General features: G+C 38.8%; 2 protein-coding genes across 2 annotated transcripts; one reads left to right on the forward strand and one right to left on the reverse strand.

Moving 5' to 3' along the window:
* Nucleotides 1-31515: 31515 nt before the first annotated feature.
* On the forward strand, nucleotides 31516-69563 carry SHISA8 (shisa family member 8; the record flags this gene model as incomplete). The annotated part of the gene is made up of 4 exons (XM_081330508.1): nucleotides 31516-32045; nucleotides 66308-66435; nucleotides 68186-68335; nucleotides 69124-69563. The coding sequence occupies 4 exons, from the start codon at nucleotides 31516-31518 to the stop codon at nucleotides 69483-69485; spliced, it is 1170 nt and encodes a 389-aa protein (XP_081186634.1). The 3' UTR covers nucleotides 69486-69563.
* A 16663-nt stretch (nucleotides 69564-86226) lies between these two features.
* SREBF2 (sterol regulatory element binding transcription factor 2) lies at nucleotides 86227-118549 on the reverse strand. Its single transcript, XM_081330971.1, has 19 exons — nucleotides 118273-118549; nucleotides 112176-112565; nucleotides 111229-111410; nucleotides 110463-110603; nucleotides 106239-106463; nucleotides 105525-105639; nucleotides 105142-105323; nucleotides 103925-104117; nucleotides 103038-103219; nucleotides 100957-101230; nucleotides 100533-100702; nucleotides 99817-99985; nucleotides 99386-99506; nucleotides 98594-98703; nucleotides 95167-95299; nucleotides 94363-94531; nucleotides 91779-91964; nucleotides 90231-90342; nucleotides 86227-89407 (listed from the first exon to the last, which is right to left on the reverse strand). The coding sequence occupies exons 1-19, from the start codon at nucleotides 118355-118357 to the stop codon at nucleotides 89187-89189; spliced, it is 3360 nt and encodes a 1119-aa protein (XP_081187097.1). The 5' UTR covers nucleotides 118358-118549; the 3' UTR covers nucleotides 86227-89186.
* Nucleotides 118550-121896: the final 3347 nt, after the last annotated feature.

Genomic DNA, 121896 nt, shown 5'->3' on the forward strand with positions numbered 1-121896 from the left:
AATTTTTGTTACTGTTTATGTATACAGAGTTAAATATAAGCATCTTCATAATATTTTACTAATATCATACAAATAACAATAATATCAATTCATAAATCAATAATGTCAATTCATTAATCAATATCCTGTTTTTTGTGCTCTTGTTAAGGTTTAATTTCCCATCAGTATTTGAAATATTTTTATCAGATGATTTTCTCAATATTAATTACATTTATTTATTTATTTTATTTTAATCCCATTTATATCCCGCCCTTCTCCGAAGACTCAGGGAGGCTTACAATTTAAGCACAAACCAATGTTTATATAGCTAAAGGTTTTATTCATATCAATCCTCCTCTTATCTTCATATTTCCCATATCAAAAAAGAGGGGGGGAAATGCTATCTTAGTTCTAAATCTTTTCTTTCATTATAAAAGTCTAATTATATCAGGGTCATCCATTCTTTTAATCTTATTCAAACAAGTATTTAAACGTATAATGCCCCCTCTAAAAGGTCAAATCTTCTGGTTTTTTAAAATCTGAATCTTACTTTCTTTCTTTGCCAAGTAGCTTTCCAAGCCAGGGCAATTAAATCGCCCAGGAATTTTCTTTCTATTTTTGTAAAAATTGCTTGGCATGAGAAAGACAATTTAGGTAGGGTATTTTTAAATTTTTTTTATTTGGGGGGGGGGGAATTCCGCCCATTTATATTCCTTAAATAACTCCCAGTTCCTTTCTCCCTCCATTTCTCTTTTCATTCCCTGACTCCCAAGTTGTGACATTTACCCTAACAGCTCTATATTTCATTTTTTAAAATCTTCTTCTTGCCATCAGATATATTTTGCAGACCTAAGGAGTAAAAGGTCTTTTGCATTTTCATTGTTATAGCTAAGTCTTGTACTATTTGTCAATTGTCAATCAGTCAAGGTTGTAATCCACAATGTTTGAAGTGTTCAAAATGTTAAACCTCTCTGAAAACAGCTCAAAAGTCTGTCCCAGCCAGGTGTAGTCCAAGGTCATTTTTTTTCTTTCTCTCCCATAGCTCTTAAAGTTAAAAGTCCAAGCTCAGTAGGTATTTTTAATCCAAGAAGGTCAGGGTGATAAGTATGCCAAAATATTTTTCTTTATTGCCAGCTGTTCTCCCAAGCTAGGAATCACCAAGCAGCCAGGAAGCAAATTATAGTGCTATACACAAATCCACCACTAGATGTCATTCCACGTCCATTTTCCACTCTTAAAACAAAGGATTAATTTCTTATATTTCGCCTCAATGGTTTTTTTCAAAGAGAAAATCTTAACAGTTATCTCAGTTCTCAGATTTATCAAAACTGTAGCTTTATGTTACTTCCACTTCAGTATTGTATGTTTCTGTCCCCCATAAAATTAAAACACTGCTTCTGTTTACATTTGGAGGTTTTTAGCTTCTTGGGAGCCTTTCCCAGGAAATTCAATTGTAAAATAGTAAAGAAAGGATCATTATTCTCACCCAGTTCCAAACATGCTGTTTACGATGTATTAATTGGTGCTTTTTTCTTCTTCGGTTGTCAGCAGCTAATGGTCGGCCACAGGAATGTAGCCGGTCTTTCTCCTGCCGCTTGGAGGGCTTTCTTTGGATCGAATGGAAAGACCACCATCTCTCCATGGTCAACAAGGCACCCCTCCTCTTCATCTCATCTTCAGGGTGATTTTAGGCCCTTTTTAGGGGCCCCAGCAGGGTGAAATCAGGCACGGAAGACAGAACCCTGCCTTCCTGCATCTTGTCTCACCGCGACACAAACTAGAAGTCTGAACACAGATGTTTTAACTGTAGAGAAGATACTGTAACAAGATAAGAGCAGTGAAAGCATGGTTTGAGTACAAAGAAGAAAGTGCATCAAATCCTTGGTGCAAAACATGTAACACCTCTGCTCCGCGAGCTGCATTGGCTTCCGGTTGCCCTCTGGGTGAGATTCAAGGTGCTGGTGATGACCTATAAAGCCCTAAATGGCTTGGGTCCAGGATATCTGAGGGAACACCTGCTGCCAGCATCAAGCTCCCTTCATCCTGTGCGCTCCCACAGGGAGGGTCTTCTCAGAGTACCGCCGGTAAAAGATTGCCGGCGGATAACACCCAGGGGGAGGGCCTTCTCTGTGGGTGCACCTGCCCTTTGGAACCAGCTGCCCGTAGAGCTTAGGACTGCCCCTGACCTTCTCTCATTCCACCGGGACCTAAAGACCTGGCTCTTTGAGCTTTCTGGCCTGGACTGAGAGTATTAATTGGGGTTTTAATTGGATTTTAATTGGGGTTTTATATTTATTCAAGGTCTAAATGTAATCATTTTAACTGTTCTTAATTTTTGTAATTGTTGTATTGTTATTTTAAAAACCTTGTGAACCGCCCTGAGTCCTACGGGAGAAGGGCGGTATATAAGTCTAATAAAGATAAAGATAAAACAACCAAGGCATTATTTTTTCTTACTAAATTCTCTTACTAGAAGTATTGACTTGTCCACACAACAGAACTTCTCCAGTGTTGATATAGTCCCAAGCTCTTACATACTTAAGAAACTTGCCCTTTGGCTGGGAAGTGTCACTGGAAATTTACTTCTCATTAAAAGCAAAAGCTATGGGCTCTCATAGTAGAGTGCTTTCAAACTGCACAAGAGAGCACTCTGTCTCTTACAACAGCATGAAAGAAATTAAATGGCTCTCATTAGAAGAAAGCAAAACCCAGCCGGTCTTCAAAATCAGTTACATGTTTTGCTGAAAATCTAGTTATGCTTCTGCCAGTACTCAATCTCAGTGATGAATGTGAGTGAATTAGTTTGCTAGGGGTCCATACGTACCTGCATCTGCCTATCTGTACATGCCTGTTTTCATTATTCACTCAAACTGAGGTTGGCCCAGTTTCATAACACTGAAAGGCAAATAAATGCACCTAATTATTTTTTATAACAACCCAAAATGCATTCAGATGCCATGATACCTATAAAGATCAGAATAGTGCAAGCAGTAATAATTCCCTGTGACATTCAATTGAGATAAAAAGTGGACTTTGAAGAAGTAGAATAAGGAAGTTATTAATTCTTTTGAACTTTGCTGTTGAGAAAATTCTTGAGAATATCCTGGACAGTGAACAAAACAAACATATGGATCACCAAACAAATCAACCTAGAGTTCTCACTCCTAGCACACATGATCAAGGTCAAATTATCCTACATCAGATACATATGTGAAGACCCATCTCTCTGGAGAAGGTTCTAATGCTGGGAAAGATGGAAAGAAAGAGAAGAGGATAGCCAGCAGCAAGATGGATGGACTCAGTTACAATGGAGATGAGTGCACTGTTTGAAGTCTTGCAGGATCAGATTAGATCATTGTAGAAAAAATGAATCTGATATGGTTGCTAATACTGGACACTTAGTTGATGCCACAATAAAATCAATCAACCCACAAAACTGATTGTAGTTTTAAAATTTTTAAATATATTCCTGTAGCAACACCTATCCTGATGCCTAACATCTCGATTTGGCATCCCAGAGTATTTCAGTGACTATACTGACTTTGTCAAGATAGGAATAGTTTACAATTTCATATCCATTATAAAGATTATTAAACTATTCTAAGTAGTGCATGGCCCTGTGCACATACTTATCCTGCACTAAGCTGAGTCACAAACAAACAGGGAGCAACTGACACTTTTCCAACAGTTTTATTAGCTTGATCATAAATCATTTGATAGATGATACTAGAATTGAGGGGCTATAAATTAAACCAAGAAAGAGGTGAAGAGAAAGAAACACTTGTTTGTAACTAGTAGGGACAGATAAATGCAGCCAAGAAGAGAAGGTCTTGCAGTCTAGTAGTCTAGTGCTGATAACATCTATAATAGGCAGTTCAATTGTAAGCTGAAAGATCAATTTGCAAGGTGAATTAGGAGAAACCAGAAATTACAAGATCAGAGGAATACATGTCCATAATGGAGAGTTGTTAAATATAAATAAGAGGGGGTCTGGGATACACTTATATCAGAATAACAGAGTGGGAAGGGACCTTGGAGATCTTTAGTCCAACCTCCTGGTCAACCAGAAACCCTATATCACTGATGGAGACAAATGGCTGTCGAGTCTCTTTTTAAAAGCATCCAGTGATGGAGCACCTATGACTTCTGAAGGCAAGTTGTTCCACTGGTTTATTATTCTCACTTTCAATGAAGTTCTCCTTAGTTCTAGTTTCCATTGCTTCTTGTCTTGCCTTCTGGCGCTTTGGAAAATCACCATATTGCCAAATATGAATTAATAAATCAGAAACTTCTAATTTATTAAATACATTTATATGGTTGATTTAGGGTTTGGCATTCTCCCAAGGTCAGGCACTGATTTATTTCTATGCGACTATCAGCTACCTGCACTCAGCCTGATTCATCCTCATAAGTAACTAATAGCTTGTTACCTCCTGAGCTGGCAATTGTGAATCCACTTAGTTCTTCTCTTCAGCATCAGAATCAAAGCAGTCTCTAACACCAGTGGGATACACAGTAGATTTTGGCTTTCTGTTCAGGTGGGATTAGTGATTGAAAGATGGAGAACTCCATAGATTTATCATGAATAGATCAGTTAACACTAGCAACTCCATCTTTGAAAATGGATTATCAGTGATACTACTGAAATTGTAATTGAAATAAGTCAGGTTATTTGACACGTTACTGTTTGAGCTAAGCACCATCCTTCCTTCTAAAAATACAACATCAATCTCTTGCTTTACTGTTTTGAGCTCTGTTTGTGATATTGGAAGTGGAAGTAGCTATTTACTTGGCTTCCATGTGTCTATATAAATAAGCCAGCATTTCCTCTGTATTGAATGGATGCAAAATGTTGCAGTGGAGGCACAGAACAGGTGGTGCCTCACCATGAGCAATTTTCAATGCTTTTGCTATGCAAATAAAGAAGTTATTTTCAAATGAAGTCAGTAGGATCTATTCTCTATCTGGATTTCAGGGTTAGGCAAAAACATAATTTGGATTATTTCCAGTTTCTGAAATAAGCTGAAACATATGGACAGAGTGTTTGGCGAGAAGAGGGTTATTACCTGCTTAGTTGACTTTTGGGCTTTGGGAGCACTCTGTTATAGTGTGCTTGGTCGTTCCTGTTGCACTATGTCCAAGATGTAATGTTAGAATCTACTTTTTACTTCCTCCTCTCCATTTTGCTTAGACTTGTTTGTATTCAAGTCTTGAAGGTCTGTTCATCCTTCAAGTATGAATAATGCCATTATTATTACACAAACCAGGCAATATTAATGTTATGCCAAATAAAGTTACACCCCCTTTTCAGCCTCCATCAGGATCAGTCTATTTTCTATATATGCTTCATCTCTCAGATGGTCCCTGGTTTAGGAAGGAATAAGCTGAATAAAGCAAAACTGAAAAATAATCTTAAATGATCAGAGGAATAAGGGAGAGCTACCAAAATTAAAAACAAAGAGGCCCAATAATAAACTGTATATTTTTTTACCCCAAGATAAGAAAATAAACAGCAAAGAAGGAGAAAATAGGGTTGGGGTAGAAATGAGGACTGCATAATGGCTTCCTCCCCGTTCACATTAGTTGATCTTCACTTGTCTTAGCATATCTGTCTTAATTTTCTTTTCATGTCAGTACTACAGTTGCTCTGGGGAAGATGAGAAGTAGAGACTAAATTGGCTAACAGAGATGTCCACAAGGAAATCATTGCACTGAGAAATGACACAGGTTCAGCAAGAGAATTATACTCCATTGTATGACATGTAGAGACATGCCTGCCTACAAACTAAAATTTAGAATTCAAACTCTGTGAGGTGGCTCCACAAGTTTTCCTATTGTCTATGAAAGTACATTTAAAAACCTTTATAATCATTGCTCTGATAACATTTTGTGTATTTAGATATCATATATCTACTTCTATGCAGCTTTGTTTGCAATTTTGCCTAATGTAATACATTTGTGATTTTTCCTGATATAAGCATTGTGCACATTATCTTCTGAATGTAAGCATTTTTTCCCCAAGATTTTGTTCTCATTTTCATTTTTACAAATCCTTTCTAGTTTGTTAATAATGTTCTTCATTTTATCCTTTGGAATCTGTCTGCTTGGACTTTGTAAGTAGATCTTGGCATGTCTGTTGACTCAGATGAACCATCCAGTTTTTACACTCAACAAGGAAACTGTCAGCCCCAACAGATAGATAAGACCAGGAACTCAGCTCCAGAGGAAAGCTAAAACTACTTTTATTGAAATTGGCTATAATAAAAGAATCTTGCAAGTCTGGTTGTCCTCCTTCCTGTTTTTCCCCAATGAACTAGTAGGGAAACATCTGTCTGAACCATTTCAGATTGTTAACCTCATAGCTCCGTATTTTTTTAAAAAAATGTTTCAGCACCTTTTGCCTAGATAACAGTTCTTGTGTGATTATTCATTGCATATTTCAGAATATATAGGGTTAGATTCCAGTATCAAACGTACAAATCCTGTGCAGGTGGGGTCTGTCAACAGCCTTAAATGTGGTGATCAACTACAGAACAGATCTGGCGATCTTAAATTCAATTATTTCCATTTTCAATTAAACATTTTGTAGACTCTTCTGTACTTTCTGTATTTAACTTCTCTTTAGGGTAGGTTGTGGAGAAGATTATTGTAAAGCAGAGAGCTCTCAATAAAGCAGATTATCTGGATCTCTTTCAGTGAGGATTCAGGCCTGGACATGGGACAGAGATGGCATTGGTTGTGTTTTTAGATGAACTCTAGGATGATCCATTTGCCCTTCTTTACTTCTTGGCAGCCTCTGATACCACCAACAATGGTATCATTCTGGATTAGTTCTACGGGCTGAAAGTGGGCGGCATAGTACTACACTGGTTCACTTTCTATAGGGCTAGGGTTGTTAATTGGTTGTTAACCCTTATTATGTGGTGTTCCACAGAGTTTGGTACACTCTCCATTCCTATTTAAGATCTACATGAAACTGGAAAACATTCATTGCCATGGAGTGAGGTATCATCAATATTTCTAAACTCAGCAAGTGTAGGGGTTTGGATGGGGACCAACAGGTTCAGCTGAACCTCCTCAAGATAGAGTGGCTTTAGGTTTTGGACCTCCTGGTTAAATGATCTTACTAACTTTGGTATAGGATAGGGTAGCATTGCCCTAGGCAGACAATCTGGGGGTCCTCCTAGACCTCAAGGAGCAGGTGGCAGTCATAGCTAGGAGAGCCTTTGTACAGCTTCATGTTGTGTGCCAATTGTGCCCTCTTTCTAGACTGTGAAGCTCTATTCATGTCATTCATGTCCTGGTCATCTTGAGAATGTATTACTGTAACACATTCTACATGTGGCTATCCTTGAAGAATATCTGGAAACTTCAGCCAACACAGAATCTGGCTGCATGGACAGTTATGTGTGGTCCTAGTAGGGGACACGTTACACCTGTTCCATGAACTACATTGGCTGTCAATCAGCTTCTAGGTGTGTTTCAAGGTGCTTTAAAACTCTGTATGGCATAGGACCATATTATTTGACCCTATTACATTTACCTGTCCCACCAGGTCAGGCAGTAAAAATGTGCTTAAGTCCCATCTCCAAAATAACTCAACTGGAGGGACTCAGGCAGCATGCCTTTTCTGCTGTGGCTCCTGCCCTCTGGAACATCATTCACCCCATCCCCGAGGTGAAATTAGCCCCATCTCCATTAGGCTTCTGGAAGAATTTTTTTTCATGAACCTTGTAGATCCCATGGGAAGCCTGCAAGGTAGCTGTATGAGGTCAAGTGACAATTTATCTCCCACATTTTTGGGTTTTATATATTTTATATGTCTGCCTGTTTTCAGATTATGTGTTTTCTTGACAGTTATGTTTGTACACCTAGAGTATGTATACATGTGTATATATGTATATGATGCTTAAGTTATTAGATATATTATTCCTGTCAATGTTGCAAACATTGGATGTTTTTGCTCTGACAATATAAGAGGCAGCCTTTTCCTTTAAACTGTTTTGCTTTGAATCAGTGAAGCTGGTGGGGGAGGAGAATGCTAACCCGGTTGTTTTAAACAAGATAAGGAATGGCGCGCTACAGAAAGGAAATGAAACTTTGCATGTTAAACTAATTGGAGAATATGATTTATGATGTGCAATTAAGGGAGGGAATTGTGTATGATACGATGTGTTCAGGGGAGGAGAATTCAGATTCTGGCATCCATCCATGAGTGCCGATGCTTCGTTCTCATTATTATAGACTTTTTAGAATAAACAATGCTGGAATGTTCTTTGAGCTGTCTCATTAGTCGGAACCATGACATCATGCCAGAATCCACTTTCTTTCAAACAATCTGGGGGTCCTGAGCCCCAGCCGCTGTCTTTAGTCTTGAAAGAAGCTGGCAAAGATTCAGGAAAAAATCTTCATCATGGGAAAAGAGAAACTGCTTGGAGACAGTGACCTGGCAGCTACTGACACCTAAGAGGAGGAAGTAACAGACAGCATGCTGTGGGAAGATGAGTTTGTTCAGGTCTCCCAGTATTGGGGAGATCACCAGCAGTTAGAAGAGCTTATCTGGTCGTCAGGCTGGAACCACTCCAGTGGAGACTCCAGACGCCTCGAGACTGCCCTGCCAAAGACTTCAAAAGCAGAATGTTGGAGAGCTACCAGATTTTCTGCCACTGAGAATTTGGGTGAGTGGAAAATCCTGTCTGCAGACCAGACAGCCTGCCAGCCCCAGGAGTCCCCTGCCAGGCCCTCCAGACCCACAGAGACAGAGAACCCCAGCCTGGGGCCTCTGAAGCAATGGGAGGTTGGGGAACTCCCGCAAGTTAAAGGCCAACAACCTCTGAGCTTGCCACAGCTAATAGAGGCCTTGCAACAGCTTGGGGTGGTGCAGAAGCCTGGAGATCAGAAGCTGGTGGGAGGACGACCACAGCAAGGAGATTGGTCACCACCCCCGAACATACAGCAACCGCTGAGGGGTCCACAAATGAGGGAGACCCAGCAGCCTCCCCTCAGACAACCACAGCAAGGGGGGCAGCAGCAGGGCCCAAATGTGCAACCCCTGGGCATACAGCAGCACCAATGGGGTCACCAGCAACTGGGGGTTAAAGAGCAGCAGTGGGGGTCCTGGCAGCCATTGAATCAACAACCACAATGGTGCCAGCACCAATGATGGCCCCACTCCTCAGAGCAACCTCCGATGGGGACCCAGAGAAACTAATTTTTTTCCTCAACCAAGTACGCTCTCATTTGGATCGCTGGGCCTATCCCTACCTGGACCAAGGTGCTATGATCGATGTGATTTCATACAGCCTAGAGGGAGAAGCATCCAAATGGTTAAACAATTTATGTAATGAATTGGAGAACCCCCACCTCTTCCTCCTAGGGCTGAGAGAAAGATTTGAGGACCCATCCATTGCCATCAAAGCAGAAGAACAAATAACAAGATAAAACAAGCTGGCCGACCTGCCCTGGAGTACATGCGGGAGTTCCGTAAGATAGCCTGTCAGATAGAAAGATGGCCTGAGCAATCCATAATTCATCATTTCAGGGAATGGTTGGACAACCACCTTTCTCAGGCCTGCATCTATTGAGCTGTACCTGACCAGCTGCAAGAATGGTACTGGGCAGCGGTAAGATTAGATGTTCAGCTTGCCTGCTATAAGAAGCCTCTCCCACTTGAAGCCAAGCCAAAGCCAGAACAACCCGAATGGCAATCACCCCCAAGAAAATCTCCAACTGTGATGGCTGAAAGACCCAGACCACCTGCAGGCCCATCAGCGTTTCTGGTGCAGACAGCAGGGACATCGAGCAGTGAATTGCCCAGTCCCCTACCCCCAATCGCAGAATAGACCAGGGCCAGCAGCAAGAAAGAAACCTGCACAGCGGCTAATGGGAGAGAAATCCAACCAGATGATGCAGGAACCTGTTGCCCAAATCACATCCCCCACACAGGAAGACGCCGGAACTCAGGCTGGATCCGGCCCCGTTCTACCCTCTTTCGACAGCGACGACGGAGAGAACAACCCAATGGTGAGTTGACACATCCCACCTTTCTCACTGCCTGCCAAGCTCATAATCCCTAAGTCGGGTGCGCAGGTAGATTTAAAGGTGCTAGCTGATTCTGGATGCTCCCGATGCATCATTAGCTTGCCATTTGCCATGAAACTGGGCATATGAGCAAAACTGCTCTCCAAACCTGTGAGGTTCAAGCAAGCCGATGGCTCCCTGATGGGAGGGACTTTAGTCACGCAATTAACGGAGCCCCTACGCCTAGAAATAGGTGAGCACTGGGAGTTTATTCGCTTCCTGGTGGCTCCAAAAGTGACTGAGGCTGTGATCCTAGGTTTAGCCTGGTTGGACAAACGGAAGCCATTTATCTGGTGAGAGAAAGGAATGAGAACTGTGAGACTACCTATAGGCCCCGATCCCCCCATTGATTCAACAGATGTTACAGGGAATTTTAGCCCACCCAATGAGCAAGCGCACATGGCTGCCTCACGGCCACCAGGTGAGCCACTCATCCCCAGCGAGTACTGGGACCTAGTGGAGGCATTTAGTGAGAAAGAATGCAATACCTTGCCTCCTCACCGGCCCAATGATTGTTCCATTGAACTGTTGCCGGGGGCCAAACTTCCACGACCAGGAATGTACCCTATGTCCCCCCTTGAAATGGAGGAGATGCAGCAATATGTGGATACAAACCTAGTGAGGGGATTCATTGAACGGGCCAAGTCTACTGTGGGAGCCCCTGTGTTGTTCAAAGAAAAAAAAGATGGGTCTCTTCATCTCTGCATGGACTATAAAGGTCTGAACGCAGTGAGTGTGGAAAATAAATACCCCCTTACTAACCCATCTGGTGAAGGGGAATGTCTTCACTAAATTAGATCTGAGAGAAGCATATTACTGGGTGAGAATAAAGGAGGGAGATGAGTGGAAAACTGCCTTCAACTGCCCCTTGGGAAGCTACCAGTTCAAAGTCATGCCATTTGGACTGCAGGGGGCCCCAGCCATATTTATGCAGCTGATTAATGAGGTCCTACACCTTATACAAAGGTGTTCTGGTGATCTTGATGACATCTTGATCTACAGCACAAATATGACTGATCATATAAAGCTTGTGAGAGAAGTGTTAAAGAAACTCTTGAAGGCCAAGCTATATGCCAATTTGTCAAAATTTGAATTTTACCACACTCAATTAGATTATCTTGGCTACAGAATTTTCAATGAGGGCGTAGAAATGGACCCAGCCAAAGTGGCAACTATAAATGAATGGCAGCCCCCAAAGACTCACAAACAGCTTCAGAGCTTTTTAGGTTTTGCTAACTTTTATCGCCAATTCATCCCCTCCTTTGCTCCTCCTTACAGAACAACTCAAGACAGGCAAAGGAGGAGGGAAGCCGTGACCAGGCCAACCACTTGCTTGGACAATGAGCTGTCAAACAGCTTTTGAGAATTTAAAAAGAGTATTTGCTACTGAACCAGTCCTAAAGGATTCATACCCAGGGGAGCCCTTTGTAATCCTAGCTGACGCCAGCGACGTTGCAGTCGGAGATGTATTACTGCAAAAGAACAAAAGTGGAGTCCTACAACCCTGCACCTACACCTCCAAAAAATTCACTGAAAGTGAGAGGAGATGGGCAATCTGGGAGAAGGAGGCCTTCGCTATTAGGTGGAGCCTATTAAACTGGTGACACTATTTAGAGGGGAGCAAGGTGCCATTTGAAGTATGGACAGATCACAAAAACCTAGAGGCACGGAAGACCTGCCCCCCCCCCGCAAACTGTCTCCAAAACAAGAGCAGTGGGCACAGTATTTTAATCGTTTCAATTTCACTCTAAAGTACGTACCGGGAGGGGAAAACTTCTTAGCTGATGCGCTATCACAATTGCCCCAGTACAAAAGCGAACGCAAAGAGGTCAAAGAGGCAATTATCCCCAGTTCACAACTCGCAGCACAACTCACACCTCTCAGAACCCCTAATCCTGATGACCCGGGAGCAAAGAAGATAAAATGAGAGCTCCTCACCGATCAATCGTTCAAAGATAATCAAACCTTCTTAACATGCAGGGATGGTTTGGCATACAAGGGGGGGGAATTGTATCTACCTGAAGCCCTCCATCTCAATGCTCTCAAACACAGCCATGATGTAAAACAGGCTGGACACTTCAGATATTTAAAAACTCTACACCTCATCTGCCGGCAATTTTGGTGGCCGGGACTAAAACAAGATGTGGAAAACTATGTCAGGAGTTGTACCATATGTGCCACCATGAAAAAAATTCCAGGGAAAACCCCAGGGTTACTGCAGCAGGTGGCAGACCCTTCTCAACCATGGGAAGAAATAGCTATGGACTTTATTATAGACCTACCCAAAAGTAGAGGAAATACTGTCATTTGGACTGTGATAGACCTGTTTTCGAAGCAGGCTCATTTTATCGCCTGCAAAGGACTCCCATCTGCCCAACAATTGACTAAATTGTTCCTGAAACATATCTACCAACTGCATGGCGCCCCCAAGCAAATAATTTTGGATAGAGGAGTGCAGTTTACAGTGAACGTTTGGAGGAGTTTTCTTAAATTAATTGGATCATCTCAAGGCTTATCATCTGCTTTTCATCTGGCTACCAATGGGGCTGCAGAATCCATTAACAAAATGGTGGAACAATATCTCATATACTATGTTTCCTACCATCAGACAAACTGGACTGACCTCCTCCCTTTTGCTGAGGTGGCTTACAATAATTCTGTTCACAGCAGCACCAGCTACATGCCTTTCAGAGTGGCCACAGGAAAAGAGTACAGCCCAATGCCTGAATACCCTCAGGTGCCCTCCGCTTCCCAGACACTTGATTAATGGGTGAGGGGGTGGGAAGGAGTTTGGAGAAACATGAAAATGGCATTAAAAAAGACTTTCGAGACTTATAAAAAAGGCTGATAAAAAGAGGGCTCCCCAAAGAACATTCCAAGTTGGGGAAAAGGTTTATCTGTCAACTAAATATTTACACCTCAAATTACCCAGCAAGAAATTAGGACAAAAATTCTTGGGGCCTTTCCCCATCATAAGGATCATCAACCCAATCACAGTAGAATTAAAACTCCCTAGGCTTTTAGGGAAAGTTCACCCTGTCTTCCATTGCAGCCTGCTGAAACCTTTTTGGGACTCCACCTTAAAACCTCCCCCTAAGAAGGCACCCGGGCCCCTTGTAGTAGCGGGTCAGAGACACTATGAAGTGAAAGGCATTCTTGACTCTAGAATTTTTAAAGGGAAATTGCAGTACCTAGTACAATGGAAGGGATACTTGCTGTCTGAAGCTACTTGGGTGAAATCTAGCGATGTGAAGGCTGACCGACTCATCAAAAAGTTTCATGAAAAAAACCCAACAAACCAAGAGATAATCCCTGACATATGCTTTTGTTTACATTACAGGATCTATCCTTTTTGTAAGGGGGGGCGGATGTCAACGTTGCAAACATTGGATGTTTTTGCTCTGACAATATAAGAGGCAGCCTTTCCCTTTAAACTGTTTTGCTTTGAATCAATGAAGCTGGGTGGGGTGGGGAGGAGAATGCTAACCCAGTTGTTTTAAACAAGATAAGGAATAGAAAGAAAGTGAAACTTTGCATGTTAAACTAATTGGAGAATGTGATTTATGACATGCAATTAAGGGAGGGAATTGTGTATGATACGATGTGTTCAGGGGAGGAGAATTCAGATTCTGGCATCCATCCATGAGTGCCGATGCTTCGTTCTCATTATTATAGACTTTTTAGAATAAACAATGCTGGAATGTTCTTTGAGCTGTCTCTTTAGTCAGAACCATGACAATTCCAATTGCTGAGTTACACTAAGCTATGAAGATGTGGCTACCCCAAACCTTTTCCTCCCTCCCCCATCCAGTTCAGGACTGTGCACTGTCTTGTCTTTGGCCTCTTTCTGGGATGGGCTGCCTTCTCCCTGGGAAAATATGGTGCTATTGCCGACATTCCTCCCCCCAACTTCTTCTTTAGCTGCATGTTCTATCATATTCCAGCTTCATAACAGTGCCCCTTCCTGAAATGCTAAATCTGATTTCTAGGGATGATATGGTTGTGGTGAGTCTGATAATTAAGAAGGATTTTAAACTACCTTCTCTGGGAATGTAAAAAAGGAACTTTCAGACCACTGTGACAATCATGGGCTTATCCCAGGCCACCAGTAGCCTAAGTAGATGGCCACACGTTAGATCTGGTTTTCATCTTGCAGCAGATGAGAAATGATCTCATAACAAAAGACAGTTTTACCGATCCTTTGTCATGGACAGAACATTTTGTCTTGACTATGGCTTTAACCAGAACCATCATCTTCCACAGGAAGGATGAACTAATTAAAATGATTTGCCACAGTGACCTAATGAACTTAGCAGGTTTTGAGAAATTTCCCAGTTATTTGAAGGGTGGGTTTCTTAAGCTCTTTGCAAGTGTATGGTATATAGATATGAGTCAGGCACTAGATAACATTGCTCAAGTGGTCTCTCCTCATCCACAAATCTTGGAAGACTCCTTGATATTCTGAGATGGAGCAAAGAAATTCCAGCTAGTAGAAAACAAAGGACAGCATGATCAGACATAGGTATAAATTCAAATTTGAGTCTACAGTCATTAATTATTTAATTAATTAATTCAATTTCCATAGCCATCCACCTTAGTCAATTGACTCTGGGTGGCTTGCAACTAAAAATATTACAATTAGAATACTAAAACATTTTAAAACAATAATGATAGCAAGGCTGGCAGATTGAAAAAATACCTTTTATTGCATTCTGGTCAGATGCAATATTCAAAATGACATCTCCTGTTAGGAGGGTTGAGCTGAAGATTGGCTTCACTATGGTCTATGAGATTTTAGTTGGTCATCTTGGAAATCAGACAAAGTTTGATGTGGAGAAAGTGGTGGGTAATAACTGTAATAGACTGTGGAGGAAGCAGGTTATCTGGACTCTTGGTAGTCAGGATTCAGGCTTTGGTACACAACAGAAACTGCTTTATTTGCTTTTATTGATGAATAATGGTGGGTTCTGAGGAGAGGGAATTCATCATCCATTAGTTTAGGTCCTAACTTTAGGATAAAGTATCATCAAGATGCTGATGGTATTCAGTTATGTACAGTAAAGCCATCCTGTTTTAAATGGACGATGTGATAGAAATGCTAACCCATTACTTAGCTGTTGGAACATGATAGGGCAAAATAGGTTCAAATCCAAACACAGTGACTATTAAAGAGTCCTCTTGATTATGGATGACACCAATAGGCCTCCAGTCTGAGGGTCCTCCTGGTCACACTACTAACTGGAAGAACAGAATGGTTCAGGACTGTGGACTGGCCTTTGTCCAGCTTTTACCAGTCTCCAGCCGTAGACTTTTCTTGAACACAACTGATAACAGATATGCTTTTAACCTGGACTACTGTATTTGCTTGGACTGCCCTTGAGGACTGCTCAGAAGCTTTGCCTGGTATAAAATGCAGCTGAGTGCTTACTGGTAAATTTTTATACCGCTATGTGATATCAATGTTGCAAGAACTCTACTGGCTGCTGCTTTCTTTCCGAGCGAAATTCAAGATGCTGATTATCATCTAAAAATATGGCTTTCAAGGTTATCTAGCCCATCCATCTGGGCAAACTGTGAATCCTTGTTGAAGGTCATGAAATATGACAGGATGCAGCATAAACAAGTGCCAACATTTTGGTTAGAATTTTCACTTTATTCTTTTATATTGTATTTTACTCTGATGTAATTATTGTATTATTACATTTCTTGACTGTATACCACTTAATTATACCAATTGCAACAGTTATAGAAATCCAATACATTAATACTGTAAATAAGCAGTTCAGATATGAGGAAAAATTTCAGGTTTCAGAAACTTTGTGCTGGGAAAGAATTTGTGGTTTAATGTGAAATGAAGGTTATTGTTAGGCAAAATTGCTTAAAACAAGCCACAGGATAAGGCAGGAAGGTTAGAAGAAACAGAAGCCAGATCTGTTGCTTTCTTGAACAATATTAAAATGATATTAGCTATTTTAGAAGATTAGTCTCTTATAATTTAAATCAAATAAAGAGAGAGGGAATAAATTCATCAACCCGCCTCTCCTACTTTGTGTAGACCAGTTTTTCCCCAAGTTGGCATCTCCCAATCTGTGTGTCATGGTTCCGACTAATGAAACACGTCAAAGAATCTTCAGGCATTGTTTATTCTAAAAAGTCTATAATAATGAGAACAAAGAGTCAGCACAGCATGGATGGATGGCAAATTCTGAATTCCCCTCCTTTCAGCACCTAATATCTGGCACAGTTCCTGAGCAGGGGGTTGGACTAGATGACCTCCAAGGTCCCTTCCAACTTCTTCTTCTTCTTCTTCTTCTTCTTATTATTATTATTATTATTATTATTATTATTATTATTATTATTATTATTATTATTTCCCTCCTCCAAATTTGCAGTCATAAATCACATTGTCCAGTTTGTAAAGCAAAGCTTCGCTTCCGTTCTATACCCATTTCTTATCTTATTAAAAACAACTGGGGTAGCATCCTCCTTCCCCCAGCTTCATCTAATTCTAAGAGCAAAACAATTTAAAGGAAAAGGCTGCTCTTATATTGTCAAAGCAGAAACATCCAATGTTTGCAGCGTTGACACTGTGTAAATCCACAATTCCAGCTTCCACAATCCTGGCTAGCTAGAGATTTGGGGTTGATGTTTGGCACATTTCAAGAGTAGAAAGTCAAAGGAGATTAATAGAGTTAGTCATTCACATTTCTGAAAGCTACACTGAAGTACCTGAGACAGTGTTCAATTGTGTGGGGAGCGCATACAAGCAGCACAGCCTTTTCCACAGAATTTATCCTGGGGGACTGCAGAAACAGATTTAAAAACCTAGGAAGTTGCTCATCCATCCTTCTTCTCTCTCAGGGATATCAAGAGGACACATGGGTATAAAACAAAAGTCAAGGAGGCAGTTATAAAAGATAACCCCTTCTTCATATATATCCTCCTTCTGTAGACTGCCCCGCTTTTTTGGTGAGGGTAGAACTTCAAATAAGAATAGATCCATTATCCTATGCCATCATCCCACACTGTCTTAACACAGTACAAAAATGAACACTCAGGGCAGAACTGATATTTTCCAGCCAATTCAGGAGGAGCAACTTCATGCCCACCTTTTCCTCTGCAAAAAAAAATATTCCTGAAAAATGTCAGGAAATTGGAATTTCCTTTTTGGAATTTGTAGGATAAAAGTAGAGTTATAAAAGCAAGATTTCCCCCTCTCTGTGTTGGCTTCCTTACTTTATTTTATATTTGTGTCTGCCTCTCTTGTTGTGGAGGGGAAAATAACTTTGGCACTAAAAGTGAAAGATGAAAGGTGTAAGATGGTACACTATACATGTTCAGAATAATTTAGAGCAATAAATTTTGTGAGTTAATTTGCAGGTTAATTCTTTGTTCACGCTGCTGCTAAGCACGATGAAAATATATTCCTTAAAAAGGTATTATGGGAATATAAAACATTCTGAGCAGTTTCACCCTGCTGAGGCAGGCAAGATGATAAAGAACTAGGAGCATTTTCTCAGAATGCTTCCTAGCTCCCATTTTGTGCATATTAAGTTCAAACAGCTTCTTCTAAGTCTTTCTCAAAGTTAAAAAAAATAATGCTGTTGATGACTTAGAGAGCAGGGGTAGGAACAATCATATGTAGTCTTGCTTGCAGTTCACCATGAAAAGCATAGGATTAAGTTAGTTCTATTATTCTCATTATTTTATTATTCTCATTGACCAGAAATTCAAGGACCATAAATTCATATTAAAATTCCCATTAAACTCCATACTGACAAGGAATTCCAAGGCTAATGGTGAGGACCCTGAAACTCCATTTACATATATTGAACAATGAGTGCTCTGGGTTTCATAACATATGAACAAAACATAAGATTCCAAGCCGCATTAGACTATTTGTAGAACTTGGGAAAGAGGCCATACAAGACAATTGCATCACACATATCCAATCTCTTTGTATGCTATCTTCAAACTCCTACTGAAGGAATGGTTTACCTTATGGAGCCTGAAGGACATGCTTAATTAACATTTGAAATCTAGAGTTATAGTAGATGAGATGATGACATTTGTGAGAAAAGAGAAGGACAGATATGCCTTCTTTAATGATTCTGGAATGTTTTTTATTTTAAATTGCAGCCACCTTGTCTTTGTTCATTATATTGTCCAGAAAATAATTAAGGATGCTGAGACAAAGACTAATGATATTGTGACCAAATCAAGTTTCAAATACTTTCAAGATTGGCTGAGGGGCATAGGCTTTTATGTTTGCAGCTAGCCTGGTGACTAAACAGATTAACAAAAGTACTCTCAAACAGTATAGTGTACTAATTAAAATAATTATTAGGGGTGAGGGAGTTTTATATCTCCATTTAGCCTGAAACTCTCTTGAGCCACTTACTGTTACTCTAATTTACCTCACAGGATCATTGTGAAGATAAAATCTCTGTATACATTGTGATTTGTCCACTGCACAGATTTTCTTGAAGGAGGTAGAAATGAAGCAAATAATACATACAAACTTAGCATAAAAAGTGGCAGAATCCTCTTCCCCCCTCTTTTTTTGTAGCTAGTGTTCTCAGATAAACTTCCTTCCAGGCCTTACATGGAACAATTGTATGAGCTATTTTCATTGTCCATAAAGATTACAAGGTACTGCAAGAGTTCTCTTTCTCAATATATCACTGGCCATCTCAAAGCCAGGTCCATTTAAAAAGACGGAACAAGGGTATAAAGGGCTTCCATTCTTACAAAAATTGTGCTACTCTTCCATTATTCTGAAAATAGTACTATAAAAACTGGAAAGAAGGACACATAACTAAAACAGAATACCAGCAAATAGCCCAAATCTGCAAGGATGAAGTCAGGAAAGCTAAGGCTTAGAATGAACTAAGACCTGCAACACATGTCAAAAATAATTTTTAAAAAATCAACGTGGAAAAAGCAAGAAAGAAGTCAAGGAAACAATTAGTTCACTAATGGGAGAAGATGGCAAGGAAGTGATGGGTAGCAGGGAGAAAGTGGAACTGCTTAATTCATTCTTTGCAACTGTCTACTCAAAAGCAAAAAATACTCCAACTTATCAAAAGCAGGATTGTAAAAGACAGAATAGGGGAAAAAAGTTAAAACAGGCAAGAAAATTATAAGAGAACATCAATCCACCCTAGACAAGGTCAAATCATCAAGACCAGATGGATTACATCCCAGATTCTGAAAGAGCTGGCAGATGTGATCTCAGAACCACTGAACATAATCTTTCAAAGATCCTTAGCACCAGAGGACTGGAAAATAGCTGATGTGGTTACAATTTTTAAAAAGAGGAAAAATGGATCCAGAAATCTATAGACCAATCACCCTGACATCAATTTCAGAGAGCATTTTTCAATATCTTAATAATGATTTAGGTGAAGGGATAGAAGGGGAACTCATCAAATTTGCAGATGATACCAAGTTGGGAGAATAGCCAGCACTTTAGAAGACAGACTCTAGATTAGAATCTTGACAGACTTGAACATTGGGCCCTATCCAACAAAATGCAATTCAGTGGTGAGAAATTAAGATCTTACACTTAGGCAGGAAAAACCAAATGCACAAGTATAGAATACTAGCTCAACAGTAGTGACTGTAAGAGGGACCAGGTATCATATAGGACAACCACTTAAGTTTGAGCCAGCAGTGTGCAGCAGCTGCCAAAAAAGCCAATGCAGTCATAGGCTGCATGAACAAAGGGATAGCATCAAGATCACATTAAGTATTAGTACTGCTTTATACTGCACTGGTAAGACCACAATTGGAATACTGCATCCAGTTCTGGTTACCATGATAGAAAAAAAATGCTGAGACTGAAGGATAAAACTACATAAATCATGATTTGGGATAAGGGATAGTACGGGAATTGCTAGGTCATTTGAAAAATGTATTTACTTAATAAAAAATTATTTAACATATACCACCCATCTCAGCAAATAACTCTGGATGCATAATACTATAAATAACTAATGTGCACTACTAATAACTAGTGCCTTGTGTGGAATCTCCCTGACCTAAGTTACGGTAAGTGACCAAATTAATTGGCACAGCAGTGCTGGCTCTTCTGCCTTTTGTAATGGCCATTTTTGTTATATTTTTTAGAGACCTCTAGCACAATTGCATTTTTACTAAAACTAAGGAAGAGGGAGTAAGGGAGAGAATGTATGAATTAAGGCTCTCTATGTCTTCCATCCTATAATTAAAACAATAAAAAACCTCCCTTCTCTTCTTGTCTATTAAGATCTCTTCATGCAATGACAATGAACCTAGTTTTAAAATAATTATTTGCTCAATATAGAAATGTATCTTCTTTATAATTTCCCATGAGGTGAAGCTGTGGCTACTATACTGTAGAAACAAGAGCAATTCTTGCTGCTGGCACCCATCACTGCCTGCCTGTACTGTTTGCAGACATATATCACTTCTTATATAACCTTATTCAGATAGACAGAAGTAGGCAAAGAAATTTTCTATAAACTATACTTTAAATGCTCTCTAGTGTAACTGTTGCCGGTCCCAAAATGGGAAATGGAAGTTATGAGAGTAATTTCCTATCTAATAATAATTTCATTTAAACCATGTCTATATAAGTCCAATTAAAAAGGATCTTTAGGATGAAAGTGTTGAGGAAAAGTACAAGTATTTCAGTTGTAAAGAGTTTCTCCTTCCTGTGCTGCTCTGAGGGACTTACTTCCAGATGTCCATGCAGAGAATCGAACTCAGTATCCTATGGGCAGAAACAGATGCAAAAAATAAAACATACAATTTACAGTCTGGTTAATTATTGGTTTTGGTCAACTACAATCCATGTAGGCTGCTAACATTTTGGCTTTATTTCTATTCCAAGGGGAGGAAAATACTTCCAATAACATATGCTGAAATGATAGTTTGGGGGTTTTCCACACTCGGCCATCAGCTGTTTATGTCCCATGAGTAAACCAACTTTAAAAAAAACAAAACAGCTGTGAGCCCTTTAAGGTAGTCCAGTCAGGAAACAAAAGCCATGAGTACTAACACTATCTTTATGGTAAAGTTATAGTAACAGAACCTTGCAAGTCTGAAAGCACTTTCCCCTTCCCTTGCCTTTACTTTCCAGAGAATTAGGGAAGGTCCTTTCCAAGACTACTTTCTCCACCTCATCCCTCTGCTGAACTCAGATTTTTCTTATCAGACTAGGCTGCAGGTCTTCCTGTCTCCCAAGGTTATTCTCATATCCTTTTACATCAGCTTAAGAAATGCTTTTCCAGATTCTCCCCATTTCCTCATGTTTGGCCACTGTGACGGCCAGGTGTTCTGTCCAGAGCATGGTTAACAAGGCATCTGATGGTGGATTCCCTGCTTCTTTTCACCTGCCAGCCATGCCAAGAAGACAATTGGTAATTATTTACTCTTCTCTGGGCAGGTTGTTTGAGGACTGGGAAGGTTACATTTCTTCCTCTCACTTGGAGGCTGGAAGAGGCAACTTGGCACAACTCTTGTCAATTTCATCCAGGAAGAAGAAAAAGGAGGTCTGGAGAAATGGGCAGCATTTCCAAGTACCTGGGCTGAACCTGTTAAAAGAAAAAAAAAATGCCCAGTATTTTACCATTCCTCTGATACACTTGTTAAAATCCAAAAACAAATAAAAAACCCTATCCAACATTTCACCCAGCTCTCATGTCAGCAGCTGGCAACCTAATATCAAATGGCCACTGAAAACTGAAAGTAGGGATGGGGGGAACATGCTTGCCCTGGAGTGAAGGCATTGGTTTGTGCAAGAGGCAATGAAATGCAGCAAGTAGAACAGACAGCCCTGCTGCACTAAGGAGAAAGGAAAGCACGCCTGCTGGTGCTCAGCAAGAAAACCAGGGTGGAGGTCACCTTCCAAACAGGTTAGGTGCAGACGGAGGATGATCTCATCTGTTCCTGCTCTCCCAAAGTGGTAGGTGACCTATTTTTCACACTGGGGTAAGCAGGAAGAGCAGAATTGTCCTAAGTAAAAAATTGTGAACTGCTCCTTAAAAGGGAATTGCAAAGTAGGTTGATACGGAGTGGTAACTATACTGTTCTGTCTTATTTAGCAGAAATGTTTAATGCTTTCTCTAAGAAATAGAAATATCACTATGAAATATTCTTATAAGAGAAATCAATTATTATTTATCTATTGTTAGAATTGGTAGACATTTGATTTCAACCACACAAATTAGGCCTGATTCTAAAACTTGAGGAGGCAACTTGCAATAGTTACATATGGAAAATATTTCCCCAGATTTGGAAGACAAAGGACAAAGAAAGGGCATCCTATACCCAACTAGTCTTAGAAAGCTAGGCTGGAAAAGTGAAAAAGAGGAAGGAAAAAAAGACTAAATTGAAAAGTCAGAGTGGATCCTTGCAAAAGGGCTAGATTCATGAGAACATCAATCAGCTAGTTTTCTGCATTGCACCATCAACACAACCTTTCTGCTTTTCTAAGAAACAGGAGGAAAGGATGGTCTTTCTTAGCATCAAAACTGGCTGGGGAATGTTAGGTCACCAGAAAGTAATGAAACAAGAGCTATTAATCCCATTGCTTCGGGATATAAACTGATTACCAGCTGGAATCAGAAAGAAATGTGCCCCTGTAGTGTAGTATTGCACACCAAAGTGCAGGATGGGAGGCTTGTTCTTGTACACAGCCATCAGGGACTGACAATGGAAAGAAAGAAGCTAACAAAACTAATGGGTCATTGAACTACTAGTCAGCTGCTAAACCTATCTTTTACAGCCCCAGTGGAGTTTAGCAAGGATGCAAGAAATGACATGAATAGAGCTGGCTTTGAGGATGGGAGTAGAGAGATTTGGTCTCATTTCAAGACCATTTCCTTGCCTATTCATTAGCCATAATCCACCTAGTACATTATGCCTTCCTGTACTCCCTTGAGCTCTGGGTGAAGATCTGTTTTTCTTCTTTGAACTGGCTCACGCTGAATTCTTTTATTCTGCATTATTCAGTGTTTCTGAGCTAAGACAGCTGTTAATATTCGCAAAACTGTTTTAGTACTTTCGACAGAAAAATTAGCACTTTGTTGATATGTCTGTGGAAGAGGAGTTTTTTCTTCTCTTGCAGGTAGGAAGCATTTTCAGATTGAGTCAAAGTTGCCTTAAAACATAATAATCAAATTATCATTTGGTTCTCAACTTATTTACATGCTCACATAAGGTCTCTTATATGATTTCATGCACAATGGTACATAGAGCAGATCTAATTGATGGTAAAATAATGACCTGGTGGTGATGTCACTATGTAAATGCTACAATTATGTACTCACATCTCACAATAACTGCCTGATGACACCAAAAAAGCCAACACAGTGCTAGGCTGCATTAACAGAGGGATAGAATCAAGATCATGTGAAGTATTAATACCACTTTACAATGCCTTGGTAAGGCCACACTTGGAATACTGCATCCAGTTTTGGTCACCACAATGTAAAAAAGATGTTGAGACTCTGGAAAGAGTACAGAGAAGAGCAACAAAGATGATTAGAGGTCTGGAGGCTAAAACATATAAGGAACAGCTGCTGGAATTGGGTAGGTCTAGTTTAATGAAGAGAAGAACTAGAGGTGACGGATTTCTTGGGGGTGCTAACTCTCCAAGATGCTCCATACCACTACCATTTATTTTTATCTTTTCCCCTGATAAAATGGCACAATTTCAGACAAACCACTGAGCTGTCCAAGTTGCCATTTGTTCATTCTAAGAATACTTCTGAGTGACATTCTCAGAAATAAAAATCAAGCTAGATGGTCACTTAGCTTTACAAACTGGAGGGCTCCTATTCTTTTAAATAAGAAACAAATCCAAAAGAAAATTATGATAACAATTTGTGAGGTGAAGAACTGAGTATGATAGATACCAAAATATGGTTCTACAGACTCTTTTTCTCCATGGACTCCATGTTGGAGAGTGATATGGGAGGAAGAGGGGAGATGATTGAAAGAAGGGGAAGGAGGCAGGAGGAATTGCAGTGGTGATGGGCATGGAGAAATATAGTGGGAAATGGGAGAGGGGCACTTTATCAATTTATCTTTCTTCCTCTGTCATAGCAGTGTCCTCGTCCATGCTTCTCAATTCTGTGACTGAAGGGATGATTCTACCTGCCTTGAAGGTGGTGGTAATGTACCCCCTTCTCAAGAGACCATTCTTGGACCTCACAGTGATATACAACTTTCCTTTTTCCAGAAGGCTGTTGAAATGATGGTAGCTAATCAGCTTCTGTGAAGCAGATTATCTAGATCCTTTTAAGTTAGGTTCAGGTTGGCTATAGTACAGAGATAGTATTGGTTATGCTTATAAAATAAGCCATCTTTGGTTTTGGATTACATTTCCCCAAACGTCCCCAATTTGAGGGTTCTCCTAGACTGGTAACACCTGATTGAAGAGAAGGTGGTAGTCATGCCTAGAAGAGCCTTTGCACAGTTCAAGCTAAGATAGGCTTAGATGCACTCATTTAGTGAAGAATTATAGATGCCTCATTTAACAACCACACCACTTAACAAGGAATTTGGGGGGGGGGGGCCTTTGGTGATCAGGATAAGTCAAAGACTACCTATATTTCATAACACGTTACTTTAAGCTGAATATTTCAACACAACACATTTATGTCCATTCATCTCATCAGTATAGCTTTAAGTAATCATTACAATTAAGAAGATATGGTTTCTTGAAGGATAGTGTTATTAAGGCTAATCAATAAGCTTATCAACAGCTGATAACATTTTAGCCATCTCTCCCCAGTCACTAAGAAACAGGCTTTTTTACAGGGCATTTTTGCCATTATGGTCCCTATGAGTGAAAAAGGAGAAACATTTTTTTGCTGCTCATTATACTAGCTAAAGGACCTCTTGGAATGACAAGACCATGATTAGAACTACATTTCATACCTGATCGATTTGCACTTCAGTCCTAAATCATAGCAATATCTTGTGATAGTTACGGTAATTGTCTAAGTTTATATCTGGGAAATGTGAAAAACATGAAGGGATATTTTATCATGCATCATAGACTTGCAAAAAAATACTGGAGACAAATATGTATGATGATGCACAAAATTTTAAAAAAAAAATTATTATATTTTTATTTTTTTATTCTTTACATACACGTTAATTTTCCAAACAACACGCGAACTGAGTTTATAATTCATTAATACATATACAAATCTCACTCTTTGGTTCTTTTTTCCAACCATTTATAAAATAAATTCCAGCTTTCATAATATTCTGTTTCTTCTTTGTCTTTTAGTCTCATAGTTAGTCTGTCCATCTCTGCGCATTCCAATATCTTTATTAGCTCTTCTTCTGATGGTACTTGTTCATTTTTCCAGCATTGTGCATAACTTATTCTTGCTGCAGTTATGATATGTAGAACAAAGTATGTATTTTGCTTATCAGTCTTTTCTGGTAATATACCTAATAAAAATAATTCGGGATTAAATGCTACATGTTCTCCTAGTATATTTGCTAACCAAACATGTATTTTTCTCCAATAGGCTTTAACTTGATCTGGGTCAGATCTGAATCGTCTTAGGAAAGCAAAAACTCTTGGAGTCAGTTCTAGTCCAAAAGGAATTTTTACTAGGACATGCTTGTGGAAATACAAGACAGGGCTTGGTATTGTTTTACAGATTGAAACTTTATAAAGAGTTCCCGGTTCAACCCCCCCCTTCCCTCAACCCCATTTGGTCAGCCCCCCATCATTTTACTTCGTGTCATCCCTTTCGTGGGGAAAAGTGAACTTCGAATCTTTATGGTTATTGCCTTCTTCCTTTACAGATTCAAATGGAGACACAGGCCAGATGCCTTCTTCCCTAACCCTCCCCTTTGTTCCCCCAGTTCAAAAGGTTTCCCTTGGTCTTTGAAATAACCTAAGGCAGGCTGAATCCACATGCGCTCCTCCTTCCTCGGGAGATGGCAGAATCCATGGGGGGGATAATGTTTTAAACATACATTTATGAATGTGATATAAATGGATTCTGACAGTCCGCTCTCCTTAAAAGAAAGATATGTCCATCTGTAGGGAAAGAAAAAGAAAAAAACATATAAATGTTAACCCGGTTTGTTCAGATATTCTGTATGAAATCTCTTAAGCAGCTTTGGTGCTTTAACGTGGCGTTTGTTGACCCATTCATTTTCTGAGGAGGGGAGGTGTTTCCAAGCCACTAAATATTGGATCGTTCCATGATGTTTGCAAATAAACCAGGAAGATGATTGGCATATAATTTAAGAAAGGAAAGGGAAAAAAAGAATGATCAAGAAAATTTATGAAGGTGACAATGTAATAACAGATAATGATCTTATTAAAAAGCCATTTCACAATTTCTATTCCAATCTCTACAAGAAGCAAGAACTTGACATGCATGAAATAGATGAGTATCTGCTAAGACAATGCTTACCTAAACTTTCACAAGCTCAGAAACAACTTGAGTGATCCAGTAACCTTTGAAATATCAGAAGCTATTAAAAAAAATGAAACCAAGTAAAGCTCCAGATGGTCTTACAAGCGAATATTATAAATGCTTTGAGGATCAACTCCTTCAGCCACTAAAAGATATAATGAATGGAGTATTACAGAAAGCAAAGATGCTTCAAACCTGAAAAAGAAGCTAATATTGCGTTATTACCAAAGGAGGGTCAGGATGTCCTGAGGATAATAAAAAAAAACTACAGACAAATTTCATTATCAAATAATGACTATAAACCTTTTGCTGCAATTTTAGCAGAAAGATTGAAGAAGGTTTTATAGGTATATATTCATGAAGATCAATCTGCCTTTTTGCCAAAAGGACAGTTAAGAGACAATGTGAAGAAGAGACAATGTTTAGACTATTACTGAATATTTACAATATCATAATGAGAAACAGGCAGCTTTAATATTTTTGGATGCAGAAAAGGCCTTTGACAACTTAGTCTGGGTTTTTATGTTAAAGTATTAGAAGATATGGACTTCAGAGAGCATTTTATTCAAGGGGTCACAGCAAGTAAAGATTATTATTAATGGAGATTTAACTAAATCATGTGAAATTCATAGGGTACAAGACAAGGATGCCCTTATCTCCCTTGCTGTTTATATTGGTACTGAAAGTTTTGAATATTAGGCAAGATGAGAAAATAACAGGTATAAATATAAATATCAAAAAGGAAGTTTATAAATTGAGAGAATTTGCTGATGACTCACCTATTTTTGCAAGATCCAAAATCTAATATAGAATATTTGATGAAGAAAATAAATGAGTTTGGAGCTTTAGTGGGCCTTAAAATAAACAAACAGAAAGCAACAATGGTTGTTAAGAATATGACCAATTGTGAAATACTAAAATTGTATTTTGATGCTTGTTTGGTCTGGCTAAAAAAGTGGGTGAGTCTCCAAAACAAGAGGTTACTCAAGCTAGAGAGCCATGAATTAAGATTTGGATGGCACGGCTATTTATGGTGTGATAAGGTTAAAGTAAATGTTGATTTTAATAACTACTCTGTTAGATGTGCCATCCTAAGAGTTTGGAATAAATATAAAATAAACATCTCTGGAAAGATGCCATTTTGATTCTCCCCAGGAAGCTTTTTAAAAAAAAGAAATGGTGGCCCTATTCTCAAATCTAAAGTGGAGTTAGTATCAGAAGGACGTGTTTGCCATTGTTTTACATATCTACATATTACATAATTACATATTTACAATTGAAAGAAAGATTTAAACTAAACAAAAAGTTAAGTATTTGATTTAGTGAAAAATAAATTGGATATCCTACTGTGTAGTATTGATGAACACATTATTGCTAAGTTTTATAAATTGTTAGTGAATTTGAATTTGGAGAATAAGTATGTAAAGCATTGTATGATTTCAGTGGGCAAAGAACTTTGGATATAATGTAATGTTTCAACAATGGGAAAATATGTGGATGAAAGGTCTAAAATTCACATTAAATTATAATTTAAAAGAAAACTTTTATAAGATAATGTATTGTTGGTATCTAACACCACATGAATTGTCAAAAATGTACGGTATAAAGGTATCTCAAATGAATGTTGGAAATGTAAATATAAAGAAGAAACTTTTTATCATTTATGGTGGACACGTTTCAAAGCCAAGAAATAATGGAGTAGGATTCATATGTTAATACAGAAGATTCTTAAAAGTGCATATAAAGATAAAACCAGAGACTTTTAGGCCTAATGGATAAAGAACTTGAATTTTTTTTTGAACTTTGATGTTATATATGTTGATGGCAGCAAGATTACTTTATGCACAAAAATGGAAGGACATTTTGATTCCCATAATGGACAAATGGCTGCAAAAGTTGACGGAGTTAGCACAAACGGCTAAATTGACAGCTTTAATTAAAGAAAATGACACAATTTTATTTCCATTTGGAAATGGCTTTTGGACTCTGTGCTTGAGGTAGAAAAAAATTAAACTTTGATTTTGGATTTTGCCAATTAGATAGGTCTGTTGTTATAAAAATGGCTAATATATATTATTATTACATAAAAGTAAAAAGTTTAGGTTTCATATGATTACCTTATTCTACTGCATCTAAAGGAAGTCAATGCCTTTTTTTTCTTTCCCCCCTTTACTGTACACTTATTTCTTCCCATTTTTGTCCCTTATTTTCCCCTTATTTTCATTTTTCTTTGTATTCCGTATTTTATGTTTTGCTAAAGTAATAAAAAATTTGAAATTTAAAGAACCCAAAACTTATGGACAGCCAACACTAGAAAAGACTCGTGGACAATTAGTTTTACATATGGTAACTGCATGGAGCTACTATATGTGCAAAGATGGAAAAATACAGAAATATCCACAATGGAAGAATGGACTGTTAAGATAGTAGAACTTGCTGAAATGGCTAAATTGGCCTTTTTGATTAGAAAGGAAAAATATTTTGCAAAAGACCAGAAATCCTTTATAGACTTGTTGAAAATGGACAAAAATGAATTCAGGATTTGAGGATTTACTGATTAAAGGTATTGTTTATGGGAAGAAGGGAACCATGTTATGTAATTTGGGACGGAGGTAATCTGCTGCAAAAATTGGAACCTGCTTCTTTAAATATTTTTCTTTTTCTATTGTTTTTTCTCTTTTTCTATGACTTTTACTGATTTTTCAGTTTTTCTTTTATTTTTGCATGTCTTTTTATTTTAATCTTTGTATGTTTTTGTAGATTTAATCCTATACAAAATTATTTTTCAATAAAATATATGTAAATTAATAAGTGAATAAATGTTTAATATATGCATTTTCCTTAGACTGAAGTTATCCTTCAATCAATTATGACTATTCTGTCCATTACTCTGACCAAGCTTCCATTCTAAAATTATGTTTGACCCTTGCTGGAATAGAAATCAAAATAGAAAATTCTACTTATTTTTTAAAACTTACATTTGGCTTGGGATTTTTTTTCCTGATATCCTGAAAACAATATTCTGCAGAGAGAAAATAAGAATAAAGATCAAGTTACCCTTTTTTATTGTGACTGTTATCTAGGAATAGACTGGGAAATGTTCTCAAAATACTCAAAATATTATCTGGCAACCTATGTGACTCTCTCGTAGCTTCAAGGACTGCTTTTAAATTACTCCAACTGCTGGGATAGTGACCAATATATATTTTAAATTCATATATTAAAGAAGAAATCAGAAGAAAATATTTCCTTGATTGTGATGATATTGTACAGCTCTGTTCTTCCCTTTTTAGTTGGCTCAAAAGTTATACCATAGATCAGCATTTCTCAACTTTAACAACTTCAAAATGGATGGACTTCAACTCCCATGCTGGATGGGGAATTCTGTGAATTGAAGTCAACCTATCTTAAAGTTGCCAAGGTTGAGAAACACTGCTGTAGATATTTCCATATACACATATATATGTATAAAGGTACAGTTTCCCCCGCATGCTAGTCGTTTCCAACTCTAGGGGCCGGTGCTCATCTCCGTTTCAAAGCCGAAGAGCTTGTCTGAGGACGTCTCCGTGGTCATGTGGCCAGCATGACTAGACGCCAAAGGCGCACGGAACACTATTACCTTCCCACCGCAGTGGTCCCTATTTTTCTACTTGCATTTTTACGTGCTTTCGAATTGCTAGGTTGGCAGAAGCTGGGACCAGTAACAGGCGCTCACTCTGTTATGCGGCACTCGGGATTCAAACTGCCGACCTTCTGATCGACAAGCTCAGCGTCCTAACCCACTGAGCCACCACGTCCCTTCATACACACACACACACACACACACACACACACACATGCATACTTCTCACATTCTACACAACAAGCACTCTTTAGTCCTAAAAAGGATCAAAAACTGATTTTTATTTTCACATGTCAATCTATAAATGGGGAATATATTTTTTTTTAAATGTACTTTTACAATCCTGTTCTCAAACATGAAAGAGCAATAGTGATGCTGCTGGACAGATACTATAGTGTCAGAGTGTTCTTTCTTAAGCATAGCTATTCCTGTTCTGCCCCTATAAAGGACTAATCAGGTGAACTGTTGGACAGTTTCTCCCCTACTAATACACTGTCTGGAAAAGGCAAGCAGAGTAGAAACTGGTCAGCTGTTCACCAGCTCTTCACACTTGTGCACTACATTACTGGGCAGTCACTGTTGCCGTCCTCTTGAACACAACCTGGCCTGATGGCAACAGCCTCTGGGGTCTTTACCAAGATTCTACATGGAGGATGAAAACCTGAAGATTCTTCTGCTTTGGAAATAATCAGGCATTTGTGTGTCTGACTTGAAAGAGAAGTAAGAACTGTTTTAATTCTTCCTATACTCTCTCTCCTTCTCTCCCCCTCCACCCCTCCTGTTTTCTTTCTTTCGTTCCCTTTTGATAATCCCTCCCTTCTCAGTAGTGCAAAGAATTTTTTCCCCTCCAGAAAGCACAGTGTCTCTGAGAAAGGGGACAGAAGGAAGAAGAAAGGGAAGGGCTGCTTTCAAGATTTGGTTCGAGTCAAGACGAGAATATAGTCCAAAAAGGTTTTCAGTGAAGCTTTTCAAACGAAATTAGAAGCCAAATATTTGCTACTAAAAGGAGGACTGCATATCTACTACCTCTTGGGATTGCACAGGAAATTCTGAGATTGTCTTCTGATGATGCTACACATTATATTGATTTCTTCTACTCTCATCCCCTTTTCTCAACTTCCAACCATACTCCCATCCATCCCATTTTTTTCTTTTTTGGGGGATTAGAGAATTTATTTTGATTGTGCTATTTGCTTTGGAGAAAAAACAAGAGATTGACCTATCCTCCACTAGAAGTGGCTTACAAAGAAATATATTATCTTTCCATTTTTGACTGGAATTTTTAAAAAATCCTCTTTCTTGCATTGCTAAACAAAACAAGGTTTTCTCTATTGTGGAAGTTAATCTTGGAAAGAGAAAGCAGTTTTAGTAGTGAGCTGGAGTGGCATACAGATGGAACGGTGTATTTTTGGATTCTATTGCTTAGTTCTTATGGATCCAGGTCAAGTTTGGACTGGAACACTTAATCCTCAGAAACGTGAGTCAGAACTGCAGGTGGAGGTCAATACCACATTGGGTCCGATCTTAGAGGACACAATTGTAGCCCCCACAAAGTCCATCTTTGGGGGAGATCGGTGCCTTGGTTATTATGATGTGATGGGCCAGTGGGATCCCCCATTTAACTGCAATTCAGGGATCTACAATTTTTGCTGTGGGACTTGTGGTTACCGCTTCTGCTGCCAATTCACAAGTGGAAAACTTGATCAAAGTGGTTGTTCAAATTATGAGACACCGGAATGGGTCAACACAGGCCAACCACCACCTCGAGTGGACGAGACTCCTCAGAATCCTACCAAGGACAAGACCAACATGATTGTATACATTATCTGTGGTGTGGTGGCCATCATGGTGTTGGTGGGTATCTTCACCAAACTGGGACTGGAGAAATCCCAGAGCCCTCAAGCAGAGATTACCATGTCCAGGTAAAGCATTATACTACGCTTTCACCCAATATTCCTTATGGTTATCTTACTTGGAATTTTTTCCAACAGCGTTGGATATTTAAATATGCTCATCCTGTACTTTATTTTCACTTTCTGGCTGTTAAAATTTACAAAGTGAATTAAAATCTGTATTTTTTTCTCCTCTTTCACCCTGTTCCCAATTACCTTTTTGTTATGTCCAAATTCTCAGAATATAAACTAACAGAAGGGCCTGTAAGGAACAACAGAACCATGCTAATAGATGGAATGAGTAAAATATGATGCTTAGCAAAACACATTTCTTAAAAGGGAGGGTGCATAAATAGAAAAAGTCCATATTTCTATATAATGTATACATTGTGAAAATAAAAGTTTTACAATAGAAGAGAAAAAATAGTGCTACCAGAGCAGGTATACTTAACTGATGAGATTGAAATTAAAGTTAATGCTTTCATTAAGTAAATGAAAAGAGAATCTCAATGCTTTAAAATGCACCGTATTTCCCCACAGTTTTAAAGCAAATATAGAAAACTGAGTAAGGTTTGAACGGTCCAGTGCCTGTGTTTAAAGGGACATGGCTACTCTAAGGAAAAAGGCTTTCAGATTGTTGGCAGATTGCAGAAAAATTTCAAAACATTAAAAGCGTTAAAAGCTGAATTTATTTGAACGAGGGGGAAAGTTTGCAAGGCACTTCCTCAACTTAGCCACCAGAAAGCCTTATAGGAAATTGAAGTGGACGCAATGAATGGAATTGGTAATAATGGAAGCAAGAAGGGCAGAGGTTAAGAGTTTGTACTTCTATCATTTAAGAAGTCAAACAACTTTATGGTCTTAACATGCTAGCTATTTGCAGGTTGATGGGCGACTCTTGCTCTGGTTCTCGCTCTACTCTTCTCCCTGTTATATTCTCTTATATTCAGGCTACTGCAAACTCTGCAGCATACAAACGGGTGTGTGCGTGTGGAGTGTTTGTGTGTGTGGTCCTCTTCCCACTCCCTAGCCTTTAAACCTTGTTATTGTTGTTAGTTTCTCCAGAAGGTTGCCACCCCCACCCACCCCCCGCAGTAAGAGGGAAAAAAATCCCTCCCCTCTAAGGGGAAGTTGGGTCTTCCGACGCCGCGAGGGCTTACGAGTCACGAGCAGGGCCTGCCTGGCAACCTGCTCTGGAGTTTTTCCCCCTCCCTGTTTGCAGGAGTCGATTAGGTGGAACCGGGCGCGTTGAAATAAAGCGCGGAAGAGAAACGGGACCCCACCACATGGCAACCTTTTTCAATGCCTGCGCCTGCCGCTTCTGCGACCGGGTGGAGTTTTTGTTACCTCCCGACCACAGCCCGAGGCTTCCTGGCCCCACAAGAGAAGCTTGGTCGGGGTCCCGGAACCCAGGCCTTTGTCCCTCGAAGGGCTTGCACCGCCTGCGTCTGCTGACCCCGTGGCTGCCCACGGAGCGGCTGGCGAGGAGAGGCTGGGCAGCCGCGAGTGGGCGGGAGCTCGGCAATCTTATAGCGCCAGGCCACAGCATCCCGCGAAGGGCGATCCCCGGTAGCAATGGCTCTTTTCTGTGGGGCTCATCCGAAGGGAGCACTTACCCAGCTTTCTGGCTCTTCAGCGGGAGCCCTCTTCTGCAGACGAGGATATAACTTCTGCTCTGCTGCAGAAATTCAAGTTGGAGGGTAATAGCTCTGCAGCTATTCCTGGAGAGATGACTTCTGTGTTGCCAATCAAAAGGCAACTCTTCCACCCATCCCTTCTTCCTGAATGGATTTCGATAATTCAGGCGGAAACTTTGGGACGATTTCAAGTGGGAGTCTCTCCTATGATTTTGCAGTTCTCTCCATAAAGTATCTATCCACCTTTTGCTTAGAGGGGAAAACCCCCTCCCCGAAAACCTTCATTTAAATTTAATACATTTCTAAATTCAAACAACTCCCTAGAAAAATCCTTCCCTGATATCGTGATCCTGGTCTATGTGATCTATAGCCACCAAGAAAATAACTGTTTTTAGCTGACACCAAATGACAGCTCTCTTATGCAAGACAAGTTCCAGTTTTGAAGGCAGAATCTCTGTTGTAGAGTGAGCAGCATTAGTGGCGTGATACCTAAGAGTTGTATTCTGACATATACAAAATATAGCTTCGGCTGGTAAATGGTTTGGAATTAAGGTTAGGGTGATTTTGAGCACATGGCCAGACCAGAAATTTCTGACCAACTACAATTTTTCACTTGTAATTATCAGACATTTAGGAATTAAATCAGCCCAGAATCTATCAGCATACAGTAAATTATTCATCACTATCTGCTATCCCGAGTCTATTCTAGTAGTAGGTTTTAATACATACAAAGTTTAAGACATGTCCTGTTACTAAATGTTGAAAACTGTAAAGAGTAGATCAGAATTTTTAAAAGAAGACTGAGTTTGCATGCATAATAGAGAAGAAATAGAATCTTCTTGTAATTAGATTCTGTGAGTAATAAAAGGAGACCAAGAAGAAAAAAAGAGGGCAGTGATAGAAGAAGAGATAGCAAAATGAGCGGAATCTAGGGATTTCCAAGTAAAGAAATGGCAGTCGCTTTTCGGGCCGGTGTGTGTGTGTGCTCTGGAGAGAATAAAAAGTGTGTTTTGCCACTAGCTGGGGAAAAATTCTGAGTTGGCATAATGAATATTGAATTAAAGCATGGTTTGTTTTAATAATGATTTGTGTAACTACAGCAATTTGACACAAAACACCATAATTATTTATAAATCAAAATAGTTGTGTTGACACATACTAAATTAAAACTGAACAATATAATGACAAATTTTACTGCTTCAGACATTTAAGGACAAATATCTGAAGATGTATCAGTTCACCTAAGGATACAGTGCTAATGTACTACCGGTACTGGCCAGCTAAACATACCAATACACTTTGTTGTACTCCAAAATTAAGGCATACAAATAGAAGGATATTGTGTTTGTGGGCTATTTTAAATTATGCAAAAAGGTATTATTTTAAAGACCTAAATTAGTTCATGCAACATTTAGATATAATGGTGGCCAACACAACTTGGCTTGAATGAATGAATACCTAGAACTTAAAACAGAAAATATTTTTCTATGCTTGGCAGAATTGCTGTTTTAGTCTACTTTTATAAATGAAAAACATATATTTTAGATATAGTTTCTCTAAGGAAATTAGGATCTTTGGTGAGCAATTGTTACCGTATTATTTTCCCATGTCTCACTGGAAAGTAGAAATTTAAAGTGATTTGATCAAAAGAGCAATTGCTGAACTTTCAGAGTTTTGTATGGTTTGGGGAAGTAGATAATGCAGATGAAGAGAAATATTCTGTTGAACAACAGACAAAACAAGTATTTTATTACCTGCATTTTGCCAGGCAAGAATGAGGAAGAACCAAACCTTCTGATTTGCTCACACTTTGCATTTAATCTTCACTAACTTAGCAGCTTCCACGTAAGTTGGACTGCAGTTGACATTTCCACCCAACATGGACTGTGGACATTCATCCTGGGATAATGAAGCTTAAAAGACCATCATTCTGATGGATGCCAACAATGAGGATTCTTACTGTACGTAGTTTATGTTTCTTAGCTTATGCTAAGAATCATTCATATTAAATGAAGTCAGAAACTATTTGTATTTAATTCCATGTGCAAAAATATTTAGACCCAGTCTATAAAGGCTTAAAAACTGCAATTTTAAAACCATTTATTCTGGAATAAAGAGTAGTTTCATTTATCTGGAATTGTTTACAAAAGGCCTAGTTTAGGATAACTCATTTTGTTTACTTTTTGCAAGGCAAAGGAAGAATATTAAAATATAGTTCTACATTGATTATTCACACATTTCTGTAATAACATTCTTATTAGCCAATAGCTAATTTGTAATTATTTTAAAAATATAATAACAACCATTAAGCCTCTAGAACAAATAGAATATTGGGGAGGTCAGTTTATGAAGCTAGAAGCAGGAAATATACTTAACATTTGACACTGCTAAGCAATTTGTCTCTGACAATATGCTGAAATATTCCAAATCAAGATGGTACTAGATTGAGGAATGCTGAAAGTAGTCATTCACAGATAATGGGTCCATATGGGAAACAGAAAGCCCTTTGTGAATCAGTTCATGGTGTTGTTGAATGGTTTGGATTATGTCAAGCCCTGGTATCCTCCATTTTGGGCCAATCACTTCAACTACTCAGTAGGAGGTTCAAGTAACTTGTTGAATGGATTTGAAAACAAGTTAGGAAATCTAAATTACATTATTCTGGAAAATTTCTTTCTCCAGTTGGTAACAGATAAGCTTTTAAAAGGGAAGGAAGCAGCTCTTTGTTCTTTGTCCTTCGTCACAAGAGAAGGTGTTTCTTCCCATAGTCTTTGATCAAGTAAGAAAACTGTTCCAAACCAGAGAAGGATCAGATAGTCAGAAGACAATTGTCATTAGGATCAGCTCAGCTAAATGAAGAGTGGGATCTTTTTGCTGAATTATTTTATTAATTGAGCTGTGCTATGCCTTTATAACCCAGTCCCTGCTTTGTTCTGCATGGGTGTATGGGTGTTTTCCTGCCAGAGTCATCATGGTATTTCCGTTTTCTCCCATTATCTTCAAGTCTCATTGGTTACTCAGCCTTAATCTGCATAATATAAGCCTTGTTGTATCTTCTTCTAGAATCAATACTCCCATTCTGATAGGGAACTTAGCCTATAACATGTCCTGGCCACTTTGCTAAATCACAACAAAAGCTGATGGAGGACAAGAGTTCTATTTCTTTGGAAACATGGTACAGGAACTGATCTGGTCTGGAATAAAAGTGAAATGATAGCATCACATCTAACAGGATTTCCCTAGGATTAGGCAAAGTTACAAGAATGAAGGCATATCCTGTAAGTGAAGAAACAGGAGTTTATGTAAAGAGTGTCTAGTCTGCTATATTTGCAGGCATCCATGTACATTCAAGCAGCATAAAGTTTACATATGCCATAAGTCATAGTCACATAAGTCAAATATACATTATGATAGCTAAAACTAAATATAGCGCACTCTAGCTTCTTAATGATATTTGAATCAGAAGCAAGGCTGCTGCAGAGATAAATATGGAGGTGTAGGGAGTGGTCCTACATCATAAAAAAGCAAAAGAAGATATACATAAATACAGTGCCTTTGGCCTAAATAATACTGCCAAATCTTCCAACAGTGTTGTGAGAATTATGGCAACGAGCTCTGTGCCCAAACAAGGGAAGCTTTGATTGGTAAAGGTGCAGCAGTGCTTTATTTGTATGGTGACATATGTGCAGAATGAAATCTATTTAAAGGACAGGTGACAAGTGGATCTAGATGGCAAGAACAGGCAAAGGAAGGATCAAAATAGCATCATTATGATTTATTCACGTTTTCATTTTATTTCAGGTAATACTGTTTTGTACTTTTATATTAAATTAAATGCATTAAGGGTAACATTTTCCAGAATTAGCCAAGTGCTAAGAATGATGTCAGGGTGAGAGAGTGTTAAACAAGCTTCCTAAACACAGTCCTTTATTTTTTATCTTATCCAGTGGTGCAGATAATAGTCTTATATACATTAACCCTGGTGTCTTGGTTTGCAATATTCTTAATGTTCCAACAAGCTTTCTTAATGAAGGTTAATATAATGAGAAAATGACATGTGATCCCAAACCAAGAAAGAGACACGTACAGTCATTTTCATAGAACCAGAAAAGATAATACTGTACTGTCCTACTTTGCATAACCACTGAGAGATAATATTTCTCAGCTAGTGGTGGATTTAATTCTCAGGAATTCCTTGTTCTTCTTACAAAGTTCAACTCAGCAGAAAGCAAAATAAAATAAACATCATTTTCTAAGCCCATTGAAGCATATACAGTAATTATCATTGTCCAGTTTTGGTACAACTTTCACCTAATCTAAGAACATACAAAACATACAAAATCCCAGCATACCAAGCCTATTTCTTCCACTTCTCCTGTTTTTGAACTACTTAACCTGATAAAGAAGAATTGTGGAGAACTCAAAAGGTTGCATATCCTTTTCCAGCACAGAGTAACGTCATGGCGAGTTAGTCAGAAAATAAATTTAACAAATAAATTGTTGTTGTTAACTGCGAAGTCGTGTCCAACCCATCGCGACCCTATGGACAACGTTCCTCCAGGCCTTCCTGTCCTCTACCATCTTCTGGAGTCTATTTAAGCTCACGCCTACTGCTTCAGTGACTCCATCCAGCCACCTCATTCTCTGTCGTCCCCTTCTTCTCTTGCCCTCAATCTTTCCCAGCATTAGGCTCTTCTCCAGTGAGTCCTTCCTTCTCATTAGGTGGCCAACAAATAAATAAAAATAAATAAATAATATTGCTTGTTCCTAATAAAAGGAATCAGCTAACTCTGGATTTTGGAATCTCTTGTTTCTCAGAAAAAGTTGATATATAGAATGCAGGTACTGTATTTACAGCAGAACTATATTATTTTCTGGGTTACTAAGGCACACCTTTTGCAGGTAAAAGGAAATATATCCTTAAATTTTTGTTATTGTTAGGGACTAGATTTTGGTACTCTCTAGGCAATGTGCGGAATTCTTCTGTTCAGAGATGAAAAGGGTGGTGGCTACAGAATAGAATAGAATAGAATAGAATAGAATAGAATAGAATAGAATAGAATAGAATAGAATAGAATAGAATAGAATAGAATAGAATAGAATAGAATAGAATAGAATAGAATAGAATAGAATAGAATAGAGCTGGAAGGGACCTTGGAGGTCTTCTAGTCCAGCCCCCTGCTCAAGCAGGAGAACCTATACCATCTCAGACAAGTGACTGTCCAGTCTCTTCTTAAAAACCTCCAGTGATGGAGCGCCCACGATTTCTGAAGGCAAGCTGTTCCACTGGTTAATTGTCATCACTGTTAGGAACTTTCTCCTTAATTCCAGGTTGCTTCTCTCTTTGATCGGTTTCCAACCATTGTTTCTTGTCCTGCACTCTGGTGCTTTGGAGAATAATTTGACCCCCTCTTCTTTGTGGCAGCCCCTGAGATATTGGAACACTGCTATCATGTCACCCCTATTTCTTATTTTCTTTAGACTAGCCAAACCCAAGTCTTGCAGCTGTTCTTCATATGTTTTAGTCTCCAGGCCTTTGATCATCATAGTTGCTTTTCTCTGAACATTTTCCAAGGTCTCCACATCTCTTTTGTAGTATGGTGACCAAAATTGGTTGCAGTATTCCAGGTGTGGTCTCACTAGGGTTTTATAAAGCGGTACTAATACTTAGTGTGATCTTGATTCTATCCCTCTGTTTATACAACCCAGGATTGTATCAGCTTTTTTCACTGCTGCTGCACATTGCTGGCTCATAGTCAAGTGATCGTCCACTAGGACTCCAAGCTCCCCCTCACAGTTACTGTTTTTGAGCCAGGTCTCACCTAATCTGTACTTATATCTTTGGTTTTTTTCCTGCCTAAATGTAAAACTTTGCTTTTCTCCACATTAAAACTCATTTTGTTGGATAGGGCCCATTGTTCAAGTTTGTCAAGATCTTTTTGAATCCTGAGCTTGTCTTCTGGGGTGTTGACTATGTAGTCCTGCCAGTTTAGTGTTATCTGCAAATTTGATGAGTTCCCCTTCTATTCCCTCATCTAAGTCATTGATGAAGATATTGAAGTGTACTGGGCCTAAGATGGTGTCTTGTGGTACCCCACTGTTTACCTCTCCATGTGGAAGTAGTACCATTGAGGACTACTCATTGAGTACAGTTTGTCAGCCAGCTACAAATCCATCTGGTGGTGATGTTGTCTATTTCACCTTTTTTCTAGCTTACCAAGCAGTAGATTGTGGACTATTTTGTTAAATGCCTTAATCTAAGTATACTATGTCCACAGCATTTCACTGATCTACTAATTTGGTCACTTTATCAAAGAATGAAATAAGATTGGTTTGGCATGATCTGTTTTTAACAAACCCATGTTGGCTAACAGTTATAACTTTGTTTGCTTCTAGTTGTTTGCAGATCTGTTTTTTGTTTTATCTTTTCCAGGATCTTCCCAGATATTTAATTTAATTTAATTTAATTTAATAATTTGATTTCTATACCGCCCTTCTCCCGAAGGACTCAGGGCGGTGAACAGGGCAATACACAATAAAAATCAGATACAAAAATTAAAAAACCATTAAAAACCAATTAAACATCATGCCCATAAAATCAATACATATTAAGTTAAAACTAATTTTAAAAAACCCAACCCCACCCCGTCAGACCAGGCCAGCTTTTTCGAAAAAGAATGTTTTAAGATCGCGCCGGAAGGAGCGAAGGTCGGGGGCCGTCCGGAGCTCAACCGGTAAGCTGTTCCAAAGGTCTGGCGCGCCCACAGAGAACGATCTCCCCCTGGGGGTCGCCAATCGGCATTCTTTGATCGGCGGCACCCTGAGGAGGCCCTCTCTGTGGGAGCGCACTGGACGGAGGGACGTTGACGCCGGTCGCAGGTGTTGCTGTAGGTAATCCGGACCCATGCCATGAAGGGCTTTGTACGTCATAACTAACACCTTGAACCTCACCCGGAGAGCAACCGGTAGCCAATGCAGCTCGCGGAGCAGAGGTGTAACATGGGAGTATCGGGAAACTCCCAAGACAACTCGCGCGGCTGCATTCTGCACCAGCTGGAGTCTCCGGGTGGACCTCAAGGGCAGCCCCATGTAGAGAGCATTACAGTAGTCTAGACGAGAGGTCACGAGCGCATGAGTGACTGTGCGCAAGGCATCCCGGTCTAGATAGGGCCGCAACTGGCGCACCAGGCGAACCTGGGCAAAGGCCCCCTCTAGTCACAGCTCCAATATGCTCTTCCAAAGAGAGCTGTGAATCTAGAAGGACCCCCAAGTTGCGAGCCCTATCTACGGGGGGTAATAGCTCACCCCCCATGGCCAATGATGGGATAATCGGAATTTCCCGGGATGCCGGTTGATGTTAGACTGATTGGTCTGTAGTTTCCTGGATCTGTTTTTTTTTTCTTTCTTGAAGATGGGAACCACATCAGCCCTTTTCCAATCCTCAGGTACTTCCCCATGCTGCAGGATTTTTGAAAGATATGGTGCAGTGGTTCTGAGATAACATCTGCCAGCTCCTTCAGAACTCTGGGATGTAATCTGTCTGGTGATTTATATTTGTCAAAGTCGGATAGGTGTTCTCTTACTATTTTCTTGCTTATTTTAATTTTTGCTCCTAGTTTGTCTTTCGCAGTATTTTTTTTGGTATGTTTTTTATTATCCTTGATTTCTGTTGCAACTCTTTGTTCATTCTGAGCCTTTGCTTTCCTAACTTCATCTTTGCGTGTTCTGGCTGTCTGCTGATAATCAGCCTTAGTTATGTGTCCCTCTTTCCATTTTTTGTACTTGTCCTTTTTGTCTTTCAGTTTGTCTGAGAGATCTTTGCGCAGCCATGCTGGTTTCTTCTTGACTTTCTTGTTTTTCTTTTTCAGTGGTATTGTGCTTGACTGGGCTTTTATGATAGCATTTTTCAGTTTCCCATGCTTCTTGAATTGTTTTCCCCTTTAGGATTTTCATTCATGGAATATTTCCTAGGTTCTCTCTGAGTTTGTAAAAATCAGCTCTTTTGAAGTTTAAGACATTGGTTGAATTATTTTCTATTGCTTGTGTTTGCATTATATTGAATTCCAGTATGATGTGGTCACTTTCACCCAAGGTTCCAGCAACTTCAACTTCCTCTATTACTTCTTCTCTATTAGTAAGAATTAGGTCCAGTATAGCTTTACTTCTAGTTCCCTCCTCTACCTTTTGGATGACAAAGTTGTCAGCTAGGTTGGTTAGGAATCTGTTCAATCTGCCACTCGCTGCAGAGTTTGTCTCCCAGCTGATATCTGGGTAGTTGAAGTCTCCCATTACAATTGTGGTATACTTCCTACATACATTAGTTAACTGGTTAGCAAAGAGTCCATCTATTTCTTCTGATTGGTTGGGTGGCCTGTAGGATACCGCTATGGCAATGTCACTTTTTTCCCCCATTTATATTGACCCATATATATTCTGGAGGGCTTTTATCTTTGATCATGTGCATTTCTGTAGATATGTAGTATAATGTCTAAATAAGGACTGGATCACTAAGATGCAGCTGGGATCAAGCCAGATAGCCGACTAATGCAAGCCAAGTACCCAGCAGTGAAAAGTAGTAGGACTGACAACCAATCCCCAGGCAGATGGTATGACTGGAGATCATGGAGCACTGGAGAACTACCAGAGGACTCGAAAAGAGCTAATGTAGTTCCCATCTTCAAAAAAAGGGGGGAAAACTGGATCCAGGAAACTACAGACCTATCAGCCCGACCTCAATATCTGGGAAGATCTTGAAAAAGATAAGCAACAAATCAGCGAACACCTAGAGGCAAACAAAGTCATTACCAAAAGCCAACATGAGTTTGTCAGAAACAGATCATGCCAGACAAATCTTATTGCATTCTTTGACCAGGTGGCAAAATTAGTGGATCAGAGGAATGCTGTGGATATAATTTACTTGGACTTCAGTAAGGCACTTGATAAAATAGACCACAACCTACTACTTGATAAGATAGAAAAATATGGGTTAGACAGCATCACCACCAGATGGATTCGTAGCTGGCTGACTGGCAGTACTCAGCATGTGGATCTTGACAGACTTGAACATTGGGCACTATCTAATAAAATGAAATTCAATGGTGAAAAAAGTAAGGTTCTACATTTAGGCAAGAAAAACCAAATGCACAGGTATAGTATAGGTGGTACCTTGCTCAATAATAGCAATTGTGAGAGGGATCTTGGAGTCCTGTGGATAATCATTTAAATATGAGCCAGCAGTGTGCTGCAGCTGCCAAAAACAGGGATAGAGTCAAGATCACGTGAAGTGTTAATACCACTTTACAACGCCTTGGTAAGGCCGCACTTGGAATACTACATCCAGTTTTGGTCACCCCAATGTTAAAAAGATGTTGAGACTCTAGAAAGAGTACAGAGAAGAGCAATAAAGATGATTAGGCGACTGGAGGTTAAAACACATAAGGAACGGTTGCTGGAATTGAGTATGTCTAGTTTAATGAAGAGAAGGACGAGGGGGTGACATGATAGCAGTGTTCCAATATCTTAGGGGCTGCCACAAAGAAGAGGGAGTCAAGCTATTCTCCAAAGCACTTGAAGGCAGGACAAGAAACAACAGATGGAAACTAACCAAAGAGAGAAACAACCTAGAACTAAGGAGAATTTTTCTGACAGTTAAACAATTAATCAGTGGAACAACCTGCCTCCAGAAGCTGTGAATGCTCCAACACTGGAAGTTTTAAAGAAGAGACTGGACAGCCATTCGTCTGAAATGGTATAGGGTTTCCTGCCTGAGCAGGGGATTGGACTAGATGACCTCCAAGGTCCCTTCCAACTTTATTATTGTTGTTTTTGTGGGGTGGATTATACATGTATTTCTAAAATGAGTAAAAGTACATTGTGGTACTGGATGAATGAAGAACAGCAACTTGTAAATAGTGATATAGAACACAGTTCTGTTTTTTATGTACTTAATCATTCAATCACATTTCTAAATAATTGTGCAGTTAAAAAAAATTGAATTTATTTTTTGTGTAGGACATACATATAGTATATACATATTTCCCTAATATATATATATATACAAAGCTTCTGGGTCACAAACTTCCTTGAGAAACTGAAGACATTGTTCCATTTGCTTAAAAATGTGGACCATCCCAAAATTTCTAACCCTGGTATGACCATGCATCACGATTTTAAAATGTGATCTGATGAAAATTCAATGACTATGTGTATCTAATATCTATGTGCACTTATCCATATAGGTATGGCTGTAGTATTATTGTTTATCCTTATTATCTTCTTTACTTCCCTCTCATATTGGTATTATTATGATTATGACTATGATTATGATTATCATCATTATTCTGTTGCTTGCTTGTACACTGAGAGCTTGTGCACTGGAGACAAATTCCTTGTGTGTCTAATCACACTAGGCCAAATAAAATATTCAATTCAGTTCAATTTAATTTGACTGAATTCAGTGACAATATTCAGAATGGATTCAGCCATTTTTGTGTTTTCATAATACCATTTCCTATAGGTCATAAAATAGAGTGAAAATAAACACTGCAAAGGAGAAGTAGCAGTATAAATAAACTTTAATGTTGTTTTCAAAAACTTAAAATGATATAAAATACACTTCTAAATATGTTTTATCACTTTGCATATTTCTAAATAGATTTATAATCAATTATTTTGAACACCTTTTGATATTTTTACATTACATTAATTTTCTTGTATCTTTATATCTGTTTTAATATTATTTTTAGCTAGAACCTGGCAGTGCAGTAAAGCTGCCCCAGGAAATGGCTTGACTGGTTGGTAGTGACATGATGTCTCTATCTCTCCTCAAACAAATTCAATGCAAGGTGCTACGTTGTTAGAGAGGCATCACGTTTAGGGAATGCTATGAAATAAAATGAATATAATGTTTCCTGTCCAATTGGAAAAGAGTGGATTCAGAAAACATAGGAAAAGACAGACAAAGGAAAGTCCTTTGATCCAGTGCTTTAGATACATGTAGAGAATGTGCATTGGGTTCCCGTTAAAACTTTTTCCTAAAAGCACAGGGTCAGGAATCAATGGCCCTCTAGCTACAGGTTGGACTACAGTTCTCATTATATTGTGCTGTTATCCAGGGCAGATGAAATTTGGAATTCACCAACAACATAGGTCCATCAGGTTCTCTAACTCTGATAGTAAAATTTAGTATCTTAATCTACTTCCTTCCTATGAAAGAAGCAGTCATAAGGTTCTTTACCTGCAAATAAGCAAAACTGTGCTTAACCTTTCAGGAAAAGAAAGGTCATGGTGGGCAGTGCAATGATGGAAACTGAGCACCAGGTTTTCCCTTTTTTTCCAGGGTTTTAATTAATCCTATGATTGTAGTCGCGGTGGATCAGTGGGTTAGGACGCTGAGCTTGTCGATCAGATGGTCGGCAGTTTGGCGGGTCGAATCCCAAGTGCCGCATAACAGAGTGAGCGCCTGTTACTCATCCCAGCTTCTGCCAACCTAGCAGTTCGAAAGCACGTAAAAATGCAAGTAGAAAAATAGGGACCACTACGGTGGGAAGGTAACAGCGTTCCGTGCGCCTTTGGTGTCTAGTCATGCCGGCTTTGAAACTGAGATGAGCACCAGCCCCTAGAGTTGGAAACGACTAGCACGCATGTGCGGGGGAACCTTTACCTTTATGATTGTAGTGCACATTGGATAAAACCTATCAGGCTTCTGTTGGGTTCTTAATATTGCGGCTTATGTTATGTTCTTATGCTCATTCCCTCGTACCACTTTCCAAATCAAACTTTTCCCTAAAATCACATTGGATCAGTGATAGTGTGTGGAATTGTTCTGCATAAGGCAGGTGTGCACATAGCCATCTGACAAGAGAAGGGCTATATATAAACCGCAGCTGCTAATATATGCAACCACTGGAAGTGAATTTGATGATTCTGGGAAGAATCTCCCTACAAGTACTGAGGATTTAATGGATGAGGCAATGGACACATAGCTTCATTTTTTTTCATATTGGTTCAATTTTGGTTCAAGTATTAGAACAGGAGTCCCCAACCTTTGCGGACTGGCAGGGGAGGGGGAGGGGGGATGGTTCCACGTGAGTGGCGAGAAGGTCCATTTGTGCACCTGCCACTCATGCAAATGGAGCTTCATGCATGCGCATGCTCGCTCTCCACTTCCACAGCCCAATTTCAAATGGGCTGCGACACAGTAGTGGGCTGCGGCACGGGTTGAGGACTCCTGCATTAGAAGATTTTACAAATAATCGATTAATTAAATGCTAAGTTTAAGGCTGGATTAAATCATGGATAAGTTTAGAGTCTAGTGATTCCTTCTGAAAATAGGTAGTTCTTATTTAGTGATTGCCTCTTTTACTGACCATTCATAGTTACAATGGTGATGAAAAAGTAACTTTATGACCAGTCCTCATATTTGTGATCTTCTCAAGTCTGTAAAGCAAAAGAAAGCTGAAGTAAGATCATACGTACAGTTGCAGTTTCACTTAGTGACTGTTTCACTTATCAGCTGCCAGTTCCAATTGTGGTCACTAAATGAGGACTATCTGTAGTATTTTGTTTCTGCCTTTTCGTTTGCTTCGCCATTGCTGCATTTATTGTTTCTGTGCTCAGAAGCATAAAAATAATCTATTTCATTCTGAATTCACCGCCAAGGGATGTAGTATTCTCTTCAGATTTCTTTATATAAACAACTTCTGATCAAAAATGTTTTCCAGGTATAGAGAAATACTGACCAATTCCTAAAAGGTGTATTTGAATGGACTTTTAGGAGTAAGCTAGAAATATAACGAAAGCTTACTGATAATAATGTTTAATTGATGTAATGGAATGTAGTCTGGATTCCTAGGAGGAAAAAGACAGAGGAATTTAAATAGTTTGGTTGGGAGACAGAGGGTCAAGACAGCTTCTCCCTAGAGGTTCTCTGACTATATCTTTAAAGATGGAAGTACAGGCAATCCTCAATATACGACTGCAGTGACACCTGTCCATTACGATTGTATGTTGTAATGGTCATAGAACAGGTTGGTCATACAATGGATGCCCATGACTTTCCGATGACTCCCAAAGGGAACTGGAATCTTCAAGAATCCCCTTCCCACATGGGCCCACAGCTGTCCAAAAGTCTTCTTGGGTCATTCCCAAGTGCTCCCATTCAAATCCAGGAAGCAGTACTGCCAGGGAACCAGCTTTGGCAGCAAAATTAGCATATCATTACCAAGAGAGATGTTTGCTATGGGTGCAATTTTGCCGAAAACTAAGTAAATGCCAGCATTTGACAAAACCATTTTATTATGCTGTCATGTGATTGGGGGATACTACAAATGGCCATAAATGTGCTGTGTTACAGTCACATGACCATAAGGGGGTTGACTGTCAGAATTTCAGATCCAGCTCATAAATCCCCTTTTTCAGGTAAGTCATAACTTTGAACCGTCACTAAGTGACCAGTCATAAGAGAACTACCTGTTTGCTTTAGTTTAGCAAGATCTCTGTTTATATAAGTGGCAAACAAGAAAGGAAATTGCTTAGAAGAAACTCAGTGTGTCTTTCTTGGTTTTTTGAGCCCAACAATTTGATTTATTAAATCCATTTCATATGTAAATTGCATAAAAATGACATGGTTTTCCTTGTTCTGATTTTATATGGCTTTCAAAACCTTGTTCACAATTTCTGTAGACGAGGGAATTTTACCATTCGGTCTTTATCAATGCAGGCATTCCTATTCAACATACTATACAGGTAGAGGAACAAAGCTGTGCATACAGTGACATATGAGGAACGTGAACAGATGAGCAGCTTTGCATATAAACATAAAAGGATACTTCATAGTTAATATGTGAAGAGAGTTTTAGATTTCCTTTGCTTCCAAGAAAACAAAAAATGTTTAACCTGACAGACAATATCTTAGCTATTTCATTTGAATATAAGGTGAAACCTGAATATGGCATTGCAGGAATTTTAGTCATTTGCATAAAGTTGTACAGTGGCAGAAATTTGGTCCATTACATGAGAAGTTAATTGACTTAAAGTGAGGTTTTATTGCTATATAATTTTCTTTGATTCTATGGTAGGGCTTTCATGACTTATTGACTCTCCCTCTCATTTAACCCAATTGTCTGAATTTGAACAGCACTTTGAATAATACAAGATGGGTCCACACAATATGCTGGACTACATGTCATCTATTGGCTAATTCAAGGGTAGGTAATTAATTTTCCCAAGGAACTACATGAAAAACTGGGACTGTGGACTGTGCAGCCCTGCCCCCCACCATCAACACCTGCCCCCTGCCAATGGCCCCCTGCTGCCAATGTCTTGCCTCCCACTGCCAATGCCATGGGCTGGACAGAGACAGCCAAAGGGCCAGATGTCGTCCATGGGCTATAATGTCCAGATCTGGGCTAGTTTTTGTAGTATATCATCTAAGAGCAAGTTTGGTGCATTGAGTAAAGACAGAATAACAAAATAATAGAGTTGAAAGGGAGCTTGGAGGTCTTCTAGTGTGGCATGCCAGCAAGCAGTCTGCACAAACAAGGAAAGCCCCATCTACGGGATGCAGGCAGCACACAAAACCACGCCCCCTCTGGTCCGTAGAAAAAACTCCACGGAACTGGTCCCTGGTGCCCAAAGGATTGGGGACCCCTGTTCTAGTGTAACTCCTTGGTCGAGCAGGAGACCCTATACATTCCAGACAAATGGCTGTCCAATCTCTTTTTATAAAACCTCCAATGATGAAGACTCCACAACTTCCACTGATCAATTATTTTCACTGTCAGGAAATTCCTCCTTAATTCTAGGTTGGAACTTTTTTTGATAATCTATCTATTACTTCTTCACCTGCCCTCATGATCCCTTCTTCTCAATGACAGCCCTCAAATATTGGAAGATTGCTATCATGTCCCCTCTCATCTTTTTCTTCATTAGACTAGACCAGGGGTCGGCAACCGGAAAAAGGAAAAGAGCCACTCGGAACCGGTTCCATCACACAAACCAAAAAGTGGGAGCCGCAAAAAGTGCGTGCGCACACGCATGCGCAAAAACATTTTGCGCATGCGCAAAATGGGAGGCACCTGCACGGCGACCGGTCTCCCCTTTGGAGAGGTGCGCGCGCACCTCTGCCCAAACAGGCAGTGGTGCCGCTTGTTTGGAAAGCTGCCGTGGCCCGTTTTCGGAGGAAGGCGGCAGCCTGCAAGCGGGCCACGGCAGCTTTCCAAACGGACGCCGCCACTGCTGTGCAGTACACCTAATGTATAGTTGCAAAATGAACCATCAGTAGGTATGGTTTAATATCAGAGGTTTCGAATTTGGAGATTGGCACATATTTGTAGATACAAATGGAATTCCTGCTGGACTCCAGCCAGCGATCTCGGAAGCAATTGTTTTAACAATTATCACATTTCAGTATCTAGAGATTTATTAGGTTTTTTTCCTCTCAAAGGGGGATTTATTCTTAAGTGCCAATGTAAGCGGGTCAGCCGAGGCTTCCACGCAAAAAGGTTTGTGCTTAATTTTAAATAAATTGTAAACTATTTTACAGAAAGGGAGAGCTAAGTGAAAGTACTGGCTCTTTTCTGAGAAAAAAGTTCATTCACCACTAACAACCCCCCCCCCCCGCCGCATTCCAGTAGATACTTACAGAATTCTTTAATATTTTGGGGAAATCTTCAGTAGCCTGTGTATGAGCAAGATATATCTTATTTTCTAGTTGGGCGCTAAATAGGTGACATACGGGATATGTGTGTGCACAATTGTATTTCAATTAAAAACAACGAGATTTTTGGCTCTCGGCAAACAGCAACAACAATAATTTTCAGCCGTGTTGCTGGAACCCTTTGTTCTCTCCGAGGTGCTTGGAAATAAGCAATCCCGCATTTCTGGGATTTTGGGATTGCTATAACTTGAAGGACAACTGAGGCCAAGTCTTGCCTCTCCCATTATCTTTTCCGTTCATCCATCCCATCGGGTGTTAGAACTGAGTAGGACCCAGCGGCCAGTGGGCACCGGGGGCGACCAGTGTTCTCCAAGGCACCAGGTCCATTGGCAAGGGGGCGCACCGGTTGCTCCCAACAATCCCTTCCCCCCATCTCTTCGTTCAGTCCGCTGCTCTGGTTCCCGTCCCTCAGCGGGGCCGTGAACAGCGGGCTGACGGAGAATCACGTAGCCGGAACAGAAAACCGACGACACCTCCCGTCTCGTGGCACAGGCTAGATTGTCTCTCTTGGAATCCGCGCCTTTCCGGAGAGGCCAACGAAACAACCCCGGCCAAGGGCCCCGCGCCCTCGCCTCCACACCCGAGAGTGCTCCATCCCATCTGCAGCCACGTCTCCGCTGGTCGCGCCTGCTACTTAGAGTTCCCCCAACTCAGTTTCCCAGTGGCTGTGTCCCAGAGCCGAGTTACGCTCGAGGGGCCAGTCTTCCTGACAACCCCCCATCCCCATCCCTGGGGCTCCTGCCAGGGAGAAGGCGCTGGTTGGCAGCTTTAGCTCGGTGCCAGCCTCCTTTCTATTCGCAGGCCTCGAGTGGATGGATCCCCGCTGTTCTCTCGGTTTGAGGCTTCCCCATCTCTCTCTCCCTGCTGCCCCATCTGAGGTCGATGCTCTGGTAAATAATAAATCAGTTGGAAAACAAAAGCCGCTCGGATTTATGGTCCGAAGCGCTAATTAGAAACATCATTTGAGTAATAAACTTAAACACTTTCGAGCAAATGCCTGCGGAAAAGAGAGGGAGCGAGCCAGGATGCTGGTCCTTGCCTACAGCGGCCGGGCCCTGGTGGCTTTTAAAAGCCCGGGGCCTCACCGGGAACGGAAGTTTTAAGGGAGGGCTGTGAGAGGTAAGATGGAGGATTTTCACCCGGAGGTTGCGGGGCATCTGGCAGCTTTCCAAACAAGCGGCGCCACTGCCTGTTTGGGCGGAGGTGCGCGCGCACCTCTCCAAAGGTTTCGAGAGGTGCGCACGCACCTCTGCCCGTTCAGAGGTGCACGCGCACCTCGGAACAGGCAGTGGTGCCGTCCATTTGAAAAGCTGCCGCGACCCGTTTGCAGGCTGCCGCCTTCCTCCGAAGGTGGTAGCTTTGCAAACGGGCCACGGCAGCTTTCCAAATGAACGGCGCCACTACCCGTTCAGGCGGACGTGCGCGCGCACCGCTCGTTCAGAGAGGTGCACGTGCACCTCTCCCAACGGGCGGCGCCACTCCATTTGGAGAGGTCCACGCGCACCACTGCCCGTTCGGAGAGGTGCGCACACACCGGGCGACTGGGAGCAGCAGGAGATGGCTTAAAGAGCCTCATGCGGCCCCGGAGCCGCGGGTTGCCGACCTGTGGACTAGACATACCTAGTTCCCGCAACTGTTCAGTGTATAGTTTAGCCTCCAGTTCCCTAATCATTTTTGTTCCTCTTCTTTGCACATACTTTTAGTCTCAGCATTTTTTATTTTGTTTGTTTGTTTGTTTGCAGAACTGGATGCAGTATTCCAAGTGTGGTCTTACCAGCATAGTAGAAAGCAGTACTAACATATCACATGATCTTAATACTATCTGTTGATGCAGTATAGGACTGCATTAGCTTTTCTGGCAGCTGCATCACACTGCTGGCTCATACTTAAATAGTTGTCTACTAGGACATCTAGATCCCTCTCACAGTTACTGCTGTTGAGCCAAGTACCACCTATTCTATACCTGTGCATTTGGTTTTTCTTGACTGTGTAAAACCTTACTTTCTTACTATTGAATTGAATTTTTTGGGATAGGGCCCAGTTCAAGTCTGTCAAGATCCTTCTGTATCCTGAGTCTATCTTCTAAGTTTTGGTTGTTCCTCCCAGCTTGATCTCATCTGCAAATTTGATGAATTCCCCGTCTATCCCTTCATCTAAACAATTTATGAAGATACTGAATAGTACTGGGCCTAAGAACCTTGAGGTACCAAAATGCATGCTTCCCTCCATATATGAGGGTAATTAGGAAATAAACCTCCATTTGGTTACATCACATTACTTTTCAACATAATTGCCATTCAAATTGAGGCACTTGTCATAAGGTCTTACAAGGTTTGAAATTCCTTAGTAGTAGTTTATAATACTATGGAAAAGTAAAAAGTTCAGGTTCAATGTTAATGTTTCCTTCCTACTGCAACAGTGGAACTCAGAAGTCAATGCCTTTTCTTTTCTTTTTCCCTTCTCCCCCTCACTTTTCCCTTTTTTCTCTCAACATTCGCTCGCAACCCCCTCACCCTTTGCTAGCCCAAACCTCTCGCTTGCTCTCATTTGCTCACACGTTGCTCGCACAAGCTGCTGTCTCGCTCTCATTCACTCACACGTTGCTTGCACAAGTTTCTCTCACTCTCACTCACACGTTGCTCGCAAAAGCTTCTCTCTTGCTCTTTCACTCACACATTGCTTGCAAAAGCATCTCTCTTGCTCTTTCACTCACCCTTCGCTCGCAAAGGCCGCTCACCCGCTCTTTCCTCACTGCTTCGCTAACAAAAGCCTCTTCTATTCTTTCTCTTTCTCTGTGTGTTTTTTCTTTCTCCCACCAAAACCTGCTCCTTTAATAGCTTCTCCTCTCTCAGTCCTCCTCCTCTTCCTTTTCTCTTCCTGGTGCACCGGAAGCTCTAACCAGCATGCAGCCATGTGTGCAGATCCTGGGGCTTCTGCCAAGCCCTGCAGCTCCAGTTGGTCTCCTCCAGGCCTGTGTGGCACCGCTTTAGCCCATTCCCTCCCCTGCTAGACTTGGCTAGGGGTTGCATACCACCTGCCAGGTGCTAAAGTACACCGGTGGTACATACCACCAGTTGAAAAGCCCTGGTCTACTTTGTCAAATGCCTTAATTGAAGTCTAGGTAAATTATATCAACAGTATTTCCCTGTTTCACCAATTTAGTCACTTTGTCAAAGAAGGCAAGAAGGTTTGGTATGATCTATTTTTGACAAACATATCTTAGCTTTAGTAGTAGCTTTGCTTGTTTCTAAGTGTTCACAGATCCATTGCTTGATTATCTTTTCCAGGATCTTCTAGGTATTGATGCCAGGAAGATTGGTTTGTATTTTCCTGAATCTATCCCCCCACTTTTTTTTTGAAGATTGGAACCACATTAGCTATTTTCCAGTCTTCTGTTAGTATCACTTAATAGTACTTCAAGTTCACCTTGTTTGTTCCTTATACTTTGAACTTTAGGGAATAGGCATCTTAGGCATCTGAATCCTTTTTGGCAGACCCTGCATTTGCTTCCTTCATCTCCTATATTGTATTTGAGTTCCCCTTCTTTCTTAGCACACTATACCACACTATACACACCACATTACAAACTGAGTGACCATGAATTCTAGTTTTCCCTTAGGTAGAAGCTAGCTGTGTGGGTTTGGGCCAGTCACTCTGTCTCAGTCTAGGTAGAAGGCAGTGGCAAATTACTTCCAAGGAAAAATTCATGGATTTGTCCAGGCAGCTTCCAGGAGTCAAAATTAATTCAAAGGCAACAACAAATGTCATTAAACACAGCTGAGATATATAATATTGTTTATAAGTTGAGAACTGGAATAAAGGCTATGTTATATACTGGGCTTTTGGTACCACACCACATACGTTGCTGGAGAGCTAACGACTCTCCAGCAACCCAGACAGGACGTCTCCGGTCCTGCAATTGGTCAACCTCGGGCAGCGAGCACGGGTTCAATCTGATTGGTTGCTACCATAGGGTTTGGCTATATATTGTGGCGGGGTGCGCCCCAAGTCCAGTACAGTTCCAGCTTGAATAAAAGAATGAGTTTCTTTGTACTCAGCTGTGCGTCTTCATTCCTGCTCACCAGAGCCCACGACTTAACACTGGTGACGAGGGTGGGATCCTGCTTCACCGTCTAAAGGGCTGAAGTTCACAAGGGGTCGGCATTACATGCTGGAGGGAAGAGGCATCTTCCCTCCCCCAGGCCGGCTTGTAAAGGTACACTAGCGGCCGCGTGCTCAGTGGACACATTCCCTGAGCCCAAAAAGCAGGATCCAAGAACTCAGGAATCGAGGAAAGATGCCAAAGGTCGGCAAACTCAGAGAGTTTGATATAAAGCATCCAGAAGAATGGCCGTCTTACCTCTCGCAAGTGGAGAACTATCTAACTATCTAACTATCTCTGCAAACCAGATTGCAGAGGAAGGCCTAAAAGCTGCCACGTTGCTGTGCTTATGTGGGCCAGCAACTTTTGACCTGGCAGAAAATCTTTTCAGACCAACGCCCATTGAAGTGGTATCGTTTGCAGACCTTAAGAAGAAACTGACTGGGCATTTTCAGCCCAAGATGTCAGAGATGGCATAGCTTTTTAAATTCGACCAAAGAGTGCAGCTTCCTGGAGAGGCAGCTTCAGAGTTTATCGCGGGCCTACGGCAGGCCGCACGCCTTTGCAAGTTCTCGAATTTAGAGGAACGACTAAGAGACCGACTCATCTGTGGCCTTTGAGACAGAACCCTACAGCAGAGACTGTTTGCCAGACCCAATCTCACATTCGCCGAGGCACAGGACGAGGTCATGGCTGACGAAGCAGCTGGAGGTGCAGTGCAAACAGTGCAGCCCACCAAATCTTCAAAAGTAGAAGATTCTGTCCATCTCGAGGTCGCCAAATGTGTTGGAGAATCGTCAGAAGATAAAGAACCCAAAATAAACAAGCTCCAAAGACAGCCAAACGCGCAAAACCGTGGCAACCACCACCAAGAAAACGAATACAAGGCAGTTCTCTTACCTAGATGTAAGGGGTGTGGAGGCAACCATTTCCGCGCCAATTGCAGATTTCATTCGGCCATGTGTAGAGCTTGCAGAAGGACCGGCCATATCGCGGTGGTGTGCAGAGCCCACCAGAGAGACAGGCCACCCAAACACCAGTCGGAGGAACTGACTAGGAGAGGTACTGGGGCCCAGGGTTTAGTTAGTGTGGGGTTTTTCAGAAGCCGGAGAAGCGTTTGCCACACCAGGGTTCATTACCCCCTTAAGCCTAAACTCAAGCTCTCGGTAGAGCTACAAGGAGTTTCATGTAAGATGGAGTTGGACTCCGGCTCAGCGGTATCGATCATCTCGCATGATACGTTCAATTTTGTGTGCAGACGCAGTAACCATTGGGCTAAACTAAGGCCCTCAGATATTATTTTAACAGATTTTCAGAATGCTCACATTAAAGTTAAGGGTGAAGCCACATTATTGGTAAAATTTAAAGGGTTTTTGGGGCACCTGGATGTCATAGTAGTAGAGGGCCAAAGAACAAGTCTTATTGGACTTGATTGGTTTGAGGCTTTGGGCATTCAAATTACAGGCATTAACCGGCCACAGACAGCAGACCTCATGACTGTTTGCGAGGAATGCGTGGATGTTTTTGAGTCAAAACTGGGAACTTATACTGGCCCGCCAATTTCTTGCCTGAGTAAATTTTACATTTCTGACCCAAATTTTTTCCCAAGTATCCATCGTTATTGGCTTCTGAATATTCTGGAGCCCATTTTATCATACAATCTTTAACAAGTTCCGTTTCTGAATCTATTTCTATCAATGCATTATATATCCTTCTTATATGCGCTTGACTTTGATCTCTAATTTGCTTTACCAAATTTTCATCTGTTGTCGAAATGCCAATTTTCTGATCTTCTTTCCATCTAGCTTGTATCTGGCCATACTGAAACCAAGTTTGTACTATTTTCCCTCCTTTTAAAATATTAAATGGCTTTAATTGCCATACATTCCTTTCCAGTCTAAGAATATCTTTATATGTAATCACATCATATTTAAATCCCAAACTTATATTTTCTATCGCATGTTTAGGTATTGCCCAAATTGGTATTTTATAATTTAACTTATATCAATATTTTTTCCAAACTCGCAACAGGGCATACCTTAATATATGTGACTTAAAAATATTATCCACCTTTTTATCATACAATAAATATGCATGCCAGCCATATAATAAATCACATCCCTCAATATTCAATAATCTTCCTTCTGTTAAATTAAACCAATTACTAATTGACGATAAAGCCGCAGCCTCATAATATAATTTAAAATTGGGCATTTTAAGACCACCTCTTTCACGTATATCTTGCATTATCTTAAGTTTTACTCTCGGTCTTTTCCCTGCCCAAATAAATTTATTAATACCTTTCTGCCATTCCTCCAAATTTGAATCTTTTTTAAGTATAGGTATCATTTGAAACAAAAAAAATTTTTTGGTAAAACATTCATTTTCACTGCTGCAATTCTTCCCAATAAAGACAATTGTAATTTTCTCCAACTGTCTAACTCTTTTTGTATTTTTAACCATAACAATTCATAATTATTTTATATAATTTCGCATTTAAAGCTGAAAGATATACCCCCAAATATTTAATCTTTTTAACTATTTCAAATCGTGTTAATTTTTCTAGAACTACCTTTTGTTCTGTAGTCATATTTTTAGACAATATTTTAGTTTTTTGCCTGTTTACCTTAAATCCAGAAACTTGTCCATATTGCAAAATTATTTCCATTAAATCTATAACCGATTGAATCGGTTGACTTAATGTAATAACCAAGTCATCTGCAAACGCTCTCAATCTATAATCTTGATCTTTAATTTTAACTCCCTTTATTTTATTTGAGTCACATATCTTAATCAATAATATTTCCACTGTTAAAACAAACAGCAATGGTGACAACGGACATCCCTGTCTTGTACCCTTTTCAATTTTGCAAGCTTTCGTTAAACTACCATTAATTATTATTTGAGCTGTTTGTCTCTGATAAATTGCCCTAATAGGTTGTAAAAACTTATCACCAAACTCCATCTTCTCTAAAACTTTAAATAAAAATTGCCAATTCAATTGATCAAACGCCTTTTCAGCATCCAAAAAAATCAGCGCTGCAGGGACTTGATTATTTCTTTCCAAATATTCTAATAAGTTTACAATATGCCTCACATTATTTTTCATTTGTCTATCACTTATAAATCCTGTTTGATCACTTTGAATCATTTGCTGCATAACCTTCATTAATCTATTTGCTAAAATCTTTGCAAATAACTTATAATTAGTATTTAAAAGTGATATAGGTCTGTAATTTTTAGATTGGGTAAGGATCTTCCTTTGGAATCAATGTTATAAATGCTGTTTTCCACGATGGAGGCACTTCTCCTCCAGATTGAATTGTTCTAAATAATTCTTTTAAAGGTTCCACCAACTCTAATTGTAAGTTTTTATAATAAATGGCTGTCAAACCATCTGTTCCAGGTGCCTTACCCACTTTTAGTTGTTTAATTGCTAAAATAATTTCTTCAGCCATTATCAGTTGATTCATCCCTTCCCTTTGCTCTTGTGTAAGTATAGGGATATTCACTTCTTGTACATACCTATCTATATCTAAACCTTGAGTTATATCCCTAGCATATAACTTGGAATAAAATTCAACAAAAGCCTTTTTAATAAGATTTTGCTGAAACAGCACTTTACCCTTATATTCTATCTTATCTATCTTACGTGATTTTTGTTTTTTTCCTTAACAGATAAGCTAACCATCTACCTGGCTTATTAGTATTATAAAAAGTATTATGTTTAACATATCATAAATTAGTTGCCACTTGGTCTGCCATCAACATATCAAACTGCCCTCTTAACAAATTAATTGCTTCTTTCAGCCTCTTATTAGATGAGTTCAAAATAAAAGCCTTCTTGTTCATCTTTATTTCCTCCTCTAATTCTTTACGCTTATATTCCAATCTATGTCTATATTTATTATTCAAATATATTAACACTCCTCTCATATAAGCTTTACTTGCATCCCAAACCATTTCAATGGGTGTACCCTTATGCATATTTATAATAAAAAATTCTTTCATTTGTTTTTTGCATTCTTCCACATTTTCTTTATATCTAAATAAATTTTCATTTAACCTCCAAGATCTCCTATCTCCCTTCCCCTTGTCCAATTCCATCCATACTGGGCTGTGATCCGATAAAGTTCTTGGACATATCTTAATCTTCTTAATCCTAGAAAAAAAATCATTAGTAGTTAATAGAAAGTCAATCCTGGAAAAAGATTGATGTCTATCAGAAAAAAAGTAAAATCCCTTTCTTCCACGTTTCGTTCTCTCCAGACATCTCTCAGTTCCAAATCATCTTTCATATCAAAAAAGGATTTAGGCAATCTAGCATGATTTGGAGTACTTTTTAAAGGTCCTTTTTTATCTTTCTGTGTGTCCAGCACTCCATTCCAGTCTCCCATTAAAATACACGATTTATAATCCCATTGAATTATTTTATTATGTAAAAGTTTGTAAAATTCTCCTTGTTGTTGATTAGGTGCATATAATCCAATTAAAAGTATTTTCTTCCCTTCTATTAAAAGTTCAATTATAATATATCTTCCTTGTTTATCTGCTTCAATTAGGTTAGCTGTTAAAGTCTTCTTCACATAAATAACTACACCGTTTTTCTTTTCTGGAGCGGATGCAATAAACTGTATACCCAGTCTGGAATTTATCAAATATTTTTGATCAGATACACAGATATGCGTTTGCTGCAAACATATAACATCATTTTTAATTAGTTTCAAATACTGAAATATTTTCTTTCTCTTTTGCGGTGAGTTTAAACCATTAACATTCCATGTTACAAACTTTGTTGCCATCTTTTGCAACTTGAAGCTTTCGGAGCATATCTTGCAGATACACAAACATCTGCCTCTTTGGTCTTGCTCCTCCCACTGCTTCACTATTAGATTCTTGAGTTGTAATTGTAGAATACTGTTTCTGTTGCTGTTGTTGTTGTTCCTTTCGTCTGGTTGCAGCCCGTGTCACTCTTTGAGCCTTTGATTCTTCTAATGGGACCAAGGGCTGCACAATTTCCAGAGTTTGCTGTGCTTCTTTTGGAATCAGCAAGGTGATTTCTTCACCTTGCTGTATACCTTCCAATTGTATCTGCCACACTCCTTCTTCCTTCCCTCTTTTAAATTCTGGGGATAGCGGTGGGTCTGCTTTCAGTATGTTACAATAAAAATCACGTGCCTTCATAACTGTATTAAGACAATATCTTGTACCAGCATAATTCACCACTATCCCAGTTGGTATCTCCCATCTGAACTGGATCTGTCGTTTTTTTAATTCATCTGACAGGAAAACAAACTCTCCTTTTTCTTAAAATTCTTGGTGGGATTTCTTTCAAAATTAAGACCTCTTGATCAGCCACTTTAAATCTGTTATTATAAAAGGCTTGAATAATTGCATTTCTGATCATTCTCTTTGTAAAATAGACAACCACATCTCTTGGTAATTTTCTTTGCCTAGCAATCCAGGAGTTAACACGAAATATTTTATCTATTTCCAATATAAAATCTTCAGCTCGCCAACCCAAAATAGGCGCCACAGCTTTTGCCAATATCTCTTCCAAATTTTCTTGTGGATTTTCTTTCAAACCTCTTATTCTCAAGGCAAACTCCATGTCTCTATATTGTATCATTACCACCTCCTCTTCAATTTTATCCATTTTATTCTCAGCTTCACACATTTTAGCCTCCAATATCAAATTATTTTGCTTAACTTCTTCCACGCGTTCATCCAGACTCTCAATACAAACTGTCAGTCCCTGAAATGCCAGCAGAATATCCTCTTGTATTTCTTTATTTTTCTCATTAATAAGCTCTGCCATTTGCTCAGATATTTGCTCAGATTGAAGTTTTAAAGCATCTTTTAAATCTTTTAGTGTTAATGTAGGTGTAGGTGCTGTGGGGGGTGGCATCAATGACTGAAGTCCAGATTGTTGAACTGGTGATGCCCCCGCACTTTTAGAAACAGTAATCTAGGTGGTTTGGAAGCCATTTTAACACCCAATTAACTTTCGTTTCTCACTTTCACTTTTCTGCCCAAATTGCAACTTTGTTGCTTTACTGTTAAATATCCAAATCTTTTAATCTCTTTTAAGCCAACTTCAAATGTTTTTAACAGAGTCTTTTACAGCTTTAAAAATCCACTTTCTGTCTTCCTCCTTGATCTTTTATATTATTTTCCTTATTCTTTTGTTCTTCCCGCTTTCTCCAAAAAAACTTATTCCAGCGCCATCTTCCTCCCCTTCTTTTAAGTTAAACCGAAGTTAAAGATCATATACTTGCTGTTTCAATATTCTCCTGCTCAGCTCTGCCTGCATCCAAGTAATCCAGAATACAATATTGAGTGCAGGGATGGTTGCAGCGTCCTGCTCTGTTTTAAAACCTTAAAACAGAGGAGTCCCCAAGTCTGGAGTTAATTCAGGCTCTGAGGGAGTTCTCACCCTTCGACCCCCAGATTGAAATTCTGGGGGTCTAGGGGAGCTCTACCTCTACCTGAATGCTCACCCTCCCCTCTTCTCCCGAGGGGAGGATTCCCAAACCGCAAAACAGCTGATTGTTGCTGTTTTTGCGATTCAAACGGAGCAACAGGGCTGACGGTCAAAAATGACCGCCATCGACGGAGTCTTGCTACCCGGAAGTCCAAAATAGGAATTCTTTAGTATACTCTTGTTGCAGTATTCACTAAGACTGTTCAGTGCTTCAGAAATAATTCAGAAATATGCAGTATGCAGGAATTTTGCAGTATGCAGGAATATGAACATAGCACCTTTCTGCATTGCTTCAGAGTAGTTGCAGCTCTTCCTAGAATTCTGTGGTAGACACCAGCTTAAAGAATTGCAGAGAAATGCTGTTTAATCTTATTGTAGTCCATACTACAAGGCAAGTCTGTAAAGGTCGTGTAATGTCATTCTAACCACCTTGAATTAACAAGCATTTTTTGTATTATTTTGTTATGTATTTTGGTTGTTGGAGTGATTCATAAGTCTTGACTATTGTCAAGTTTATTAAGGGGATTATAGCCTGATCTTAAGAGGGAGGGGTGTTATGTACTGGGCTTTTGGTACCACACCATGTGCATTGCTAGAGAGCTAACGTCTCTCCAGCAACCCAGACAGGACGTCTCCGGTCCTGCAATTGGTCAACCTCGGGCGGCAAGCATGGGTTCAATCTGATTGGTTGCTACCATAGGGTTTGGCTATATATTGTGGCAGGGTGCGCCCCAAGTCCAGTACAGTTCCAGCTTGAATAAAAAAATGAGTTTCTCTGTACTCAGCTGTGTGTCTTCATTCCTGCTCACCAGAGCCCATGACTTAACAGGCTAAATATACTGTAGTTTACTAATTCAGGACTCATTGTGATCTTCCAGCCATCAAATTAAATCAATTGTTCTAATACTAAGTTCCTACTCATTTTACATTTTCCTGTCACATTTTTCTTCCTTTACCAATAGTATCCCTTGCTTGATAGTCTTGCTTCAGAATTCCTAGCACCTCTTCCATTTCTCCCATGTGAGTGATCTCAAGTAATCAGAAATAGTGGGCAAATGATGAAGCAAATGTTTTTGCAGTTAATCTAAATGAGCTTTTAAGACATTGATATAATTAGCTCAAAGAAAGCTCAATGATCCTTGATTCATTAGCTCTTCACAGCATCACACAATTGCCAGTATGTTCTGGCAACTGGAATGTTATACCTTATTGCCCTGATTCTGGTCTTAGTCTCATCCCCAGCCCATGTTTTATGCATAATTTAACCACGTTCTGATGTTTTCTGAATTGTCTGTCATTTCCTTATTGTGTTATTTATGGCACTTTCCTCTCAGTTTAGGGGGAGATGTTTAAGTTAAACAGATTAACCTTGTCAGTGGTAAATTCTTGTGGCCAGAATACATGTTCATGAGAACATGCCTGGAAGGAGGATAGGATGAAGATACTATTGGTTAATGAATAGCCAATCAATGCTATTAAAATATTTACCCATTCAGTCATGTGGACAATACATTTTGTATGACAGCAAAGAGAGTCAGGAGAATGTTATTAACTGGCAGGAGTTTTTAATCGGCATAACAAGAACTTGATTCTAGTATAATTTATTAATGTGAAAAGGCTAGAAAAATAGCATGTAAAATATGAAATATTATTCTGAATACTTATTAAATTCTGTTGACTTTTAAACATGACTCCTGCCTCTGAATTCAATGATATTTTCCTGATCTCCTCAACCCTAGCAGAGCACTTTCCCAACCTAATAATTCAAAAGTCAGCGTGAAGCCCTCATCAGTAAACTGCTTCTGTGCCAGTACTGATTATGCCCTTCATTGTACCCTTGCTTGCCAACAGCCCTTCACTCAGCTGGCAGTGATTCATGAGAGGTCTGTGACCAGTTTCAGCTCTAACCATGCAGGCAAGGAAGACCTGCTGAAGGCAATGTCATCTTCTGCTGTTAGATATTTACTGTTTCTTTGATGGACAGTTTGTTATTGCCACAGTATCTCTTGTAGCTTTATTTCTGGGCTAGACAGAGATGATACGAACTTTTCCTCCCCTATGCCAGTTTAGATCAATTCACAAGTTTAAGAGATAAACAAGCCTCATTAAAATAGGAGTGCCTTTCAGGTCTAGCTCAGCACAACAAATGCCGTAGCATTAAAACCTTTGTCAATTAGTGAAAGGAAACTGGAAGAAGCAGCACTTTCCTCCTCAAATCCCACGTTTCAAAAGAGAAAGACAATCAATACAGGGCCAGCAGTCAGCACCTATTTCGTACCAGACAGCCAGGATGTTTCTCACATCAACTTTGCTGCTTAGCTCAGCAGAGAGCAGCAGCATTAATATAGTCAAGGCAGGTATTGCAGCTTCTTTGAGGTCAGTCTTGGGGGGAAAAAAGAACAAATACAGGTAGTCCTTGGCTTACGACCACAATTGAGCCCCAAACTTCTGTTGCTAAGTGAAACATTTGTTAAGTGAATTTTCCCCTCATTTTACGACCTTTCTTGCCACAGTTGTTAAGTGAATCACTGCAGTTGTTAAATTAGTAACAGTTGTTAAGTGAATCTGGCTTCCCCATTAACTTTGCTTGTAAGAAGGTTGCAAAATGTGATCACATGACTTTGGGACTCATCAACTGTCATAAACACTGACTCAGTTGCCAAGTGTCAGAATTTTGATTACATGATCATGGGGATGCTGCAACGGTCATAAGTCTGAAAGTGTGTGTGTCACTTTTTTCAGTGCCCTTGTAACTGTGAATGGTCACTAAATGAACTGTTGTAAGTCGAGGACTACTATGCTCATCTTCTGCAGGATCAGTGTGACCCATGCAGAAATGAAGGACAACATGATGGGGGATGGGGGGAGCTGGCAAGTGGAAGAGGCCTGCAGGCAGGTGTGGCAGCCTCAACATATACTGTGAAAAGTAACCACTAGAATAGCAAATATCTGTAGAAAATTCTTTGTTGCTGTCTGGTGGCCATCTAGATTTTTGGAGTCTCAAATTGCTGACCACAGAAGTGATATTTCTACCAGCACCTCTCCCCCCCCTCCCGCCCCCCGAGATAGCCCTTGAGGCTGACTTTTCAAGCTCCAGGTGCAAAAGTGGGTCTGCTCCCCTAGCTTTTGAAATGAGGTCTACGATTTCCCATCTGAGAAATTTGCCATGCCACCCAGAGAGATTTATTGCCCCAACCCCTCCAGAAGAGAGAGATTTCCTCTTTCAATATGTGCACAGATGTATCACATATATGTGGACATGCAGGAAAAATATATTTAAATATATAAATAAGACTAGAGGCGACATGTTTGTGTGCACACCCAAAAAAGAAAACCTCTCCCTGACTATCAAGAAAATATACTGAGCAGGAATGCTGATATGGAAACAATTTTCCCTGAAATGGGGGGGGGTTTACACACTCTGAGGGATTAATTGAGTGATTCCTTGGTTTCCCTTAGCTATTTTACTTTGCACCTTAACATTCTGGTCCCTTCTTTTGTCTGCATCAAGGAGGTTTACTGATTTACATAGTTTGTAACAATGTTTTTGCTATTGGTCCTTTTTTATTCATGTACTGTCTGTTTTCACAGGCTTATTAGACAACCCTAGGATGCCAACACCAGTGCCATCATCACTGGCATGGATGATGTTGCCTACTTTGGGTAATGAAATGTCTGTAAGAAAACAACCCAGTTCAGAGAGCACCAAGTACCCCTCATTTCAACTCTGAGCTACAAATATTCTTTATTAGTTTCTGGTTTGAAGCATTGTTCATGATAGTTTGGCCCTCTCCAGTGGGTCATGTTTGGGGAACTCATAAATATGTTATTTAATCAGTATACCAACTCTCATTACAGTCAGCTCTACAGTAAGACAAACATCTACATGTATGCAATTGCTTATGATTCCTAAGCAGGTCTGTAAATCTAATATCATTTGTATGTCTGTGCCACCTTTTTATGAATTCTTTGATTTACCTTTGTATGATGACTTCAGCTATTTCTTAGAAAAAAAATAATACTGCACAGACTTCTAAAAAACAATTTTAGGAATTTTGAAATATTGCCAGGATACAAACAGTCAGACTTTCCCCCACTGTGAAACAAACAATTCTCATTTATCACAGGAATAAAGGTCTTTGCCAGTTGAAAGCATGAATGTGAGTCACAGGCTGATTCAATATAATATTGTTTATTACATTTATGCCACTTGCTTGGTTGTTCCTGGGGTGTACAGACTCTCATGTTTGCTCCCAACAATGTTATGAGCAAAGAGGGAGGAGGTCAAAATTTAGTAACCTTTGGCAAGAGAGAGGGTTGAACTTTTTTCCTTCCAATTGTAGCCTATCAACACTGATTAAAATTAGGTACATAATCTCTTGAGTTCAACTCCCAGTAAATACAAATTAGCAACTATTAAAAACATAAACTCATAGAAGGGAACAAAAAATGAGAATCCAGGACAGATCCTTTTAATACAATCTATAAAATTTTCCCTTATATGTATTCCATAGTTTATCTTATTCCTCTTTCAAACCATTTCTTGCAAATTGTCATCATTTTCTTATGAGGTTGTTTTGCAGCTCATTCCCTAAGTGCTCCTGAAAATTATGTAGCACTCTGCTGAACTACATCTGACAAAAGAATAACACCAAAGTATATCATTGTAACATGGTTGGTTTAAATTGAGTTAACTGAGTATTCGAACCAGCAGTCATTTGTAAACCAAGTTTTATAGCTCAGTTTATTGTATGAACCTAGTCAACTGTGGTTACTGTTAAACCTTAGTTCATAGTCGTGTGAATCTAGCCATGGAGTAGAATGTAGACTAAATTGTGTAATATAGTATTGGGTTATGAATGGGAAGATCTAGATCTAGAACTATCATAAAGGTAAAGGTAAAGGTTCCCCCGCACATGCGTGCTAGTCGTTTCCAACTCTAGGGGCCGGTGCTCATCTCCATTTCAAAGCCGAAGAGGCAGCGCTTGTCCAAGGACATTTCTGTGGTCATGTGGCCGGCATGACTAGACGCCAAAGGCGCACGGAACGCTGTTACCTTCCCACCGTAGTGGTCCCTATTTTTCTACTTGCATTTTTATGTGCTTTCCAACTGCTAGGTTGGCAGAAGCTGGGACAAGTAACAGGCGCTCACTCTGTTACGCGGCACTCGGGATTTGACCCGCCAAACTGCTGACCTTCTGATCAACAAGCTCAGCGTCCTAACCCACTGAGCCACCGCTATCATACTATCACACAATTCATTGTAGTGAAGCGTATATTCTGGTTCATATCTTCCAATCCCTTCTCTGAAACAGCCAATCCCTTTTTCCAACCAGTTATCAGTAAAGTGTTCCCAGAGATGCTTCTTGGTTCCAAGGTTAATTCTTTATAAGTACGTAACTCTTATCTTTTAAAATGGGAAATGGATCCCTTCTCTCCAAAGGGAAATTATGCACATCATATATAGGTTTCAAAAGCCACATACTACCAGGAAGACAAGAAGCATTTTCTATTTCTCTTTACAGTCACCTAGTGATTAACTGGGTTTTTGCAGGACACATACATTTTTTTTTCATGTTCTCACAAAGGAAAATCTTGGAAATGGAAAATCGTATGGCTGGGCCTTGGCAGTGAAATGGCTCTCAATGCATTAGTTTTTAATAAGCAATTCAAACAAGTTCGTGCATGTTATTTGTATTGATTTTAATTCATTCAAGAACAACATTTGTGGAAAAATACAATATAAATGTGTAGCTATAGTGGAAATCAATCATTTGAATAAAAAAGATAATCTGGCATATCCCTTTTTATAATTCTTTTAATAAGACAGAATTGAATTTGTTCTATTTATATATTCTATCTACTGTTAATCATTTTCAACAGCCAAATGTCCTAAGAGTATGTTGCTTTTCCTTGGAGCCTTTGTCCTCCCATCCTTTCTGATGGGAGAAGGTAATCCTTCCACAGCACTCAGCAATTATCATCCAAAGCTATTTCACAACATCATTATTGTCAAAATAAAAATGGTGGGAGAAACTATGTTTTTTCTTTTGAGCTCCCTAAAAAAACCCCCAATGCATAAAACAATGTAATGTAGGGAATCTGCTTTAGAACACCCTGATAGGTAGTTGTCCATGTTTTGCTTAGAAGCCTCCTAGAATATTTCCAATGTTTCAAATTCTAAGAAAATATACCATCCATATCAAGTATTTCCTGGTTGCCCAAATAAACAAATGAGCAGCAAGTGGAGCTAGTCATACTATTAAACAATGGTACAAAAAGTGGATACCAATAAGTGAGAATCTGTTCATGAGACGGTTGGCAAGTAACTTCTCCATGCATCTTTTCTAGAACACTCACAGATCTTCTAAAGCAGCCTGGTCACAGCTCATCTGATCACTTGCCTGATGGCCATATCAGCAGTGTGCAGGTCCAGATTGGTGATAGCCTTTCTCGGGGATCTCCCACAAGTAACAAAGGTAACATAATCTGCCTACTCACCTCCATGCATTCACATATGCACGCACCGATATCTAAGCTAAAGACAAAAAAGAAAATCTGAGGCATTATTCCTCTGCCATGAGAGTTAGAAGGGATGCCATTTTATAACTGGGATAGAGGAAAGAGTACAGATAATCCCCGAGTTACGAGCATTCACTTAACGCTCGTTCAGAGTTACGTGATGAGTGCCCCCTAGTGCTTATGAGCAAGTCCCGCAGTTACAAATATTGCAGCACCACGGCAGTCGTTGGCCCTTACAAGTGACCGCAGTGGCTCTGCAACATTCACCCAAGTTATTCCCTCCCTCCCCAGCCTCACTCGGGTCTCCCTAGGCACCAGGCCTTCAATACTCACTCTTCAAAGATTGAGATCCTTCACTTTCTTGATTGCTCCAGGCCTTCAGTGTGTTTGCAGAGAATGGAAGCCTAAAGTAACGCAAAGTCACGCAAGATCAGTGGGGTGAGGATCTCACGCTACTGATCTCATGTGATCTCATTGTACTTTAGGCCTCTGTTCTCTGCAACAGAGAAGGGAACCGAAGCTGGGGTACGCTTCCACGTGCCTCCTGAGGCTGGATCTGGAGGCCTTTTCCAGCCTGCTACAGCTTGGATCTGAGGCTGGGAAATGCTTGCACACACCCCTGTGGCCCAATCCGGGGTCCAGAGGCATTTTCCAGGCTGCTGCCGCCCAGATCTAAGGCTGGGGGATGCTTCTGTGCCCTGCCGCAGCCCGATCCAGGCTCCGGAGGCCTTTTCTAGGCTGTTGCCACCCGGATTTGAAGCCTGCGGTTCGGGCCAGTTTTCGAGTTACGTGTGGAATGGGTAGGCTCCATTACACTTGTAACTTGAGGACTACCTGTACTCAGATTAACATGCAACATCTCTTCTAGACAATAGGTAATCTGAAAACGGAATGCCATCCCTATGCTTATACCATGCTCTCCCTTCCTTCCACCTCACTATACCAAATTGGTAAATGGAACTTTGTGGAACTTTAACTGTTTTTTTAACTGATATATGATAATTTTTTCCAACCTGGTAGGGTCCAGATATGTTTACATTGTAACATCCAGACAACAAGCCTTTGAATTCTGGAAATAGCCATTTCAACATATCAAAGCAAGTGGCTTAAGCTTTTATAGTTCATCCACAATACATTAGTACTACATCTGTTTGCCTTCTTGCTGTGAATGACATATCCACAAGTAAATAAGTACATTTTAGAAATACTTATTAAGGGTTGTTGACAGTTGTGTCCTTTAAATCATTCCATTCTGATGTTCTAGAGCAGCAGAATATGGGTCTTTCTTGCAGACATGCAGCCTATTATCATGAGAGTGGGCAACCAAGTCAACCTCCATGCATACATACATGACTATATCTGCCAGTATGAAACAGATTCTAATCTAAAGATCCAATTTGTCCAAATAATACACGCCTAAAATGTCTATCTTGCCAATAAGTTTAGACTATACAAAGAGGAGTGGTATGCTACTATTTCTTTGGCATTCTTCAGTTCTCTGTTGGGCAGAGCTGTCTCTTCTTATTTGCCCATGTATTTAAATGCCAATTTCTGATTTCTTTACATTGCATCCGCCCATTACCTCTGACTACTGTAAAACTTAAGAAGTCCCAATGCATGTAACTTTCTTGAGGGGCTGGCAAATGTAATGTAAAGTACTTAAGGTGAGCTGTTTAAATTTATACTTGCCATCCTTTTTTCCTTCAGATCAGAAACACCTGAACAATGCTGTGATCAACTCCTCTACAATCTCACAGATTGGGCTGTCACACTCGCATAACAATCAGCTGCAAATGACAAGTGTTTTGCCTAACCAGGCTTCAGATTATGCCAAATATGCAACTCTCAAGGCTGTAGGTAGGTGCCATTATGTTTGCATACTCATTGACATAGCATTGGAATATTTGGACCAAATGCAGTGAGAACTGGAACATGGCCTTAGTGTTTGTGGCTGAAGCTCACTGTCTTCATGCCTGCTCACCCCCATTGCTGTGCACCAGATGACATCACCTCATTGTTGTTGACATTCCACTCTGCTGGGTTGTAGCTTCTGAATTTCACTAATGTCAGAGAAGATTAGATGAGGTGGGAAGGAATAGACAACCCTGATTACAGGGGAAGAAAAAAAACAACAGCTAGAACTAAAATGTAACAAATTTAGAGACATAAAAAGGCTTGAACAGGGCAAAGAATGTATGCCTCTTAGCCTTACTGCAGAGGGGGTGTTTTGAATACCCAGGAAATGACTAAGAGGTGTTCCCAATTATACTTCAATGTTTATTAGCTGCTCTTTAACACATATTAATCACTACATTATGCACCTGTACATGTGGGTTTTCCCCTCCCTCTTTGGGTAAGTTTTACACATATTAAGCAATGAGTAGCTAAGCTGTGGCATGCCTGCCATGAATAGCTCAGGCTGTAGCTGTTGTCATATTTCTGGAAATAAGTTGAAAGATTTAATTATTGGTTAAATTAATTATAACAGTCTTAACCATCTTGTGACACTAACAAGAGAGACAAACAAAAAGAGAGAGTTAGAGATGCTAGGGAGGGTAGCCATCAGGAAAGCTTCTAGAATTTCTATCAACTTAATAATTGTTTTTCATTCCCTCCCCTCCCCACACCCATATATTCCCCTACAGAAAGTGCCCCCGAAGAATTCTACAAGAGGTTTCCCATGGTGGAGATGCCATCATCAGGCAACTTGTCATTTTCTCCCCTGACACTTCATCAAAATGACCTCCCACCTTTTCCAGAAAGCACTGCTCTCATTGGCTTGGGGACACCAGGACAGAAAACTAAAGTGATGAAAACCAATGCAGGCAGTCCTGTCTTCAAAGGGGGCTGGGATCACAGCCATCCTGAATTTCGACGACAAGTTTATGCCACCAGGCGTCAGTTCAGTATTGAGAAGCTGCCTGAAGTCTTCAGCCAAACCCCCACTCATTATGCCCAGCAACAACGGCTTTTTTCCACTAATAGCAAGACTGAGGTCACTGTCTAGGATGGATCTATTGTTCATTCCTCTATTCTTCCCTTTGAAGCAATTGGTGACATAGGGCCTGACAGTTTGGAATGAAGTTGCTTCCCTCAATGTGTCACTCCTAGATTCTGGAAGGAGACAAAGAAGATATAAAGAAAAGTAGAATGCTTGCCAGAGCTGATGATCATCTACAATTGTAACACAACTCATCTGTTCAATTAGGCCAATTTGAAAAAACCTGGTTAGCGTGCTTGGTGAAACCAGCATGCCTGTACTACCCTATTGCTTCATGAACTGCTGTTGTTTCTTAATTTACTTTTTCATCATATCATACCAGAATCATCAATACTAAGAGAAAGCCTTCAGGACTTTATTACTGCATGGAACTGCATCAAAAGAGGGAATATATTTCTGCCCTTTCCATTTCCACAGTGCTCTAACAAAAGACAAAAATAATTCATGCAATAGTTAATTGGTACCTTGTGTTTGGACATTCATCCTATACTATATTTCTTTTCAAATTTATACGTGGTTAAATTTCTGAAAGAAAACAAAGATAGGATATAAATCTAGTAATAAATGAATAAAAATAAACAGTCTGAAATGGAAGCGCTAAGGAATGTCAGAAAATATATGCCATTTCCTTCATTTTTAGATTCACAATTGCTTTAATGGTATTTTAATAAGTCATTTCAGGGCTTTGTATATAAATATTCTATATAATGAACATGATTTGCATTCCCTTATTATAGATCTCATATTTAAGTGGATGACTTTAGAGAGTTGAAAAGATCTGGGCAGACCATAAGGTATAATTCCCACCAAATTATTAGATTTATGTAAAGTATTTTAACAACATCATAACGGTATCTTGTTAAATCACAAAAGGCATGTGTGTGATCATGTAAACAAACATATCTGTGAACATATATTTGTAACACCATGTCATTCCCCATTGCCTATATGTAAACATTTTATTAGTTGTATAGTAACAAATTCAAAATGAGGAAGTTGATACTTCATACTTCACTTTATGTCACATTTCACTCTGGCTCTTTTCACTGAGTCTTTTTTCATGATCTCTGGACCACCAGATGAGATACAGTATGTTCCACCAGTTGATGTGTAATAGGAATTGTAGTCATGTTCTGATGCATCTTCTAACATGGAAGAAAATCTTTTTAAACTGAGTTCTTGCTATTAAAATATACAAATGCTGATTTTCCCTTAGATGCAACAGAAGAGTATTTGTGATAGATACCAACTAAGTGCAGCAGCAGCATGGTGATTTAAATTCAGCCACTGCTCATTCACTTCAGCTTCTGAATATTGTTCCAAGCTCTGACTGCAAACAGGCACGTCACTAGGAATTTTCACATGATTAAATCATTGTGGATGTCCAATTTCTTTCCAAACAAAACATCACCTCATATTTTCTCGATATAGCTGCTATTTTAGAATGATTGACACCTGTAATTGAAATTTTAATTTGTATTTTAGACTATACTGCTGGATATGTGTGTGTCATCTGTGTGACACAATAATGTCTTCAGATCATTATTGTCCATTTTACAGTTTTGTATGCTAATAATTCTTTTTTCCCCATATATTTTATTGGTTTTTAAAAAAAACATAAATCACTTAATAGTTGGTAAAAGTGTGTTTGCTGGGTTTACATTTGTAATGAAAAATCATTAACAATTTGTTTCTATAATCCATAATGCAGCTGATTTCCCCTTTTCCCTAAAATGTCTTCTTTGCAAACCTTGAATTAATACAGTTCTTATTATTTTGATAAATAACAGTTACATATATGATTTTTTTCCAATTTTCCTAAAAATAATGATCACATCAATATAATATTTATTTTCTATCTAATCATTCTGGTTGCCTCATCTTATATCCTGTTACAGTCCTTATTTAAATTTGTTTCTCCCATAAAGTTCAAAGTATTCTTGCTGGTTAAGATTTTCTCAGCAGTTAATTACATTTAAAGATTTAAATCCATTTTTCCCATATAAACCATCTCAACACTTTTACATTTCTTAAAGAATAGGTAAAAACAGTAAACAAAAGGAAAAGAGAGCAAGAGTAAAGAAACATAAAAAGTAAAATGCTACTTAAAATATATGTTCCACCTAAGCTCATATATATTCATTCCCAAAATTTCTTATTCTTTTTAAACATAATTAAAAATACATTTAATCTTTAAATATTCCATTTAATGTGTCTAGTCATCTAATCCTTTAACTCTTATTCAAAACATTTTTTTCTTTTTTATATATTATAACTTCCCTAAATTCAAACACATTTAATTATCTAAAACATTTCCTTCATCTAAGCCATTTCAACAGTATTACATTACTTATATCAAAAAATAAAATAAAAAAGGGAAAAAGAAAGCATGCAGTATTATTTAAGGAATTCATCCCTCTTAGAATGACATATGTATTCAAAATCTTTTCTTTTTCTTTAACCATATTCAAACAAATGTTTCTTTTTAAAATATTCTTTCTGGTAGATGCCATCATCTGTTTTCCTAATTTTTACTTCAATCTTTTTCCTTTGACCAGTATCTTTCTTGATCAATGTGTTTTGCTGAATCAAAGCGTTTTTCCATATATTCATGACTGTTGCTGTAGGTATAAGAAGTAAATCAAATAAAGTGTCTTTATATGAGGCTTTTGCCTTTCCATGTTTCTTGAAAATCTTTTTCTTTTTCTTCTTCTCTGCTTCTCTTATCACTTCCTTTCTCTCTGAGGTTTTCAACATCTCTACATTCCATTTTATCCAATGTGTTTTTTTGTCCTCAGATTTATTTTGTAGTCTTAAGAGATGAGTTGTTTTTTCCATTTCTTCTGATTTTTCCCCCACTAGGATTAAATCATGTTTTCTTGCTTTGTTAAGTTCCATCTTTGAGTCTCTATTTTCAATTTTATGTCCACTTATTTGTTTTGTCTGCTCCTTCTCTGTTGTTGTTTCCTGGAAGTTTTTTTGTTGTAGAGTTAACTTAGAAAAAGATTGATTTATATTTTCAAATTTATTTTGGATTTCTTTGTGATTTGAACTCATTGTTGTTTGAATTAATTGCAGTATACCATATATCTCTTCCTGAGAGGTATTTATGTTTTCTTGGTGTGTTCTATCTACATGTCTCTGATCCATGATGGCCAAAAGTTGAAGTTTTCCTTCTTTTCTGCAAATAGCTTTAGAATCCTGGTTAAATAGATATTTGTAATCCAAAGAGTTCAAAAAAGATTTTTTTTCCTAAAGTTTCTCTTTGTCTGCAGCCCAGATTGTTGTCTTTTTTGTCACAGCTGTTCTTTGTTATTAAAGCTTTGAAGGTCACAAACACAGATTAGTTTTTCCCAGATTTTGGCAAGTTCTCTATGGAGATCATAACTCTCATAATCTTCATCCACCACTAGGTGTTAGCATCTATTTAGTTTTCAATATTAACAATGGTCTTTAAAATGAGAGTCTTAACCATTCAACAATTTTAAACTTGTCCAAAATTAAATTTTAGCTTTCAAGTTTATAAATTTATTTCACTACAATATATTTTGATCCTCCATGGACATTTTAATTTGTTGCTTCCGTTAGTATAAGGGTGGGGTGGAAGTCCCCCTCCTTCACTTTTGGAGGTATTTTGCTTCTTGGGGATCTTTTCCAGGAAATTAAGTGTTGAATAGAAAAGGGAAAATCAGATTCCTCACCCAGTTTCAAGCACACTGTTTACTGTTGTGCTGGTTAGTTCTCTTGGACTTCAGTTGCAAGTAGCTTGGCCTGATCAGTGAAATACAGCCTTTCTCCTGTCGGGTTAGAAGGCTTTCCCCAAGATGAACAGAATGACCTCCGTCATTCCAGAGTCGCCAGGGCACACTTCGCCTCTCTGGTGTGGCTTGGACCCATTAGGGTCTCCAGGCAGGAGGAAACTTAGCTGAGGGGGTGTGGCGGTCTGCAAGCCCACGACCAGTCACTACCGCACAAGACCAGAAGTCCTCATAAGTTAATAATTCTAAGGCATGTGTATAATTGTACCAAAATCTTGTTTGGCAATTGATATAAAGCCAGTTTGGCGGGTCGAATCCCGAGTGCCGCGTAACAGAGTGAGCGCCTGTTACTCGTCCCAGCTTCTGCCAACCTAGCAGTTCGAAAGCACGTAAAAATGCAAGTAGAAAAATAGGGACCACTACGGTGGGAAGGTAACAGCGTTCCGTGCGCCTTTGGCGTCTAGTCATGCCGGCCACATGACCACGGAGACGTCTTCGGACAAGCGCTGGCTCTTCGGCTTTGAAACGGAGATGAGCACCGGCCCCTAGAGTTGGAAACGACTAGCACGCATGTGCGGGGGAACCTTTACCTTTACCTTTTATAAAGCCAGAATTGGCAACTTCTTCAAATAACTGTCTTTCAACAAGCTGAGATAAAAATTTCTAACAAATTAAACTTTTATGCAGACCAAGTGATATGGAGACCACATCATCAACATCAGCTCTATCAGCAGTTGGAGGGAGGGGGGAAGCAAAAGTGGCCATGTTGGTTGACCACAACTTCAAAGACACAGACACTCTTCTGCCATGTGGAATCTAGTCTGCTCTTCTTAAGAGCAGGGAAAGGCTCTGTTCTGTCATACCGGCACTGAAACATAATTCACTTACTACTCCAAATCTGTTCCATTTATGAAAAATGAATCGGGCAGAGAGATATCTTGTTCCCTGCCCACTCTCCTACCCCATTTAATATGGTAGAACTAGCATTAAATGTAACCAACAGGCAAAAATTCCAGAAAGGGGTAAATATATTTGGGGATGAATGGCAAGGGCCTGGCAGCTTACAACAGTAACAAAATGTAACAGAAACAAACCACTGTAAATTCTACCATAATCCATGACAACATAATGAAATAGAAAGTAAATCCTAAATATCAATTAATGTAAATTATGGGGGAAAGCAATCAATTCCCAAAGACCCTGCAGAAGAGTTCATTAACTGCCTTCCAGAAGGCCCCAGCCATGGTTATCAATCTAAGTTTTAGGTGGAGACTATTCCATAGAACGGGTTCAATGGGAGAAAATCTTTATTTCCTGGCTTCAACTTTTTCTGGGAGGATCAATCATGGCTCATGGACTAGGTAACCCTGTACATAAATCACTACTTCAACTTTAATTACATGTACTGTACTACTGTGGCAGTCAACAAATGTGAGAAATCATCTGCTAAATTCTGGCTTTTGATGCATAGTTAAAAGATATTCTGATTTATAGGTTTTTGTGCAGAACCACTTAATAGACAGAAAGGAAGGAGAATAAAACAGTCTTTGTAGGCTCAAAAGTTCTCCAACTTTGCAGCCAGTTTAACAACCATTACAAGTTCTTCTTTCCTGGGCAAACATCATTGTTTATGGTTGAGCCAAGCATTAAGAGGTGGAGTTTTATATAAGATACAGGAAATGATTTATATCTTATCTAATTTATAAGGAAGTCTCATTGTATGCTCATCAGAGAAAGTAATTTCTATTAAATTGACTCCCCAAACTTTCTTCCTTTCTTGGCCTACGGTGTCCTCTCTGGATAGCCCAGCAATAAACTTAGAAACAAAGGGGATGAAGGGTTAGCTTAAACACATTTGGATTTTAAAAAATAGATTTGAAAAACCTAGGAACATTTCACTGTGGTCTCAAACCAAAATAAAATATGGTTAACACAGGTTAATAGAAATATAGTAATCAAAGTGAGTATTCTAGTGCTTTTTAAAACAGTAAAAATTACATGACTGATTCTGATCAGTCCTCTAAATATTACAAGAGTGCCACAATTTTGCAATTCAATAAGTAGCTTTGAAATACAAAAGCTGTCTGGTGACTTGGAATCCCCCCTAAAGCTTAGTTACCCTTTTCTTTTGTTAATAAATATTTTATTCATTTTCTATTTTTACAAACAAGTGCTTAATAAACAACGTGTTGACTGGGTCCATTAGTAATTCCGCGGTACATATAGGCTTCTTCATACTAAATCCAATATTACATCATCCAATACATCCTCTCTTCTTCTGGTAATAAACATTTTTCCACATTAAGCAAATACAATTCTTATTGTTGTTAATAAATATACAGATGAATATCAGCATTTATTACAGTTTTCTAATAGTATCAATGACAACAGTTTAAAATATCTTTTCTAGCCAAAACATATCTTAATTGCATTTGCACTCAATATCCATTTATTCAGTCAGTGTACTATTTTTATTTATTTATTTATTTATTTATTTATTTATTGATGGGATTTATATCCCGCCCTATCTCCCGAAGGACTCAGGGCGGCTAACAACAAAACATATAATAAGTACAGAAATTAAGATAAAAATAAAATTAAAATCATCTGTGCAATAAATTAAAATTAAAAACTAAAAATAAATTAAAAATTGTAAATATAATTAATTAAAATGCCTGTCAGTCCAGGTCAGCCTGGTGGAAAAGGAGTGTTTTGAGGCCGCGGCGAAAGGATTGGAGATTTTGGGCCATCCGAAGCTCAGGGGGGAGCTGATTCCATAGGGCTGGCGCTCCCACAGAGAAGGCCCTCCCCCTCCCCCTACCAGCACCTTAAATCTCATCCGGAGGGCAACCGGTAGCCAATGCAGCTCACGCAGGAGGGGTGTAATATGGGAGTATCGGGGTGCTCCCATCACAACCCGTGCAGCTGCACTCTGCACCAGCTGAAGCCTCCGGGTGGTCTTCAAGGGCAGCCCCATGTAGAGAGCATTACAGTAGTCTATACGGGAGGTAACGAGTGCGTGGGTGACTGTACGAAGGGCATCTCGGTCCAGAAAGGGGCGCAATTGGTATATTAGGCGAATCTGGGCAAATGCCCCCCTAGCCACGACTCCAATATGATCTTCAAAACTGAGTCGTGAATCTGGGAGGACGCCCAGATTGCGTGCTCTATCAATGGGAGGTAACATCTCTCCTCCTATAGTCAAAGATGGAACCTCTTGGACTAAACGAGATGATGGTATGTAGAGCCACTCAGTCTTGGCCGGGTTGAGTCGAAGCCTGTTTTTTCCCATCCAAATCTGTACCGCTTCCAGGCAACGGGACATCACATCGAGGGCATCACTGGGTTGGTTCGGGGTGGAGATGAATAGCTGAGTATCATCAGCATATTGATGATATTTCACCCCGAAGCCACGGATGATCTCTCCCAGTGGCTTCATATAGATGTTGAACAGGAGGGGCGAGAGCACCGATCCCTGAGGCACTCCACAACTAAGGGGCCTAGGGCTTGACCTCTGCCCCCCTGCTAACACCGTCTGCGAATGGTCCGAGAGGTAGGACCACCGCAGAACGGTGCCTCCCACTCCCAACCCCTCAAGACAACGCAGTAAGATACCGTGGTCGATGGTATCAAAAGCCGCTGAGAGATCTAATAGGACCAGGACAGAGGAATAACCTCTATCTCGGGCCCGCCAGAGATCATTCACCAGTGCGACCAATGCCATCTCCGTGCTATACCAGTTTTAATTTCCCATCCATATTCAAAATATCCCATTTATAATTTCAAAACAAGTTATATTTGGATAACCAAAAGCTTCCCTTATTCAAACTTCTTAGCATTTTCTTATTTCCCTTTTCATGCCAAAATATATTTTGATTACCAATCTTACCTATCTAGTTATAATACTTCTATTTCTAGCAATCTACTCCTAACCATATTGAAACATCTAATTAATAATATAATATCCCCTCTAATAGAGCAAAGCTTCTGTTTTCTTCAGTGTTACTCTAGCTTTTTTCCTTTGCCAACTAACTTTTCAAGTCAGTGCATTTGGATCATCCAATAATTCTTCCTCTATTTTGTGTACATTATTTGGAGCAAAAGAAACAATTTAGTTAAAGTATTTTTGGAAGAGCCCATTGATATTCATTAAACAGCCTCCCTGCTTCTCCAATTCCCCACAGTTCTGGTAACGGCTCTATCTTCCATTCCATCGGCTTTCCTTCCTTATCCTCCTGTATGCTCTGAAATCTTGGTTGATAAAATGTCTCTTCCATTTCCAATATTATCATCATGTTTTCTAATTCTTCATTTGTCTGAATCTGGCTGTTAATTTTTTCCTTCTATTTTCAGGGTTGCTAGTTTCTTCTCTGTGGTTATTTTCTGAGTTTGCAGGTTTAAATTAGAAAATTGTTCTTTTATCTCCTTTATATTATTTTTGATCTCATCACGAGCTAAGGCAATTGTTTCTTATATTACTTTCAACATAAAGAGAATTTCTTTCTGTGATTCATCAGTATTTTCTTGGTGGTATGTCAAATTGAGGCTTCTGGAGACAGGTGTTAAGGATGTTTTTTTTACCATTTAGAGCTAAATATGGAACATCCATTTTATTTTTTATAAATGGCCTTTATAGAAATATGTTTGAGAATTTAGAAAGTTTCAGTTAATTGTCATTGGAGCTCCAGCTTATCCAACCAATTTATCAATCCTTTCCTAAACCTCCCCTAAACAAATATAAGAAAAATTCAATTTTTTTCTGTCCGGTGAGAAATATATCCTTTCTGTCCAGGGAGAATAGAGAACCTGAAGGATCCCTCCCACAATCAAATGAGGGTCCCCTCCTTGCTTGATGCCTCTACAGGGCGACTTTCTACCCTCTCCAGGATCCCCAGCAGGGCGAAATTGAACATGAAAGATGGAGCCCCATCTTCCTGCATCCTTTTTGCTATGACGTCAAAACTGGAAGCCAGCTCATTACCCTTTTCAGTTACCCTAGTCTGAATAAAATGTACTAGGCAAAGAATCTATATATTTTTTAATCATTCACCTGATTACATTCAAGTTCTAAAAAATCCATTAATACTTGCAGTGGGCGAGGATAATTGGATAAAGTTTTGAAATTTGGCTTAGGGTATTTTGTATCTCTATATGCTCTATCTTCGATACCAGGCATGTCAAACTGCTGGCCCGCGGGCAGGATGCGTCACGCTAAAACTGTGATACATTGTGTGACATCACATGACGTCACACGTTTGACATGCCTGTTCTATACCTACAAAGATCAGAATTGTGTAAGTCATGGTATTCCCTTTGACATTCTATGGAAGTGAAAGTTGGACTTTAAGAAGCAGGCTAGGAAGAGTATATTTATGCTTCTAAACTTTGGTGTTGGAGAAGACTTCTCTGTCAATGATAACTGTTTGCCTAAAAAGTGACGAATGTGATTAAAGGACCACAATATGAATGTTTCTTGACCTCTGAATGTAATGTTTAAGTCCCACACCCCAGAGGTTTGCAGCAAACCAGGTGGGACATACCAAAATTGGAAGAATTATAAATGTTTTATCAGTTACAATCAGCTGTTGCCAGAGCAGTTCTTTTCTTCTTTTTCCAAAGGGCTTTGTAATCCCTTTTTCCTTAATTATGACATCATTGTTGGTAATTGTAGATTTTATTTTGTGGTAAATAAAAGTGTCATACGTTGCTTTTTTAGCAACTGCATAGTCTTGGACAAGCTATTTCTTAAAGTTACACTAAAGCAGCTTGGTTTTCAAATGCCTGAAGTTTCAGAATAAACATTTTCATACAGATTAAATAACTTTCTAACTTGTAGTTATAGAGCAGTGAGTTATTATAACAGAATAATAGAGTTGGAAGGGACCTTGAAGGTCTTTTAGCCCAAGTCTCTGCTCAGGCAGGAAGCCCTATACCATTTCAGACAAATGGCTGTCCAATCTCTTCTTTAAAACCTTTAGTGTTGGACCACAACTTCTGGAGGCAAGTTGTTCTAACTGTCATTTCTCCTTAGTTCTAGGTATACATAGAAGCCCCTCATGAACAGGTATAACAAATAAAGCAGCTGAAGTTCTTCCTGTTTAGATTCATTTTAGTTTCATGTGATTGTTGCTAATCTTCATTATAGTTTTCCATGAAATCTCTTAATTACTCTAAAAAACTGCAATTGTTTTATATTTTATTTTTAAAAACTTTAAGGCACATTTTAGATACAGTATAAAGGGCATGTAATATATAAAACAATCCCCACTAATAGAAATATTCATTCTTTCAAAGGGGACTTTTAGCTCTTGTCAGCCTCTATCCTTTTCCCACATCCCCATTTCTCCCAATCAAATTGACATATTCTGGGTATTATTTTTGTGTTTTATTTATCCTGCTAAAAGAACATAAGCCAAGCAACGAAGTGGGAAATATATGATTAAATATGCAAGGTCACTAATAGTCTAAATGGGCAAGAATTACAGTAAGGAACATTCATATAGAGGAACTTTCTATATGCCATATGCCCATCATGTTAGCAAATGTTCTGAGTCAACATCTGTTCCTAGCACTATGTTGAGAATGTCAAATGGTGGTTCTATTGAATATAGTTTGCTGTGGCATTTCTGCCCTCTGTTGGTCAATAGAGAAATAAAGTACACTTAAAAAAATGTCCCTTCTATGCATCATACTCAGCTGTAAATACTGAGAACAAGGAAGTCAGTATTGCCTTTGAATTCCCAAATTCACTGAGGCTCATCTTTATAATTTCCTCTTGATCATGTTTCTGAATAGCACCAAGGGAAAACAAGTCATTTACTCCATTTCCAAACTATAATTAAAACACAGGGAAGGTCCTCAGTTCCCCTATCCTTGCCTAAATATGCTGAAAATTAGTCTTGACATAAAATTCCAATAACCAAAGATGAAGCAGTAAAAATAAAATTGAAATTTAATAGGCAAAAAAGTTGTCTTGCATATTTCAAATTATTTCATTTCAAATCAACAGACTTTATAGTATGCTGTTTTATTTATAGGCAGCAAGCAATGTGGGGTGGGCAGATGTTGGGAGTTTTTCTAGCACAGAATCCTTAAGAATTGTCATATATAAAGTCAAGTCTTTCTTATTCCAGCAAGTTCGCTATATATAGTAAAGGACCATTTTATATATTATCTGGACACATAAAGGAAATACAAATATAGTAAACCTGTGTTCCCCAGCTTCAGCAACTTTAGTGTTTTGGACTTCAACTCCCAGAATTTTCCAGCCAGCACACTGAATTGAAGTCAACAAATCTTACAAGTTGCTGAGTTTGTGAAACATTGCATCACACAGTATTTCTAAGCAGTGATACACTACAGGAGAGGAAGAGAGTAACACTTGCATTATATAACTATTCTCAAACAAATATCACATTTATCAAAAAGATAACCCTGATTTTTAAGATAGACTCTCAACACAGACCAAAAAAGATAGAAGTGGCAGGGGAAAAAAACTAGGCTAAAATCCTGCAATATACTTATCATACGTGTCAATTTACCTGCCAACACTAGTTGGTGACTTCTAAAAATTCTCTCCCTGCCCAGTAAATGCTTCCATGTGCCACACCTTTATAAGTGTGTACCTTTATGTGTATGTTGTTTGTGTATATATCTATTTCTCACTCTACTAAAACCATACCTCCAAAAATAGTGCAGGACCAGGAAAAAGTATATATTAATGTGAGGTTTGTTTTCCAAGGACTGCACTAGAACAGGGCTTTTCAACCTTTTCACCCATTGTACCACTTTTAGGATAAGGCAATATCCGAGTCCCACCAGTCACCCAGCAAGGTGTCAAAAACTTGACCAAAAAAAAAGGAAAAAAATGATAAAGTACAGGTAGTCCTCGACTTACAATTCGCTTAGTGACTGTTCGAAGTTACGACACTGAAAATTGACTTATGACCATTTTTCACACTTATGACAGTTGCAGCATCCCCAGGGTCATGTGATTTACATTAGGATGCTTGGCAACTGATTCATACTTATGATGTTCAGTGTCCCGGGGTCATGTGATCAACTTTTGCAACTTTTTGACAAGTGAAGTCAATGGCTGGGGGGTGGGCATGGCCAGCTCATCACTCAGGTTGCAGGGTGCCTGTGTGGGGGGAATCCATGGGTCTCTGGTGGAAGGGGGTGGGACTGGGGTGGGTGCCTTCCTTCCCTCCCTCTCTCCTTGTCCCTACATTTCTTCTTTCCTTCCTTCCTTCCTCCCTTTCCTTCCTTCCTTCCCTTTGTCCCTTCCTTCCCTCCCTATTTCTTTCCTTCCTTTCTTCCTTCCTTCCCTCCCTCTTTTCTTCCTTTCTTCCTTCCCTCCCTCCCTTCTCAAGAAGGCGGGTGCATTTTCCACTTCACACCCACATTCTGATGGCTTCACCTGATCAGCAAAACAAAAGTGGGCCTCGATTCCCAGCTGCTGCTGCGGGATGAGTCCTCCGGGAGGGCGCGCGCCATCTGGCCATTTTGCTTTCCCCTCCGTAAAGCTGGGCACCTCAGGAAGAGGAGAGGGGGAAAAGTGTCGAGCCCCAGGAGGCAACATGAGGGTCGGGAGGGGTATTGCAAGCTCACTGGGGGGGGAGGGAGAGAGGAAAAGAAGATGGAAGAGAGTGAGGCCGCAACAGAGAGAGAAGGGGGGGAAAGGAGAGGTTGGCGCTCAGGGCTGCGACACAAGCCATCTCAAACACCTACCCGCCAAGGGAGTGGATGGCTCTGTCCCCTCCAGGCTCACACTTGCTTGTAAAGTAAGAAGAGGGGGGGAAGGATCCCACACGAGAAGAGTTCAAACCGGTTGCTGCACAATGAGTCCCTGGGGAAGGCGGGGCCTCACTCTGCACCTGCGCTCTTTGCACGCCCTCGGTAGGGTTCCTGCAGGCCGCAGCCAAGCAGCATGTTTTCCAGCAGCAAGTGAGCTGGGAAGGAGCGGAGGGGGGGGCAGGGCAGCAACGCTGCGTACCACCAGCCAGGTGCTCGCGTACCACCAGTGGTACGCATACCACCGGTTGAAAAGATAATTGGACACAATGCTTTACTGTAGCCAACACTTTCCATAATAGGCTACTGCCCTGGGCTAATTCCATCTTCCTTCACTTTGAAATGAGGTAGCAGCAAATAAATTTAATCAACCAAATAAGTCGATGTAGCCATGTAATTAAGTCTTTGGTGCTTATCCTCAACTGGTAAGTCTTAAATGGCAAGTGACATACAATCTTTCCCTCCCTCCAAAGGTTCTTGCATTTTTGCAACTAGATCCTGCCTCACCATTGTTTATGTTTGTTTTTGTTTATGTTTATGTTTATGTTTATTGGACTTATATACCGCCCTTCTCCCGCAGGACTCAGGGCGGTTCACAAGGTATTTAAAATAACAATACAAATTACAAAAGTTAAGAACAATTAAAATAATTAAATTTAGTCCTTGAATAAAATATAAAACCCCTGTTAAACTCCAATTAAAACCCAATTAAAATAAAATTAAAATTAAAAATTCTCAGTCCTGGCCGGAAAGCTCGAAGAGCCAGGTCTTCAGGTCCCAGCGGAATGAACGAAGGTCAGGGGCAGTCCTGAGCTCTACGGGCAGCTGGTTCCAAAGGGCAGGCGCACCCACAGAAAAGCCCCTCCCCCTGGGTGTTACCCGCTGGCAATATTTTGCCGGCGGCACCCTGAGAAGGCCCTCCCTGTGGGAGCGCACAGGACGAAGGGAGATTGATGCCGGCAGCAGGTGTTCCCTCAGATATCCCGGACCCAAGCCATTTAGGGCTTTATAGGTCATCACCAGCACTGCAGCCGAGGTCCCAAGCCAAGCTCCAGACAGAATCACACCACAATGTGTTGTTTACCATAGATGTTGATCCTGGAAGTTGACTGACATCAGTTTTGCTTACCTGTAATGGTTGTAAAAGTCTGGATCTGGCTTCCCTCTTCCTCCTCTGCTTGCTGTCTTCCCCTTATCCTGTTTTCTCCTACACACCCACATTTTGTAGGTTAAGGGCCTGGATGAGGTCAGGCTGCCCATGGATGTTAGCATGTTCCTAAAAATGCCAGTCTGGGGCTCAATTATCCAGCCAGCTGAAACCCCAACATGGATGCTTGTGAGTGGACTGTTTTCCATAGCAAACTATAAATTTGTATGAGGGAGCGATGAGCCCAGCTGCTTTTCCCAAGTGTAAACAGTAACTTTCAGTTTTGCTCCTTTCTCACAATTAATTATAATTGAACTGAGTTGTCTGTTAATAAGAAACATTTAGAAAATTAACGATTCTATATATGTACGAGCCAATCACTCTCTCACACACATATACAGAGAAATATATAAATATATATACAGCATGTATACATACAGTATGTATATATATGGCCAAAATTGTGGAAATCTTTTGGGGAAAGTGTACATTTGAGGTTTGATGGCTAATAACACCACTTTTTTTAGTAGTACCATAAAATTATATATCAATGGAAAGATAATTTAATCAAGAATGTAATGCAATAATTTTATGAAGGATTTGCTATTAGAATAGCAGTTATAAAGAAGAAAAGTGAAACATGTAGAAAAATGAGATATACAAAAATTATCACCATGTCAGCTAATACTTAGTTGGGTAACCTTTAGCATGAATTACAGCCTTACAACATCTTCTCATGGAGTGAACCAAGTCCTTTAGATCTGCAGCTGTTATGTGAAACCAAGATTGAATGATTGCTTCTATTAACCAGGTTTTATTGCTGGGTCGCTCCTGACTAACAAGTTTCTTTAGTCAGCTCCATAGATTTTCATTTGGGTTAAGGTCTGGGCTATTCCCAGGCCATTCCAGCAGTGGAATATGATTATCTTGAAACCACTTTTTGCACACAGCAGCAACATGACATGGAGCTGAATCCTGTTGAAATATAAATGCTTCATTGTCTTGGGAAAAAAAGATTATGTGTGGAAAGCTTCAGTTTGGGCTCAAGTATTTCATTAATGTATTTTTGGCCATTTCTATTCCCATTAATTACACAAATTCTGCTCACACTTTTTGATGTCATACAACCCCAGATCATAACACTGACTGGGTGTTTCACGGTACATGTAATGCAATCAGGATGCAAATCCTCTCCAATTCTTCTCCTTACGTATTTTATGCCATCACTACCAAACAGGAAGATCTTGGTCTCATCACTCCAAATAACACTGTCCCATTGTTCCTCTGTCCAGGTAACATGGGTTTTAGCCCAGTTTAGTCTTTTCAACCTTTGTTTGAGAGATAAAAGTGGCTTTTCGTGGAATTCTAGATTTTAGGCCAAATTCCTGCAGTCTGCGCCAGTCTTTGCAGTCAACTTCACACTGCATTGTGCCATTTCGTCTTGTATACATCCAGATGATTTTCTTCTGTCACGTAGGCACAGTCTCTTAATTCTTCTATCATCACTTGCTGTTATGCACCTTTTCCTGCCTTTACCAGTGTGGTTTTGTAGTGACTGAGTCTCCTTATACCTCTTCAACAACTTAGAAATGCCACCTTTGGTTAAGTTTCCACCAATTTTTCTTCTAATTTCTTTATAACTGTAGCCTTGTTCACTTAATAATACTATTTTACATTGCTTTCTGGGCGACCAGTCAACTCTTTGCACCATTACTTTAATTTTATATTACGTTTTACAAGCTCACTAAATGAAAGAACACACAAAAAAAACCAACCAACTTGATAGCGATCACACAACACACTAACAAATGTCCTCCTTTCAGCCTCAATACATGACATAAATAACTGAATCCTACTGTGATCTGATTGGCTCATTGCCAAAACTAGATGACACCTGATTGGCTCTCTAAACACTCATGCTCATTGGCTGCAAGCAGATGAAGGAAAGCTACCTGATAGCAACCAAGTTGTGCTTCCTTTTTCTGGTTATTTGGCTATAACTTTTCACAGAATACAGATAATTGAGGGTGAGGCACACGCTTAAAAATCAAGCTAGGATGGAGGTGGGGTGTGTGGATTTGCCCTATGCGCCCCGCACCCACTTACCTTGCAGCCAGGCCTCTTCTCACCAGCCCATTTCTTCTGAGGCATCTTCTGTAGCCAGGCCTGCATTTCTCAGTCACAGGTCTTTCCTGAAGGCCTGTGCAGCCATGAACTGAGCTATAGATTCAATCCATAGCTCGGTCCTGCAAGACATCTGCACCCAAGGACCGAGCTATGGATTGAATCAATACTCAGCTGCATAGGCCTTCCAGAAAGGCCTGACTGCAAAATGCAGGCCGGAATGCAGCTGCAGAATGAAGCTACTCCTTCAGCCCCAGAAGAAGTGGACTGGCTGGGCAGAGCTGTCGGTGCCAAAGGTGAGATATCCCTGGAACGTAAAACCTGGTGCCTCTTTAGGAGGCAAAAAAAAAAATAAGATCCAGTCTTAATTTTCAGGGAAACACAGGCACATGCTGCTTTCTCCTCCTAGCAGAAACAACAAAGAATAGAAAAGAAAATCGGATAAAGGGAAAGGAAGGGAAAATAGGAACTGAGCTAGCTGGAAATGAGGTGAAGATTAGAGCAAGAGACAACTGGACAGACAAGGAAATAAATTCACCAAGCTAACAGCCCTTTCACAATTAACAACTAATCTTCAAAGATATCCATGTCTTGCAACAGTAATGCCCACAGCCATTTGCATCTCTGATGTCTATTCATCTTCCTCAAACCCACAATACTTTACAATATATTTCTACTGTACTGGCAAACAGATTTGTGCATTTTTGCCACAGTTTCCTTAACTGTTTTTGGTTCCAAATTTTTCAGAATGGTTGAAAAAACAATAAAGTCCATCACTGGGCACCACAGCATTCTGATGTTGCCTACGATCATAATTATTTATATATTGCAATCAATGGACAAATTACCTTTTGTAAGAGACAGTTTTGGACTTTTTTCTATATAACTCATTTTAAAGAAAGTTTGTTAACAATAATATCTGACCCTGAGTTAAATTTTGTGTTTATTAGATAAATTACATAATGATCCATACCAAAAGGTCACAACTGGGAATAACAGAAACTTGCATCTCCTGACATCACCACCCGCTACATCTTCATGTATCAAAGCATCTCTATTTCTAATTTTATTGGGATAAAAAAACACTTTTCATATCATATAAAAACAGAAAAGTTACCATTATATACACAAAACATATATAGGGCTAGATTAGGAGGAACAGTTCCATAAATACATGAAGTGTATAAAACTGCCAAAAATATGTGAGAAGGTAGATTTCTCTGTAGAGATTACATCTATGCCATTATAATTTAAACAAGACTGCAACCTCATTCTTATGGCTGTGCAATATTTATTTATTCAAATTTTATAGCCACCCATCTCCATCCAATTAACTGATTAATATGAAATTTTTATATTGTAATGGCCATTTGGCTATTAGCATTCACTGCTCTTTAAAAAAAATAAATTGCTTAAAATGCTTCAAATTCAAGAAACCATAAAATGCTCAGAAAGAAATGGATATTTTTTACAAGTTTGTTTACAAATTAACTATATTGAATTATTTGCCCTGAGAGTGCCCAGATGGAAGCATTTGCAAGTTCGAGCCTACTTAAACAGTCAGTTTAACTCTTAAGAATTCACACTGTCTTTGTGTTAATCCCAATGCTGATTGTTTTGTTTTGTAATAAAGCAAAATTTGCATGGATGTAACAACAGTTGGGGGCCTAAATTAGCAATGACCTCTTATCTCCTCAGTCCCAATAAGGTTATCTTTCCTACTTAGCTGCACTGGGAATGCCATCATTAAGAATCTGTCTTAGTGAATGGAATGGTACTCTAATCAGCCTGCCAATTTAAATGTGTCTCTGAATCAGCAGCACATTGGGACACTTATTCTGGCTGTCTTGCTTTACAAGAGAAGCAGACAGAATCACAGTATCCATATCAGCTGTAATAAATACAAACTTAAATACACTTCAATCAAGGAAACCAGTGATAACAAACCCTTTTCAAATAGCATGGTCAAATATTAAATTTTACCATGTATCAGAATGGGGCAGGATACACAAACCAAACACATCCACTCTCATACACTAGGGAGAAACAGGAAATCAATTATCAATGCAATGAAAGACTTAACAAAAAAGAATAAGCAAAGGAAATAAGTAAGAGAAAAGCATGACTTGTGGACCTTAGAGTTCCATATAATTTTTTATTTTGCCAGAGAACACAAGGATCACTTCAGTTGGTAGTACTTTACTACCAATTGGTGAACATGGAACTAATTTTTACTACTAGGTGAAAAATCTTATATGGATGTAAGCTTTGAAAAAAAATTCTGTATTTTTTGAGGGTCAAGCTAAATGATTATCCACATGATTTAAAAGTGTGGTTAGGCTGGCTACCTCTTTGTTTATCAGGCTTCCAAATCACGGTCTTGGAAGGAACATTTCATCCTTGTCCACATTTCATCTTGCTGAAAATCTCTTTCCAAAATGACTGAAGGTGGGATTTCCATCAGCAAAACAATGTTGGAAAAGATGTTAATGCTCTATCCCTTACCTTCAGTCCTAATGGAGATCAGGAAGCCTGCATCTTTAAAAAAATGCAAAGAGATATCACCTAACCATTTTTTAATTAATGCTTTTAGTTGCATTTACTCTTTCTTGTTTTCCCTATCAGGAAAAATATACAAAAGGAAGATTGAATACCTGGCCTTACAATGATGTTATAGATCAGTCTTCTACATCCTGCTGATTCACATCTTACAGCTTCTCATATCTCCTCCAACCAGCAATATACGTTAGTCACATAACAATTCCAAAACTTTGAAGGATTTTATCCTTGGCCAGATTCAATGTCCTCCTAATAGTTGTTACTGAAGGGAGACATTTAAAAATCTCCTTCGAACAGAGATTGTTTCCATGCTGTGAAGGAATAATTGAAATGATGGAACAAATTATTTTGTATTGTCTCCTCTACAAAATGCTCACTTGGAATTATTATGTCTATTCTTTATTAAACTTCTGGGTTGTTCTGATTTGTTTTAGCTTAAGATTTTATTATCAGATCAATCTGATTTTACTTCTTTACAGCTAAGAACTATTCTAAGTTTGTACAGTACACCAGGCTTGTTTTCCTAATCCTCCTTAGATGTTTTAGAGCATTTTTTTTGTTATCCTAATTAATTGCAATTTTCTTGTTTTATTTGCTGGTCTATGATTGAATAAAAATTAATTGACTGATTGATTGAAACTACAGTTTCTATCATTCTGATCATCATCAGTTTATGAAAGACTACAGGCTGAAAGAAGAAAGATACAGAATGAGATGAAGAGTATGAGACAAAAAGAAATTGAAGTTTTTATACTTTGCAAAGTTATAAGATATAAATAATTGTAACCCAAATAGCACAAAAAACATAATGCACTTCTCTACAGAACTGGCCTGACCTCCTAAAGCTTCTATTTTATAGGAAGTAGGAGAAACCTTTTCTACTGAGGAGAAAAGAAGTTAAACACAATCCTATCTTCTTTGAATCTATCTATTACTGGACCAAGAACCATTGCAAATGCCATCAAATGAGACTTCACAACATTTTTTCCCCGCTTTTTACTAATTCCTTACCCCAAAAATGTTTTCAATAGAGATTGTTTTGTAAAAAGAATGAGAGAGAAAAGCAAATTCCTCTTTCAAAGATAAACAAGTTAACCAGTCCAAGATATCAGTCTCTGTCAGGGGAAAAAGTAACTTTCTAGCACCAGCATGAACATTCTTTTTACCTGGAAGCAAATAATTCACCACTTGCTATATACACCAAGTCACTGTCTCCTATTAGTACAATGAAACTTCCACAGATCTGGAAGGGTTTTTAAGAAGGAAAAAAAAAGCAGGGGGGAGACAAGAATTCATTCAATGTCTAATGAAACTATTCCTCTAAGGTTAGGAAGCAGCAATAGCTGTGCCACCACTTAGTTTCACAATCATCTGCTGACAGTCATTGCAGGAACGCATGTCGCCAACCTTCTCCAGTGTACGAGCTGCTTCTGCCAGCAGGACAGCACGCTGGCCCGGAGATGACAGAAAAGACAGGGGGAGGTAGCGGCAGGCTAACAGAATTGCTGTAGCTCGTTCTCTTTGTCCAGGAAGAACATCCAACTCACCTAAATATGAAAAGAAAAGACTAACAATAAACAACTTAGTAATGAATATGCAATCAACATGTTGGGCAATAAATGTATTGTAGAAGTTACCGAAATAACTTCACCTTGAATTTTCTGCTAGAACATTCCAATTTTGCTGAATTCTGACAATGCCCAAATGTTTCATTTGTTGAAACAAAACTCAATGTAGGCTTAGTATTGTGGTTACCAAAAAAAATGGTACTTGGCATAAGCCTCTTGTTTTTAACGTCAAGATTGGTCAAAAGGATAATATTTGAAAAGTCAAATTACACCATCTCACCCAGCTAGAAATACTATTGCATGCAACTAATATAGGAGCTCTTCTTTTGTGGTGTAATGAGTGCTTGAGAACAGAGTGATTTCTTTGGGCACAGAACAAAAAAACATATCCCACAACAAAACTATCTATCTTTGGTTCTGAATGTAAAAAAATACCAAAAATGGTTGTTATACATCCAAGAATAATTTAGGCTTCAAGCATTAGGTGCCTCTTATCTACATCTCTCAAAAAAAACCATAGGTAAACCAGAAATTAGGACCAAACTGAAATAAGCCAACTTTCCAAACGTAGCAACCTTGTCCTTTTAATAAGCAGTTTTACAATTAGGCATAACCCACAGAAACATTAATATTTGTTGTTGTTGTTCTAATATGTTTAAATATGTGAATTCTTAAAATCTATGAAGGAAGATATGTTTCCCATTATCAGTTCCCACTCCTCTAAATCTTATCAGCAGTTTGTCCCATTACATCCCTTCCTGTTTAGGAGACAAGAAAGAGAACAGCACAAGAACCTACTGACCTTGCTTGGTACTCTGTGGGGTCCGACGTCTGAGACTATGCTCCAGCAGCTGATGAGTTCGTGTGGGGCTGGCTCCTGCCATCAAGCGCACAGTGGCCTCATGCAGGAAAACCTAGAAAAGTAGGGGGGGAAAATGAGATGTCATGGATATATATCTTTAACAGGCAGACTTGAAACAATCATTTCTTACATGTTGGCCAGATGTCCAAAACTGTGATGGACATTTTATAGATTTTAAAGTTTGTCTTTTATCCACCTTCATTCTCTTGGCAGATTCACCTATTCTCTGTGTATTTTATCTGTTTTGTTTCTGTATTCCCTCCCGTAGAATTACCATAGCTGAGCTGCAAAAATCTGGAAAAACACAAAATGGTGGCAGAGTCTTAATGTTCTGTATATCTTATTGACATCTAGTGGTCATTAAAATTGAGCAGCCAATATATTGTAGCCCAACTCTCCCTTAGCGGATGCTTTGTGGGAATTCAAGGACAAGCTGATAACGTTTTGGCGGGCTGAGGAGCTGGGGAGAAAGCCTGAGTTTTAGGCTAATTAGAGAATGTGATTTATGACAGCTTATTTGGGGGTGGGAATGGCACTTTGTCATTTTGTATCTGGGGGAAGGGAAATTAGTTTTTGGGTTCAACTATGTAGTGCTGATACTTTGTTTCCCAAATAAAATGTTCTTTAAAGGAAGAATTTTGCCTTGAAGTTCTTTTGATGGGTTTCATCTATCGGAACCATGACATTATCCTTTTAACCGCTTTCTGCTTTAAACCAATGTAGAAAAAGTAAAAAGCTAGGAAATTCTCAGCTCATAACACAACTATATCACAAAAAATAGGCCCACTGGTGTGGAACAAAGCATGTGCGCGCACACACACACAAATATAATTATAGGTTTTAAGGATGTAAAATAAAATGAAATATTTTAACTTTCAGAAAGTATCATCAACATTTCATGCACAAGAAAAAAACACCTAAGTATCATGAGCAAAGCTTATAATAATAGCATATCCAGAAGAAAATCTGTGATAATAAACACTACAAACAATGTTAAAATATTTGTGAAAAATAAGATTCTGGCAGAGCAGTTTGTTCTTCTGGCGTACAATACCATGCAAGCACTCAGGAGAAAACAAATATGCAAATATGAAGAAAGCCAACATTTTCTCTCTCTGAAATTCTCTGAATACCATCCATAGATTCTTACACACACACACACACACACACACACACACACACACACACACACACCTACCCCTCTCTATCACACTTTTTTACAAAGTTAAGACAAATGCAAAAAGGGGGAAAAGTGAAAAATTGTTTAAAACAAGAAAAAGACAAGAAAAAAATATTAAAAGTAGCAGCTTCCAATCTTTACAGCAGTTATAGACCTACTTAATATCATTTCCCCCTTTCAAGATTACAAAACATAGTTCCCTCTTCTCCATTTACAGTCCTTTTTAATAAATCCAGAAATTACCAGTTCATTAATAACCACTTTTAGCAAGAAGTCCATAGAGGGCTTCCAATATTACAAATTCTTACCTTTCGATAAGCAAGCCTGAAGCTATTTGCTAGTTTTCGCAGACTGCCAAGATCACGCTGGAAGCCGGTCAGCTCAGAAGCAGAAGCATGGTGCGTGTCTCCCAAAGCTAGACTAGAGTTTGTCTGTTTCTGCCACAGAGTGGTACGGAGGGATAACAGTAGATCACAAGCCAGCAACTGGATCATCTAAAGAGAAAGAATCTCGTTCAGCAACAAGAAGACTGAAGTATTCAAACAACAGTAGTGTGCATGTGTGCGTGCGAGAGAGAGAGAGAGTAATTCTGCTTGAAAATTTCTGGTGGTCACAGTCAAAGTTTCAGACAACCACATATGGCCCAGGAATCCCCAAAACTATGCCCAAGTTACCAAAATGCACAACAGTTTTTAATAATAGTCATTATCATTATATTATTGCATTATTAAATTATAGTAAAAATAGATTTATTATAAAAAGCTAAATAAACAGGAATTTAAAAAGTGTCAGTTACACATTAGAATATAGAAAAAAATAAGCAGCCACATTAAAAACCTAGACAATTCTAAAGAAATTAAATAGGTAACCCCTTTACAAAAATAATAGATGAAATAGATCCTATGAAAATATTAACAGTATGTAACTACTTAAATCAAGTAAAATTAAGCAATATGCAACATAAAAATCAAAGAGGCTTTTCACCAGGGCCAGTCCTTAAGCTCCACGTCCCCAATCAAAGGAGCACCCCTATTCTCCAGAGTCAAAAAAGATTTAAGCTCAGATTTAAAGACAGAAAACCAGTATCAATTGTGTTATAAAAAAAATCCAAGCCAGTGTACATCTAAGAAGATATCTCAAAGACAATGCTGCCAAATAATATTAGCCTTCTTTATAATACATATAACATTGCTTAATCATTATTTGTTAACCAATTTTTGTTTCCTGTTTAATTAGTGCTTTGTGAAATTCTACTTTTAGAACAAATTAGAAATATAGAATATAGTGAAACCGTTATATTCATCTTGAATTGCATTAACAAGACGGCTGAAAAATTGATTTATCTGTGCATATATTGAAAATGTATCCTAAAGAAATGTGCATTTGACTCAACAATTCCTCAGAAACAGAAAGCAATACGTTGAATCAAAATAAAAATGGCATAAAGCATCAGTGTTCGTTCACAGAATTAAAATGTTGCACAATCTCCGATGACAAAATAATGCTTTATAAGAAGCATACAATTTAATTTATTCTTTCAAAATACAAGCCATAAGCAAAGTGTTAAATACAGCAGAGCAACTATATGTTTGCCTTTTCTTTGCCTGGTATTCTTTGGGTTGTTTTCCTGAGCCCTTTCAATCTACAATATTGATTCTGCATGTTATTTCTTGCACTTGGTCTCTTTTTGGGGCTACAGTAATCCATATTTCACTGATTAATCTGTAAGAGGGTTGATAAATTAAATAATCCTTCCTACCTTTAGATGATGGGCTAGATCAGGGGTAGGCAACCTTGGCTCTGTTATGGACTTCAACTCCCAGAATTCCTGAGCCAGCCATGCTGAGGAGAAAGGGAGAGGTTTCTATGCTGAGCCATGCTGGCTCAGGAATTCTGGGAGTTGAAGTCCACAAGTCATAAAAGACCAAGGTTGCCTACCCTTAGGCTAGATTAAATGGCCTCTTACACTTTAATCTTTATATAAAGTTCCTAAGAATTCCTTCCGATACCAATGAAAACTTTGAAAACTAAGGATCAGGAGACTTGACTTGTAGTGCAGAGATCAGGTATGCCTCTGAACTGCACTGCAGAAACATTGCATGAGTATTTCCAGAACATGCAATGCAACTACAATGCACTACAGTTGCCACCCAATAGGTATAAAGCAGACATGTCAAACACAAGGCCCGAGGGCCAGATCCGGCCCGCAAAGTGGTTTCATGCAGCCCGCGAAGCCATCCTGAAAACAGTGAGGGAACGGCCCCCACTGCCTTGGCCCTGGCCCAGAGACCCTCCTTCTGCCAGAGACCCTCAGATCTGTCCCACTCCTGCCCAGGCCCCCACAGGCACCCTTGATGCGAACGATGTAGGCCATGCCCACCCTGGCCATACCCACCCGACCCCGAGGGCAACCACAATGCTGATGCGGCCCTCAATGAAATTGAGTTTGACACCTCTGGCATAAAGAATCTGACTTTAAGAAACCTTCATGCTTATGAAACTTAAAGTGCACTTAGTATTAAAAACAAAAATAGGAAGAGCCAATTTCATGATGCAAAAATTGAGAACTGTTCTTAACTATGGAAATCCATATCCTTGTTCTTCTATGAAAATAATTCATTTAGCACGCATAATGCAAAAGAAAAAGGAATGGGTCAAACAAGCACTTGTCCTGTGCACTGTGAAAGATGCTATCCCCACCTGCCTTTCCTTTGGAAATAGGTACAATGCAGTGTATGTATTTGCTGCACTGGAGGAAGGCAAAAGAAGGAAGAAGATTCTTCACTGATTCATAGGTGAATAAGAAGAAATTAGACTTTCAATCTCAAAGACATTTAACAAAAGAAAATGGTTTAATAGTTATCTTAATTCAAGTAAATGTGTATGGCTTACATTGTTGAGACTTGTGCTTGAGATCGCACTTCTCATATTGAGACTGTTCCAGAGATGAGTGCTAGCTCTTTCACAATGACTAAATGAACTATGCTGCCCATCTGCCTTGCTACACAACAAGACATTCATGGCTTTGCATACATGGAACATAGCTCGCACAAGGGCATTCCTAGAGGCACGTAGAGAGGAGAGACATAGCAAGGAAAATGATTAATGTCTTTTAAGTTTTGTAACAGTAGATTTATTTGTATCCTGCCTTTATTATTTTTACAAGTAATACAAGGTGGAAAAAATATCCAACATACCTGCCTCCTCCTATTTTCTCCACAACAACAACCTTATGAGATGAGTTAGACAGAGAGAAGAAACTGGTCCAAGGTCACCAAGCTGACTTTCATAGCTAAGGTGGAAACTAGAACTCATCAAGTCTTTTTTTTTAAATGTATTTTCAGATACTTTGCTATGTATACTGCTTTGGTATATATACTCCCCAAAAAGTGCTAAGATAAGCCCTATAAATGAATTATCACTAGATAATAATGCAATAGTAGTATAGTATATTTCTAAACTGATATTTTGCATCTACTACTTCTAGGCAAACTTGGGATATCCAATTCTGTAAAGTTTTGGGTTAATTTAGAAACTATTTGAAGAAACAAGTTATAATTTAGTTTCATGGTACCCAACAGAGTTGTGATATGATTATGGGAGATCAAAGTTAAAGATTAGGGAACTTTCTATTTTATTATGCCCCTTTTAGTTTTCAGATACACAGTTGTACAAATAATATAAAAGACCACATACTCCATCATTTCCAAGCATTTAGGAATTCGTTCCACATTGATAAACTGAGATTTCACAGCTGTATCATCACCCTTGAGCCAGCTGATTATCATTGTGATTGCTGATGACCACCATCTGCAGACTACATCAGGACCTACAAAAAATGAAAGATCCTTATATCTCTCTCTCCAAAAAACAATCCCAGCCTTTTAAAACATGAATTCAGTCCAGGAAACAAAAAAAAATAGAGCCAAGAGGTAACATTCGGAAAATGTAGATTTAACTATGTCTTCATTCTGTTGTTCTATAATCCATTTTCAATCTTGTGAACTTATTTATAATCTTGAGGTCATATTGTGGATGTTGAAGCAAAATAGCTACTAAAGCTCCATTCATAGATTACTGGCAAAGCTATCATCTGTCTGTCTCACAAAATGCTACCTATTACCCCTGCTTACTCTCATTTTCTAGGCAGGTGAATACATTTCCAAACAAAGCATAAGCAGCAACCAATCTTATTTTCTAAGAAAGCTTGTGGGGATTTATGAAGGATCAAAAAGTTATTGATAGATATATTTATAAGATTTGTAGGCTGCCCATCGTAAATCAAGGTAACGTTCAATGTTCCAAAGTTATCTTTGAAATAAGATTATGCTAAAGACATTTTGCTGGCTTATACATTAATTTCCCATTTTACTGTATTTTTAATGTAAAGTATTTGCATTAAATCAGTGAAAGTATGATGCCTAGCAGACAGCCTATGTGTTTGAAGGCATACTAGTACCCAAGAGGACAATAATTTCAGTCCTTACTGCACTTCAAAACTTGCCACAGGAAGAACTATTGGAGGAAGACAAACTGAAATAAGAAAATTATAAACATGTGTACATCATTTCACCATTCTATCTGAAAGCAATATTTAGTCTCAATTAAATATCCTGAGCCATTTAATCAATCAGATGATACCAGGACCACAAAACAAAGGATGCATAAGCTTGGAAAGCAAAGCCTTTGAATTACCCCATTCAAGACTTGAACAACATTCCAGGAATCTGAATAATATACCACTTACTCATATGAGAAACTGCTGTAAAAGATCATTTCCAGATGCTGACTAGCACTGTCCAGATCTTACTGGAAACGTAAAGCATCATTATCATCAAATGAAGCCTTCTTTATAGTAGGCTTACTATCTAATCCAGGCATGTCAAACTGCTGGCCCACAGGCCGGATGCGTCACGCCGAAACTGTGCCCACTGCATTGCCGGCAATGGGAAAAAAGTCACGATACACTGCACGACGTCACGTGACATTGCGAGTTTGACAAGCCTGGTCTAATCACTGGAATAAATGGAAAGGTTGTGAGAAGTGGTCCAAGAGTAGATGTGTGTTATACCGCAGATAAGGGTATTCCCTTTTTTGTTGTAGTCAAGACACAATCTTGAACCCTGGCCTGCAGAGCTAAGAGCCAAACACCTGCTGCTGTTTCTCACATATGGGCTGTTTGGCCCATTAATAAGAGTGAAAACAAACATCTGGCCAAGTCAGAACAATAGTAATCAAGGCAAGTATACTAATCGGTACCTGCTCCTAGATTAAATACCTTCTTTATTTATCTTATATAGATGATTTGCTCTTATAGTCACTAACTAGAATTTACAAGACATATCAAGCTCCTGGTTGAATTACTAATTTTTACAGAACATTCCAAAAAAATTCAGAAAGCAGTTTGTCATAACAATCATCTTCAGATCATAGCAGGGAAGATATACTGATTATTATGCTTTCCTAGAGGAAAAGTATGTGATTTATTGAATCATTAAACATTTTCCTGTGTTAATTTGACTAGCATGAATAGTGGTAATTGTAATAACAGGGGTTTGTCCATGATGCAAAACAAATGCAAAAAAGGAGGGGGATTGGTCAGATCTATTGTTTCTTTCATTTCTTCAATAAGACTGCAGTTGTTTCTTTTTAGCATTAGAAAGAACTATTAGACTGAAAAAACATGCACTCTACCAATATTTTAGAAATATATATTGGTCAGATACATAATTGATCAAATATATTTAATCAAATGTATTCTGGTTATTAATATATATGTGTATATGGAGAGAAATTATATAATATAAATGTAAAGCATATGGAAAGAGTTACTATGAGCCATCTTGAACCGTGAGATGGGCGAAAAATTTAATAACAATTCAAACATCCACATCTGCCTATCCCAGGTCTATGGGAAAGACTCAATAGGTGGATAAAAATGCCAAATCCAGTCTAGACTACTGCAACGCTCTCTACATGGGGCTGCCCTTGAGGACCACTCGGAGGCTTCAGCTGGTGCAGAATGCGGCCGCGCGAGTTGTGATGGGGGTTTCCCGATACTCCCATTTAACACCTCTACTCCGCGAGCTGAATTGGCTTCCGGTTGCCCTCCGGGTGAGATTCAAGGTGCTGGTGATGACCTATAAAGCCCTTAATGGCTTGGGTCCGGGATATTTGAGGGAACACCTGCTGCCAGCATCAAGTTCCCTTCGTCCAGTGCGCTCACACAGGGAGGGTCTTCTCAGGGTGCCGCCGGTAAAAGATTGCTGGCGGATAACACCCAGGGGGAGGGCCTTCTTTGTGGGTGCGCCTGCCCTCTGGAACCAGCTGCCTATGGAGCTTAGGACTGCCCCTGACCTTCGTTCATTCCACCGGGACCTGAAGACCTGGCTCTTTGAGCTCTCCGGCCCAGGCTGAGAATTTTTAACTGGGGTTTTTATTTTTAGGGATAATTTAATCTTTTTAAATTGGTTTTTAACTTTTGTATTTTGTATTGGTTTGGTTTTTAAATACCCTGTAAACCGCCCTGAGTCCTTCGGGAAAGGGCGGTATATAAATCTAATAAAATAAAATAAATAAATAAATAAACATCTGGATGTGCGATGAACTATTATTATTATTATATTAATAAATAATAATAATAATAATAATAATAATAATAATGCAAAAGCAGAGGCACCAATAGTTCTGCAGAAATATCACTTCCATCAAGCTATTCTGTCAATTATCACCTAGCAGCATGGCTGAAATAATGATGTAAGTCAGCTGAGACTCAGGCTTTTTAAAAAATCCAATTAGTGTTATTAAATTATTGTTATAATGTTTTAAATTAGTGCTGAGTTTGCTTTCTTTCCTTCCTTCCACCTTTTTCTTCTATGTTGAGTTTAGTTGTTAACTACATTGCATGGAGGCAATGTATTATTAGTGATATGTGCGTCTCTCTGATAAACCTTGAAACTGAACAGTGGATAAAAAAGCAAAATTGAATATAAAAGATTTAACACAATACCAACTCAGCACTGAATAAGTGGAGATATATTCAGGATGAGAGAAAAAAGAAAGATGAAGAGACAGAAGTTAAACATGAAAACCACTGAACAAGTCTTGTATCTTTCACACATACCTAGGGCAGACTTCAGCACAGAATTTCCAGAAAAAGGTGGTATCCCACTTCCCAAAGAATCCACAAAAGAATTTAGTAATTTCAAGTATTCCAAAGCATTAGCAAATTCACTGCAAGGAACAGTATAAGGTCAGACTTTTAGTAGTTAGGACAATGTATCATAGTTTTACAATGAATCATAACAAACTAAAAGTTGTATTTTAAAAACACTTTTTAAGGCTGACCCTCTGTACAAAGAAATGGTATCACATTCACATCCACATTCTGATAGGCAACCAATGTTCACCATGATAATCTCATTCTTGTAGCACTGTGATAATTTTTTTCTGTGGCTTTCTCCAGAGATAACTTAATGATGAATCTTGCCATGAACATTTTAATAAGCATAACCAAGATGGTAAAATTAAATAATGTTGGGCTTCAATCCCAAATAATTTGATCAACGGATGGGTATGATAGCAAATGTCAGCAAACTTCTTACTGCCCACCATGGTACAGGACTCTTACTTTTTATGCTAATCTTTTTTTTGTAATTTGGACAAACTATTTAGAGAAATTGTACTCTGCCATATATCCAATTAGCACTATGGATGGATACAATCTAAGTGATGTATTATGAGAGAAGCAGTACTCATATAGGCACGTCCTGTATCATGTTACTTAAAATTAGGCAGCTGAAATGTATATTGCCATTCTTCCTCCAATGTTGAACTAATGGTTTTATTAGAACAGACAAGTTGAATCCTTCAATATTTCCAAGAAAACTGCCAACAACACTCAAATGTGGCTCACCAAGGTGCCTCATCATCATGGCTTGTAGCCCCTTTGGGAATCTGAGGATTCACAATGGATTCAACAGCTCTCTCCAGTAGGTTCTCACAGAATGCCTGGTGTACCTGTGCAATGGGATCAGCTATATAGGCAAAGGCAAAACAATCAGTTTACTACTTTATTCACAAGTCCAACAATAAATACTTCAGGAGCGGAAGCCTTTCTTTTCTTGTTTATAGATAGAAAACTATACTGCAGAAAGAATTGCTGGATTATGGGAAACTGTCCTCTTTATTGCTTTCACATGTTCTTTTAAATCAAAGCATGTATAAAGTTTTTAAATCAAAGCATGTATAAAGCTAGCAGGGGAAAGAAAATGCATACACATAAGGACTGTCTACTATACTGACAACAGCTTAAAGAAAGTATCTTCTCTAGCTACTGATTTTCACCTGGGTTCCTCTGAGTGGAGTACAGACTATCCTTAGCAGCAGCTTTCACTGTCCAGCTCCGTTCCACAAAAAACTTCTGCCCCAAAGGATGGCACAACCAGCGTAAGGAGTCACGGATGTCACTATGCTCAGAAGTACACAAGTTCTGAGCTTGATTTAAGAAATAACTCTGAGAAGAAAACACGCAATATTTGACTGAAAGTTAGAAATCCATGGATGAAAATTTTAATGTACCAACACAGAAGTCACTTTCATTTATTTTAGATACAAATCCAGAAAGATAATTTAAATATGCCACAGTATTTAACCTAATACAGGTAGTCCTCGCTTAGGAATCCCTTGAATTTACACTCTGTCGTCCATTTCCGTGGCACACACCCTTTATAACATCCGCATCCAGCACAGGCCTACCCCTACTCCATAGGGCCTACACATGGTATCCACCCACATGCATGTACTTCTTAATGCCCACCCATCCATTTGCCTGGGATGCAGTTTCAGTAGCGTAAGTAAGGCCTTCTGGATTCCTGTCTCTTCCCATGTCAGTCATGTGAGGTCCTCACTTAACAACAGGAATGGAGACTAATGAGATTGCCTTCACTAAATGATACAGTACTGTGACATCAGACTTTACAACTGCATTGTTTAGCAATGGAAATTCTGTGGTTAAGTGAAGACTGCCTGTCCTGCTAAGTGGTTCAAAATAATCCACGCACCGCCAGGAAGCCCAGCTTGCCACCACAGCGAGTTTTCAGGCCAACTGCAGCAGTTAGATGAATCTCTGCCAGTGTGCTTGGTGAAATCTTCTCCTCTGCACATTCTGCCAGGTTTACAGCACACAATGCCATGTGCAATCCTGAGTACGCTGAACTGGACGGAAGCTCACCTGCACCAGAAATTTAAAAAATATCATTTGTACCATTCATATATTGCGGTATTGCACAATATCTTACTGTGCAAAATCTTGCATTATCAAAAACAAGGAGCACTCTGTAGACTCTTAAGACATAAAATTATTAAAAAGCAAAGCTTTTCCTTATTTTGCAAAGAAAACTACATGAAGTAGGCAGGCATCAGGAATCAAACGTAATCTGAGGGAATCTTTACCTTTTAAACCACTGTTATTTTTTTTTAATCTACCTGTAATATGGAGTTGATGAAGTTTATGATACGCTAATGCTGCATCTCGTGCACTAGTTTTGGCTTCATCTTCAAAGCCAAGAGGAGTCTCAGTTGCTTGTCTCTGCTGTGATGTCCTCTTTAGCAGCCAACGTACTAACCCCAATTTTTGGAGACTGTAACGAATAATGTTCCAGGAAAGGCTACAGATCAAGTCAAAACGAGAAGTAGGCAATGCTCTGCCCAGGGTAGAAAGACAGATCTGCAAATTTGATGCAGCAGCAGCAAAGTCCCCCTGCAAACAAAAGAAGTAAAACACAGGCTATATTTGAAAAATAGACCTTTGAGAGTCTCATCACTTCCTAATTTTCAGACTATTCTGAGTCATCTTTGAAGATATAAATTTTATTCTCCATCTTCACTCATTTTTAAGATTTCATATTTTTTTTTGACAACCTCATTTATCATTCAGATTTTGGAGAGTCTAGTAAACCAACATTTGTCTCCTTAGCCATTGATAAACCAGCTAAATTGCCATCATGTTTCAATATACCATAGATATTTTCCTCATTTTTCTCACTTCCTCATCTGCATCAACTTACTTGAACCATGACATATCCAAAACACCAAAAATCTGGATCTGTATTATCTTGAAATCCTGCTGTTAATCCTTCAGTTAAACTTTGTCTCAGTCCACTTAAACAAATATTCAACCAAAATAATTTACTCCATCTAATTAATAATTAATCTTGACTACTGCAACGCTCTCTACATGGGGCTACCCTTGAAGACTACTCGGAGGCTCCAACTGGTACAGAATGCAGCCGCGAGAGTTGTGTTGGGAGTTTCCCGACACTCCCATGTCACACCTCTGCTCCGCGAGCTGCATTGGCTCCCAGTTGTCTTCCGGGTGAGATTCAAGGTGTTAGTAATGACCTACAAAGCCCTACATGGCATGGGTCCGGAATACCTTGGGGAGCACCTGCGGCCGGCGTCAACTTCCCTCCGCCCAGTACGCTCCCACAGAGAGGGCCTCCTCAGGGTGCCACTGGTCAAAGAATGCCGACTGGTGGCCCCCAGGGGGAGGGCGTTCTCTGTGGGTGCACCGGATCTTTGGAACCATCTTCCGGTCGAGCTCCGGATGGCGCCCGATCTCCGCTCCTTCCGGCACGATCTTAAAACCCATCTCTTTGAACAAGCTGGCCTGGCCTGATGGGATGGGGTTGGATTTTATAAATGGATTTTAACTGTTAATCTGTATTAATTTATTATGGGCACTGTTTAATTACTTTTTAATAATTTTTAATTTTTGTATCTTGTTTTTATGTATTGCCCTGTTCACCGCCCTGAGTCCTTCGGGAGAAGGGCGGTATAGAAATTAAATTAAATTAAATTAATAATAATAATAATAATAATAATAATAATAATAATAATAATAATAATATCAGCATTTAGACACAGAAAACAGTGTTCCACTCAAAAAGAATAAAAAAAAATTCTCTTGCCTTTAATTTCAATAGTAAATACAACAGGAATTGCTTGTTATGTTCATCAACTAATTATTTAAAAATTATTTTTTCAAAAGTATAGTACTTAATCCCAGTATCAATATTGCCCTCCCTTTCCCATTTACAACAACTCTATATTTACAAATGGACTGCAAATTTCATAGTACATTTTTATTTTGTTCAAATAGACACACAAACAAAGGTTGAACTTTTAAAAGCATCACAAAATATTCTTTTTACTGGACAGATATCTTTAGCCTGCATGCAATTAACCAAATCTGTAGAAATCTGCTCACCCTTATCATTAATTTCAATTCTAGAGTTCAGTCTTATTCCCCCTATAGCAAATTACCTATAGAACTGAAGCTGAGAGTTTAATCCAAAAACGATCTGCATGCCACTCTCAGGGGGAGGGGCTTTAAAAACCCATAGTTCAAGAATTTTGAGAGTAGAATAATGAGATGTAAACCTAAATGTTTTGTAGTTCAAGAGACTTGTTCTACATCTTAAAATATTCACTTTAGGTTATGCAAATTTCAATTAATTCAATAAAAATAAATGAGCACAATAACGTTTAGCAACAAACTGCCTCACCTTAGCTAAGTCCAGGTCAGCCTGTTTCCGATGCCGCCAAAACGTCACAGAAGAACGGGAATGCAGTCGTGTCACTGGCTCTCCATGCACTAACAGTTTTATGAATACACTCAAGATAATAACACCGTTCACAAGCCACAAGATCAAAGTGGGCATCATCCAGCCAAACCAGCCACCTGATTCTAACAGAATTATTCATGCCAAAAGACATAAATCAGACAAGAAATAACAGTTCACATGTTAAGATAAGCATTCTTGGGAGAACCTTGATTATATAAAGATCATGCTAAGCTTAGTCAACTTGCTTTCTTCTCATCCTATTTATTCTTCCCTGAAATAGTACTGTTCCTGTGCAGAACTCCTTCCCCCCAAGTATATACATGCAAGAAAACATCATTTTACTTAAGATAGAGATGTTCAGAAAAAATACACAACATACATAAGCCACAACACCTTCTCTAAAATAAGAACCTAATATGATTCAATCCATCCCTCATAACAAATACATGTATGCTACAATTTAAAAAATCTGAATGACATACAGCACACAGAAACAATAACAAAATCCTCACAAATGCACACTAAAATTTCAATTCATTAAAGAAACCTAGAAATGTACATCTCAAAAGCTCACAATCCTTTTGCACATAAGTACCCATTAACTGGGTCAGAGAAATGAGAATGATATTGATAGTACTATCCAGCCAATTATTTATAAATTATCACAATAAAATTGTAACCACCTTTTAAAACAGAATACTCCAGAATATATCATTACCCAATGGACCATCATCTATTGTTTTCTCTTCCTTTAACCATTTAGTTACTGTACTTGTCTTTAAAAAAAACTTGAAAGATATCAAATAAGCACTACTGGAGATATATACCTGGTTTTATTGCTTGTATATTCCTCTCAGAACCATGATGCACTGTGCTGTAAGTGTCAGGTGTTTCTTTCCCATCCAAAAAAGATGTTAAAGGATTAAAGGAGAGACAGAGGAATGTGAGAGCACAAAGCAGCATCCGTGAGCGATCAACCATTCCAAGAGCAACAGGTGGGGAATCAGGTTCATCTTTAACCTGTGGAAGATTCAGTATAGAAAGTTAGTTCTGAAACACTTAAGATAAATAGTTGCTCTAAATTGCACAAGGCTGAATTTTCAATATCTTCTTTATAGCAGATTTATTCTGATTATTTTCTTATAAAAATGTTCCACCATTACAACCCCCCCCCCCAAAGGCCACTGAATTGGAAATAAAAGAAAGCCTGTAGATCTATTCATACTTTTCTCCAAGTGGTGGGTTTAAAAGACTTAAATAATTTAAACATTTACAATTTACTAAAATCACTTTTTATTTCAAATCTTATAATGAGATTTATCTTTGATATGTCTAATTATGCTTCTGAAGATCATGGAGCAATCTATGAACTAATCTGTGTACCGATGTTACTGTTGCAGGCTGATATAGTAAATCATACATGCAAGTATAAGTAGTTCTCATTAGGTTCAAGTACAATGCCTGTCTGTTACCAGACACTCACAAAAAACTCTGAAAACTTCATCTTTGTTGTAATCCATCCATCCATCCCAGTCCATTTCAATTTGAAGTTTCAGTCTGAAATTACCCATATACAATTTCTCTTGCAGATGCCTCTATTTATTTTTATCTCAAACTTGCCTCAACTATCCAGTTCAACACAGTCATAGTACATCTCTCAACATTTTAGCAACTAGCATGATACACTGATATTGAGAAAGGCTTTATCCCTTTGAATGTTCTGGTTTATTCAACTATGATTTCTTTGATATAAAGCAAAATATTGCCCCAAATGTTATAGGATTTTTTATGGACTTTGGTACAGAATTTCTCATAATGAGAAGAGCTGAATCTGATAAGTCTGGAGGATTCAGTTGGTGAAAAAAAATGCCATTGCTCATTATTGATCAGTGATCTAGAAAAGTCAATGTAAAATGTCATAAATTACTGAAGATACAACTCTGTGCTAATGGGAAGCAAATGACATATCTCCATCTGAATCAGTATCACACATGGGATCTTGTCTATGCTTCCCGGTGCAGATTGCCTAAGGAATATTAGCTACCTTTGCATCATCCAATAATGGACTTCCTGGTTCTGAATCAATTGAATAAGGGGAAAAGCCTGCTGGCGACCCTGAGTCAGAAGCTGGAGGAGACATCAATAGAGCATTTTGATTGAATTCATCCATCTTCAGATCCACATCATTGTCCACTAGACTGCTTAAGTCAAAACCCTTCAACAACTCTGTGAGAAAAGATCACACAGATTAATTATTCCATTCGCAGTACCTCATGTAATTAAATCCCCCTTATTAATTGCACATCTATCTGCTAAAAGCATAATCAATTAGAACAATCAATGCAAGGGGACATGAAATCATTTAATTAACTTTGATAATACCTGCTTAAATTAAAACAATGAAATGTAATATTTAAAACACTTAACTGTTTTTCTGGCTAGACAGCTTAAGGATCATGTTCTCCTGTCGCAATTTATGGTTAACCTGCTGTAGGTATTTAATGTAATCAATAGCTTTCCTCAATACACCAGACTTGTGCATCTGAAAAGAATGCATATGATTGTTATTCAGCTACCTTGTCATCTCTTATCACATTTTTATGTAGCAGTAAACGTTTTCTTAAATTTGTGTACGTATGTATGTAGACTTATCTTGAGGTAAGATAGGCAGCTTATACATTTTACAAATAAATAGGGGATTTAGGGTTAGATAACCTGTTTGGTATAGTGGTTAAGGTGCTGACCCAGAAACCAAGAGCCTGTAAGTTCTAGGCCTCCTTTAAACAAAGCTGTTTGGGTGACTTTGGCCAGTCACTCTGTCTCACACCAATCCACCTCAGAGGGGTTGTTGTTACAGGGAAAGTAGGAAGCAGAGGTATTAGATATGTTTACTGCTTTGAGCGATATGTAAAAAGGGCAGGATAAAATTATAGTTAGTCACACAATGAGCAAGATATTCAGACTGGATTTGGCATTTTTAGCCATCTATCAAGTTCTTCCCCAAAACTATGATTTTTAGAGATTTAATTCAATGGAAAAGGACACCAACAAGAACATTAAATAGCACGTCAACTGCAAACATGACAAATAGATTTGTAGCTATTGCAAATATTTTTGCTTTTTTAACTAAGCAATTCTTACTTTAGCATCTGTTCCCATGACTAGATCTTTCAGTTCTATGATCTTGTCATTTATAGATGATCGATATCTCTTCTCAATAATATTATGAGTTGTTCGCCTTTCTCCTTCCTTTGGTGGTTCTGGCTGCTTGGTGTTATTAGGCACTTGTTTAATGGGTATCTTCTCCTGCCCTCCCATCATCATAGGCATAGTTGTCAAGATTGCCCCATTGCCACCAACCAACGTCTAAAAAGTCAACAGCAGCAATTAATTTTTCATGTGACATGGTTTTCATATGTACAGTTAAGAAAAAGATTTAAAGTAAACAATGGCACATTTGGAATTGAACAATATAAGATAAAATTTGAAACTGAATTATGGGCAAATGATGAACATGTAATTGTTAAAATGTATACGCTTTTACCAAAATCTGAAATGAAAACAAGTTAAACAGCATATGATAAAACGAGCTAAGAACATTGTTTATAACATACAGATGTAACAAAGGAAAAACATGTGGCTGAAAGGACTGAAATTCACATGTATGTTTATAAAAAATATATATACAATGAAGTACCATTGGCATATGAAACCAGAAAAACTATCTAGAATGTATAAAGGTATTTCAAATCTATGTTGGAAATGTGGAAAACATGAAGGGTTGAGTTATCATGCTTGGTGGACTCAAAAAAAGCCAGTAAATTTTGGATTTAAATGCATATAGAAATACAAAATTTTTAAAGATTAATATACAACTGAAACCAGAACTTTCATTACTGGAACTAACAGACAATTAGAAAAATATTATGGTGTTTGTACATGGTAACTGCAGTGAGATTATTATATGTAGGAAAGATGGAAAAACTCTGTAATACCAACAGTGAAAGAACAGTTGGTGAAGATGACAGAATTTGGAGAAATGGCAAACTTGACTTGTTTGATTAGGGAAAAGACAACTACTTTTGTTAGTGAATGGAAACTCTTTATAGGTATGAAAATGGAAAAGATAAATGTGATATATGGGTTTGATGATTAGAAAGAATATGGAAAGAAGGGAGCCACAATGTAATATTAATGAGGATAAAATAAAAATGCACTTATAACTGCTGTAAAGAAATTTGAAAGCCACTGCTTTACCTCTTCTTTTTTCTTTCCTCTCTCTCTCTTCTTTTTCTTTCTCTCTTTCTTTCTCTCTCCTTCTTTCTTTCTTTATCACTTTTACTTTCCTTTATTTCTATTTTCCTTATCTTTTTAAAATTTGTATTGTTCAGTAAAATAATTCTTTAATAAAAATTAATAAAAAATATGTGACCAAAATAAAATTCCACATTTTACAAACAACTAGAAAACAAAAGAATGGCTTACAATTCAGCAGTAAGATTATGTTCTATATAAATAAGATTTCATATTCTCTATATCAAAAATCTGTATAAAGAGGCTGGGAAAGACCCATCACTAAATCCAAGAACAGTTCTTATTTATTACAAAACCCTAAAAAAGCCCCTAGACAAACCAGTGACAGCTATAAACAATGCACTCTCCTATGTTCTTAAGAATTCATATATATTTCTGGATTCCAGTGGAATAACAATGCGACTATTTAGACATAGTGACAATGACACTGCTCTTTCTCATGACAGTCATGATTAGTGGCTTCCAACTGCAAAGACAGAACTATGAGCAAAAAAGACTGGTTTATGAGAAAGTCTCCTCATAATCTAAAAAACCTAGGTATGTAATTTTTTTTACAGCCTCTTGCATGCTAGGCAGATAAAATGCTTTCAGAATCTGAACAGGTTTGCACCTGTTTTGTAAATTAAATAGCTATTTGTCCAAATATGTACATTTTTCAAGCTGTGAAGAATATGTATTTTTACAGACCATGCCATAACAAAACTATTATCAGAAAGATAAAAAAAGAAATTTAAACTATACAGCATAAAATGCTTAATGGATAAAAACCAGAACAAGAAAATAAAGGAATGTCAAACACCTAATAATATCAAGTTATCCTATAATTTAATAGGCCTGTGGGGTAAGAGGCATTGGCCTGGCAAAAAATAGAAATCAGAATAAGTGCCAGGCTGATATCCTTAGGAAAAATAGTCTTTCATCGGGGGAGGAAAAAAGAGCTTTTTATTGGTCATCTCTCAGAGGATTTCACTTTCTAAAACTGGTCATTTTTTAAATTCTAACTCTTTGAAGTTATAACTGAAACCATGACTTTTTATTTATCTTTTTTATTTATTTATATCCCACCTTTAATATTTGTATAAATAATCAAGGCAGAGAACATATCCAACATATCTTCTTTCTCCTATTTTCCCTCACAACAACCCTGTGAGGTGAGAGTTGGGCTCAGAGAGAGTGACTTGGCCAAGGTCACCCAGCTGGCTTTCATGGCCAAGGCAGAACTTGAACTCACAGTCTCTTGCTTTCTAGTCCAGTGCCTTAACAATTAGGCCAAACTGGTTGATGGGAAAATAGCAATCAAAGGATACAAAGGAATGGAAGAAATAGAAAAGAAAAATATGTACCGAATATTAAAAAGATCTTTTCCTGCTAAGAATTATAGGGGAAGATCATATGCATTAAGTTAAGATATGAAATTTAAGCAGTACTGATGTTAATGTCTATTATGCCTGTTCAACCATAGATAAAGTGTTGCTCCAGGAGAAAAATTTATATCTTTAAAAGGGACATCAGGACTTTCTCTGATGTCTAGTGGAAAGAGAAACTCTGCTATGCATGATTACATTTGCTGACTGTTTCTCCAATGACAATGGAAATGATTATTCTTGACTTTGCATCACTGCACAAAATAAAATCAAAGTAGTTCTAAGATGAGTTCTAAGATGGCGGCGCCTGGATCGGCTGTGGCTTGCATTGGCTCTCAAAGGTGAAATGTTTTTGGAGGGATATAAGGGATATAGGCCACATGATCGGGAAGGTTTTAATGTGTCTGAGCAATGTGGTGGGACTAAACTAACTTACAGCCGACAATCTTTGCTGGTATGGCAAGTTTTTAACTGTTTCGGAACTGTTGGTGAGACCGTTAAAAGTTGTTGGCACTGTTTGAAATTGTTCTGCCGGCAGCAAGACCTTACTGCTGGCACAGAGACAGATTCTATTGCAAATCAGGGCTGTTTCCAAAGGAGGTAGAGGAAGATTGGTTCTGGGGCTTATGGAGAGAAGGAACTGGATGAGGCTGTTGGCAGGCCCAGAGGAAGAGAGAGAGGCTTTTGGAGGAGTTGGAGGTGGTGGCAATGTGCTCCAGGGGCAGAAAGGAATGAGGCCCATTTAAGGAAAAGGTGGAAAAGGCAGGATCAGAAAAAGGAAAAGAGGCGAGGTTGTCATGCAGGAATACAAGCTAATTTGAGGACTAATCCGCATGGAGCTCCATTTCCATCTGTCCTGTTTGCCATTGTTCGCTCTCTAGAGACTAAAATGGACATTGTGAAACTTGAAACAATAGAACAAGGAGTGTCTATTGGAGGTGGTGACCCTTTGAGAGCTGTATATAACGAAATTTCATTTTGATGTATGCCGATTGGTGTACAAAGTGACAATGAAATTGTTGTTGTTGTTGTTAGGACCACTGGAGTAAAACATATGTGTAACAGATTTCTTTATTTTAAGAGTAATAAGCTACATATCGTGGACTCCACAAAAACATATTTTAATAAATTCAGAGTGACAATGAACAAGATAATATGGTAGGAGAACCTAATATTATTGGCAGAGAAAAAGAAATCTAAAATGGAGGGAAGGTCTTAAAAATATATTAAAAGCACTATTGCAAATATTTTCACTGTGGGAAAAACTGGAAGACCAAAAGACAATAGTACTGTGGCTACACAAAAAACTTAGAAAAATTTGAACACATAAAGAGGACACAAATAAGAGAAGTAAAGAAAAAGTGGTTACCAAGAAGAGACCTTTCAATAGTTTTAACTGTCATCCCCTATAATTCCCTCCTCCCAATATTTACATATATAGTCTGAAGAATTACATTGAAAAAATGCATACACATATAGATATGTGCACAATGCATACACATATAGATATCCTTTTTCATTCCAAGAGTGATTATATAAGCTCAAAATACCCATTTCCCCCCAGAAAATACTATACCATATGTACTATAATGCTCATATAGTTTTAAGAATCTCAATGAGAAAGAACCCTATAAATAAAAGGAAGAAAGCAACCATTTGAGAGATAACGTGTGGAGCCCTATGATACCTGCAGAGCTGTTGTCTGTATGGGTGTGGTTATGGCTGCCAGGGCTGGATTCTGAACAGTAGCCATAACAGGATTGCCATCAGTTTTCAATGTAGTTAAGACAAGAGAATCTGTCTTGATTATCTGTGGCTGGACCAGGACCTGGAAGGAGGCAAGACAGTAAACATTTAATGAAAACAAACACAGAAATGGAAAGTTGTTATTACTAGTCCCTCTGTTACATTATAGAGTCTCACTATGCAAGAAACAGCCATAACTACTGTTTCAATATAACTTCTCTCTGAGGCTTCTTTCTACATATACCAGAGGCCCAGATTATATAGCTACTAACCTCATATATGTTACAGCTGACTTTCACTGTGGCATTCAATCAATCAATCAATCCAATTGTTTCCCTTAATTAATAAAATTGGCTTTAAAGAGTTTAATCTCCACCTGATAAAAGCTTTTAGAAGTGAAGTAAGGAATATATTCTTTGTAATGCTCACCCGATCTGCTGCTGAAATACCAAACCCCCGGCTGCTGAAATTATTATAATAATAGCATTATCCATTTTTTTCCAAAATTTCTTTACTAATTTTTTTTCCAATACCAGTACTGTAATTCCTTTTTATTTTCTTATGTTTAGCCATCAATGACCTACGAACCTTAAGGGTTTCATTACTTAAAAGCCAAACATCATGCCAGTGAAATTATTTCTCGCCTTGGAACAGAATACCAATATATACTACTCCCTTTCCTCCCTCAAGACACTAAAAGGACTCACTGGAACCTGCTGAACCTGAGGGGCAGCTACTGCCTGGACAGTCGCTGGTGTTAGTGTCTGGATGGTGCCACTGGTACTCTGTGTCAGTACCCTCTGAGCTTGCATGGTCTGGACCTGCTGTTGAATGGCAACTGGTTGAACTTGTGAGGAAGTCACCAAGCTTTGAACCTGAGGTTGCAGCACTAGAAAGAAGATAAGAAAAGTCTGAAAACGCTCAAGGGAAATTATGACTTCCACAATAAGAACTGTAGTCTCTGATCCTTGGTGATAGGCTGTGTTTCAACAAAAACATATAGGTAATTGCTGTAGTTATCATAATCTAGCAACTAAAAATGAGCAAAATCCACCCAAAACTTCTTCTATTCAGTTTTAATATTTTAACATTACATTAGGACAGTACTGCCTTAACCAGTGATATATCCTTGATTTTTAATTACATACTTGTCTACCAGCACGAGTTTTTATAACTGTACAAATTTATATTTAAAACATTATATATTTTATTGATTGTGCTGTTTAATTGTATTTCTCATAAACAACTCTGAAAATAGAATATATATTTCAACCAAATAGCAAACCCTTATTGCAAAAGTATTAAGAGTACAGACAGTCCTTGATCTAAGACCATCACTGAGCCTGAAATTATGGTTGTCAATAAGTGGGTTATGTGACCATGCCTGAATTTATTATCTATTACCATAACCGATTAAGTGAATCATTGCAGTTGTTAAGCAAATCCATTGTTGGAATGGATAAGACAAGGACTACCTGTACACACTTTGCACTAATTTTCATATTCTTGTCTCTCACTGGCAACATGGATATGGTGCTAAATAATGCTGTATTCCAGATATTCTTAAATCATCTGTGAAGATGAAGGTAAGGATTTTTTATCCTAGTGCTCTATAAAGCTGTGGTTTTATTGTTTTGAAGACCAGGGGAGTTACCTTGAAAACTTGTGGCCGCATTTTGGTATATTACAGGTTGCTGAATGATCCGGGTCTGGGGAGAGGAGCTGAAAGTTGGAGTAATCATCACTGTCTGTTGCTGAAGTGGGGGTTGAACTTGGGGGCGAGGTTGAAGAGGGGGTGCAGCCCGCTGTGGAGCAGGAATTGTGCCTGTTGACGGAGAGGTCTTCACTTGCACAGACTGAAGTTGTGGTGGAGAAGCTGCACTAGGAGAAGAGGATTGTAACTGTCCCTGGCTGTAGGCTTTCTGCGAAGTATCTGATATTCTGTCTCCATTACATGCATTGCTGCTTTGGAATGTGCCATATAACTGTTCAGAAAATAAATCTGGAAAATCTCCAACCTGATTGCTGACAAACTGTAGCATTTCTATAAAAAAACACAAAAATGGAAAACATGATTAGTTTTCAAAATTCATCAATCCTGAAATGAAAAAATATACAGCAAAAGCATGCATTCTTTTAAATAATATTAAGTTTGAAAATAATTAATCAACAAAAATTATGAGTGCTGCAGTCCAAGCTCCTGAATGGCCTCTGCTTATTGTTTCTGATTAAAAATGGTGAATCTTAGTTAATCTAAGAATCTAGGATAGAGATCACTTTCCTCAAATGACTGGGTATAATTCTGTTTATGGCCTCATCACTGAATGCCTAAGTGGTATATATGTAGGTTCATATACCATTTTTTTAGATTAGAATATGAACTATTTGTAACCATACTTTAGAAAACCAACTTTTGCCACAATTATCTATAATTTTGTCTCATCCCAATTAAATTATCCCAATCAGTCATTTGTGAACTGCCTTTCTGGAAAATTCAAATGATTTAAAATATGATACAGATGTAAAAATGTTACCACTTTCACTTCTCCAGTAGTAGCCATTAGAAAAACACTGAAAATATGGGCCTTTCCTTAGACATTTAAACCTGAATGTTTGGTATTCCCATCCAGAGGTGTATAATAAATTTGAGTCCTTAATTATCAATAGTTTTTTTTGTTTTTAGTTGGTATAGTTTATTTTTTATATTTTTTGTTTATTGTATGCTGCCAGAGTTGCATTGTTCAAGTTCAGCAGCCATATAAACTGCTCTAAATAAATAAATAAGGGATCCCAAGTTGCTAATTCTACTAATCACAAGCACTCAAAAGTTACCTACTAATTTTTTATGCAATAAGCTTAGAAAATAAATCCTGTAACTGAAGAATCATTAAGCAGCAAAGCTTAAAATTCTGTAATAGTATCTAGGAAATGTTTAGGGCACAAATACTCAACCATGTGCATTTTTTCTGCTCATTTGTTATTCTGCAGTCTTTGTCAATTTAAATCAATATGAGCTATTTCCAGGAAAAAGGATTAAAGTGTATTAGATTCAATTAAATGATATATAATATTTTAAAAAAACTTACTAAGCAAAAAAATGGATCAAATGAAAACAAAAATTCTACTCCCTTGACAAAGCTCAACTTAGAGGACATATAAAAGCATCATCTCTCTCCATTTTTTTAATCCCACATCTTTGAAAGCAAAAGAGGAAAATTCTGGATTCTGGACTATTACAGCATGGCTGGCTAGTGAATCCTCGGTGTTGAAATCCATACATCTTAAAGGTGCTGAGGCTGAGAAACACTCATCTAATCCTAAGGATCCAAGGATTTTTTCCACATTTGACTTTTAAGATTTCAAAAACAATAGTTTCCCATTAAAAGAGATTCCTTTATCTATCTAATGAAAATATAAGCTGCATTTGGAACCTTCTCAATTTACTTCAGAAACATCCAACACATTTACCATTGCTGTTAAAATAAAAATCTTAAGTCCATTGCCAATTTACCCACCTGAAATTAACATGATTTGATTGATAAAAAGAAAGTTGTGTTCATTTTAGGGCTACTAGATCTGGGCTGCAAGAAGCCTAAACAAGACAGTGGGAAGGAGTTGATTTTCTTGCTGATATCTAGCAGTCATCAGAATTTTTGCAGTCCAGGTTTGGCAACCTAATTAAATTGTTTTTAAATTTATGTAAGCATTCTAACTTGGCATGCAAAAACAGCTTCTCTTGCTTTTAAAAATGTAAACAAAACAATAATTACATGTTTAAATAAGTATGCTTCTTATTTACACAAGCCCACTTCTGTTCTAGGAAAAAAGGAGCCAGGATAGGAATCTATTCTGTATTTATGTTAAAAATTATTTGTTCTAGGTGGCTTTTCACCTCTGATAATGCTGCTTAATACAAAAAATAACAATAGGAAAAGATGTTCTTCAGAAAAACAACAAACAATGCAGTTCAAGATGAGGAGCACCTCCTAAATTAGAACTCTAAAGACTCTTCCCCCCAATACATTCTTTTTCATAGTGAAATTAATGTCATATTTTGAAAAATTAGGCAGCCCTGTTCAGATTGTATTTTACAATAATCCCTAAGTGAAACTGACACATCTATAGTGTACAAAGTGTATCATCTGTGACATTTTTCTAGTAATTTAAATGCACAGTATTTATCAGCTGGTGGCTGGATGGAGTCACTGAAGCAGTAGGCATGAGCCTAAATTGACTCCAGAAGATGGTAGAGGACAGGAAGGCCTGAAGGAACGTTGTCCATGGGGTCGCGATGGGTCAGACATGACTTTGCAACTAACAACAATAATTTATCAGCTATTTATAGATTCATTTTTTTTTAAAAAATGAAAATATTTCAGGTGCAATAATTTGCATACTCTTTCAGCCAATATTTTGTAACAGTATTGTTACAAGTTCTGTTGATCTCCAAATGATAAGAGCCCATCACCAAAAAGCTTACAGAACCATTAAATTTATAAATTATGCTGAAACAGAATTACTTAGGAAGCACTACACTTTAAAGCAGTGTTTTTTAAACTGGGCAACTTTAAGATGTGTAGACTTCAACTCTTAGAATTCTCCAGTCATTCCAGAATTCCCTAGAATTCCTCAGTTAGCTTGTTGGGGAATTCTAGGAGCTGAAGTCCACACATCCTGAAGTTGCCAAACTTGAAAAACACTACTATAGACTATGCACACCAATCATATTGTCCATGTCAAGGACAGATCACTAATAGAAATCTGAGCAAGGGCAAAATACATTGTATAGTCTCCTAGAAAGTGCTGGCAAATTTTGTGAGTTGGTGCTAGCGTGCAGCCGATGGTGGGGTTCCATGGACAGATGCTGTGGAGCATGAGATCCCCGTGCTATCTCGGGGCTTCTGGGAGAAAAAGTAGGAGGAGCAGGAGTGACCTGTAACCACCCGCTGGCTTCCCGTTGACTTTATTTGCGGGAACCAATCAAGGAAAGTCACAAATGGCAATCACATGACCATGGAATGCTGCAACCATCATAACTGTGAGCCAGTTGCCAAGAGCCTGAACCGCAATCACATGACCTCTTGCCACAACTTCAAGTTTGTAGTGCATCACTGTAACTCTGAACAGTCACTGAACAAGTGGACGTAACCCAAGGACCTCATATATATACACTTGTTGGCACTAAGTAAAATTTTTCAGCCTCAGCAATTTATAAAACAAAAACATCCAACACAGAACTTTTTTAAAAATATTTTTATTTTCTACTCCTTTTCAGTTATTTGATTAAGTGCTTTGACTCTGAAAGCTACATTTCAAGTACAAACTTGTTTTTTGTTAGCAAACAAAATATATTCCCCATTCACATATAAATACATGAAGATGTACGAATAAAAAAAGGGGAATCATAAATCTGTAAAGGTGAGTCAAGTCACTGCAAGCAGAAATTTGTTTTTTTAGCAAAAAAAATTCAAATGTTAATGTTAAATAATATTTTGATTCATGTTAAAACTGGGCAGAGAAAATAAACTGTACCACCTTTTTTAAAGGTTAGGCAAAAAAGACATGACATTAATTGCCCAAATTTTACCTTAGGATTTTAAATTTAGATTACCAAATGTCACTGAAAAAAGTAAGTTATAAAAATTAGGAATACAGAAGCAACATATAAATGCCAGAGAGGATAACTATATTAATGTTAATATTAGTAATCTTAATCAGAGTTTTCTTTGCCTGCCTGAAGTATTAGCTTTTATATGTTCCTTATATCCAGGCAATTTTGGTAGATACTGTATTTTTTCCTGTTTAAACCTGATTATATGCAACCTCTGAAAGTTTTGGCCTACCTTTCTGAGTGTGTCTAAAAGTTGCCTTCAAATTATTATATTTAATATAAGAGATAGCAAACCATTTTAATAGACTAATTAGGAGAGAGGATGGTCACTGTTCACCAATATCCAGTAAACAGAAAATAGACCATCATGAGTAATTTGCATAATGCATCATTTATCTTATGGTTATCATCATTCCAACGATACAAAATATGTCATTTGTTACCAACAGAAAAGAATATTTGTAGCTCAGTGTTGAACTGTGGAGTCCTTGGTGCTCTCTGAGCTTGGTTATTTTCTTGCAGACATTTCATTAACCACTCCCACAATACTGACCGCAAGACACTCAATATAAACAGAGATCAAACCCCATTCCCTTCTTGCACTGAAAATGTTACCTAGTTGGGTAATGAAAACAACCAAGCTCAGAGAGCACTAAGGACTCCATACATCATTTGTATGATGTCATAATGCAAATTGGCAGATTTGACTCATTGCATGTGGTCCAGGTCTTCTCTAAACAACGGTTTCACTGTACATACGTTAACTACATTTATTATATTACATTTAAATATCAGATTAAAATGCCCAAAAATCTTGTACACTTCATAATTTTGACTGCCAAAATGACAAATTTCCTCCCAAATTATCTCTGTATCATTTTGATACAGATAGACCAAGTGGCTTATTTGATTGATTGATGGTTGTCACTGGGGGGGGCAGGGGATTGTTGCTTTTTTGTTGTTTTTATATTGGGTTTTTAATCTTTGTAAGCTGCCAGGAGTCACTGAGAGTGCGTTGGGCGGCAATATAGATGTTCTTAAATAAGTTTTCATAAATTTTCATAAAACCTTCCAGTCCCAAGCACTCACAAATCATACAGGTTCACATATAAACTTTTTACTGCTCTTTGTCACTGGATGAATGCACTCAATATTTCGTGTCAATATCACATGCCAAGAAATACAACTGAAATAAACTACTCCACTAATATTTAATGGAATGCACAAGGGCTTCTGATAAAACCCGCAATTCTAGATATTATTTCTGTCTTCTAAGCCATTTTGAGATGCCTAAAACTGGAATAGATCTAAGAAAGTCCTAGGCATGAATGTTAAACATTAAAGCCAACTGAATTTGAGGGAACTTACTTCCAAATAAGGATACACTGCGTTCCTCTGCAATATTATATATACAAATACACACCCTTGCTCAAACAATATATTTATTCCGAAGCAAGGAGGCATAGCGTTGTATCGCAAGCATTCCTTAAATTTAATCTAAAGAATAACTCTCAAATTTCCTATCCCAAATTATAGGCATCTGAATTTGGATAAGTATTAAGGTAAAGGTAAAGGCTCCCCCACACATGCATGCTAGTCGTTTCCAACTCTAGGGGCCGGTGCTCATCTCCGTTTCAAAGCCGAAGAGCCAGTGCTTGTCCGAGGACGTCTCCGTGGTCATGTGGTCGGCGTGACCAGATGCCAAAGGCGCACGGAAGGCTGTTACCTTCCCCACCGTAGCGGTCCCTATTTTTCTACTTGCATTTTTACGTGCTTTCGAACTGCTAGGTTGGCAGAAGCTGGGACGAGTAACAGGCGCTCACTCTGTTATGCGGCACTCGGGATTCGACCCGCCAAACTGCCGACCTTCTGATCGAAAACTAACTACGGCTTTGCATGATACACGCACTGGGAGACACCTGCCAATTCATGTGTGACGCTGCTCTGGGAATCCCCAGCCATTTAAATCGGGATAGTTGTGCATCGGTGGCCGACAGACAAATACACTTAGCGGCACTTCGCCCCTCTGGGCCGGGACCGCAGATCCGCACCGAGCTGCGCCTTCCCTTTCCTCCGCGGTTGCTGTATCTGAGGGGGGCGATAGTGGGCACAGCCGAGCGCCCGCCTCCTGTGCACTCACCATCGATATCGCCCAGTGTGAGCTCGTCGCCGAGCTCCGTCAGGGTCTCCATAGTCTCCATGCTGCTCAGCTCGCCGTTTTCCATTGCCGGCGAGGCGCGCCCGACTCAGCTACAGCGAGTCACCTCGTAAGAGGGCGAGTCACCTCGTCAGAGGGAGCGGCGACACCCCCACCCCACCCCCGCATTAACTCTTCCCCAGACGGGGATTGCTGCTTCAGCTCGAGTTCTCCGGGCTTACATCCCCAATCGGCGCCATCTTGCTCCAACTTCTGTGAACTCCACCCATCCACCTGCGAGGAACCACCGCCGCGCGCGGCTGGTTGTCCATGAGACCAGGTCTCCACTGTCCAATCAGCGGACAGAGCGGCTCGTGGTGTGATGGCGCGTCAGCGATCAGCAGCTTTCATTCGGATGCGAGGCATCTTACTCCTTGCCGGACCGCCCTCCCGGTTTGAATATGTATGAGAAGGCGGGAAGTTTATGAAATATTAGTTGAAATTGAAAACAGGAGGGCGCTATTGATTTCACTTCCACAGCCACGACTTGTTTTGGGTATACAGTAAACGGACGCAAGAAAAAGAGAACATTGTAGATTCTCTTAGAGAAAAAATGGCCAAACTGGAAAACTGGAAGTACCTTTCTTTGGACAATCTTAACTTTGTTAAGACTGCCATGAAGGTGAAGTTTGATGTTAAGAAAGATGGGAGCCCTTTATGGGAAGAGTTTTGTCAATTTAGCAGTGAAATCTAAGTATCTCTTTCAGAAAAGACATACAGTCCTGTGGCACCTGAGTTATCTTTAAAATCAAATTATTAGAACGCTTGGTTGGATCACAGTCCGCTTTAACCACCAAAGGTTAGGCAATAGGAAATGTGTTAATTTCTAGTCTAGGTGATCCTAAGACTGGTTTTGCAAAAGACAAACATAGTCACTTCCCTAGAAACTTTCAGATAGTGTCTGGAATCCTATTTGTTTAAGAAATTTTTGTTTTTTTCAAAATCGTATAAACAATCTCTATTTGGCTTTAAAGTTTTGTTACACATTTTGTCTCAGTATGCATATGTTAAATCTGGTCAAACCTGTCTGGGTTTGGAAACTAAGTAGAATGGGACTTAGCAATACTTGACAGGAGGCTGCCAAGTAATACCAGGGTAGAAGGGAAGACTGGGAAGTGGTTGTGGGTGTGTATTCTAAAAAAAGTGCCGTGGAATTGAACTCTGAAGATTTTACTTTTATCCAGTATAATGAACCTTCCATCTTAGAATACTGGATCATGGAACCAAAAGAATCTTTGCCATAATAAAATCTGCTAGTCATTAAATACCACTCGTCCCAGCTTCTGCCAACCTAGCAGTTCAAAAGCACATAAAAATGCAAGTAGAAAAATAGGGACCACTACGGTAGGAAGGTAACAGCGTTCCGTGCGCCTTTGGCGTCTAGTCATGCCGGCCACATGACCACGGAGACGTCCTCGGACAAGCGCTGGCTTTTCGCCTTTGAAACGGAGATGAGCACTGGCCCCTAGAGTTGGAAACGACTAGCACGTATGTGCGGGGGAACCTTTACCTTTACCTTTTTTATGTGCCCTTAAAATAAAAATAAAAACCATAGGACAAAAGTGAGTTAATGCTCCATCTTTTTCCATTTAAAAATACCATTGAGCATTTCTGATGCGGACATAACTTTACAGTTAAACATTTGCTCCACTTGATTCCAGGATTTTATGCTACTGAACATCAATGTGCATGAGTAACTAAAGCTATAGATTAAGGAAATAGATCTTTTCATTGACTGAAAGTTTGTGAAAGCTCCACATATTGCTTTATGAGTTTTATTGCCTGAAACTGTGTCCTATCAGAATGGACAGCAGTGTGTAGGATATGTTTGCCACTGTTAAGTTGTTTATTAAAAAAATACAGATAAATAATCATTCAATGTACTTTTTTTGTTCAAATCCCATCTTTTGGTACCCCAGTGGAAGGATTTCGAGAAACAAAATTCCATGGGATTTTTCTAACTTTTAGTCAATTAGTCAGCTTTAATCTTTAAAATCTTCTGAATTAATTATGCATTTGAATCCAATTTTTCAACTTTTTTACATGTCCATCAAGCATGATAAAAAAATCTCTTCTTATTGGTTATACTTCCAGTATAAATTTGAATATCTTTATACATTTGAGACAATTTTTCAAGAGACAAGTACCAAAAATATTTCATTTTATAAGTTCTTTAAGATTATATCTTTAAGATTATAACAATATGAATTTCAATTCTTTCACACATATATCCTCCCACTGTTATAGCCAAAGTTTTTACACCATTTTATTGCACATTCTTCTTGTTTCACATTTTAATAAAAGTTTATATGATTAGCAAAAATGTTAGTTTTTTGTACATAATTATGTTTCAAATTCAATCTTACAATGTTCAAAACCAAATAGTCCTTTTATCTACTTTAAATCTAATAATTGTAGATAGCAAAGCCATGCCTTGTATATCTTTCTGATGTGAAATCTGGTATTGATACTATATTTAAATCTCTCTGAGAAAATTCTAATATGTCACCATAAGTTAACCGTTTATATTTAGTTTTCATTTCTCTTATATAATATGCTTCTTATGCTGAGAGCCACCAAGGTATTTTCAGAGACAACCTGGATTTATAGCTATTCCATATTATCAGTGATGACGAGGATGGGGATGCAATTCTTAATATGGCAAAATGACTTTTAAAATTGACATTAACTTTATCAAACTTTTCGGAACGTGGCTCAAGATCCAAAACAAAACAAACTCACTTGGAATTCCAGCAACAAAGTTTTATTTCAAAAGAAGTGTTAAGTCGTGGGCTCTGGTGAGCAGGAATGATGACACAAGACGGAGTACAGGGAAACTCTTTCATTCTTGCTGGAACTGTACTGGGGCTTGGGCCGCACCCAGCCACAATATATAGCCTAGCCCCTAGGTGGCAGCCAATAGGTTTGAACCCATGCTTGCCACCTGGGGCTGACCAATTGCAGGACCGGAGACGGCCTGTCTGGGTTGCTGGAGAGCCGTTAGCTCCTTCAGCAATGCACATGGTGTAATACCACAAGCCCAATACATAACACCCCTCCCTTCTAAGATCAGACTATAATACCCATCAAATAGTCCTAACAACAGTCAAGACAACCGTAATGAAATAATAACAAAAATAATAAATAATAATACTCATAGATTCGTGGTGACTACAATGACATTAAACAACGTCTGCAGGCTTACCAATGTAGTAAGGACTACAATGAAATTAAACAACGTCTGAACGGCTTACCAATGCAATGAGGACTATAATGAGATTAAGCAATGTTTCATAACATGCTTACAAAACAGTACTGGCAGTTTCAGAATGCCCCAGTTTCTGTAGGTAGTGGCACAAGTTTCACAACACCATACATCACTTGATTTTACAATATAGTCAGTGAGATACGCAGGAGGCTTGTGGGGCCTCGAGGAACGCCTTGGAGTTCCCCTCACTTTGTGGTCTACCAGCTTACCCAGTGGGCTGGGTAGACCCATGTCCCCTTGTGCTCCAGTGTCCAGGGGGATGGAAAAACTCTGGCTGGCCTCACCAGGTTGGCCCACCC

Source organism: Vipera berus (assembly GCF_964194415.1).
Source record: "Vipera berus genome assembly, chromosome: 6".
NCBI lineage: Eukaryota > Metazoa > Chordata > Lepidosauria > Squamata > Viperidae > Vipera > Vipera berus.

Bases quoted from the DNA above. Each gene is read 5' to 3' on its own strand.
- SREBF2 (XM_081330971.1), bottom strand. From the start codon at position 118,357: ATGGAAAACGGCGAGCTGAGCAGCATGGAGACTATGGAGACCCTGACG. The intron at 105,324-105,524 runs GTTAAGTGTTTT...CTTTTCTCACAG, and splicing joins GCTGTCTAGCCAGAAAAACA to AGTTGTTGAAGGGTTTTGAC. The intron at 99,986-100,532 runs GTGCGTGGATTA...TTTTCTTCTCAG, and splicing joins GCAAGCTGGGCTTCCTGGCG to AGTTATTTCTTAAATCAAGC.